General features: G+C 41.8%; 3 protein-coding genes across 4 annotated transcripts; 2 read left to right on the top strand and 1 right to left on the bottom strand.

The window, feature by feature from the left end:
* The first annotated feature begins 3936 nt into the window (after positions 1-3936).
* CD101 (CD101 molecule) lies at positions 3937-34715 on the top strand. Its single transcript, XM_069478915.1, has 9 exons — positions 3937-4040; positions 11369-11749; positions 13108-13524; positions 14546-14932; positions 17839-18222; positions 18866-19270; positions 23713-24123; positions 26714-27109; positions 34448-34715. The coding sequence occupies exons 1-9, from the start codon at positions 3998-4000 to the stop codon at positions 34678-34680; spliced, it is 3057 nt and encodes a 1018-aa protein (XP_069335016.1). The 5' UTR covers positions 3937-3997; the 3' UTR covers positions 34681-34715.
* An 18925-nt stretch (positions 34716-53640) lies between these two features.
* Positions 53641-90832, top strand: TTF2 (transcription termination factor 2). The gene is made up of 23 exons (XM_069478914.1): positions 53641-53696; positions 53776-53878; positions 55414-55500; positions 64653-64719; positions 65663-66664; positions 66979-67093; positions 67438-67599; positions 69442-69590; positions 71182-71263; positions 73485-73604; positions 74969-75119; positions 76612-76717; positions 78356-78537; positions 79254-79407; positions 79699-79790; positions 80523-80605; positions 80977-81110; positions 81922-82092; positions 84559-84617; positions 85430-85580; positions 86298-86380; positions 87749-87823; positions 90574-90832. Exons 1-23 carry the CDS (start codon positions 53669-53671, stop codon positions 90716-90718), a joined length of 3501 nt encoding a protein of 1166 aa, XP_069335015.1. The 5' UTR covers positions 53641-53668; the 3' UTR covers positions 90719-90832.
* A 10791-nt stretch (positions 90833-101623) lies between these two features.
* Positions 101624-110476, bottom strand: TRIM45 (tripartite motif containing 45). Of its 2 annotated transcripts, none has more exons than XM_069478912.1 (6): positions 109666-110476; positions 107252-107985; positions 105807-105936; positions 105075-105189; positions 102754-102880; positions 101624-101885 (listed from the first exon to the last, which is right to left on the bottom strand). In XM_069478912.1, exons 1-6 carry the CDS (start codon positions 110151-110153, stop codon positions 101737-101739), a joined length of 1743 nt encoding a protein of 580 aa, XP_069335013.1. In that variant the 5' UTR covers positions 110154-110476; the 3' UTR covers positions 101624-101736. The 2 variants fall into 2 exon arrangements, with proteins under 2 accessions (XP_069335013.1, XP_069335014.1); XM_069478913.1 differs by having other exon boundaries at positions 105807-105937; positions 107307-107985.
* Positions 110477-112386: the final 1910 nt, after the last annotated feature.

Below are 112386 nucleotides of genomic sequence, written 5' to 3'. Positions count from 1 at the left end.
AGGCCTCAGTTTCCCCCTCTGTTGTATGAGAGAGTTGACTGAGATCACTGTGGTCCCTTCCCAGGCTGTGACTGCGTGGTGTTCTAGACGTGCAGAGGTGAAGCCCAATTGCATCACCTCCTGTACATTGGCACGTCTGGGCCCTGTGGACTTGTAGTCAACTCGACCTGAATTCTAAGAGCTCAAGCGGGGAAAGGGACAAAATAATGATCAGCTTCCTGCGGACCCTTTAAAGGGTTCCCCCATCCTCTAGCCGCTCACTCTCCTCTACTCTGCCTTCCGAAAATCATGAGTAGCAAGCTCGGTTTGTGAGAGCCCCAAACCGAAAGTGAGAAGGCAGCCTAGAATCCAGCCATTTTCTGGCCATAAGATTTTGAATAGGTTAGTCCGTGTCTCCGAGCCTCAGTTTTCTCATCTGTAAAACAGGATTAGTAATACCTGCCACATAGGGATATGAGTTACTCTATAAAGTTGCGTATGTGACGTGCCTTGCACAGAGCCTGATGTGCAAAAGGTCCCCGTTTAAGTATTTCTTGGGCCTGAATGCTTGTGATGGGAGGCCACAATACCTGCAATTTCTGATTCTGTGGAACTAATATTGGAGCATGTCAACCTGAAAAAAAAATCTCTTTATTAGTCTTCCAGAAACTGGAACAGAGTTTTTCCTTAGTACATTCCTGGTTGCTTTGTCCAGTATTGGCGCTCGCCCTCCATCTGAATCAGGAGCAACATTGTCACATTCCTTTCACCTGATACAATTGCAATCCAGTGATTCTCGAGGTAATAAAATAACTGTCTCTCTTGCCAGCTCTATTTTTTTCTTTTCTTTCTTTCTTTCTTTCTTTTTTCTTTTTTTTTTTTTCTTGACAACAGAAAGGTGCTTTTTTCCCTCCAGAAAAGAAGTGACATCATCCTGTCAATGTTAAATTCTGGCAGGGAAAAAAGCTACTAAAATGGAAATACAACAAATATTTTGGCAATAGCCAGGAATGAGAATTTGGTTGTGTATATTTCATGGATATTTCACAGGCACTCTATTTATTGGCAAGGATTGTCTCTGTGGCCAATGCTTATTTCTAAAATAATTCCCTTTTCAGTGCACATGGCAAATTGATGTCCCCAGTTTGGGGTTTTTTTTGTTTGTTTGTTTTATCTCTTCCTTTGCTCTGTCACCTTGCAGTTGCCCTCCATAAAGAGGCAGAATCTATTAACAAACCCATCTCTTGCATTTGGACTTGGCCATGTGACTTGCTTTGGTTTGTGGGAGGTTAGTGGTCATGATGTAAGTAGCAATTTTAAAAAGTGCTGGTGTGTTCCCACTAGTTCTTTTGCATTTTACCATGAAAATGTACCAGGCCAGTCTGCTAGAGGGATCTTAGAGACCCACAGAGGAGAGCCAAGTTGTCCAAGCCAATGCTACCCTAGACCAGCCAGCTCCTGTCAGCTGACCACAGATAAATGAGCAAACCCACCTACATTAACAGAATCACCCAGCTGACCCATAGGCTTGTTAGCGAACATAAATGTTTACTGTTATAAGCCACCAAAGTTTTGTGATCATTTGTTACACAGCAGTAGCTAACCAATGGAGTACATTTGCCTAAAATGTTGGTGCATGGCCGTGACGCATGACTTCTCCAACTGAAATGGTGAACAAATTCCTGTAATTCAAGCTCCACTGATATTACAGTTAGCAGCCTGAAGAGGTAGTTTGAAATCTCCATTCCAGGCAAGCTTCCCCTTAATTGTTCCTTAAATACTATCTGCTCATCCCTGGTCTGCCTTTGTACATTTTATTTCTCCTTTCTGGAATGTCCTGCCCTCTCCTCCCTGCCTATTTGAATCATACCACATCTCCAAGGATCTACCTAAAACCAACCTTTCCTGAATAATTTTCTGTGGCTGCCCCTGACTCCCCAGCCTATTAACTCTTGGGTATTTCTTGCCTGAGCCATGAATTGGATACCTGACCCGTGTTGCCTTATATGGCTACTGTTTCTTATCTGCAGTTGTTTATTAAACTGGATTCCAAGTTCCTGCAGGGCAAGGCCCCACTTACACTTCTCCTATCGCCCAAGCCTTGCATAATACCTTGAAAAGAAACCTAGAAGTACAGGATCTTTCACTTAAGACTTTAATATTTGTAGGTTGACCGGCACCGGGGAGCTAATTGTTAGGTATCGTTGCTAATGGATAAAGCCAGAGATATGGATGGGTAGATGGATGTATGGATAGATAGATGAATGAATGGGTGAAGTTAAAGGAGTCCAGACCTGAGGTTGTAGAATATTACCCTATTCTACTATAACTCCCACTAGGAAAAGAAATTTTACCTAAAAAGGCCACCTTTCCCCTGAAGATTTTACTGGCTTCCCGTTCTTCCCAAATTAGATATGCCCTCTCCTTCTTTCCAATATGTATATCTCTTTACTTGTGTTTCCGCTGGGGGCCTCGGCTAGTTTCCCCTGGGTGATAATCATGTTCCTTCTTTCCTACTCACCTCCGCCACGCTCCATCCTCACAAACAGACGTTCCTTAGGAGCAAGGCTATACTTTAATTATGTATGGAGCTCTAGCACCTGCTGGGGTGCATACTGTTTAGGGCATACTCAGTAAGCGTTTAATTATTTTATTTCTCCTTCCTCTGTGTTTATTTTAAATTCCCTAGTCCAGGTCCTCATCATTGCTCATACAGACAAGTACAAAAATCTTGTAACTGGCCTTCTGGCTCTAGCCTTGTCTTCTGCCTTCACCTTTCTACCAGTTGGCAAAACACAAGTAATGGAATTCAATTTAAAAGGAAAATCCAACCAGACTATACTCCTACTAAAACCCTCTTCTTCAAGGTAAAAGCCAAGCTCTTAGGCTTGGCATGCAAAGCCCACAGAGATCTGCCCCGGCCTACCTGAACAGACCTTCTCCTTTCACAGCAGCCTCAGACTGTCTTCCAACAGGAGGGTACAGCCTGTGTGTCACTGTCCGTGCCAGACCATTTCTCCCCAACTGTTCCTTGGCCTTCTTCCTCCCCGAGCAACTCGTCGCCTCGCTTGGCCCAGCCCAATCCATGCTGACCTTCCTTCCTGCCCACCAGCTTCCCCTGGCCACTTTAGGTGCCACACTGATGGTTGCCACATTGCATTGTGGTTATCTGATTTAGTGGAAGTTTCCTGAGAACTCTAGGACTGGAGCAGTATTCAATCGGCCCAGGTTCAGGGCCAACCGCTGTATATAGGTTCTCCTCTGCCATCCTTGGTGCCCAGGCCCACATTGAGCAGATGAAGATTTACTTACATGTCTCATGATGGTGATGATGGAAGCTAATGTTCATTGAGCACCTACTATGTACCAGATATTGTTCTAAGTGCTTTAAATGAATTAGCTCATTCAGCTCTCACAGCAGTCATATGGGGTACACACAATTAGTAACCCTATTTTAGAGATGAGGGTTGGAAAAGGTTAATTAGCTTTTCTAAGATTGCACAGCTACTAAAAGTAGAATCTGTCTGCAACCCGAGGCAGCCTGACTCTAGAGCCTGTAATCTTACCACCACTGGGCGTCACCTGAGGTTCATAAGGGTCCAGGGACCCTTATCTCATCTCTCAGTCATTTCCTCTCCTAAGACGGAAGATGAGATACGGGCCAAGAAGGGAAAAATCTCTGGTTGCTTTTTTTATTTATTCAGTTTACTTAAATTCCCTCATGATTACCAAATGACACATACTGAGGCAGGATGAGGCCCATCTTTGCTCATTTTTATCTTTATATGTTTACTAAACCATGAAGATAACTTTTTTACATCCAAATTTGTGTGATTAGCAAAGAAGGGTATAATGTAACCAGTTTTGCTTTTTGCAAGCCATTGTGTTTCTCAGTGGCTGAAAACCACACTATTGCTTCCTCTTTACCTTTGCGTGAGAGCACAGCACTTGTCACTCACTCAGCTTCTGAGCAACATCAGTGACACCGCTAGGACGGGAAAGGTCTGTGCTGGCCCAAATGGCAGGCATCTCGTATGTGGCATCTTTCTTTCTCTTTCTGAGTAAGTTTCATAACCCTGAATGTGTCTATTGTCACAGGAGCTGGTCGACTGGAGCCTGCTGGGTGATGGAGTGGGACAATTTGTTCTCTATGGGAACAACTATGCCTTGTTTTTCTAATGGTGGCAATGATTTCTAACTGACTGATGACAATTCTTGGCTTACCTAGACATCCTTGAGTTCTAGGAGGTGCAATGCTTGGTTGGGTTCCTTGTAGATGATTCCATGTTTTTTCACATTTGTCTGTGTTGCCAGATCTGCCAGTTTTTCCTGGCCCTGGCTTTCCCTAATCTTCCTGGGCTGACCATCCCAAGAGAGAGTAAAAGACTTTGCTCCCTTGGCCGGGCACGGTGGCTCACGCCTGTGATCCTAGCACTCTGGGAGGCCGAGGCGGGTGGATCGCTCGAGGTCAGGAGTTCGAGACCAGCCTGAGCAAGAGTGAGACCCCTGTCTCTACTAAAAATAGAAAGAAATTATCTGGCCAACTAAAAATACATATAGAAAAAATTAGCCGGGCATGGTGGCGCATGCCTATAGTCCCAGCTACTCGGGAGGCTGAGGCAGGAGGATTGCTTGAGCCCAGGAATTTGAGGTTGCTGTGAGCTAGGCTGATGCCACGGCACTCACTCTAGCCCGGGCAACAAAGCGAGACTGTCTAAAAAAAAAAAAAGACTTTGCTCCCTAGACTGAGAGGAAGACTCTTGGGGATGTGGCTGGATGGGAGGAAAGGTTACAAGAGCACTTAGTAGTTTTAGCAGATTAACAAAAAGAAGGTTCTGACAGTGGGAATTGGCTACTGAGAGAGACTGAGAAGGGAGCAGGAAGATTCATTTGGCTCTGCTGAGGGCCATATGGAGGATCTTACCTGGCCCATAGGCATTTATATATGTTATAACAGGGTAAAAGAGAGGGGGAAATTTGGAGGTAGAAGGGAGAATCAGATGAATTGGGCAGGGAATGAAATAGTTTCAGACCAGGTAGAGCAGGTAGCAGGGGTTTTTTTTTTTTTGTGCCACAGCTTCTTTTAGCATCTGGTGATGCTTATAGACTCCATCTCAGAATAATTTTTTAAGTGCATAAAATAAAATGCACAGGGTTATAGAGAAAATCAGTCATATTGAAATAGTTACCAAAGTATTTGTAATATGTTGTGATGAAGTTATTTATTTGTTTCTTTATTCATTATATAACAGGATCTAGGGGTAGGTCTATAATGTACCAAACTTCAAAGTACTGATGAGTATGAATAATATTTCAGTATATCTGTAACATTTGTAATGGGATGTGAAAATATCTGTGCTTTGTTATTTACATTCATAACTGAAGAAAATACTAAATTTCCATTAGAGGTTAGTGAAAATAAAGATGTAGTTTTTTTTTTCCACCCTAGTCTATGAACCTTTTCACTCTATATATGCACCCAGGTTAAGAGCTCTTGCTTTAGGCCAGGTGCAATGGCTCATGTCTATAATCCTAGCATTTTGGGAGGCTAAGGCAGAAGGACTGCTTGAGGCTAGGAGTTCGAGACCAGATTAAGCAACATAGCAGGACCTCTTCTTTACAAAAAATAAAAATAAAAATAAAAATTATCCAGGCATGGTGGCTTGCACCTGTAGTCCAAGCTACTTGGAAGGCTGAGCCAGGAGGATCGCTTGAGCTCAGGAGTTTGAGGCTGCAGTGAGCTATGATGATGCCACTGCACTTCAGCATGTGTGACAGAGTAAGACCCTGTCTCAAAAAAAAAAAAAAAAAAAAAGAAAGAAAGAAAAAGAAAAGAAAAAAAAAAGAACTTTTGCTTTAGAGAGACGGGATAGAGTGAGTTAGTGCAGGGACCAGAAAGGCTGGGGTGATGGGGGAAGTAAACCCAGCTGTAATCGGTGTGGCCAGGGCTGTGGCTAAAGAATTAAAGAAGTGCAGCATTCAGCACAAAGGATTTTCTTAATAAACACTGGTTGAGTTGAACCGGGTTCATATCTCAAGGGATATATGATAATATGAGGTAAGGATCAGATCCGGGGCCTGATGGGGAGAGAGGCAGTCTGCAGTGGAAGTTACTAGGACCACTTGCTGGGTGATGGACGCCTGCCAGACTGGCTTGGCTGGTGTTGATGGATAGGTGCACTGCTGGGATCCTTGGGGGGCTGGTGTGTTTCTCTTTGTTCTGTTCAGTTGTCTGAGTGTGATTCTCAAGTGTATGTGCTTTGTGTATTTGGAGAGTATATTTGCCTTGTGTATAGGGGGAAACTAGCTTTACATTGGGCAATAATTCAGTGAATTGCAAATTCTCTCTCTCTGGTTTTTTTTTTTTTTTTTTTTTTGTAAGTAGGCTGGAAGACCTAGGGAAGGAAAAGTAGTAACCAAAGTTCAAAAAGGGGAAGCTGGAAGCTTTTCCTTAACCCTTTTAAACAATTACTTAGGCTGAGTGCGGAGGCTCATGCCTATAATCCTAGCACTTTGGAAGGCCAAGGTGGGAGGATTGCATGAGGCCAGGAGTTCCAGACGAGCCTGAGCAACATAGAGAGACCCCATCTGTACAAAAAGTAGAAAAATTGGCCGGCAGTGTGGCATGTGCCTATGCTATGGTCCCAGCTACTCAGGAGGCAGAGGCAGGAGGATGGCTTGAGCCCAGGAGTTTGAGGTTGCTGTGAGCTGTGATGACGCCACTGCACTCTAGCCCCGGCAACAGAATGAGACCCTGTCTCAAACAAAACACAACAAAACAAAAAATCTCAGGTACTTAAACTGGTTATATATTTATTTCTTCTAAATTCTGATTCACCCCAAGCACTAATTTTGTATAGAATCACAGTTTTGTTTTGTTTTGTTTTGTTTTTACCCATCCCCACCCCCTAGAATCACAGTTTTTATGTGAAGAATACATCAGGACATAACTTGAAAAAGCTTAGGAAGCCTGCTATTTGCCATTACAAATAAAGAGGGGAAATGAAGGAAATTAATTAAATGATGATCAATTGATCAATTATATTGTTTAATAAATGTATACTTTGTCCCAACTTATTTTTTGCTATAAATATAAGGACTGAATAATCCTGTTAGAATATGGTGCTGGATGAGGTTAATGTCATGGGTAAATGAGACCTTGGACTTAGCAGTTAGCTCAGTCTGCTTGATCTATCACCCCTCGCCCTAATGAGTCACTCTGCAAATCAGAGCCATTAACATGGCAGGGTTGGAGGAGGGGCTATGTTTGTCTTACTGTGATTGCATTCATCAAAAAAAAAAAAAAAAAAAAGATTCCACTTTTGGAATAGATAGAAGCTTTCTCAGCCTCCAATCGTATGGGGTTTTTGAATCTGTAAAGAAAGAGAAGCTGCTTATTATGTTGGCTGTTTTCTAGGTAGGCTTTTCTATAAGATAGAATTATTTGAAATTGCTGGGGTTTTGGTGTCAAAAATGGTCAAATATGGGCCATTTTATGTAGTTCAACCTAATAGTTTCCATTGAAATAATACTACAATGGTAAATTTGACAATTCCAGTGGTATTTTTGAAAAAGGCCAGTATCATCGAGGAATTTTTTATGTTTTGGAAGCTTGATTCCAGCGTTAGTGTATCAGTGACAAGCCATGCACTCATTGGTCACCAAGAATTTCAGCCACTGTTGAAAGGTACCTAACCCTCTGTCCATTAAAAGAGAAAACAATGGCACAGTCTTTATAGGTATTTTACTCTTTAGGAGGAAGAGAGGTATGTACTTGCCACAGCCCACAGAGAACATATTTAAAATAAAATGCTTGAGTATATGATCCCAAGGCACAGCCATTGGAACTGATCTTTGTCAGTCATTTCTTCCCATCTCAAAAATACTTTTGAAACCTCCACACCATTTCTTCCACTTTCTTGAGAAAACAGTATGTCTTAGTCTGTTTCGGCTGCTATAGCAAAAATACCATAAACTGGGTAGCTTAGAAACATCAGGAATTTATTTCTCACAGTTCTAGAGGCTGGGAAGTCCCAAGACCAAGGTGCCAGCAGATTTGGCGTCTGGTGAGGGCTCGTTCCTCATAGATGGCACCTTCTAGCTATGTCCTCACATAATAGAAGGGACAAGTAGCTTTCTGGGTTCTTTTAAAAGGGCACTAATCCTGCACATCAGTGTAGAGCCCTCATGACCTAATCACTCCCCAAAACCCACCTCCTAACACCATCACCTTGGGGGGCAGGTTTCAGCATGTGAGTCTGGGGAGGACACAGACATTCAGACCATAGCACAGCCCCCTCCCAGTCTCTTCTTGACCTCACGCCTCTACCAGGACGGTACTCCACTCATCCTCCTCTCTGACCACCCATTTTCCATCCTGCCCCTCACCACCTCTCCTTGCCCAGCTACTCTTTCCAGCTGCCACCCTGATCTTCTCTTTTCCTTCTCCGTGAAACTTCTTGAAGTGTTTCTACTTCCTACAGTCACTTCTTACCCTGGGAACTGCTGTTTCTGCTCAATGGAAATCACTTTTACAAAGATCTTCATGAACATCCTCATCATCAGACTAAAAGGGTTTTTCTCTGCCTTTAGAGTCCCTTACCTCTCAGCAGCCTTTGGCCATGCGGACGAGCCCTTTCCTATAGAAACGTTCTGCCTTCTTTGGTTTCCAAGCTGCTTTGTCCGCCTGCCCTTCTAGCTCCCTAAATCTTCCTTCTGTAAGTTTTGTTCCTCATCCCATCCCCTAAATAGAGAGATTCCCTAGTAATCTCTCCTTAGCCCCTCTTCCTTATATTCCCTAACACTTCCTAATGCTTGTATGTAAGTGACCTAATCTACATCTCTAGTCCAGGCATTTGCAGGAGGCATTGAGAAACAATGGAGACAGCCATGGATTTGGTATTTGCAGATCTAGTAACCAAAGTTCAAAAAAGGGAAGCTGGAAGCTTTTCCTTAACCCTTTGAAACAATTCCTTAGGCCTGGGCAGTGGCTCATGCCTGTAATCCTAGCACTTTGGGAGTGGGAGGCTGAAGTATTGCTTGAGACCAGGAGATCAAGACCAGCCTGAGCAAGAGCCAGATTCTGTTTCTACAAAAAAAAAAAAAAAAAGAAAAGAAAAAAGAAAAAGAAAAGAAATAAAGAAAAGAAAAGAAAAAAGAAAAAAAATTAGCCAGGCATGGTGGTGCATGCCTGTAGTCCCAGCTACTGGGGAGGTTGAGGCAAGAGGATCACTTGAGCCCAGGGGTTGGAGGTTACAGTGATACTACTGCACTCTAGCCCAGGAGACAGAGAGAGACTTTGTCTCCAAAAAAAAAAAGAAGAAGAAGAAGAAGAAAGCAGAAGGAAAAGGAAAGGAGGAGGAAGGAAAAGAAAAGAAATGAGATACTGTCATACTGTCTAGACCCTAGAAGCACCTGCCAACCCTGCAGCGTGCCCCATGAGGTCATAAGCAGTCACCTTCCTGACTTTCATGATAGCAACTTCCTAGCATTTGCTAAAATGACTTTACCCTTTATGTATGCATCACTAAACAATACAGTATAGTTGTGCCTGTTTTAAAATTTATAGCTAGTAGAATCATTCTATATTGTAGTCAAAAGGACTCAAAAGTGTTTTTGCATCTTTCATGGAATGTAGTCATCCATGTTATTGCAAATACTTGCAATTTGTTAATTTTTATTTCTACATAATATCACATTTTGTAAATGTACCACAGTTAATCCATTCTACTGTTGGTGGACGTATGGGTTGTCTCTTATTTGTGGCTTAATGAATAGTGTAGCTATGAATATTCTTTTACACATAGCCTGGTGCACACACTTCTCTAAGACAGCATTACTGAAAAGTGTTTTAAACTGCCTCTGGAGTATAACTTTTTTGTAAGTAATAATTTAAATTTTTCTAAGGTGGTCTAACTTCTACTCCTAGATACTTATTACAAAAAGAGCATGATATATATATGTCACATTAATTGGGATTATGCATGAATTTGTGTATTTTTAAATCATTACTAGAAACGTGTGTGGCTGGCTCACTGGTTGGGTGGAGGTTGGTTTGTTTGCTTCCCAGTTTTAGATGGAACATACACACATGCAATTTTTAGTTGCTGCATCAGGTGGACACTTACCCTTTCTGCAATTTTTTTTTTTTTTGTAGACCCCCTTCAATCCCTTAGAATTGTTTTCATTTCATCCCAAATTCCCATGCTCAGCCTTATCCTGGTCCCTGTCATGTCATTTTTCCTTTCCCTCATATTTTTTTCCACTCTAGTCTCCTTTGCTCTTTGTCCTCACGGAGTCACAAAATTCAGCAGACACTCTGCTTCTTCCACATCTTGTTATGAACTCTACTCTGTTAACTCCATAACACCAGCAATCGCTCCCTGGTGGGCCCTTCTGACATCTTTCAATGCTGCCTTCCCTTCCACTGGGCCCCAAGTGAAGGACCTGGCCCACCCTGTGGCATGTCTGCCATTTGTCTTTCTCCTTCTGTAACACAGAATGAACTAGCCTGCAATATCAATCATAACAAGGAAACATATACTTGTTGATTTCTGAAAAATGCTTGGTTTTAAAAATTTGTCAAATGCAATGTTACCATTTAATCATGTTTTCTCCTTTAGACCTAATATTTGAGATTTATTCCAATAGAAAACATGCCCTAGTGGTCCCAACTGAAAACTTTTGGTAAGAACAGAACTAAAATAAATTCTGAGCCCAGAACCTACTGGACTTCATAGCCATCTATTACTAAGCTTTTCAGTGATGCTCTAGCGGCTCTTTAAGAAATGACAAAACATAAAAATACCTCTGCAGTTTAGAAAGGAAGTATTGCTGCCTCTTCTGATGCTCATTTTAACTAATCTTACATCAGACCTGCCCAAAAGCTACAAATAGGTTCCAACCAACCAGCAAGAAAATTCAAGGCACTAAGGGCAAGTTTGTAGACTTCACTGCTCCAGCAACAACTTGTGTGGGAACTGCCCTATGGCAGGTACCCTGGAATTTGAAGCTTGAGGCAATATGTGTTGAATTTTCCCATAAAATAACCTAAGAGGTGAATCACCATACATTGTATTTGCTTTAAAATAAGTACACTTAGATAAGCCAATGTTTTATAGAAGTGATCATGTTACATTGATGAAGCTAAGCTTTTTAAAAAAAGACTGGAGATGACTATGGCAGTTAAAGTTACAAAAGAACAATTAACTCATCAAGCCATTCCACTGCTGCTCGGCCTGAAAAAGATGTTGAACATTTGAGTTGATTATAGCTAATAACCTGTGATCTCATTTACCGGAATTGTAATACAGGGAACTACATAATGTGGTGCATTGGGAACTGGAGTGCTAATCTATTTTTATTCCCCTTTCTTTCTTCTACTTGCAAGCTAAGCTCTGCATTGGCCAGAGAGAAGTAACAGTTCAGAAAGGACCGCTGTTCAGAGCTGAAGGTTACCCTGTCAGCATTGGCTGCAACGTAACTGGCCACCAGGGACCCTCTGAGCAGCATTTCCAGTGGTCTATTTACCTGCCGTCAGCCCCGACCCAGGAAGTTCAGATCGTTAGCACTAAGGATGCTCATTTCTCCTACGCAATGTATGCTCAGAGGGTGCGAAATGGAGACATCTATGTGGAGAGGGTCCAGGGCAACGCAGTCTTGTTGCACATCTCAGAGCTCCAAATGAAGGATGCTGGCGAGTATGAGTGTCACACGCCGAACACTGATGGGAAATACTATGGGAGTTACAGTGCAAAGACCAATCTAATTGGTAAGCTGTTCATGCACTTCCGCTAGCCAGCCCCTGAGAAGGCAGAGTCTCCACCGTCACAATGCCTTTGCAATGGGATGTGGTTTTATACTGTTCCGTTTGCTTTGGGAAAAGAGCCCATCTACCTCTCTGGATAGCTTGGAAATTTGTCACAAGTGGGTATCTCATATTCTCTAAAAGTATTCATTCATTTTTCTCAATCATCTTTGTCATAAGATGTGGTGTGCGGTTCTCCCGAGGCCTCATCCACAATTATCCATAGATTGGTAATAGCAATAGCATTAGACAAACCTGCTAGAGTTCTTCCCAGGTTGCCTCTGCTTAGAGGCAGAACAGAAACTTGGTAAGAGAGCTGGTATTAGTATCATAGGTGGTAAGTCATTAACTTAGAAATGATTATCCTCAAACTCTCATTCTCTGGCATATTTACCCATGAGAAAAGGGTCATAGTCCTTGCAATTGTCACTTTGTCCCTTTGCCTGGAATTTCTATCATCCTTTTTCCAGCTTAGCAAACTCCTACACATACTTCAGGACCCAATTTAGATATTACCTCCTCTGTAGAACCCATCCTAACTGCCTTGGGCAGTATTCCCACTTTTGTTTCCTCTTGATGCTCTATTCATATCACTATTATTAACACTTACACAGTTGTGTGATGATTGACTATTTATATGCCTCTCCCCCACCACATCCTGAGCTTCTTGAGAAAAGAATGCTCATCTCAGCTCCTGGAAAATAGCTAGCAAGGGTAGATGCTCAGTAATGTTGATATTAATCTATTCATTGATGACTAAATCTAAGTGTTCCTTTCGCATAAGCTTAGGCTGTGTGATTTCGTTTGAGGAAGAAAAGAATGAAAGGATAGGTAGTAAGATAGTTACCAAAACTTTGGTAAGGGTTACGTTTTGACTCTAAATGATAAATTATAACACATTATTTCAGAACCTTATAAAGGAGCAGTTTAAGGCCCAGGAAGGTGAAGTGAGGTGACCAAGTTCATGTAGTCAGATAGGGATGGATTGAGCATCAGAATCTAGGTCTTCTGCCTCCCACTGCTTTCTCCCTTTAAATACATACGCTGAGTAGTTAAATTGGTTACAGCCTATGCTGATGAAGCAAAGCCAGGATCAATACATCAGTGAGTCATTTGCTTTGCCAAGTTCCATAAACTATACGTAGATGCCAGTGTTCCCATTGGCAATAGAGAAAGCATATGGACAGGAAAGCATATGCCAGCGGAAAACCAACTCAAAGTCTATGCTTTGCAGGTGGTGGTTCAGGGCACCATCTTCACCTAAGGAGGTTAACTGGGCAAGCACTGGGCCCACCAGATTATTATCATTTCTTTGTTTCCAGTTATTCCAGATACCCTCTCTGCCACCATGAGTTCTCAGACTCTCAGGAAAGAGGAAGGTGAGCCATTGGAACTCACCTGTGAGGCATCCAAAGCCACAGCTCAACATACTCACCTCTCTGTCACCTGGTACCTGACACAGGATGGAGGGAGAAGCCAAGCCACCATGATTATTTCTCTATCCAAAGACTTTATGCTGATCCCCGGGCCCTTGTATACAGAGAGGTTTGCAGCCGGCGATGTGCGGTTCAACAAGCTCGGGGCCACGACCTTCAGACTGTCCATAGAGAGGCTCCAGCCCTCAGATCAAGGCCAGCTGTTCTGTGAGGCAGTGGAATGGATTCAGGATCCAGACGAAACCTGGACGTTCATCACGAAAAAGCAGACAGATCAAACCACTCTGAGGATTCAGCCAGCAGGTAATTATCTTCTCAGGAAATTCGTTAATATAATACATTGGTGGTGGGTACTTGTGGTATATTTTTATTTTTTTTCTAACCTTTCGTTGGCTCTAAAAAATTGGCTAGAAATTTTGAGTAAATTTTGTTTTTGTCATCTGGGAAGCATAACGGAGATGTAGGACGTTTGGTTTGGGCTCTGTCCATAGGTTTGACGTGAGATAAGACCTGCTAAACAGTTAGATCCATCCCACAGGCCAGCCATGGAAACAGTAGTGTTACCATTTCTGCCAGACTGTGTTAACACATTATCTATGTTACCTAACTTAGTCCTAACGATCACCCTATGAGGAAGTAGTTGACTCCCCATTTTGAAAATGAGGAACCTGAGCCTCAGACATGCTGGGCGCTCCACCTAAGCTCACCCGGCGGGTGAGAGGTGGGCTGGCGTTCAAAGGCAGGCCTGTCTCTCTCCAAAGCCCACTCACCACAGACACCTAGGCCTCAAAGTAGCTCCAGTTGCCAACATGAAGCCTCGTCTTTGTCAGTGCTGGGATTTCCTTCCACCTGACCCCTTTTCCAACTTGGAATGGTGTCACTTTTCATGATCCATTGGCATTTTTGTCAAAGCAAGAAGAAAGACCTTGTCTGTGATTCCTGGTTTCTCTATACGGTCTTTGGTCCAATAGGAATGGGTTACTAAACTGTGTACTATAAACCCATTGCTAAACCTCACCGGATCGTTGAAGTTTTCTTTCTTTTTTAAAAAGCACAACTGTATACTTCATACATTTGTGCATACATTTTGCTTACTAGGTTTGCACTCAGAAAATCATATATGCTGTCCTTGCCTGGTGATTTAAGGACTAGTCATGAGCATTTTTTACTCTAGGATTTTTTTGGCTTACCTGCCCCTGTCGAACTGATTTCCCCCATAAAATGATATCCCTATGGTATCCTCACAAGGGGTGTCATTTCTCCCTGGTACTGAAAGGACACATGCGTGGGCTCTCTAAATACCTGTCTTGCTTTTGTTTCCCAGTGAGAGATTTTCAAGTCAATATTACAACTGACAGCTCATTTGCTGAAGGGAAACCCTTAGAACTGGTTTGCCTGGTTGTGGGAAGTGGCCCCAACCCAGAGCTTCAGAGCATTTGGTTCTTCAATGGGACTGAAATTGCCCACATGGATGCTGGTGGAGTCCTGGACCTGAAGAATGACTACAAAGAGAGAGCAAGTCAAGGGCAGCTCCAGGTTTCAAAGTCAGGCCCCAAGGCTTTCTCTCTCAAGATCTTCTCTGCGGGCCCAGAGGATGAAGGTGCCTACAAGTGTGAGGTGGCAGAGGTGGCAAGAAGTCGGATGGGCTCCTGGCAGGTGCTTCAGAGAAAGCAGTCTCCAGACAGCCATGTGCACCTGAGGACGCCCGCAGGTATGTGAGGTGGGACCAGGTACACACTGGGCTGCTTTCAGATCCCCTCCTTTGTTAGAAGAGGATGCTCTCATGGACACAGTGGAGGTCTTCCCGAAGAATCAGTATCGATCAGGTCACATTGGAGGTGAAATGGAGTAGAGCGAAGCACCCAACCAGTTGGAGACCTGAGTCCTATTCCTGAGCCATTAAGTGGGGCGTCACCACAGACACACCACTTCATGTCTCTAAATTTCACCTTCCTCATCTGTGAAATCGTGTCATGCAACTAGATGGGCCTTAAGTACCTCCTTGCTGTCTTCGATTCTTTGATTCTATTTATTTTTTGTTAGTTCTGATTTTTATACTTTGGGTTTTTCTTAAAGCAGAGAACACCTGTATTAGACTGGGCTGGCATCTTTCAGGTGCCTTCTGTTAATGCCCTACTGTGTTAACCTGATATGGGAAATAACACTTAGTCATCATTCTGACTCACAGAAGAGCATATATGCAACACATAAGAAACAAAGAGTGATTGATAGTGGACAGCCTCCGTTCCCTGCGTTTTGCTGTGACGTGGGGAGATGCCTGTCCAAATGGTTCTGAGTGTCTGTGTACCCCAAACTGAGAAAGCTACTCGGCTCACCTTTACTTTATGAAAGTTGAGTGACCTTAAACATCTTTGAATAATCAGTGCCTTTTATATGGAGAGAAAACAGCTAATATAAGGATTCTGTGAGCTGGGAATTCAAAATCTATAAAAATTAATTGCCCAAAAGCAAAAAAAAAAAAAAATTTAAACATTTTAAATTTTTGAAAAACTAAGCTAAAAATAAAGATATCCTTGATGCACTTACTCATTGAAGGCATCTCCAAAGATAGATGTGTTTCCCTTTCATGTTCTTCTCCATCACCCCATTTGCTAGGAATGAAGACACACAAGCTTTGGCCTAAGTGGCAGCCAGGAAGTGTGTTCGTGTTGATTTTCACACTAAACATTTGGTCTAACTTTCTAGGATTCGGGAAAAACAAATGTAGGCGGGTTTACATATTTACACAGAGATCAATCTCTGCTTTGTGCGTCTCAGCCTCCCCTGGAGCATATATGCAGCCTTTCTTAAAGCCAGCACGTGGGAACCGTGCCAAAGAGATCCCCAGATGTGTTTCAGGGTACCTAGCTTATGATCCTGTAGATAGGGTCATCTTCCAAAACTCAAAACAGTTCTTTGCATAGGTTTTGGAGTCTAGACGGGGCTTAATAGGTGGAAATAGGAAAAGTTATTGGCAAATTTATTAAGGATCCTGTTTGGCATTCTGTTTTGAAAGTCAGTCAAACTATTGAACTATGAGCAGAGTTTTATTCCATGAATATTTTAAACAGAAGGGGGCAGCCACTACCACTGTGAATGTGTGACTTACACATACTTAATAAGTTTGTTGCTTTTTACCAAAAGGCAGTAATGACCACAATGAACTAAGGAAACCTCATTTTTAAAAAAAACGATGTTAGTTGAAACTAATCATAATGGTTATGTTAAAGTGGTGAGATTATGAGTAATACTTTCCTCTCTGATTTCTAAACTCCAGTTATGAGTCTATTTTTAACTTGAAAAAAATTAAATTTGGAAGTGGATTTGCTAATTTTTTTAACCTATTTATGGACATTACCCTTCATTCTGCCTTTGTAACTTATGTGTGTGTGTGTATATATATATATATATATATATACATACATAAAACAGTCAAGACTGAACTCCTTTCTCAGCAGGGAAGAGCAATTTGCAAATTCATTTAGATCCTATTTAGATTTCTGATATCGTTCTGTTTTGTTTTTCTCTTTTGCTTTGAATGGCCTCTGCTTTGGCCAGTGCCTCACATTAAACACTAGTGCTAATAGCTAACCTTTACTGAGTACTTTCCCTGGCCATCCAGGCTAAGCCCTTGTGTGTGTGCCGTTTGTTCAGGCCTCTCAACAATGCAATAAGGTGAGTGCTATTATTGTCTTCATTTGCACAGGAAAGAAAACTGAGGCTCAGAGAGGTCAAATATGTTGCCCAGGGTAACTCTGACTCCAGTGGCCTTGGCCTTAAACAGAGTGCTGGGCTGCCTAGGATGGACAAGCTCCTGATGTATCTCCACATTGCCCATAAAGCAGCCAGGGCAAAACCTGTGTTTGCTGAATGAATGAAGTGTTTGTTGAATGAATGACTTGAATTTTCCATCTAGGAGCCAAATTTACATTTATAGTTTTACACTATAGTTTAGACATAAGGCTCTTCCTTTATCAACAACATATATACACACACATATATATGTGTATATATGTTATATATGTGTGTGTGTGTATATGTACCTATATATGTGTATAGATATGATATATATGTATATAAACAAATATTTTCCCTCCAAGTAACTTTTTATTGTGAACAGAGTTATAATTAATGTTTCTTCCCTATTGAAAACACATACTAAACCAATTAGGATTGATTAGGGGAAGATAAGCAGGGAAAGGCAGTTTTCAACGCTAAAGGTCTGAATTCTAAAAAACTGAAAAGTTAAATAAACGTAGCTTCATTGCTTTTAGATTCATGCACCCACCCTAATTAATCTAACAAAATATTAATATTATGAGATATTTGCCCTATTAGATATTCTTAAGGAAGGGCTGATTGAACAAACTGATTTTTTAAAAAGTGCAAATTATAAATTGTTTAAGTGTAAATAGGTTCTCTGGATATTTATCTGCTGTCTTGTTTCCACTATTAAGATATTCAGCAAATCTTTTGTCTGGGGGTGGTACAGGAAGAAACAGCCTGGTCTGATTTGTTACAAACTAGTTAAGTTCTAATTAGTGAGACTTCACTGTGTTTTGGAAAATTTTTCATTTACTTAAAACACTTTTTTCTTCTATAATCTGAAATCCACAGCAAGAAGTGTGGTTATGTCTACTAAGAACAAGCAGCAAGCTGTGTGGGAAGGAGAGGCACTCGCTCTTCTCTGCAAGGTGGGTGGACCTGAAAGTCCTCTGTCTGTGAACTGGTGGCACATCCCACAGGACCGGACACAGCCAGAGTTTGTGGCTGGCATGGGGCAGGATGGCACTGTGCAGCTGGGTGCCTCCGATGGGAGACCCAGTTACCATGGCAACACAAGGCTGGAGAAAGTGGACTGGGCCACCTTCCAACTGGAGATCACCTCCACCACCCTCACAGACAGTGGCACGTACGAGTGCAGAGTGTCTGAGAGGACCCGGAACAAGGCCCGAGATCTGAGCTGGACTCAGAGGATTTCGGTTACTGTAAAATCTCTGGGTAAGTGTCAAAGAAATCCTTTTCTGAACCTGCACATCAGTCACTTCATTCTGCAGTGGACCCCACGACACAGAGCACAGTCTCTGGCCACCATGTCCGCCAATTAATCTTTAAAGTTTACTCATCTTTATAAAGATCAGCTTTAGAGTGCAACTTGTAAGTTGTTGTTCAAGGTTAAAAACAAAATCCTATGAATTGGAGTCGACATATAGAACGTAGCTGAGCCTTATACGTTCCGGCTTTTGACAGCTGCGGCCCTGGGATTGCAGAGCCTCTTCCAGCTTGCAGAAGGGTTCTGATACTGAACCCAGCAGAGGGGGGTAAAGGAAGGAGGCCAGACGCCTGGGTCTGGGGAGTGTTCCACCCACTCAGCAGCAGCTGTCTAAGCAGCAGACTGGAGAAACACTGCCTATTTGTTGTCGCTGCTGAGAACAGTCTTAGAAGAGGGTCAACTTTGCAAAATTGAGGTCAGAATTCAGGACAGACTGTACTGTGAATCAACTTCAATCCCCAAAATATATGATGCTCCAAATGTACAAATGCATGGCCCTAAGTGAAAAGGTGGTAACTAGAAAAACTTGAAAGTACTGTGCTTTGATTTGGTAAATATATTAGAAATTATGTTTCATTTTTCTGTCCACAGAGTCCAGTTTACGAGTTAGTCTGATGAGCCGTCAACCACAAGTAAAGTTAGGTGACACCTTTGACCTGTCCTGCCTAGTACGGACGGGCTACTCTGACCTCAAGCTGCCACTCACTGTGACATGGCAGTTCCAGCCAGCTGGGGCGCAAGACTTTTATCCGCTTATTTGGATCACCCACAATGGCACTATTCAATGGGGGGATTTCCTATCCCAATTCCAAAAGAAGACGAAGGTTTCACAGTTTTCATTTCGTTCTCAACTCCTGATCCATGATGCCACTGAGGAAGAGACAGGAGTGTATCGGTGTAAAGCGGAAGTTTATGACAGAAATTCCCTACACACCAATGGCCCTGCAAGGGCTTCTGTCATCTCTCACCCGTTGAAGATAGCCATCACTTTACCAGGTAAGCATCACTTGAAAGTAATCCCTGATTTTTTAAACAAAACAAAACAAAATCACATTCTTCTCATTTTGGGTAAATTATAGAAATAAAACATAAATACTTCCTTCCTATGTTTGCACTGGATAAGTAAGCACCACTGGATGAGTGATTTCCAGGCTAACATTAGGTTAGTATGCATGGGATGGTCGTACTTGTAGTGAAAACATTGAAATACTTCCACACTGGCTAGTAACTCCTGCTCCCGTGCCCCTGCCCCAGTTTCCCGTGGGTTCCCACCACCCAGCGACTAAACGATACCACGTGGCACACAGGGGGCCTCTAGGACCTGGTCCCAGTGGAGAGGCAATCTTTCGGATTGCTCACTGCCCAGCCTCTCCAGTTATCAAACATTCGCAAGGTCTCTCCTAGGGGTAGGGATAATGTAAATTCCATTAGAATACATTTATCTACTTATTTTTAATGTGTTACTATATGAGTCAGAGAACTTATGATTTTAGTCAAATATAATCTACCCCATCAATTGGTAACAAAGCATAGAGGTTAAAAGTGAGGCTGTGTTCTGCTGTGTCATGTATCTTTTATGACAGAGTGATGAGAGACTTGGAAGTCACTTAGACCTGATGATCACTGGATAGCAGCATGACTTTGGACAAGTCACTTAATCTGTCCAAACCTTAGTTACTTCATTTGTTGTTGTGCAGTTTAAATGTGGTGACATATGTGATGTGCCCAGTGCAGTGCTGGACACACCAAGCAGATGCTCAAACATGGTAGTCGTCGTCATTGTCTCTCCTACTGAGCAATGTCTTTGGTAATAGTGGTGATCTCCTTGTTTATAATTTCAGGCCTGAATTTACTTGTTCTCTCTGTGATATATGCACTGGTTTCCCTGATTCTTTCTTCTTGAAACTTCTTTTTTCCTTGGCCCTATGACACAAGATTTTCTTGGTTTCCTTCCTAAAACTGACGGCGCCTTTTCATTCGTTTTTGCAGAATTCTCTTCCTCCATTGATTCTTTCTTTAAAGAAAATTGTTCCTTTTGATTTCATCCTCAGCTTACTCTCTTCTTATTTTACACACTCTCCTGAAGTAGACTCACCTCTGCCCATCTATACAACCCATATGCTGACAATTCTCAAATCCGTTATCCTGAAAGATTTCTCTTCTGTCTCCAGACTCATATATCCATCTGCCTCCAGGACATGTCTGCACTCACTATGCCAGAACATAAACTCACCATTATTATCCAAAGCTCCTCCTTCTACATTGTTCCCTATGTTCCTCTCATCATCAACCAGTGACCCAAGTTAGAAACCTGAGCCATCCCCAACTGCTCTATGTTCTCCTCATAGTCCAAATTCCTGCAGTGTGACTTGAAAGGTCCTTTATAGTCTGGTACATTTGAATCTTTCCAACATCATCTTCTTCCACTTTCCATCTTGAATTCGAGCTCCAGTCACACTGAATAACTTGCAGTTCCTCGATACACCGTGTTCTCTCTCACTTTCAAAGCCTTTGGTCACGTTGCTTCTTTTGTACAGAATTCCTTAATCCCTTCTTCATCAGAGTGATTCCTATAAGCCCTTAAGGCTTAGCCTAGAGTTACCTCCTCTGAGAGGTTGTCCCTCATACTTGGGCTAGGGTATCCTGGGTGCACTGCTAACCACTTAGGCATACCTCCGGCAGAGATGGGTGACATACTGCTGTGACCTCTAAGCCTTTGTCCCTGTACTTGTCTCTCCCTCTAGACTGTGAGGCACTAAGGGGAGGCATCCACAGAGCCTGGAATAGCCTGGCACATAATATAGTATATTTGTTGAAGGAAGACTAAAGGGAGCTCCTGGCAACATCAATAAGCAATTACAGAAGAAGAATCAGTGATGTCAGCAAGAAGTGAGAATAAGATTTGGGAGCAAGGATTGTCACTCAACTTTCTGGCAAACCAGAAAAGCGGCTGGAATCACAGTTTACTCCATATCCATAGAACGTTCCCACAGCTGAGTGGCTGCAAAGACACATACAGTTTTGAACTTTTTTCTGCCTTACTGGACCTTTGCATCTTATTTATTTATTTTTTTTTTTAGTTTTTAATTATTATGGGTACATAATAGTTGTATATATATTTTTTTTTTTTTTGAGACAGCGTCTCACTCTGTTGCCCAGGCTAGAGTGAGTGCCGTGGCGTCAGCCTAGCTCACAGCAACCTCAAACTCCTGAGCTCAAGCGATCCTCCTGTCTCAGCCTCCCGAGTAGCTGGGACTACAGGCATGCACCACCATGCCCGGCTAATTTTTTCTATATATATTTTTAGCTGTCCATATAATTTCTTTCTATTTTTAGTAGAGATGGGGTCTCGCTCTTGCTCAGGCTGGTCTTGAACTCCTGAGCTCAAACAATCCGCCCACCTCGGCCTCCCAGAGTGCTAGGATTACAGGCGCGAGCCACCGTGCCCGGCCTATAGTTGTATATATTCATAGGGTACATGTGGTGTTTTGATACAGGCATACAATGTGAAATAATCCAATCAGGGTATCCATCACTTCTGGAATTTATCATTTCTTTGTGTTAGGAACATTCTAATTCTACTCTTTTAGTTATTTTAAAGTATACCCTAACTTATTGTTGATTATAGTCACTTTGTTGTGCTATCAAATATTGTTCATTCTATCTAACCATATTTTTGCACCCATTAACCATCCCCACTTTATCCCCCCTCCCCACTACCCTTCTCAGTCTCTAGTAACCACCTACTCTCCATCTCCATGAGATCAATTGTTTTTAATATTCAATTCTCACATATGAATAAGAACACGTGAGACTTGTCTTTCTGTGCTTGGCTTATTTTATTTAACATAATGTTCTCCAGTTCCATCCATGTTGTTGCAAATGGAAGGATTTCATTCTTTTTTGTGGCTATATATTAATAATATTCCGGCCGGGCGTGGTGGCTCACGCCTGTAATCCTAGCACTCTGGGAGGCCGAGGTGGGCGGATCGTTTGAGCTCAGGAGTTCGAGACCAGCCTGAGCAAGAGCGAGACCCCATCTCTACTAAAAAAAAAATAGAAAGAAATTATATGGACAGCTAAAAATATATATAGAAAAAATTAGCCGGGCATGGTGGTGCATGCCTGTAGTCCCAGCTACTCGGGAGGCTGAGACAGGAGGATCTTTTGAGCTCAGGAGTTTGAGGTTGCTGTGAGCTAGGCTGACGCCACGGCACTCACTCTAGCCTGGGCAACAGAGTGAGACTCTGTCTCAAAAAAAAAAAAAATTCCATTGTGTATATGTACCACAAATTTCTTTATCTATTCATCCACTGGTAGACACTTAAGTTGATTCCAAATCTTGGCTATTGTGAATAGGGCTGCAATAAACACAGGAGTACAGATATCTTTTTGACATACTGAATTCCCTTCTTTTGGATATATACACAGCAGTGGGATTGTTTGGTCATATGGTAGTTCTATTTTCAGCTTTTTGAGGAACCTCCATACTGTTCTCCATAGTGGTCACGCTAATTTACATTCCTACCAACAGTGTACACGGTTCCCCTTTCTCTACACCCTTGCCAGCATTCATTATCGCCTGTCTTTTTTATAAAAGCCATTTTAACTGGGGTGAAATGATATCTCATTGTAGTTTTGATTTGCATTTCTTTGATGACTAGTGATGTTGAGCATTTAGTTGTTGGTCATTTGTATATCTTTCTTTGAGAAATGTCTATTCAGAGTCTTTGCCCATTTTTTAACTGCATTATTTGATTTTATCATATTGAGTTGTTGGAGCTCCTTATATGTTCTAGTTATTAATCCCTTGTCAGATGGGTAGTTTGCAAATATTTTCTCCCATTCAGTTGATTGTCTGTTCATTTTGTTGATTGTTTCCTTTGCTGAAACACATAGTTTTAATAGCCCATGTACAACTTTTATTTACCCATGTTTGAAGGCAGATACAACTAGAGTTTGGCAAATTGTTAATACAGAAGTACTCTGAATACTGAGCACACAGACAAAGCATTAATAGGGCCACTTTCTCCTCAATTTGATACATGAAATGCTACAGAAGAAATGTCTGTGTTTAAATACTGAAGCATTATCATGTGGAAAAGAGATTGGGCTTTTCTGTCTGATACTTCCTCTACCACCCCACTCCCTGCCCAGCAAGGGTAGAACTAGGACCAGAGGATGGAAGTTATAAAGAGATAAAATTCAACTTGATATCATAAAGAATTCTCTCATGGCAGAGCTGTCCAAAGATTGAATGGGCTGTTTTGTCAGATAGTGAGCTGTTCAAAAGCTGAATGAACAGTTTGTAGGGCTACTGCAGAAGGAATTCACACATATGATGGCTGGAGGACATATTGCCCTAGTTGACCTCTATCATCTCTATACCTTAAAATTATATTTTCTACCAAAATAACTGTTTCTATTTTTTAATTTAGAGAGCAAGCTAGAAGTGAATTCAAGCAGTCAAGTCCAAGAGATATCCATCAACTCCAACACTGATATAGAATGTAGCATCATGTCCCGGTCCACTGGAAACCTTCTGTTAGCCATTACTTGGTACTTTTCTCCCATTTCCACTAGTGCATCCTGGCTGAGGATCCTGGAAATGGATCAAACCAATGTTGTAAAATATGGGGATGAATTTCACACTCCACGGAGAAAACAAAAATTTCACACTGAGAAAGTTTCCCAAGACTTGTTTCAGCTGCACATTCTGAATGTAGAAGACAGTGATCAGGGCAAATATCACTGTGCTGTGGAGGAATGGCTCCTGTCTACAAATGGCACTTGGCTCAAGCTTGGAGGAAAGAAGTCAGGACTAACAGAATTGAAACTCAAGCCCACAGGTAAACCTCATGAGTGCATTCTCACGCATCTTTCTGTAGGATTGCCATTTTCTCTTGGGTAGTTGTTCTGTGAGGTGATCATGTGGAAGTAAAAATACGGCCTAGTCATAGGAATAGAGTCCACCTACAAATGACTGCAGGACTCCGTAGCCCTCCAAAGGAGGAAGGTCACTTAAGGTGAATCAATCTTAGGTTTTGTGGAGCTCGGATAGGAACAAGATCCCTTTGACTGGTTTGCTTATCAGCCTGCAGCCTGGTCTAGGCAGCTACCCAGGGTGTCGTATCTCCAGATCTCTATAATAACAAGCTGTGTCATTCCAATGGGGCTCTACTGTAATTTGGCAGAGAAAGAGTAATACGAAGCATATTTCTCCCACTGTGAACAGAAACTGTACAACTCTTTGGGGATGTGTGGAGAAATTGCTTTTCAACATTTAGCTGCCTAAACATAAGGCAAATAAGAGTAGTTAACTGTTGAAATGGCTTACTGAGGGAATCTCCTCTTCCTCAGGAGATCTTTAAAAATGTAATGGAACTTCCATCCATTTGCGCTAGTCCAAGAATGCTGCTGTCTAAATGTGGGCAGGAGTGATTAGGTCTCTCAGCATCAGTTAGGTCACCTCCAATGTTGATTAAAATTAACTGAATGTCACAGCCTAAGGTTCAGGAACTGGCCAACAGCACAACGCAGATAAGTTGAACTCATTTGGTACTTCAAATACTATGTTTAAGGTAACATCAAAAAATAAGAATATAATTGAACATTACTATGTGTTAGACGATGAGATGCAGAGATAAAGAAGGCACCCCTCTTGCCCTAAGGGAGCACACCATCTGCTGGGGCAGCAGGGGCAAAACAGTAGCTTAGTATGGGGCCTCTTCCTGCCCCCCAGGCTTCCCTGCCTGTGTTCTTCAGATCCCCCTTCTTTCCCTAATAAGTGTATGTGTTCCTCATGGGCAGAGCCTGGGCCCATTTTTTTCTTATTCTCTGCTTTCCTCAGAATTTCTTAAACACTGCCCTGGTTTTGACTACCACCTTCAAGATGATAACTCTAAGTCTTTACACTTAGCCCCAACCTCCTGAGCTCCAAGCGTTCAAACCCAGCTGCCTGCTGTACATTTCCACTTGGATGCCCCCAGAGACCCTCATGCTCAGCATGCCCCACATGGCATGTATCATCTCTGCCCACAAGACTCGCTCATACTTCTACATTCCCCACTGTGTGACTGGCATCCCTGTCTCCCAGCCGTCCCAGCCAAAATCGTGACAATATGTGCATGCCCCTTTTAAGGAGGTAGACACTGCATACCTCAAGCCAGGGCTTCCTGTGTAGAAATGTGGGCTCAGTGTTGTAAGATCGTTTAGTATATTAAAAGATGCCTAGAATCTTTTTTGGTGGACATCTTCCAATTTGAGAACATTTGCAACTAATTCAAATTCTTTTAACATACTGAAGGAGTTGAACGAAACATAACCATGGGCTAGGCATGACTGTGGGTTTCCAGGTATATACCTTCATTTAGGGAATGAGTTAAGAAAGAGGCCCCAGAAAAAAATACTGTGTAGAGTTGGTCAGAATTGTAGGAGGGATATTTTATCTGAGGTCAAAACAGGAGATATTTTTAAGAAGAAAATAGACTTCTGTAACAAAAACTATAAAGAGGACAAAAAAAGGCTGGAGGGTCCCTTAGGCTGGGAACTGGACCCTGACCAAGAATAGTGATAACATTAGAAGCCAGATTGCAATAAAGTAGGAAGTAATTTGAGGTGAGGAAACAGTGACAGTGTCATAGAAGCTAATATTTCACATGCTTCTCCATGAAGGAAAGGAAAGATTAAAGATGGTAACTAAAAAGGAGACCAAGATCAGATAAAATTAGTTTTTAAAGATAGATTAATAAATGTATTTGTAGTGGAGTTGAAAATTTAATGCACACGATAGTTTATTTATTTTGTTTGTAACTACTCTGGCTGTCATTTCAAGTCCTCACCTTCTGGTTAGTAGAGGGAAAAGAAAGTAAATGTCGAAATCTGTTTAAAACTTAGTCTAATCCAATAATTTGAATAGTTCCCTTGGGTGATATTTTAACACTTGCATCTAAATGTTCAGTCTCTCAGACAGCCTGCTCTCTCTCTGCATCTATTCGGAAGATACCCAAGATAATATCTGGGTGTATGGAAGAAGAATAATTAGCTGAGAATGAAGGGTAGTGGTAGAATATGATTTGAGGGGGGTGCTGAAAGTTCTGAACAGCCCCTCTGGGAAGTAAAAGAGGAGTTAGCTGAGGAGTAAGAGCAGTGGGGAGAGGGCCCCACTGAAGCTGAGTGGTTTGCAGTGGCAGGGACCAGCAGGCAAGAGATAGGGGTTAAAGAAGGCAAGTGGCTGGTTTGATTCATAGCAGATAATGTTCTGGCAAATGTGAAAGAAAAACAGGAATTACAAAAACAGGACAAGTATTAAAGGTGAATGATCTGATGTCTAAAGAATATAAGATGGAGATCTCCCCAGTGACAACCAGATTTCTCAGAGGAAGTGTCCCATCTGGAAATCTGTATTCTTCTCTAACTTACCGCCATGTTATTTTCTAGGAAATAAGGTCCATGTCTCCAAAGTGTACGGGACAGAAAATGTCACTGAGCACAGAGAGGTGGCCATCCACTGCAGCTTGGAGAGTTTGGGCAGCTCGGCCTCCCTGTACTCTGTGATGTGGTACTGGAACAGAGAAAACTCTGGAAATAAATTGCTGGTGCACCTGCAGCACGATGGCTTGCTGGAGTACGGTGAAGAGGGTCTCAGGGGCCACCTGCACTGTTACCGCGCATCCCCTACAGACTTTGTCCTGCAGCTTCGTCACGTGGGGATGGAGGATGCTGGAATGTACTGGTGCAGGGTGACAGAGTGGCAGCTCCATGGACACCCAAGCAAGTGGGTCAACCATGCATCAGATGAGTCCCAGCGGATGGTGCTCACAGTGCTGCCTTCAGGTACTTAGGGGTTAATCTCCCACAGGCTGGGGGGCAGGAGAATATGGGGCTCTGCTCTTATGCCTTCCCTCTCAGCTGTGTTTTACTCCTTCTTCAGGCTTGAAGACACTTTTCAGGGTCCCTAAAGAAGATGAGTTTGCTGTCTTCCCCATAGTAATTCATTTGAACAAACAAGGTCCACATGAAGTTTTGGCATAAACATTTAAATATCAGGGGCATCTGTTTCCCTCTTCTCCTCCCCGGCCAAAAAAGCCATCAACACTATGTCCCTTTAAATAACCAAATAATGTGTGAAGCAGACATCCTTACCTTTCGGCTGACCCTCTAATCTTGGAATGCTGATCTGCAGTGGGAGTGGGAATGAGAGATAGGGAGATGATGACTTTACATTTTGATCTGATTGAACCAAAATTAGCTACACCTAAATGCCCCTTTGATCAAAAGGAAAAACAAAAAGCCTTTCTCAGTGAATAAATGCCAACCTCATTGTTTCTCTATGTACTTAACAAACTACCAGCATTTTGATATTGATGGTCATTTGGTGTGCCTCTTCTAATTATACCCTGAAAGGCATCAAAGTAGAAAGGGTGCCCCATAGAACTTGTAGACTCCAGCAAGGAGGGCAACTACTCAAAGACCATTGGCCAAAGGGTGACCTGTCTCTGTGAGAGTACTCATTAAGTACTTGTACTAACAAGTAAAAAGCAAAAAGTTCTCCAGTTAGACCAATCTTCCCTGGTGATCCATAAGCTGGCAGTTGTCATAGCCAGCTCATTTTCTCAGCCACTTCTTTCTGGTGGGTTTCAAGGGGAAGGTGAGAGGTGAGCAATAAGCTAAACTTACTGGGGGAAAGGGCCATTGGAGAAGTAGAGGTGTGGTCTTGGAAGGATAAATGAAAATGATCAATAAAGGTAACACTCCTAAGGCACCGGCTAGCTTTGGTGACACTCCTTAGGGAAAGGGTGCTGTCAAGAACATATGGAAACTTCTAAGAAGTAGCAATAGCTGCATTCTAGCCCTAGCAAGACTTCTACAGTGGAAGTCAAAGTGATCTGATTTGTTCCTCAAGGGGGTCCATCATCATCTCGCCCTGTCCATTCCTCAGCAGAATTTTTTTTCCTGAGTGTCCAGGAAGAATTTTTTTTTTCTATCGGCCTTTCTTCCATTCTAACAATTATAAGAAGTCCCATACCCGTGAGCACATCTCATACATGTTTTCCCACTGGAATTCATAGGCTCTGTACATTCAGCAGGTTTTGCAGTAGAACGAATAGATGAGAACAGTAAAAAGTATATATTCCATGACTAAAAAGCACATCTCCTCTGAGGCACATGAGATCATTTATAGCATATATATTGTTAACCTTTGTGGAATTCTAATAAAACAGGTGTAAGGTTTTTAAAAGATGAACTTGGAAAGAAAACATTAAACATTGAGTGCCTTTGTGTTCTCAGAAAGCCTGCACCATGACAAGCTGAGGGTTTCCTGTGTGACTAAAGTCACACCTGGAAAGTGGCATCTGGGTTCCCCCACCTGGCTGGTCCTTTCTGGGAACTGGGAAGGCAGTGTGGGGTGACGAAAAATCCCCAGGGTTGCACTCAGACAAGCCTAGGCTGGAGTCACACTCTACCACCCACTAGCTATGAAGTCATGCCCTGCTTACTGGCCTTCCGTGAGCCTCTGCTTTCTCATAAAATGAATATCATAATACAAATGTGTATAAAGTACCGAGTACAGTCCCTGGCACACTCTAAGTGCTCAACAAATGTTAACTCCTTTCTCTCTTATACTTCCAACCGTGCTACACACATACACACACAAGCATGTATGCATATGCATACATACACACACATACATATCTGTGTGACAAAATATTTTAATTTGTTCAATAAATAGCTATATGAGGTTCTGAGGATACAAAAATGTGTATGACAGAGTCGGTTTCCACAAGCTTAGAGTCCAGTGGGGTAAGTGAAGCGCAACGTGACAGGTGTCATCAAAGAAGTATTTGCAGGATGGTATGGGAACAACAGAGGCTGGGCTGGGGTGAAGGGCTGAGTCGGGAGGAGATCTGGGAAGGTTCTCCAGAGTAGGGGGCCCATGAAAGGGAGGAAACATTTTAGGAACAGGAAAGGGTATGCAAGGTGATCATAAGATGTGAAACTTCATGTTATATTCAGGGAACTTCTAGAAGTTGAGAACGGTAGAAACTGTGTTCCATGTGGTACAATGGTAAGAGATGAAAACAGTGAGGTGGGAAAGGTACAGATAGATCTCAAATGTGTCTAAAGTAAAGAGGGTGAACTTTATCATGATGGTTATGGGATGTCATTGAAAAAGTTCATGCAGGAGACTGACATCGTCAGGTTTGCATTTTAGAAGTTCCCACTGGGAGCAGTAGTACAGATGACTTGGAGGAGAGGCAGACAGAGCAGAGAGAACTGTTCGAAATTGTAAGAACCCAGGTGAAGCAAGACAAAGGCCTGAGTTGAGGCAGTGCCAGAGAGGACTGAGAAAAGCACAGGCATTCAATATTACAAGATGTGAGTTTCAGGATCTATAGACTAGTAGATATATGTAGAGGAAAATGAGCAGAAAAGGAGAATTAAGGTTTAATATTTGCATTCAGACTTAGATGGATAGTGGGGCCATTTGCCAAGCAAGGTAAAACATGAGAGAGGTCTGGAGGGGAAGATTAGTTCAGTTTTGAATAAGCTGGGCTGGAACTGAGCTCAGAGTACCTGTGAGTTAACGAGGAAGGTCTGTCCAATAGACGTCAGGACTTCCAAATGGGATCTGCACCAGAGTTGTAGATTAGAAGTTATTGATTTATAGCCAATAATGATGTGCAAAGATGGAGCCCTGAGATACATGGCTATTTATGGGGGCGGAGGCGAGGGGCCTGTGAAGGAGGCTGATGGGAGTGGCTGAGAGGTGGGAGGAGGACTGGGTTTGGGGGCACCACAGAGACCAAAGGCAGAGAGGACATCAGGAGGCAGGAAGATTAGACAGACTCCTGAAAAGAGTTCAATTAAGATAAGAATGGGAAAGTATGCACTGGATTTGACAATATGGGACAATGGCCGAAAGGTGATGTGAGACGTCAGACTACATACCTGTTTAACATGTGTCACCACTGCTAGACTATACACTCTGAGAACGCCAAGACTATGAGTGTCTTGTTTGCAGCACTAGCACAGTGCCAGCACAGAGGAGATGCTCAAATGTTTGCCGAATCACCATGCAGTTGCACTCCTGGTGGGTGCCAGTTCTATGTGTTAACACAATCCAAGTCAAACATGATATGCTACCAATTATCACTTCTCAAACGGTCTCCCACCCTCTGTTTGCATCCCAGGCTGGGTTAGTTTCAGGACTACATAATAGAGCTGTGCAGCATGTAGCCCAAGTGAGGTCAGAAAAGTTAAGAGACATTCCCTGGGGGAACGGACCTGGACTTTTCTTCTCTGTCTTACTTCCTTACCACTGACGAAGCCAGGGCAGGGACTACAGCTGTCCAGTCTTTTCACTTCGCCCTCAGACCCGAGGCATAAATGTCTTACTCTAGAGAATTCTCTGGGATGAATTGATAGGCCATGCTACAAAGGCTTTATGGGGACTGGATTATTAGTAGTAATACAGCACTTGTTACTATTTCCCAGCTTTTGTTTGGGTAAGGATCTAGTTAGTAAGTGGATCCTTGAAGGAGATTGTGTCTCCACCATACGAAGTTTCTGGAGAGGCCATGCCATGTACCTGTGCTTCCCAGTGCCCCCAGCGAGGCCTGGCACATTGCACTCCCCAAATGTGTGATGAAAGAATGAGAAAGTGAGTCTTCAGTTGGGTGAACGCAGATGCTGCCAAGGATTCACTTATTCTGCGATGCACTTGTTATCAGGTTCCTTACTCCACTTTTATTTCTTGGCAAGAGCCAACTCTCCCACATGGCCACACATGGCATAGGCAGTTGCCCAAGCTTTGGATTGGAGGGTGGGAGGAGTTGGTAGCCCCCCGTTATCCTGTACCCTGTTCTTCTGAAGTCAGTATTTCCGAGGCGATACCAAAAAGGAGTGTCCTCTTGCTGTGTTTGGCCGTGGGTGGAAGCAAGTTCTAAACTAAACCTCGTGATGAAGTGTTCTCATTACATTTTTGGCTCTGTGTTGCAGGCCTTGTACTTTGAGCGTTGGACACTGACTCGGGTTGATTCAAAATGCCAAACCTTAATGGTTTTGAGTGTCACTAATTCTAATCCAGATATGGGTGAGAGGCAGATGGTGGGAAATGGGGACTGTGGGATCCAGAGCAAACACTGCTCTCCCGGGAGAGGTAATTTAGAAGCACCGGAACTGGCAGTTGCTCGCTGTTGGCCAAATCAGCGCTATGAAGAGCATCCTTTGCTGTCCTTTGATGGCAGATCGCTCTTAAGAGGAACAGCCTTCTCCCCAGTAAGATAGTCAAGCCCTCTGGCTGTCCCTTCACACTGAAGATTAGAGTCTCAGTGGCAGAAACACTAAGCACCGGATTTCTTTCCACCTCCTGTGTGCCAGCCCCGTCTCGCCATCCACACCCCACCATCCTATGACACTTGGTGCCATGGACTCTCACTTCACAATTCTCTGCCTCCCGTGACTAGAAAAAGGAGCCAGAGCCTCCTAAGTAATCATTTGACTGTCTGCTGAATGTCACCCAGGTCTGGGAAGAGAGAGGTCAGAGGTCCAAGGGAGAAAGCTGGCCTCTGGAGGAACATGGCCAAGCCTGTGGTCCCTGTGTGAGCAATCAGAGACTCTCGCCCTGTTCTCTGTCTGGTCTGTTTGGAGAAGGTTGCCTGTGATTTTTCTAGCTTTCTCAGTAGTATTCTAGCTAATATTTATTGCTTTCTGACTTAACAAATGCTCTACGTACTTTGTTAAATGTTATACAGTATGCATTATCACAACTCTAGAAATAATTGTCTTAGTTTGGTTGATAAGGAAACTAATGATTAGAGAGGATAAATAACTTATCCAATGTCAATAATAGTAGAAGTGGGAGGATTTGAGCCCAGCTCTCTTTGAAATCTAGTAGGTGCTCATTCGCTGCTCTGCACAGATGCCCATAGCCAGTGCTCCTAACACCTGGGCTCTGTGGCTCCAGCCTCTTTCAGCACCATTGGAGTCTATGTCTCTTTCTAACCATATGCCTTCTAACACACTCAGATAAGGCCTGGGAGAATGAGTGTAGTCAAGCAGGGTCATTTGGGAGAGAGATCAGGTGGGATGTGGAGAGGGCATGGTAAAGAATTCAAAACTGGCCGGGCGTGGTGGCTCACGCCTGTAATCCTAGCACTCTGGGAGGCCGAGGTGGGTGGATCGTTTGAGCTCAGGAGTTCGAGACTAGCCTGAGCAAGAGCGAGACCCCATCTCTACAAAAAATAGAAAGAAATGATCTGGACAGCTAAAATTATATATATAGAAAAAAATTAGCCGGGCATGGTAGTGCATGCCTGTAGTCCCAGCTACTTGGGAGGCTGAGGCAGGAGGATTGCTTGAGCCTGGGAGTTTGAGGTTGCTGTGAGCTAGGCTGATGCCATGGCACTCTAGCCGGGGCAACAGAGCGAGACTCTGTCTCAAAAAAAAAAGAATTCAAAACCTAGCTTTATCATTGCTCACTCTTTCAAAACCAAAAACCAAATTTAGGATGAAGGATACAAACGAGACCAGAGAAAATCCAGGCCACGAACCCCTGCCGCTCTTTGCCAGCCCTGTTCAGAGCTGCCAGCCTAATGTTCTTAATGGTCTTCACTTTGTGTAACATGATGGCAGCCATCCCTGGGTTCCCGTGTGTGCAATGTACTCATGCAATTGAATCACTCATGAGACTCTGTCGAGACCCTGTGGACAAAGAGTTGCAGAAGATAAACAGACACAGAAGACACAGGCCCTGCCTTCAGGGAGCTCACAGTGCAGGAGTTGAGCGAACGTCTAGGTTCTTGCCTGACTTTCATCAAAGGGACATTCTTTAACATGTAAGATGCATCAGCAACACCCAAAATGGAATTCTTATAGCAGGAGGTTGGTCAAAATGACCTCAAAATGAAAACCTGTTTTCATCTCTAAGTCTATAATCCCATGAATCCTATAGGTTAACCTTTGAAGAAAAAATTGCTTATGTCAGTACAATTTTCCAATAAAAGCACAGCTACTGTTAGCACCAGATTTTTTAGAACAGCCCTGATTTCAGATACCATGTCATAAATAAATGTAGCTGGAAGACTACATTTAGTAATTGGTGTCTCTTTTAGCATGTGTCTTTCTGCTTCAAGAGACTGATTCCTGGAACCTGTGGTGTGTGCAGTCCTCTTCGCCTTTGCTTCCCTGGCTGTGTAGCCAGCAACCACTTTGGGGCTGCTCGTGCGTGCTCTGCGTGTGTCTGCAACAGTGCGTCTTCCCAGGGCTGCAGCTGCCAGGCGATCACGTGCTTCAGCGTGCCTTTATATAGCATCTTCCGCCCATGTCGTTGTAGCCCATCCAATTTAATTCAGATCAGCAAGGGTTAGTGGGCACCTGCGCTAGGCACTGAAGGAGATGTAGGAACAATTTGCACCATCGGACATACGCAAGTAACCACAGTGAGACGGAGGAGATGGTTAAAAGGGAATGAAAGGGGCCGAAACAAAGGACTAGGGGAGAAGGGGGATGGGAGAGAACTGTGCCTGAGGCAAGGTAGGAAGCGCTGGGAGAGCAGGATACACGATGGAGCTAGGCCAGAGGGACCCAGAGGATCGAGTGCAGCGAGCATGTCGGGTGGTGGTGACAGTCAGGGCACCCGGGAGACGGGGAGACCCACTTGGAGGCCGGGCTTGGGTCAGGGTGGGCAGGTGCCCCTCACTGTAGGTGCAGTTGTTATATGGGAACAGTGCAGTGTGTGTGTGTGTGTGTGTGTGTGTGTGTGTCAGAAGCAGCATAACTCGGTTAAAAATTCAGGACAGACAACACAGTTGAGAACGAGGGTTGAATTATAGATATCTTTTCTGAGGAAAGAAGATTAAAGGAGAGGTTTTCTTTTTTGTTTTGTTTTTCATTTTGGCTGTTAGTTTTAAGTAGGTCATTGGAACCTCCAGTGGCTGGAAATTGCGGGGCAAGGGGGAGTTGCCTTAGAAGAGCCTGTTCCGGGAGCTCTTTCCCCCTGTGCTCTGTCCTGTGCTCCTCACGTGTGATTTCAGAGGCCTCCTGCTATTTGGTCCCATTATTTTAACATACATTTGCCTGTAACAATAAATCCCAGATGCGTTTGTAATTGATTAGTACAAATAAGGTGGAAACTAATGGTTCTCTTTCTTTCTCTGCCTTTTGTTGCAGAGCCCACTTTTCCTGCCAGGATCTGCTCTTCCACACCTCTGCTCTATCTCCTCCTCATCTGCCCCTTTGTCCTGCTCCTTCTTCTGCTCCTTTCCCTTCTCTGCTTGTACTGGAAAGCCAGGGAGCTGTCGGCCCTGCGTTTCAGTGCAGGGAGAGAAAAGGCCCTCTGGGTGGACTTGAAGGAGACTGGAAACAGGACCACACATTGGAAGGAAGAGGAAGAGGAAGGCTGAACCCTGAGAGGAACCTGCAGCCAGAGGAGAGCATGGGGGACTTCTGAATGAGCTGCCCAGGTGTGAAGGAACCTGGTTCTGTCTTTCACTGTGTCTTCGGCCTTGGGCAAGGTACCTAGGAATCCGAGGGAGCCTTTATGGAGCTGTGCGGTGCACCTGTGCTGCACTTTAGGTGTCTCTTTGTGTATTACCTCGCCCACTCTGTGCATGCCCCCGGAGCTAGACAGCACCATTACTCCATTTTACATTTACCACACCTGGAGAGGAGCACCTGCCAGCAACACCCTGGGGGGGCTTCCTCCCCTTCTCTCTTCCATCCCTGGCCACCCTGGCTCTGGATAATCTTTTTTTTTTTTTTTTTTTTTTTTTTTTGAGACTAAGTCTAGCTCTGTTGCCCGGGCTAGAGTGAGTGCCGTGGCATCAGCCTAGCTCACAGCAACCTCAAACTCCTGGGCTCAAGCAATCCTACTGCCTCAGCCTCCCGAGTAGCTGGGACTACAGGCATGCGCCACCATGCCTGGCTAATTTTTTCTATATATATTTTTAGTTGTCCAGATAATTTCTTTCTATTTTTAGTAGAGACAGCGGTCTTTCTCTTGCTCAGGCTGGTCTCGAACTCCTGACCTTGAGCGATCCACCTGCCTCGGCCTCCCAGAGTGCTAGGATTACAGGCGTGAGCCACCGCACCCGGCCTGGATAATCTTTTTCCACTAGATAAGAGGGTAGGAAAGGACCTGATGCCAGCAAGGCGAAAGGAATTGGGAACATGCTCTTTGTTTACCTAAGATCCGCCTCCCCAGTGAGAATGTAACTTCCTTCAAGGCAGAAATCCAACTCTCCTCCCCCAGGCCGTCCACAAGTGCCCACTCAAAAGCCAGCTCTGCATAATAGGTGCTTAAGTAATATTGGTTCTTTGACAAAGTGATAAAACATTTTGCATCCTGAGTTCTGGGGGATTTTGTTTGTTTTTTGTTTGGTAAGACTTATGAAGTAATTGCTGAAGAAGAACTTTTTAAAAAATGTCTTGCAACAGTGCTCTACTCCACCCCCCAAAGCCTCATAGCTCCCTTTCTTCCTCTCGCCGCCTCCCCACCAAAAGGCCCATCTGGCGCCGGGTGCTGAGCCGATGCCTTATATTCTTGGAGCGGACAGCACTGGGCAGTGGCAAAGGGTGTTGTGGCTGTCTGGGGGAGGAAGGGGGAACAGTGCCACATCCGCTCCTATTCCAGGGCTCGTTCCTCAGGGACATCCCCTATTCTCAGCCTGGAAAATTCTGAGGGGAGGGGGCGTATGATGGCTTAAGGCTTTCAACAACTGTCCCCACTGGGCCTGTGGTCCTCTCACCTTTGGTTGCAAAAGCTACTCAGCCCCTGTTTTAGACAGAATTTGGAAATCAGTTAGTGCCACCTAACAGACTGGAGAAAACACATCTATTTATTGTCTCTGTGACCAACAGGGTTGCTTTAATACTCGTTAATTTGCATTTCCAAGGAGAGCAATTTATTTTTAATTATTTTATCAGGCACACATGTCCTCTCCAAACATAATTAGTTCCTTTGCAAGGGGATTATTGATGGCTATGAGAACTCCCACTGTAGACCTACCAGTTCCTTAAATTCATGTCCCTTTATGGTCTCGTTTGAAACACTCCAAATGTTTCCTTAAACATGTCGACACATTTCTTCTCCCCCAGGTAAGGGAGGATACTTTTACAGAAAACAAAGGTGAAATGAAGATTTCTTAGAAAGTGTGATGACCCTTTACCCTCAGATTTTAGAAATCTGTGTTTTAATTGGGCTTTGAAAGGAAAGAACGGAACTGTGAGCCGTCAGATAATCACAGAGCAGACGACGCCGCTGCACCTCTGCCCGTAGCACCCTTTCCCCCAACCCCTCACCCCTCTCTTCGCCTGGGCACTGCCCTTCCGCTCTTAGCTCAAACACCTCTTCCTTGCATGTGAATCCAGCACAGAGGCTGCACAGAGGAGACCCTCAAATATCAAAGCGTGCCAGCCAGAGCAAAGCCCAGGAAGTAATATTTACAGTGAGCACCTCCTGCACGTTGGGCACTGTGACAGGGACAAGGACCCCGAGGTGACTCAGACACAGCCCTGCTCCTCTAGCATGGCCACCTTGTTTGTTCTTGATGCTCTGCTTTCATCAATGGGATCTAGAGCACATTAAATTTTCTAAGCAGCTGTTTGTCCCACAGTAAGTTTCAGGCAATAAAAACCCCAAAGGCTTCTCCTTTTGAACTTCCAGATTAAACTTTGTCTCGATCCAATTTGGTAGATATTTTTACATGGAATCTCTTCTCTCTCCAATTATATACTTGTTCGTTTTAGTTTTTGAAACTTAATGGAGAGCTTTACTTTTACTTATCGATTTTAACTTTACCATTTTATGTCACCAGCTGGTTTTACTTTTGGCTTTTTGTGTTCTAAATCCTCCTCGGCAACAGGAGGGGTTGGCAAACCACGGCCCATGGACCAAATGTGGCCCACTACCTATTTTTTAAAATACAATGAATATATTGGGATACAGTCACTCCCATTAGCTTATATACGATCTATGGCTGCTTTCGTGATAAAATGGCAGAGTTGAGTAGTTTTCATAGACACCATATGATCCACAAAGCCTAAAATGTTTACTGTCTGGCCCTACAGAGAAAGTTTGCCAGCCCCTGCTCTCTTCTAATGGTTAATGTTCTGTCTCTCTTAGCCATGTATTACGTTCCTAAGAACATTGATTTGACCTATTTATATTTGAATCTGTTGTATATCTGATTAATTTAGTAAATAATCTTAGGCTCTCAGGATTGGTGGCTAGTCCGAGCCATTCTGAAGTTTGACTCCACTCTACCAGGTTCATGCTAGAGGTGGGAAGGTTACCACCCCTGGGGTGTTGCACACCACCGTACTGAGTAGCCACTCTGCGCAAGACAAGGCGACACAGACATGATGAGGGCATGGGTGCTCCTTGCATTGTTTTTAGTGTATTGAGACATGTATAGGAATAACTGATTTATGGCAGAAGAATGCAACTGTAGAAAGTTATATGCCATAAGTCTTAAAAATTATACAGGATTTGTTCATCATGTCAGAGTTTCACAGCATCTTCATATAAAAGAGATTATTATTCCTGTCCTACAGGTAAGTAATGAATGCTCAGAGAGGTTGGGATTTATCTAGGATCACCCAGCCATATGAGGAAGAGTAAGAGCTCAAATTTAAGTTTGCTGAGAAGTCCTGGGCTCTTTCCACAATAAACACTATGCTCACATCCATTGCTATGGGGAAAATCTGGAGATAATAATACCTACCTCATATGGTTGTTATGGTGATAAAATCAGATACTTATACGGAGGGAAGTTTTAAACCATTTCAAGTCATAAATGAGTGGCAGCATAACCCAAGTTTTTCCAGGCCTTACCTGTCCGTGCATATAAATGAAATGAAATCAATAATATTAATAATCCAAATTCTGTAGGCTTTTGCTTCAGGATACTTATTAATACACAGGGTCTTGGCCAGGCGCAGTGGCTCACGCCTGTAATCTTAGCACTCTGGGAGGCCGAGGCGGGTGGATCGCTCAAGGTCAGGAGTTCGAGACCAGCCTGAGCAAGAGCGAGACCCCGTCTCTACTAAAAATAGAAAGAAATTATCTGGCCAACTAAAATACATATAGAAAAAATTAGCCGGGCATGGTGGCGCATGCCTGTAGTCCCAGCTACTCGAGAGGCTGAGGCAGGAGGATTGCTTGAGCCCAGGAGTTTGAGGTTGTTGTGAACTAGGCTGATGCCACGGCACTCTAGCCCGGGCAACAAAGTGAGACTCTGTCTCAAAAAAAAAAAAAAAAAAGAAAAAAATACACAGGGTTTTGACCATCTACAGTGTCCTTCAAATATTTTAGGGATTCCTCAGGATTCTGGGAATTCATACGAGCTCTGCTGGGAGGTTTTTCCCTATGGCTTTATGCGCATGCATGGCATTCACATGGAGAGACAAGGTAATCCGGAACCTGCCCTATACCACTGGTGCAAGTTTAAAGCCTACTGCCTTACCTTTTATTATGTACAAAATAAGTAGTTCTTCAGTGTGAGGGATTTTCAACATTTTCTTAGTTGTAATAGTAATAATTGAAAGTCCCAGGCCAATATAACAGAGATATACTATGACAATAACAATGAATGTTTTTTGATGACATGCATATGTATACATGCAGTAAGTCCCTAATCAAAACACGTATCAGTAAAAATTCTTTGAGCACAATAATACTATTGACCAGGAATCATAAACTTAAATGTTTCAGGGTCCAGGCAGGCAAGCAAAGAGAAATTATCAGTCTGGGGAAAGTCCTTAGGGAGGGATGAACACTAGAGCAGGTGGAGTATGCATATCTATTGAAAGGTACTCAAATTCAGCGTGAGACATAAGATGTTGTGCAAGGTAATTAAAATGCTTTGAGGGGTGGAATTCTGTCCCTTGTCATCCCTGTGTCACATACTAAAGCCATTAATGAATACCAAAACTGTGACACCAAAACGGCATCTCAAGGCCATGCCTACATCTCAAGATCATGAAGCTATTTGTCTATGTGTTCTTCTAGAAGCTTCATTGCATTACCATTCAAAAGTAGGTCTATAATACATCTCAAATTAATTTTTGTGTACATTAATTTTGTATAAAATATGAGATAGAATTCTTTTGTACTACTGATGGGAATGTAAAATGATGCAGCTGCTGTAGAAAACAGTATGGCAGTTCCTCAAAATTTATTAAAAATAGAATTACCCTTATGATCCAGAAATTCTACTTCTGAGTATATACCCAAAATCACTGAAGGCCGGGACATGAAGAGATATTTGTACACCCATGTTCATAGCAGTGTTATTCACAATAGCCAAAAGGAGGAAGCAGCCCCGTGTCCATTGAAGGATGAATGGATAAACAAAATATGGAATATGCATTCAATAAAATATCAGTCATCCTCAAAACGGAGTGAAATTCTGGCACATGTTACAATGTGGATGAACCTTGAAGACATGACGCTAAGTGAAACAAGCCAGTCACAAAAGGAGAAATGGTGTATGATTCCACTTATCTGAGGAAGGTAGAGCAGTCAAATTTATAGAGACTGAAAGTGCAATGGTGGTTTCTAGGCCTGAAGGAGGGGGAAATAGGGAATTATTGTTTGATGGGTTATAGAGTTTTAATTTGGGAAAATTCCAGAGATGGATGGTGGGAAAGGTTGCACAACAATGTGATTGAACTTAATACCAGTGAAATGTACACTTAAAAATAGTTAGATGGTAAGTTTTATGTTGTATATATTTTACCACAGTAAAAAAGTAAGATAAAGGTCAGGTTTATTTTTCTCTATATGATTATTCCATTGATCCAGTATCATATTTTTTAAAAGAGCATCCTTTTCCTACTGCAGTGGCAGTAGGAAACATAAATTAGGTGAATGTTCAGTTTTTATGTACTGTTTAAGAAGTCTTTACCTATCCTCAATAGAGTTCTGTAATATATAAAATCACAACCAATCACAACCAATCATGGTTTAATCACAATTTACTACTAAGCATGATTTATAATAGGGAATGCAAAATTGGTTTAATATTTAAAATTCAATCTATGTAAATCATTATATTAACAGAATAAAGAAAAAACACTCAGTTATCTCAACAGATGCAGAAGAGTTTAATAATATTTAACACTTATTCTTAATAATATTTCTCAGTAAACTAGTAGTAGAGGGGAACTTTCTAATGTTGATAAAGAGTATGATACTAAATAGTGGATTATTGAATGCTTCCCCTGTAGTTAGAGGATGTTAACTATCACTATGTTTATTGAACCTTATACTGGAGGTCCTAGCCAATGCAACAAGAACAGACAATGAAAAAAAAGGTAAAAAGATTGAAACAGAAGATGGTAAACTATTTTTATTTGCAGGTAACTTGATTATGTTTGTAGAAAATCTGAAAGTATCTACAAACAATGTTGCTGGATATAAGATTAACATGTTGATAAAAAAATTAACATTATTTTTATATATTTAAAATACACAATTGGAAAATTAATTTGAAAATTACCATGCTTAATAGCATAAAATCATCAAATGCCTTGGAATAAATTAAACAAAAGATGTGCAAAAACTCTACATTGAAAACTATAAAATATTGCTGAGATAAAGAAGATCTAATTAAATAGAGATTCCATTTTCATGGATTGAGTGGCTTAATGTCATTAAGATGCCAATTTTTTCCAAGTTGATTTATAGATTTAGTACAGTTGTTATCAGTGGGGAGGGGTGGCAATGTCCTCTGCTCCCCAAAGGACATTTGGCAATTTATGGAGAGAGATTTTTGGTGTCACAGCTTGCTACTGGTGTCTAGTAAGTAGAGACCAGCTATGCTGCTAAACATACTACAATGCACAGGACAGCCTCCCTCCCTCACAACAAAGAATTATCTGGCCTCAAATTCCAATAGTGTCAGGTTGAGAAACCATGGTTTAATGGAGTCCCAATTTAGATCTCAGGTATTTTTAGAAATTGGCAAGCTCATTCTAACATCAAATGAAAATACATATTACCTAGGATCAATAAAACAATATTGAAGAATAAAAATTTGGAGAAATTATACTCTCAGATTCCAGACATAATATAAAACTGCAGTAATGAAGACTGTGTGAATAGGTGCGTATATAAACAAAGAAACCAATGGAGCAGAATGATGGAGTCCAGAAATATAGGCATACGTGTACATTTACCTTATTTCTATTATCAGTGCTACTATAGTGGGGAAAGGATGCCTTTTTTAATAAATAGTGCTGGAGTAATTGGATTATCATATGGAAAAAATTGAACCTTAACATCTACCTCACATTTTATATGGTAAAAGAAAAAAATTGATGAATTGGACATTATTAAAATTAAAAATTTCTGTTCATCAAAAGACAACATTAAGAAAGTAATTACACAAACCAAATATTGGGAGAGTGATAGTCACAAAACGTATCTGACAAAGACTTATATCCAGAATATATACCAAACTCCTGTAAATCAATTTAAAAGGGGAGAGCACACGACTCAATTTAAAAATGGGCAAAAGGCTTGAAAAAGAAAAGATAAAAGTCTTGAACATTGATTCAGAATAGTCAATAAACGTATGTGTCAGTTCAGGTGCTTTGAGAAACATAAACCAAGATAGGATTAGACATGCAAGGGATCTATTGAGGGCAATACCAGTGAAGAAAAAAAGGGGATGGAGCAGAAGATGGGAAGAGCCCTTGATTGTGATGCAGGCCTGGCATCTGTGAAAGAAAACAGGGAGGGAAGAAGGACTATAGAGGAAGAATTTCAGACTGCACAGCAGTTCTGAGATAATCTGAGACAAGCTGATAGGGAGTCTCTGAAGAAAGGTTACCTACTGAAGGAGCACCCCATGGGGAGAAATAGCCTAGCTGTAGTATCTCTGTCATGCTTAGTCTTTGGCTGGGAGAAGCCCAGTCAAATGTGGCCTCAGTATGAGTACATGCTAGATCTGAAGATCAGATATGCTCTTTGCAGTAGTTTTCCTTGAAGGAAGATATGAGTAGTACAGTTTCATGGCCACAGCATATGAAAAGATGCTCAACATCATTATTCATCAGAAAAATGAAAATTAAAACACTGAGATACCTTTATACGTACAACAGGATGGAAAATGTAATAGACTGACAATATCAAATGCTAGTAAGACTCTGGAGCAACTAGAACCCTAATACATTGCTGGTTGGAGGGTAAATTTGTTCAACTATTTTACAAAATACTATAGTTTGGTAGATTTTTAAAAAGCTAAACATAGAGCTACCCTATGACCTAGCAATTTCACTCCTGGAATTTTTCCCAAGAGAAATGAATGCCTATGTCCACCAAATAATATACACACAAATATTCACAGCTTTATTCATCATTTCTAAAAACTAAAAAAACACCATTGTCCATCAATAGGTAAATGGATAAGTTATAGTTTATACATACCGTTGAATATCATACAGTAATAAAAATGAACAAACTACTGACATACATGAAAATATGGATGAATCTCACAGCATTTGTTGAATGAAAGAAGCCAGACACAAAAGGGTACAAAGTTCAAGAACCAGCAAAACTATCTATGGTGAGAGAAATCAGAATAATGATTTTCTCTGGCAGGGGAAATATTGACTGAGAAGTAAAATGAAGGAGACTTCTGGAGCAACTGAAATGTTCTGTTTCTTGATCTAGGTGGGCGGTTTCATGGGTATATACATAAGTAAAAAATTCCTTGAGCTGTCTTTTTAAGATTTAGGTATTTTATTGTACGTAAATAACTTAATATATAACATATAATGATATTAATAATATATAACTTACTGTATGTAAATAAATTAAACCGAAGGGGTTTTTTGTAAGGAAACATCTTTCTTTCAAAAAGTATTTGGGGACCAAATAGATGATCAACACAGAGTACGGAATTTTAATATGGAAGAGAAGTGATAAGATTTATGTATTCAACAACCATTTTTCTGCTATTTAGTATGTACCAAGACCTATGTTAGGAGCTAGGCATGCAGAAGTTACTGACATTGTCCCTTCCCTCAACAAGGAAAAGAGAAAGGAATTAATGTTTAGATTATTGAGCAGCCATCGTGTGTTACAAGAATTGAATCCTTACGACAATATCGTGAAGGAGCCGAGATTAAATCATTGTGTTCATCAAGGTTATCCAGAGAAACAGAAATAATAGGATACTGTTAGAATATGTATAGATATATAAGAGGAGATTTATTCTGGGAATCGTCTCGCACAATTACGAAGGCCAAGAAGCTCCGTAATATGCCATCTGCAAGCTGGAGAACCAAGAAAGCTGGTGGTATAATTCAGGCTGAGTCCAAAGGCCTGAGAACTGGGGAAGCTGATGATGTAAGTCCAGGTCTGCGAAGGAAGGCCTGAGAACTGAGGGGTGAAGGGATGCAAGCCCTGGGGTCCAAAGGCCCAAGAGCCAAGAGCTCTGATGTCGAGGGCAGGGGAAAGAAGATGGATGTTCCAGCTCAAGAAGAGAGAGAGGATTCACCTTTCCTCTTTTTATTCTATTCGGGCCTTCAACAGATTGGATGATGCCCACCCACATCAGTGAGGAAGCATCGTCTTTACTCAGTCTACTGATTCAAATGCTAGTCTCTTCATGAAACACCCCCACACACTCGGAAATAGTATCTTACCAGCTATCTGGGCATATCTTGGCCCAATCAAGTTGACACATAAAATTAGCCATCAAACCATAAATCAGGAAAAAACAGTTCAGTATCATGATCATTAAGTGGCATTAAGGATCGTGATCATTAAGCCCAGGTGCACTGGCTCCAAAATCAATGTTCTTTCTATGACAGTGTGCTTCCTCTAGTTGTAAAGATTCTACCATCTCATGAGCAAAGAGCTGTACACATAAGGTAATAAGAAGACCACTGGGACAAAGAACAATGATAAGCGCTTGCTTTGTCACAGGGTCTCTAAGTGCCAGTGTGTTCTGAAAAGGAGAGATGAATTTGGACTGGGGGAGCAGGGGACCCCTTTGTACTCTTTGCCCTGGTCCCCACAGATTTCCATTAAGCCCAACACATGTTGCTTGGGTGGCTATTCTGTGCTGCTTCAGATGCTGCTCAAATAGACACACAAGAGCATGTTTTGTTATGGTCTCCCATGACTGCAGGCAGATGCTACAAGTTCTTAAGTGTGTCTTTAGGGAATCTTTGTATTGTTTAATGGTCTGTCTGACAGCAGCTATTTGTACCACTCTGCTGGCAGCAGGAAATTGAAAGTTCTTCTGTTCTCAATGCCCAAGATGTGACCAGCCCAATAAGAGGGTGCTGATGTGAGAATGACCTGTGTTCCCTAAGCATGGGCCAAATACCTTCTAGACCTTAACTCGATAGACGGGGATGCCGTGTGCAAAAGGCAGCACTATTGAAACAAAACATTGAGTGGTGTTACCGGAGTCTGAAGTGATTGGCTTAGCTTTAATATCGAATAAATGTTACTACTGGCTTTGCCCAGCGTCAATCAGCTCCTAACATACACATAGGTCTAAATACCTCCCTTCAATCTTTTTTTATTGATTGAGGAAAAGTATAGTATCCACTGTAGTATTGAGTATGGATCGTTCAAATGCAGTAAACCAGGAGATTTCCCACCTGGCAACAGAAAGCTAAAGGCAACTGCCATATTTAGTACTCCTTCCACACAGAAGAAATAGTAAACATATGAGCTCTTATTAAGAAGTAAGCTTCAACAAGATAAAATGGAGGTCATGAACTACTACCTCTCATAGTCTTCTACTTTGACTCTTTGCTCCTTTTAGATGATGTCAGGAATATAAGCTCCAGATTCAGACCATCTAGGTTCAAAGCTGACTACATTAGTAATCTTTGGCAGTTAATCTCTCTTTGCATCACTTTCCTCACCCATAAAATGAGGACAATACCCATTACTTCACAGGGTTCGTTGTGAGAATTAAATGAGATATACATGTGAAGGAGTTAGAACTCATAAACGTTAGGTGTCATCATCGTGATTGGCAGGCTAGCCATCCTAATTCTTTCTACTCCTGAAAAGGAAACCAGATCCCTGCATTTCACTTCCTAATTCTCAGCATGCCCGTGGAGAGCACAGGACCTGGGAATCCAATGCAAGCACGGGCTTTGCCACAAAATGGGATCATTGCTTGGGTTCTCAACCCAAGACACTAATTTAGGGATAGCTAAGTGTACAGTTTCTGGAAAGAGTCAGGATATTAAGACAATGTGGACAGAGGAACATGTGGATAAAATTGTCTGAGTGCTTTACAGTTAAATGAGAATCCAGTGTAGTTTTTAATCTAGGAGTTTCAAGTGAAGATATATAAATATATGGGAATTAATGAGAAATGGAGTCACCAGAGACTCCTATCCTGTGGTACCTTATACCTGTATTAATTAGTTAATTCAATTTACACGTAGATTTGAGTGCAAACAGCACGTTTGAAAAACAAACGTCATGGCAGATAGCTTGGGAATTTGTATTAGTCAGCTTTTTGGGCCGACTAACAAAATACCATAGACTGGGTGGCTAAAACAACAGAAATTGATTTTCTCATGGTTTTGGAGGCTAGAAGTCTCAGATTGAGGCACCAGCTGACTTGGTTTCTGGTGAGGGCTCTCTTCCTGGCTTGGAAAGAAGCCACCTTCTCACCGTGTCTTCACATGGTAGAGAGGGAAAGGTCTCTGGTGTCTTTTATAAGGGAAATAATCCCATCTTATAGGGGCCCCACCCTCATGACCACATCTAAACCTAATTATCTCCTAAAGGCCCCATCACATTGGGGGTTACGGCTTCAACATATGAATTGTGGGAAACACAATTCAGATCAAGGGTGAATTGACAGCATAATTAATGATTGGAACTGTGGTTTGCGCTGTACCTAAGGTGTGCTCTTCATGTCCATTGACATGGCTCAGATGGAGTAAATTATTTGATTGCTACCTGTTTGATATTTTTTATCGTGCATGTGCACACTTGGGTAGGATATACAACTTAAGAACAAAACCAGTCAAGTGAACTGAGTAGAATTTCCCCACGTCCACTAAGCGATGCTCCAGCTCTTCCATCAGAAATAGGTAATCACAGAAGTGGCAGGAATGGTGTCATCATAAAAAAGTGTAAGGACGGAAAGGGATTGCTTAAACATGCATGCAGAGCTCTGGATGGGAATGCAAAGAGCCTGGACAACTGCTCCTCCACAGCTGATCATTCATGCTGTTTTTGTCTGCCCTGGACTGAAGGGGAAGCTTGGAGGGCTAGGGGGAGGGGGTGGGGGAAAGCAGCAGAAAAAGAGGAATGGGAGGGAAGAAATGAGCAATTAGCACATATGAGTGAGAAAGCAGAAATAGAAGCCCACAAACCACAGAAAGAACCACACATCCCCTGCCCCACAGCACTAAGGCCAGGCCTCGCTGTCTCTCTGGTACAGCAGGCGGAATAAGTTCTGTCTACTGTGTGTGGAAACTGACATGTCAGCTTCCACTAAGGTGGAAGTTCAGTCCAAAAGGGAGGGTGAGAAAGTACTAAAAAGGAACAGAATTGCTGGGAAGAGCGAGATCTTTTGAAGGGGATGTCCTGGCTTCTGCACCACGCTACCCAGGGAGGCTGCCTCAGATCATCAAAAGAGATAACTCTTCCTCTTCTCCTTGTGAGACCATAGAAATCCCTCACTTAGAACCTTCCTAGCCTTCCTTCAAATGCCTGTGCACCTTGAGAGAGCACCAAGAGGGAGAGGAGGGAGGGGCAGATTCAGTAAGAATGGAGACGTGACAGATGTTGTGAGGCAAACCAACCAGACAGGAGATGGTGTGACTGAATGAATCACTAGCTAATGTGAGGCGAGAGCCTTTGTCCTGAAGAGCCACACCCCCCGAGGCCTCTAGGCTGCTTCCTCTGCTGCTCACCAAGAAAAGGCCATGCCAGATTAACCACACTTCCTTTTCTGCTGTGCTTTGCATGCTGGTAAGTCAAGGGACAGCTACAGATCCAGGCATGCGTGAACTGCAGCACGGCATTTGGACGAGAGGAACACGTGCACGTCGTGTGACTCCATGCTGGAGTGAACACACATACCCAAAGCATGATGACCAGGGCGCCATGTTTACTTGGAGGAGACCTCTCCCCGTGGTGCTAAAGTGCTCTGCCTTGTTCAGCATTTTTATTGGCAACTTGTATTAAGGCAAAGAGAGCAGGCTTGTCAAGCGTTCAGTTGACACAGAGTCAGGAGATAGCCTTAATAAGTCAGTTGACAGGAACAAAATTCAAAGAAATCTAGATAGGCTAGAATAATGGATTAAAACTAACAAGATGAAATACAGAATCCTTAGTTAAGTTTAAGCAGTTAAATGCACCAGGTAGGGGGGATGAACTCATAAATGAAAAATGAAAGCAGTGGTTTTCATTGCTTGCACACTTGATATAAATTACTAGCATGACATACTTGTTTAAAAAGAGAGGAAAAAAATGTTTGCAGTTTTATAATACATTGCATATAAAAAGTGGTCACATCCAAAATAAAGGAGATAATTATCCCATGATATTTTTCACATTGAATTCTATTTGAGATGCCTCAAATTAAGCAAACATTTATTGAAAAACACTAGTGAGGGGATCTGGAGGAGAGAGAAGAATTGAAGCAGTTGGAAAAGTTTCTCTGGGGAAAGAATGTGTGCGAAGTGTGGAGAGGATGAAATAGCCATGCTCAAATATTTTAAAGTGATGTAAAAAATATTAGGTATATTATGTGTAACTCCAGATGACAAGAAAGTAGAAGGTTCAGACAGAAAGATTTCTGCTCAATATGCATTGGAATTAACTGACATTTTGAGATATCCAAATAGAGAACTTGCTCTAAGTGGAAGTTTCTATGCTGAATCCATGAAGGCTGCTGTGGAAGGGATTGGGAGGGCACGCTAGGGGGCTTTAGGGTTCCTTCCACTGTTCGGTTCCTTTTTCTTTTAACCTCTGCATGAGCTAAGCTGAGTCACTCTACGGTTTCATTCATTCTCTTTAACAGATATATATTGAATTTCTATGTGCTGTGTCTACAGTGAGGTGTGAGCAAAACAGCAATAAGTTCCTGTTCTCTTGGCACTTACATGTATCACCTATGGGGGAGATAGACAATAAATAAGTAAACAGACAACTACAAACTGAATGTTATGCCGGGAGCAAACAGGGTGCAGAGAGAGAGAACAAGGAAAGACCTCTGTAGATGAAGTACTCAGGGCAAGTGTCACTGAGGTGATGCTTGCTGAGACACACAGGATGAGGGGTGGGTTTTTAAAGAACTGGGGGAAGCATTCCAGGCAGAAAGCACAATATGAACAAAGGCCTTAGGGCAAGACAAAGCTTGGCGTATTGAGGAACAGGAAGCAGGTGGAGGTTGTGGAACACAGCAGGCGAGGTGGAAAATGGCAGTAGGTGAGGCAGGGCCAGATCGTATGAGGCCCAAATGGACCAAGAGGAGGATTTAACCTCTTTCTGTAAGTCTAACAGAAAGCCACTGAGGAAGTTTAAGCAGAAGAGGAACAGAATCTGATTCATGTTTTAAAAAGTTTGATGAGTTCTTTTAAGATCATTTTAGTACCAAAAAATTACAGCACAAAACAGAGGCTGCTCTGTTCCCGCTCCCAGGTTAACTGAGAAAGGAAAAGTAGGGAGAATTAGCTAGAACTTTGCCAGAGCTTTCTCAGCCCCTAAGATCCCAGCATTCAAGGAGGCTCAAAAACTTCAAGGTAAAAATCTTCAGAGCTGTGGGCGGTATATTCATTCTCCACTTGAGAACCTGGAATCTACCCTAGTGCCGTGTGTAGCCTTCCAGAAGAAATACAGCTCAGGACGACTGCCAGGAAACAAGCACATAGCTGCAAGTGGTCTTCAGACTCTAGGTTATCTGCAATGTGTAAAGCAGCAAGGATTTCAGGGAACAAATGAGCCGTATTCTAGCGATATTTGGAATGAAGGTTGAGGGAAAGGTTAGAATTAAGCAGAATAACTAGAGTAGAGTTAAGGGGAAAGATAGTTTGGTATAAGATTTGAATTAGATACCAAAAAGAGGTTTCAGAGGGGATGAAGAAAATGAAGGAAAGAAAGGATTAATTACAGGAAGGTCAGGATTAGAGAACTAGGTTGAGAACTAGACAAGTGTAACAGGTGTTTTGGTGGAAGTGCAGAGATGTGGGGCCTATGACTACTCTACTGCTCACAGTATAATAATATTATATGCTGTATTAAAAAACAATGGGAAAAAACCCCACCACTAATCCTACCATCTTAAGCATTATTATTTTGGTGCATTCTCTTTGTTAGTTTTTCCTATGTGTCTGCTTTCAATATCTTTATTGGTTTTTTTAAATCATAAGAGCAATACATGCTAGTTGTAGAAAATAAAAACTGCACCAATCTCCCAACCCAACTTCCCAGAGGTATATAAATACAATCATACAATATATAGTCTTAAAAGTTAATAGTTTGTTGTGGGTAAAAATATTTTTGACATGACTATAGCCATAGTACATAAGCAATTTTGTTATTTAACATTATACAAACCATTACTATTTCCTTGATCTCCTTGGATTAATAACAATGTCATTTTTATTTAGGTTTTAGTTTAACTTCCATACAAACCTTTAAAAGAAAAAGACTTCTAAGACCATTTAAAAAGAGGGAGATGATAGCTAAAAAGCACATGAAAATAGGGAACATAAATAAGCAACATAAATAGGGAAATGCAAATTAAAACATAAATGAGATACCACTTCATACCTACTAGAATGACTGTAACAAAAAAGACAGACAATAACAAATGTTGGTGAGGATGTGGAGAACTGGGAACCCTCATACATTGCTCATGGGAATACAAAATGGTACAACCATTTTGGAAAATGGTTTGGCAATTTCTTAAAACGGTAAACATAAACTCACCATATGACCCAGCAATTCCACATACAGTTATCTGTCCAAGAGGAGTTAGAATAAACATTCACATAAAGATTTTCAAGTTAATGTTCACAACAATATTATTTCTAATAACACCAAAGGGAAAATGATTTAAATGTCCACTAACTGTTGAATGAATACAATGGAATACAATTTAGCAACAAAAAGGAGTAACATATTGATACATACTACAACATGGATGAACCTCAAAAGTATTCTGTAAGTGAAAAAAAAACAGAGGCAATAGCCTACATATTTTAAGACTTCTTTTATATGAAATGTCCAGAAAAGGCAAATTTATAAAGATAGAAAGCATATCGGTGGTTGCCTTGGAGCTGGGGGTGTTAGTAGTGATTGACTAGCTACCTACAGATTTAAGGAAAGTCATTGGGTGATAGAAGTGTTCTAAAACTAGATTGTGGTGGTGGTGGTGGTGGCATAACTTTATAATTCACTAAAAAAGAATTATATATTTACCAAACAAAGAAAAAGATGAGGAAGAGCTTGCTTTGAACCACTTTTGGAATAATATTTTAAAAACAGTGAAATTTGGAATCTAATACTGCAAAATATTGATACAACAAAAGAATTTGTAAAGTCTCTTGGCTTTTCAAATTATAACCAGATTTGTTCTCACTATAATATCACCCTGACTGTGCCTATGTCAAAGGACAAGTTTAAAATAGTCATATGTTTGAAAGGCACAAAATGAAATGAAATTGATTTACCATTACAAATCTTTAAACAAAAAGAATGAAACAGCAGAAGAGGGTGGGCCTTCGGGTTGGTTTTTATGTTACTATGCTGCTACCTAGTGATCATTTATAAAATGGTAGGACTTGAGCTTTTTTGTTTTGTTTTTAATCTTGGATTTGTTGAGCTTGTCTGTATACTACAACAAACACCTAATGCTTATCCATGTATGGGTTAAATATCTGAATCACTAAATATGCTTTATAAATATACTGTAGTGGTAAGAACTGGATTGAAAATCTGGAAACATGGCTTCCAGTCCCTGATCTGCTGGTGTCAGCTCTGTGACTTTGAGCCAGGAAAAAAAAAAAATTAATCTATGGACTCTATCTGGTTCCAAAGTTTTAGGAGTGGCTCAGTAAGGTAGTGTGCAGGGATTTGTTCTGTTCAGTTTGGATTTGGTTGAGGGCCCGCACTTGGGCATCTGGAGGGCCACATGTGGGCTTGAGGCTGCAGATTCCCCACCCCAACAGGTCTCTCCAGGCTAATGAAGAATAAAACTTAAAATATAAATATAAATTAAGAATAAAAAGTAACATACATACCACTAATGTATGTATGTATCTTGACAAGTGTATATTGTATAATTATTATAGTTCATGTCAATAGGCATAAAAATTAATTTAAAAAAAATGTTTCTAGTTATGACTATCTTTCACCCAATGTCAAACTTCTTTTTTTCACTCTTGTAAATATGATGAGATGGGATAAGTTGTCTAGAGAGTAAACATTTTGATCTAGCATATCCAAAATTTATGGAAGAAATACTTCTCCTTTTTATGATTTGGCTGTGCACACTTTTACGGGAATTGACTTGAGATATTGGCTTTGGTACTTGCAGAGGAAGAGCTTCTTCCTTAATGAGATATTTAAGAGGCCCTGATTGTGTCTTGTTTCAATATGATATTACTCAAGAAAGAATTAAATACCATGCCCCTTTCCCTGCAAATCCAGTATTCATGGTATACTTCTCCCAATACAACACCTATTAAATATGTACATAAAAATCTCTCAATTGCAAGAATTACAATTTGGGAATAATGAAAATATCTCTACCTATTTATTTGCTTATTTTTTTGTTCCTGTCTTATCTCTAAATTTATCTGTTTCAGAAGGGTAGTTAGGTATAAACTAATTCCACTTTCGAAATTCCAGATGCATCTTTCTTTATCCCTAGAGATAAAGAAAGATGCTAATTCCATCCATTTTGACATTTAAATACTGTTTTAAGTTGTTATTTAAGTGTCCGATATGTGCTAGTTCAGTCTCCTCCAAATATTGAGTAAGCTCCTTTTGATTAGAATTGTTTTAAATTTTATGTGTGTGAATAAATGAATTTTATAATTCTGAAGCACCTAGTCCACATTGGGTGTGCAAAAAACTATTTAATAAGTACTGTTTAATTAAAAAATGATACCTCAGGTTTGTCTCCCCTCCTCTGGACCCCCATAACATTTACATTTATCATATAGCCCAGATTTCCTACACATTACAGATTTTCTGTTCTACTGTCCCCACAAGAACAGTTGCAGGTGCCACACCATATGTCTGGGACATATGGTCCTCAATAGCTGTAATATGAAGCCATCTCTATTGCAATAAATCTGATATCTACTGCTCCCTTTTTGTTAATAGATTTGATTACAATTTCAAACACAGTTCCCTTTCATTTAACTTCATCCTTGATTTTAAAAATACAAAAGCATATCAGTAGGAAAAATTTGACAATACAAAATATATAAAGTAAAGCTCGCCTTCACCAAGGGTAATCTATCTCCCCCCGCCCCCGCCTTGTTTCTACTTTGACTCTTAGAACTCAGGGCTTCCTCGCTAAGACAGCCTAGGGAACATCCAGTACAAAACAGGAGGCAGCTGCGCCGGCCACATGGCAGGGAACCTGCAGTTGAGACCTGGGCACCTGCCCATAGATCGCCCACTCACTAACCCTTTGGCCTTGGGTGAGTCTCTCAAACTTTTATGACTCTCAGGATCATCCGTAAAACGCTACCCTTCTCCCCAGGTTGTTTAGTCACTAGAGACGTGTATGTGGAAGCACTTTGTGAAGCCTAAAGCACTAGGCTAATTTAAAGCATTGTTGTGGGTCTTAGAGAAATCCTTGCGCCTGCTCTATTACAGGCTTTTCAATGCACCGCGGCAGCTTCACAGGACGCCCCCAGCGCCCCCGCTCCCGTCGCTCGGCCACCAGCGGCTGCTTCTCCAGGCCTCCCGGGCCCAGCGAGCCAGCGCAAAGCCAGAGCGCGCAAAGGCCAGGCCCCGGCTCAGAGAGGCTCTCAGAACCTTGGAACTCGTGCTCCCTCTAGGGCTGCCTCTTCGTCTTAAGTGCAAACCAGAGCCGGCTCGGCCACAGTCCCGCCTCTCCCTGTTCCCTTGCTCCGGAAACCCGCCAGCCTCTACCCTGCCCTCCCGCCTCAGCCACGCCCCAGACAGCAAATGCCAGGTTCTCCACGCCCACTCGCTTCATATTTGATTTCGGGCGCGCCAAGCCTGAGGGTGGCTGTGATTGGTTGGAGGTGAGCAAGTTCCCTATATGATTGGCTGATAACAGCTATGCGAGTGAAGACCACAGAAGGTGAATGATGATTGGTTTCTGAATGAAGAGGGGCGGAGTAAAAGGCGGAAGCAGAAGTTGGGGCCGGGGCTCGCGGAAAGGCGAGAGCTGGAGAGTGATGGAAGTAGTTAAGTGCCCCGAGCACGGTGAGTGGCCAGGGTCTTAGGTTTCCCGGGTGCCTGTCGATCTAGTGTCGAATAATCGTTGACTTTCTTGTCTTCTCAGGGACTTTCTGCTTTCTGAAGACCGGTGTCCGCGATGGCCCGAATAAGGGAAAGAGCTTCTACGTGTGCCGGGCGGACACGTGCGGCTTCGTGCAGGCCACCGAGTAGGTCCCGAGCTGGGCATGAGTCCCTCTGACCGCCCAGGGCCTCCCGAGAGGGGCTGCCGGCTCAGCGCAGTCTGGCGCCAGAAGGACTAGGAGTGGCGGGGTCCTGCTCTGCGGTGTCAGGCTCCTTTAAGCAGTTGGTAATCTCAGGGTAGCGTATTCGGAGGAAGACGCTTGGCTACTCTGGCTGTGTGGCCCAAGGCTGGTTACTTTCCCTCTCTGGGCCACCGATTCCCCCCACCTGTAAAATGGAGGATCCTGCTACATCTGGATCCTTCTGGTGTTTTCTATGTCTGGGTTTATATTCGCCTGTCAGTCCTTAGCCACTCCCTTCTGCACGGACAGCCTCCCTCCCCCCTTTAAAGAAGTGAGGACACACAGCAGGCATAGTAGAAAATACTTTGGCCCTGTGTTGTACTAGTTTTAGGCCTGTCTTTTAAATGTTTGTGTTTAAAACACTTACATTGTGTTAGCCTTTTAAAAAAAGGATTCTCTGCATCTAAATGGTGAGATTGATAAGCCCAAGAAGTATGTTACTTTAGGGATTAGCGCTGAGAGAAACAGCTGAGATCTGATTTAGAACTCTGGTTTTACATACTTGAAATTTGAAGCCCAGAAATGTTAAGCATTTTCTCTAACGTGAGAAAAGTTAATACTTTCTCATCGTATTAATATTTTCACACCAAATTTCTACATTTTATATGTGAATTTCAAACTATACATTAAACACTTTTCTGTTTTCTGTTCAGCTGAACTTGATAGAGAAGTTATTTTTTTCCATATTATGTGTAAAGTGCATAATGGATATCAGTACTAGAAAAGCATTAATGTTGAATAAGATTTGGTTTTATATTAAGAGAAACATGCTCTTATATAGAATCCCATTTATATAAACATTGCTATACAAACTAGTAAAATACTTGAAGACAATTATTTGATAAACTTGATTTATTTGGAATATGTTTGATAACCAGAATATAGGCTAAAAAAATGCTACAAGTTATAGGAGAGTACTTTAGAACTTCACTCAAACATGTTTCCCTCAATTGTTATATATATTTAAATTCTTTCATGATAACTTGGGAGGGGGTGGTTAAAAAACTTATGCCAAGCAAGAAACATATTATAAGAATGTGTTGTCAGAAGTAGGTACGTGAATAACACTAATTGACAACTAACCGGTCGTGAAAGGGAAGGGATGATGGAAGAAGATGGGGAAAGTTGATGTAGGGCCTCACAGCCAGCCTTAGAGACTTCATTCATTCCTAGGGGTTTCAAAGTGTAGAGATCACATAGCACAGTATAGTTTTAAACTTTTGAGTCATCAAGAAAAATATATTGTCATTCTTTATTTGAGGGAGTAGGAAAAGGTGAAATCTAATTCCCCACAGGAATTCACGTAGAACAACAACGTGTGGGAATTACAAACCTAGTGGATGTCATACATAGACTCTTGGTTTAAAACCCATAGTTTTGATTTAGGATGTTGACCTCCATTCCTTACCTCTTAAAATGTTTTCAATTCCTTTCTCTAGCATTCCTGTTTCTCATTGTTTATTGCATGAGGATTTTGTGGTAGAGCTTCAGGGCTTGCTTCTGCCACAGGGCAAGAAAGAATACAGGTAAGTGTCCAAAAGGAACATCTAAATGTACTTCCTTTTTTTTCCTCAAAGAGTTGGAGCCAGGTATGTTTTAGGATTGTCTTTAAAAGTCATTATTAAAAAACAAACAGTATTTCTGTATGTATTGAGTGTCTTCTGGGCTGTCACACCCTAATGCTGAGCAACTAGTTCATCTGAGGAGCTTGACCTCTGGTGAATTTCCAGGTAAAATAGCTCCACCATCATCCCTCTCCAACTCTCCAGTAGCCAATAACATCAGCCCACCAATGGCTACTAACTGGTAAACTTTCTAATTCTGGTACTAGAACAAGGTAATGCATAAAAATGTCTATGTTTAGTTTATATGTAGTACTTAATAAATGATAGTTTCCCTTCATTTATGTGGGAATTTGGGAAGGGCAGGGAAGTCTATATAGGTGGGAGATATTTGTCACGAGTATTGCAAGATAAGTAGGGATTCACTACCCTTAGAGAAGGGTCATATTTAATGGGTTAATACCTTGCATTAGGGTACTGAGGTATTAAGTAACATGGTATTTTCAGGAATTGCAAGCATTTGGTTGGGCAATAGTTTAGCATATTGTTTAAGTGGAGACTTCAGGAGACAAAGCTGGATAGGAAGGTAAGGGCCAGGATGTGATAGTCTTTGTATGGTATTCTGTACACTTCAGAATTATATATTCTAGATTGTCCCCCCAAAAATAAAGGCAGTGGAGTATCATCTTCACAATTTTTACATGCTATGTAAAGATGCACAGATTTTGAGAGTTCAACCAGGTGAGTTTTGAGAAATGTATACACCTGTCCACATAAGCAAGATCCAAGCCAAAATATCACCCCTGTAAGAGCCATCTACCCTCTTCCAGTTAATTCTGCCCCTTCCATCCCTAACCCCCCCCATCAGCAATCACTGTTTTGATTTTTATCACTTTAAATATGTTCTGCTTGTTCTTGAACTTCGTATACATGAAATAATAGTGTATGTACTCTTTTGTGCCTGACTTCTTAACAATGCCTGTGCAATTTATCTGTATCATGTGTGTCAGTAATTCATCCTTTTTATTGCTGAGTCAAATTCCATTTATAAATGTACCACTGTTTGTTTCATGTGCTTATTTGCCATGAGAAAATCTTGAAATATCTGTTTAAATCTTCTGCCCATTTTTTACTAGAAATTTTTATAGAGTAATTTTAGATTCACAAGCAGTTGTAAGACATAATACAGAGAGATCCCCTGTGGACTTGACCCACTTTCCTCTAATGGTGAGATTTGCAAAACTTAGTATAATATCACAAACAGGGTGTTGACTTTGGTACAATCCACTGATTTTATTGGTAAAGATAGCTCTACTTTTGCTAATTTGTGTGTGTATGTATTTAGTTCTATACAATTTTATACACATGTAGATTCATGTATTGGCCACTACAGTCAAGGTACTGAACGGTTCTGTCATCACGGGACCCCTCCTGTTGCCCTGTCATAACCACACCCTCTTCCTTCCCCATCTGCCCTCCTCACCCCTGACAACCATGAATCTGTTCTTTATTTCTAAAATTTTGTCATTTCAAAATTGTTACATAGATAGGATTTTTTGCTCGTTTTTAAATTTTTGTCTTTTTATTGAGTTGGAAGAGTTCTTTCTATATTCTCTGTACAAGTTCTTTGGTAGATATTTGTGTTGTGAATATTTTCTTCTAGTCTGTGGTTTTCATTTTCTTAACTGTTTTTTGAAAAGGAGAAGTTTTTAATTTTTATGAAGTCCAATTTATTATTTTTTTGTCATTTGTACTTTTTGTCTTCTCTCCAAGAAATCTTTGCCTACCCTAAGATCACAAATATGTCCAAAGGGTCTTCTAGAAGCCTTATAGTTTTTTTTTGTTTTTGAAAAACAGCTTTTTCATTTAGATCTATGATCTACCTCAAATTAATTTTGAATACTATACGAGGTAGAGGTTCAATTATTTTTTCATATATTAACCAGTTGTTTTAACACTGTGTTTTGAGATTTTCCTTTCCCCATTGAAATGCTTGGCATGTTTGTAAAAAATCAATTGATCCAATATTGTGGGTCTATTTCTGGGGTTGCTAATCTGTTCCACTGATCCATTTGCCTATCCTTCCATTATTAATCAGATAAAATAGTATGAGTCTTCCAACTTTATTCTTTTTCAAGATTGTGTTGGCTACTCTAGGATCTTTGTGTTTTCATATAAAACGTAGAATCAGCTTTTCTAATTTCCACAGAAAACCCTGTTGGGATTGCATTAAATATACATAGATCAATTTGGAGAGAACTTTAATCAATATTGAGTCTTCCTGGGCACAGTAGCTTGTGCCTATAATCACAGCTACTCGGGAGGCTGAGGAGGGAGGATTGCTTGAGCCCAGGAGTTGGAGGCTGCAGTAATCTATGATCACACCACTGCACTCCAGCCTGGGTAATAGAGCGGGACTCTGTCTTAAAAAAAGAAAAAGAAAAGAAAAAGAAAATATTGAGTCTTCCAATCCATGAACATGGTTCATTTATTTGTGACTTTAAAAATATCTCTCAGCATTGTTTAATAGTTTTCATTATAGAGTTCCTATATACGTTTTGTTAAGTTTGTTCCTCAGTGTTTTTCAATGCTGTTGTAAATGGAATATTTTTAAATTTCATTTTTGGATTGTTTTTTGCTGGTACAGTATGGCTGGTAAGCCTTTTAATGCCTAAAGTCATCATGTGTTCTTGACACTTAAAACCATTTACGTACTACTGGGGGCCCTCTACCATACAGAAACACTGTTGTAGGAGGTGGGAAGTCACTGAAGGATTTTTGATCCAATTTCCATTAAAAAAGAACTATGGAGGATAGATAGAAAGTAAAGATAGTGGAGGCAAGGAGACCACAGAAATAATAAGCTACTATTGAATGCCTACTACATGGCATGTTCATTATCTCTTATTTTCATATAATGTGTTATGGTAAGTTTCTTTCCGTATTCCTGGTTTACAGACTACATAAGGAAACTACCATTGAGAGAGGTCAGAAAAGGAATCTGAAGTCCCATGGTTTTGAAGTGGTATTGCTGGGATTTGATCCCAGGTCCAACTGCTTCCAGACACACCTGCTTTCTCTTAGGTGAAAGACGATGGGCTTGAATTGAGGCTGTGGCAGTGGAGTTGGGTACTGTTAGAATGGAGAAAACTTGCTGAAAGAGAATTGATAAGACGTATTTTCTGGTAGGGCATATAGGGGTGTTTATTCCTCCACTTTCTCATCTGGAATAGTGATCATGGTGGCCCCAACTTCCTTGGGTTGGAGGATTCACAGAGATAATAGATGTGATGCACTTAGTCTGGTGATTGACACATTGCCAGCGCTCAGCAGGGAAATGTTTGCTAAGTTGAGGCTTCTGGGTAATGCATTTATATTAAGCAAGAGAAGAAAGGAAAGGTAATATCAGTAGAGGATTAGGATGTGTGGCTAACACAGCTTTGGACTAATCATGTCTCATGTATATGGGAGGCCAGCTAGAAAATCAGTGTGCAGCTATGAAGAAAGATCTGGCTGGAGACAGAATTTTTTTTTTTTTTTTTTTTTTGAGACAGAGTGTCGCTTTGTTGCCCTGGCTAGAGTGAGTGCCGTGGCGTCAGCCTAGCTCACAGCAACCTCAAACCCCTGGGCTTAAGCAATCCTACTGCCTCAGCCTCCCGAGTAGCTGGGACTACAGGCATGCGCCACCATGCCCGGCTAATTTTTTTTTTGTATATATATATATTTTAATTGTCCATATAATTTCTTTGTATTTTTAGTAGAGACGGGGGTCTCACTCTTGCTCAGGCTGGTCTCGAACTCCTGACCTTGAGCGATCCACCCGCCTCAGCCTCCCAGAGTGCTAGGATTACAGGCGTGAGCCACCGCGCCCGGCCAGGAGACAGAATTTTGAGAACTTATTGTTAACATTCTTTGTGCTACGTAGATGAGGCTGAGAGGTGATCATTACTTTAAAATAAAAAAAAAAAGTTTACTAAATTTATTTCTCTCAGCCCCAATCTAGAACACTATTACTTATTGGAGCTTTAAAAAGGTTGTTTTAAGGGGAAATAGAAGACAGTTCTCAACACACAACAAATTAAAAGACAACAGCAAACAAACAAACAAACAACAAAAAACAAGTACCCTGTTAGGTGGTGCAGGCTGAGAATTTAAAGAGAAATAGATAAGCCTGTGTATGGATGATGAGTTCCTTCGCAGACATTAAGGTATTTAGCTGGAACCTCTGTACTGTGGAGAATGATCTCAGGGAATACAGCCTTTCCTTCCCTCAAACTGGGTTTTCTTGAAAACTTAACTATTTTACATCCTCTAATTAATACCATTGTGTTTGGCTTAACATAGCTAGGAGACAGGTGCAGCAGAGTAATGGAAGAGAGGTATAAACCTAGGCCCTAGGATGTCCATTTTTCACACCTTGCAGGGTAGCTGAGTTTGTGTGCAGTTCTCTAAGTTAAACACCAGATGGCACCACCAGCATTTGACTGGCCTTTCAGCCATGGCCCCCTGTGTATGGGCAATAAAGAAAACTGATAAGTCTCCCAGTAGAACCAGAAGGAAGAAATCTTGCCTAGACATGAATGGTGTAGCGCCCCATCGTATACAAATGTTAAACCTTGTCATTGAGTTCACATTCTCCCTTCTCTCTCTCTTTCTCTCAGAGCTTTTATTCTTAATGATAATGGGGTCAAAAGAAATTGAAATATTTCTTTGCCTAGACATGGGTATAACAAGTTTTAGTTCTTTAAATAACTGGTTGTGGTGAGGTGTTCAAAATAGTTTATCTTTTTGCAGTGAGCTATGATGACGCCACTGTATTCCAGCCCGGGCGACAGAGCTAGCTAGACTCTTTGTCTCAAAAACAAAAAAATTTTATTTTTCATAACAATTGAATATTCACATGTATTTATACCATGGGAAAGTTTAAGACTTTTATGTAGACGAAATTACTAAATTCTTTATTTCTCAGCTTTAGAGTTTTATGTCATGCTTAGAAAAACCTTCTTCACTTTAAGATTTCAAAAATATTCATCTCTGTTTTTTTTTCCTGGAATATTTATGGTTTTGTTTTTTATATTTACAATTCTTTTCCGTCTTGAATTTTAACATAAAACAATGAGGTAGAAATCCAGCTTTATGTTTTTCTGGTGCTGGTGCTTATACAGACATGAACTCATAATCTCTAAATGCCCTTAGACACAACTGGGATAAGAGTTAGACATAGCAAGATTGTGGAGCAGTCTGACCTGCGTGTTGGAGTGCTAAATTGAATGTGTTCAGATACCAAATGGTCCTGTGACTTCAAGACCCACAGTAAGAGATTAAGAAGGCTACTGAGAAAGTGGAGGAGTGGAGACTTGAACTTGGCCTTGAATGACCTTTAAAGTCAGAGCATAAGCAGAGGTGTAGACATAGGCATAAGCAAGGCAGTTGGCAAGAGTGAGCTTATGGTTACTGTTATCGAGGAAGCCCTTGATATGTCTCAGGCTTTGCTCTGATTGTTTTATCTTTATATGTGTTAAGGTGTTTAATCTTCATAATGACCATATGAGGGGTGTACTATGATTATTATTATTTTACCATTTTACCGAAAAGGAAACTGCCACAGGGGGCAGGCAAATAAGGTGTGTGGTGTTTCAGAACTCATTATGTGGTAGGGCTGGGATTCAAACCCAGGGAGCATAGTGCCAGAACCTGAGAGAATTCAGACCCTAAAGTGATTACACTTGGCAACGAGATGCTGGGTTGGACAGAGGATTTGTCTTCTGGTGAAGAAGATAGGATTAAAGAGGTCTGGCTTCCTCTAGCTGTTAATAATTTCTTCATCGTTATTGTTTATAACCTCTGCCCTGGAAAATAATTAGTTAATAGACTACAGAAATTCTGCTCTTCTTATGGTGGAATTGATATTTGCTTTCTCTGTGAAAATGTATTTCCACTGCTTTCTTTGCTGATTTACAATTTGATAAACATAACAAACAGAAACTTTTTATCCTGAAAACAGAGAAGCCCATCCGGGTTGATTTTAATTAAAAATGTAAGTGAAAGCATTTTTAGCACTATGCCTAGCACATAGCAGATGCTCAATGTGTTGTTCTCTTCCTTCTTTTTCCAAACCTTGCCCTTCTCTTGAAAGTCTCCATGACTTGGGCTTTAAAATAGATACTACAGTCACGAGTCACTAGACAATAGGGACGTGTTCTGAGAAACATGTTGTTAGGTGATTTCGTCATTGTGCGAACATCACAGAGTGTAGTTACATAAACCTGTTTGGTATAGGCTGCTGTACACCTAGGCTACAAACCTATACAGTATATTACTGTACTGAATACCATAGGCAATTGTAACACAGAGCTAAGTATTTGTGTATCTAAACAAAGAAACGGTGCAGTAAACATAAAGTATTATAATCTTATGGGACCATTGTTGTTTGCGGTCTGTCATTGACCAAAACAGCATTATGTGGCACATGACTGTACTTGTGAAATATTCTCTCAGTAAAGATTTCAAGCACTTGGTACACTGGAAGCAACAGCAGCGATTAGTTCTTGATTTATTTCTATAAGTAGCATAATTCCCTAATAGTAGCTAGTACTTTGAATTTTATGCGTTCAAAACATTTAAGAAATTTTATTATATATGTTCAATATAATATCCTATTGCAGTGAGAAAATTTAAAGAGACCTGTATAATTTTGAAAATCATGAGCTTGGGTGGGAAAATTATAAGTTTGTATGAGAGGGAGGGGCTGGGCCCATTTTCTTTTTAGTTTAACTTTTACATAATACATGTCCATTTGGGGATTGTTCATCTTTGGTTATATGTCCAGGTGAATAAATGGCATCAGGAGAGTGGGACCTCCTCGGGATTCGTTGTGAATTAGGATGCATGCTGTTGTGATGTATGTTGTACATCATGGGACTCATTGAAATTGTTACTAAAAGAATAAGAAATTCAAATGAAGGAAAGCAGAAGGGAGGAATTAATATAGTTAAAAATTGGATTTAATGAGTTAGAAAACAGCATATAGAAAACTAATAAATAAAATCCAGAAGCTAACCTGATCAAGAAAAACAGAGAAAGCACAAATAGGCAATACGAGAAATAAGGAGTTGCACCACAGGTGTATTGAAATGTATGTGAAATGACATATGCACAAGGCTATTTTATTCATTGTGCCATTGCTTTTAATAGGAAAGGATTGGAAACAGCCACACTATCCATCAAGAGGATCTGGTTAAAAATAATACAACATCCATATAGTGGAAAACTCTGCACCTGTAAAACAAAACAAAAAGAACATGTGAGGAAGCTCTTTATATGTATGTTCTTACAGAAAAATCTTTAAGGCATTTGTTAAGTAAAAAAGGAGAGGCAAGGTACTTAGTAGTATGTACATTATGCTACCCATTTGTGCAGAAGAGGAAAAAAATAAAGAATATATTTATATTGACTTGAATATGCATTTAAAAATCTCTAGAAAGGTAAACAAAAAACAAGGGTAGTTACATGTTGGGAGGGAGGAGAACTGGACAGATAGTGTCTAGAGGAACTCTTCACTGCCTTTTTATACTTTTTGATTGAGTACATTGTCTATTTCAACAAATAAAATATATTTTTAAAAAGCTCATATTTAATTGATTAAAGGTTTTTGAGAAGTCATCTTAGGTAATGAAAAAAATCAGTTCTGTTTTATGCAGCAATACTTAACAATTATATACAAAAGGCAAGCCATAGTTGGTAATAAAGAGATCATATATGGTTATTTTCTTCTTGTTGCTGAAAATATAAAGTCAGGCAGACAGGCATATACAAGTGTAATACAACTAAATACAACAAAAATACAGAAGCGGTTCAATGGATGAAACAGGAAAGGAAAGTGGGAAAACTTTGCAAAAGAGATATGACTTGAGCTGGGCCTTGAGGGACTGGCAGGAATGCAACATGTGGAGAAGATGGGGGAGATGGTGGACGAATAGGAATAGAAAGGGTGTCCTCTGGGTGGAGAAAGGTACACATGCAAGGCCTAGTAGTCTGGAGAGTACATGGCTTAGTTAGGGAATGGAACGGTGTAGCCATCTCTGGATAGCTGGAGTATGGGCTGCTTGTGTGTGCAGGGACTATCTTGCACTAGGATAAGTCTATATTCAGTCTTTTTTTAAATGGAAGATTGTAAATATATACAAAAGTAGGATAGATAACGTAGCACAAGAGCTTCAGCAATTATCAACTCATGTCTCATCTTATTCCAACTACCCTACCTACTTCCCTGCTAACTTCTGATGTATTTTGAAACAAATCCCAGATAACATCATTTCATCTGTAAATATTTTAGTATGTAGCTCTAAAAGATTAGGACTCTTTGTATACCAGTTAGTATGCAAATATCCTGTCACTTCATAAATGCCATAAATAGGTTTTTTAGTAGTTTTTGTTTATTTGTTTAAATCAGGATCCAAGTAAGGTCCACAAATTGGAATTTATTAATATGTCTTTTAAGTTTCTTAAGTTTCTCCTCCTTCTTTTTTTCTCCCTTGTAATTTATTTGTTGAAGGATTCAGGTTGTTTGTCCTGTAGCATTTCCCAGCCAAGATTTTGCAGATTATATTCCCCATGGTCTAGTTTTACATGTTCCTCTGTTGTTTCTATTTCCTGTAAATTGATAATTGGATATAGAGGTTTGACCAGATTCGGGTTAGATTTTTGTTTTGTTTTGTTTTGGCTTGGTCGTTTTTGGATGTTTTTCAAGAGTACTTTATAGGTAGTGTTGTGGCCTCCCTTCAGGGACACGTAATGTCTGGTTATCTCTTTTTCTGATTTTAGTAGCCATTGTTGAGTAGTGTTTCCATTTCAGTCATGCTTTACAGAGTAAAAGGAGTAAACTGTGCACATTTTTTGATCTCATAACATCTTTATTCTTTGAATTCCGAACCTTTATAAATGTCCTGTGCAATAAGGAATTTTTTAACGTACGTGCAAGAGTAATTGGTTTCAAGTGACCTTGCAAAGCCAACATCAAGGAATTGCACAATGTTTTCTAAGATTGAAAATAAACTTAATCTCTCGTCTTAATGGATTTTCACAGCCTTGATTGTTTGTGTTTTATACTTCATTAGATTGTTCTTCCGATGCATCAGAAGTAAGGCAGAGGGGAAACACTGGTGTGGAAGTGTTCCATGGCAGGTAGGAATTACCCATCTGTTTTCAAACCCGCTATGTTAAGACTGTTTAATATGCAGCATAGCCTGAAAAGACCTTGACGTCCACATAAACTGGTTAGCCTTTATCAAACTATTTCTGAAAGATAGTTTTCTTTAAGCAAGACTGGTCCTGTTGGAACTTTTAATTCAAAGGACCATTTAGTTATATTCAATATTTAATTACTTGCTTCCTATTTCACTTAAACATTTTGTGACGTCTTAAGTGCAATCAGTATTCTCCTATTTAGGAAAAAATTAGATTTTCTTGACTAACTTCAGTATCTTTTTATAGACCAATATCTACTTGATATTGGTATACGATAAGTATAATTCATAAGCTACTAGAATGTTAGAAGTAGGAGAAGCCCTATAAGTCTTCACTACCTGAGGAGCTAGACGTAGGCAGGTGAGGAGACTTGTTTTGGTAGTGTTACGACTTCAACTTAAGATTCTAGATTTCTACAGTGAGATCTACCTAAAGCCTAATGAAAGCAAGCATAGTAGGACCATGTTTAGCTTTGGAGAAAAGTAAGTCTATCTCAAGAGAATAGTTTTCCTGAAAAGTATATATTGTGGCCATTATGATTGTAAAAGCATTTTAGTTTGGTCAGTACTTTTCCTTGAGGCCTGGGTAAGTGTGAACTTGGAAAAAGAAGGAACCAAGTATTAAAAGGGCTATTAAAATGCAAATACTTGGTGGGTTTGGCACATAGTCTTTCTAGATACAGAATCGATACCAGGAATGTTCAAAACTATTGGACTTCTTTTACTCTGTTTCCATTTCCTCTGAGAAAGACATTCTATTTGTGGCTGGTATCTTTAAAGAGCAAACAGAAAAGAAACAAAAACAAAAAAAAAGACAAGACATTCTAGATATGAAGGTTGCATTAGGATTTTATGTTAAGATTATTTTCATTTGTCTTTAGGATCCTAATTCCAAAGAACATTCTGTAACCAGTAAGTCTCAGCATGCATCTGAGTCATTTCGTCATCCTTACAGCCAGCTGAGAAACCCATTTAAGGTACTTGACAAGAACCAAGAACCAGCTCTCTGGAAACAGCTCACCAAACGTGAAGGTGAGGAAAAGATGGCTGATAAGAAGCAAAGGGACAAGGGCGATCAGCTCTTGGACCACAAGAAGGAACAGAATCTTGACTCCAACTGCCACATGGGGAAAGAGCTCTCTTCTGGCCCAGTGATAAAGAAAAAACAATCTGTGGTTCCAGAGAAGCATCAAGAGGAGAGAGCAGAGTTTCGGTGTGAAGCAAAGGAGACTGAAGGGACACACAAGAGAGACTTCTCTGAAACTAAATCCAAACAGCGCCATGGTAATGAGCTTAGATCATCCGTGGCTCCTCAGGAGAAATCAAATGGTAAAAGTCAAGATGTCCAAAGAGAGTCAAAACCTCTGAGAGAAAAGGAAAGCCAGCTTTTGCCTCAAAAAATTCACAGTCAGAACCCAATAAGCAAGCCCCAGAAAGGGAGACTCCTCAGCAAGGATCACCTCAAGAACTGGGAGACTGAAGAAACGATGGCCAAGGCCAACCCAGGCACACAGGCCGTCCAGAAAAGGCCGGCCCAGGGTCATTTCCAGGCACAGTCGGAGACTCGTGGTGTACCTGCTCCCAAAGGACCAGCGGCACAGCTGGCACCAGCAGCACCAGGACTTTCCCTGGGCGAGAGGCGTGAAGCTGCCACAAGCAGTAGTGACAGTGAGGAAGATGATGTCATTTTTGTTTCCTCTAATCCTGGGAGTCCTCTGCTCTTTGACTCAACCCTGGATTCAAAGAAGAAGGAGAACCTTCAATTCCCTGATCAAAGTATGCAAAGGAAAATATCTCCTACCTCAGGTGTTTCCAAGAAGGTAGAACCCTCAGACCCAGCAGCCCAACGTGTGTACCTTACAACGCAACTGAAACAAAAGAAGGTAAGCATTGACTTGTGTTTTGTTCTTAAGGTCAGAGCACTGCTTGCTATGGGCAGATATGAGACCCCCACAGAACAGTTAAATATGCTCATGTGAAAGTTTTGTAGGTGCATGTTTTCTGCATTTTCCTATGCTTATATTAATATTTTCAGGATTGGTAAGCCAACTGGATTTAAAAAAAAGAAAGTCCTGTTTTCATGCACATAGTTAAAAGACCATAATTTTAGAGTTTTGGCATTTTAGGCTAGTTTAATAGGAGACTATCCCTCTAAAACTTGAGACGAGAGATCCACTTGATAGGATCTGTTTTTCAGAGCACACTGGCATCAGTGAACATCCACGCTCTTCCTGACAAGGGTCAGAAGTTGTTCGAGCAAATCCGGGTGTTGGAGGAAGCGCTGGGTGCTCTCGCCCTGTCGCCGCAGCCAGGTGAAGTAGTTTGTGCCCCAGAACTCACAGCCTGTGTGAACTTCACAAGAGACTTTGGGAAACCACTTAGATAAAGAATGTGTTGATTCATTCACCTTTCCATTTTATTATCTTCTTCTGAGCTTTCTTTTAAATTACACCTATGATTTGTAAAAACTTTCTCCTATTTCCTGCGGACTAAGTGCTCTTTCTCATAGTTTAAGGAGCAGGTAAGGAGCTACATTGTCTAGGAAGCCTTCCCAGTTATTAGAGTGGAATGATCGCAATTTCTCTTGACCTCCCCTCCACACAAACAATCCCTCCACTTTGCTGCATTTTAATCTGTTCTTCCCCTTGTTGAGCAGGAACTAATGAGGAGAGTAACACGGAAGTACCACAACAGAGTAACTCCACCAAAACTGCCGCTGGCCCTCCCCTCCTGGTGCCTCCCCAGCCCCTTCCGGGTCATGCTGCCCAGCCTGCGGGTTCCCTGGGACTGACAGCTGCCAGCCGGGTGACTGCCACAGGTAAGGTCCAGGGGCCTGGCCCTGCTGTGAATAGCTACAGCTGTGAGTGAAGCACTACCTAGTACCGTAGTCCCCTGTTACCTGCAATTTCAGTTACCACAGTCAACCATGGTCCAAAAATTAGGTGAGTTCAATAAAATAAGATATTTTGAGAGCAAGAGACCACATTCACATAACTTTTATTACAGTATACTGTTACAATTATTCTGTTTTATTATTGCTGTGATTCATCTGTTATTGTGCCTAATGTATAAATTACAGTTTATCATAGGTGTGTGTGTATAGGAGAAAACATAATATATGTGGGGTTTGGTGCTGTCCACGGTTTTAGGCATCTACTGGGGGTCCTGAAATGTATCCCCTGCTGATAAGGGGAAGGGATAACATAGATGGCTTTGTGCCCACGTGAAGGGAGAAGCCATTCTCAAGTTGTAAGTTGCCCCTGTGATAAAGATCATGGTGCTCAGCAGAGCTTTGCACAGTGTTACTTGGCTCTCTGTGCGGGCAGAGACTGTATTTCCCTTGTTCACCCGCTGTGCTGATGGGTCAGCCCAGTGGCCGGCACATGGTGGTCATCCGGTCAGTGTTTGTGAACGAAGATGCTAGCTCATATCATTATGGGGTCGGGAGACAAGCAGATGCATTCTTATTCCTTCCCGTGTGTGTGTGTGTGTGTGTGTGTGTGTGTGTGTTAAGGCAGAGCACAGGCGTGACATGAGTCAGGACCCCTGACTAACAGACCCACAGAGAGCAATGGTATCCTAGTTAGCTAAATGTTAACATCCTGAACTTCCCAGACAACTTTGAGTTCAGAAGTACCTGCAGAATGAAAATTCGAAGTAGAGCCTTAAATACATAATGGAATTGGTTGGCTTGCTGGTGAGGAGACAGGAGCCCAGGTTTGCTCGTGGTGACTAGGAAAGCTAAAACCAGTTTTCTCCCAGTTGGCAACTGCTAGAGCTGTAGAAAGTTGAAGAGAGTAGTTAACAAGGGGGCTAAGAAGTAGACACAGTGCCATTTGAAGCTAAGCCCACTCTAAATGAGAAAAGGAAACATACTTGTTCAAGTAGCATCACAGTCTTGGCTGCTCAGGAGGCCTTTAGAGAATGTCATTGTGTTTCAGCATCATTTAGTAAACGTAAGGGTGCCCAGATCACCTAGAGAAAAATTAAATTATATTAGGTTATTAAGGTATGAGAGCATGTAATATGTTTTGGAAAGAATTCCGTTCAAATAGTTTTTCATTTTAAAGCATTTAAATAGCTTTCATTTGTCTGGAAACTTCTTATTTGGGATGCCTCATCTCTAAAATTGCAACCAGCTGAGGTGCCTGTAGTCGTTAACTAACTTCTGTAGAGCTCCCTGAGTACGACGTGTGGGCCAATACTGAGTATTTCCCAGCGCAGTGTACAGTCAGCTCATGACCTGCAGTTTAGGGGCTGTCTTTCCCTGTCTACCCAAGCTTCCACAGACTGCCTCTAGCTTGGCCTTTTCCATCTCTCACTTTCCTTCTCTGCATCCAACTCCAGGGATCTTTTCTTCCTAAAACCCTGAACGATGTTCCCTTTTCTTGGCCACCTCTTCAAAGCTGGAAAAAAAACCTACCAGAAATATCATGGGTTCTGTTTCATTATACTTTCTATTATTTTGTCCTATGTTACAATAATTGTTTATGTGATTTAAAAAAAAAACAAAAAAACAGAGAATGGGGACGGAGGAGCCTGTGAGACTAGGTGAATCCAGACAGAAGGATTTTTAGTCAACACAGATCCATCATCTGGCAAATAATTTAATTGCTTTTTTGCAGCTCTGGCCAGGACATAATACTTGTGACATCTTTAGATAACACCTGTTTGTATGCAGGCGCTGCAAACCGGGATTGCCTTCACGCAGTGTGGAGGGTCACAAGTGAAGCCATTGATGAGCTGCATCGCTCACTTGAGTCACGTCCTGGTGAGACTGCTGTGGCAGAAGATCCTGCTGGGTTGAAGGTGAGCAGGGCAGGTTCACGGTACGGAGTCTCCCATAGCCGTGCTCCAGAGGCCCTGAAGACAGAGACCACTGTGAAAGTGTCTGGCAGAGTGCCATTCTGATATGTCTTTTCTACAGAGAGATGCTTGCAGTGTTTTCTCCTTTTGTGTTTAGCAGTACAAACAACAACAGAAACAACCCTTTTTTAAAAAAGTCATAAAGTTATATATTTCTATAGCAGTAGCAGATTCATTTATTGAGTTTGTAGGTGCCATAAGAATGCAAAAGAATTGCTTTTAATCGGAGTGGAAGTGCACATACAACATATATAAAACAATTAGAAAATGACTTCAAGGCAAAGATAAAATGTGCCTTGTAACGTACTATGGACTGTATACAAAGTACCGAAGGGATTCAAGGTAAAGGAATCATCACTCTAGGTCAGTACTTATTTGTTGCCGGCCTACTTTGCACCTGAAAGAAACTGTAAGCCTTAAGACAGCAGAGAGGATAGAAACACAATTAGAGGCTGGGCGCGGTGGCTCACGCCTGTAATCCTAGCACTCTGGGAGGCCGAGGCGGGTGGATCGCTCAAGGTCAGGAGTTCGAGACCAGCCTGAGCAAGAGCGAGACCCCGTCTCTACTAAAAATAGAAAGAAATTATATGGACAACTAAAAATATATATATAGAAAAATTAGCCAGGCATAGTGGCGCATGCCTGTAGTCCCAGCTACTCGGGAGGCTGAGGCAGGAGGATTGCTTGAGCCCAGGAGTTTGAGGTTGCTGTGAGCTAGGCTGACGCCACGGCACTCACTCTAGCCTGGGCAACAAAGTGAGACTCTGTCTCAAAAAAAAAAAAAAAAAAAAAAAAAAGAAACACAATTAGAGGGAGTGGTGATTAGAGGGAAAATACAGAGGTTGGTAGTGATATGTGAGAATCAGGTGTCATCAGTACCTGAGCTGGGAGTAGCAGGTGATATTACTGAGGAGGAGGACTCGCTTGCCGTGTAGTGTGGCATTGGTGAAGGATTAGATTTGAATAGCTCACGAGATACTATGGAATCAATAGCATCTGAGCAGGGATGGCTAATGAAGATTAGTTTTTCTCATAGAGTGTAAGATAAACTGGAACACAAAAGGACTAGAAGGGGTTCTCCAGTTAGAGGGCTATTGAAATTTATAGTTAGCAATGAGGGTAGGACATTGGCTGCAGAGAGGAGAGGCAAATTGAAGAGACAAGGAAAAGCCAATGGAATGGCTGGTGAAAGGAGGGTGAGCAGTCAGAGGTCTTGGCTGCAAGCAGTAAAAATGACTTTGGTTAAGCAAGCAAACCAGGACTGTCATCTATTGTGGGGAGAAGGGGTTCTTAATAGAACATTAGACAGAAACCAAAACATAAACTCAGCTGGACCAAACATGGTGTGGTTACCTTAGGTGAGAGGATGCAGTTAAGAATTTCAAGGTGAAACAAGCAGTTTATATAACGACATCTAGAATATTGAGTTCAGTTGCAGAAGATAAAAGGGTAAAGTGTAGAGTTCATGTAGCCAGGATCAGCTTAGCCTCTCATTAGGAATTTGTACTTAACATTTGCTTATTACCTTTGTCAGGTCCCTCTGCTACTGCACCAGAAGCAGGCATTAGCTTGGTTACTGTGGCGGGAAAGTCAGAAGCCACAAGGAGGAATTCTGGGTAAGTTTGGTATGGTGATAAGAGCCAACATTTATGGAATGCTTAGGCATTGTCCTAAATGTATTATGTTGTTTCATTCAGTCCTCTCAACAACTCTATGAGGCTGGTACTATAAATTCCTCATTTTATACGGAAGGAAACTGAGACATAGAAATTTTAAGCAATGTACTCAAAAATACACAGCTGTAGGATCAGAGGTGTTGGTTGCAAATGGTGATTAAGCAGAGGAGGAGTTTATTCTTTGGTGGCTTCCAGAATCTCTGGGAGATGTGGAGTACCAGGCTGGAGGCCAAATTTCCAGGAGCTGTGGCACAGCTCAGTCACAGACCGAGTGTTCTATGGAAAGCATCCCAGCTTCTTTGCTCCACCAAGCACTAGAGGCACCAATGCCACGCCAAAGTCAGATGCTTCTGTCTCTACCCCTTCCTGCAGAAAGGATTGCATAGGGAGTCTCTCTTCTAAAGTTGCTTACACTTGAATGAAAGTCTTATGTGAGTACATCTGATGCATAGAGCCTGGTCATGTTGCCAGTGCCTAAGCTGCAACAGAGGCTAGAAAGCAAGTTTTCTGCTCAGCTTTGGGACTTGTCGGGCTAAACTTTTCCAAGGTGCTCAACTTTCAGAAAACATGACAGATGTCCACTATGGCTAGTAAGTGACTGTGTCGGGGGTCCCCAAGACCACTTCCAGGTTGAATGATGTATTAGTAGGACTCAAAGTATATAGTCATACTCATGGTTATGATTTATTACAGTGAAAGGATGCAGATCAAAATCAGCAAAAGGAAAAGACATATGGGACAAAATCCAGGGAAACCAGGAGCAAGCTTCCAAGTCCTTTCCCAGTAGAGTCACATGGGGCACACTTAATTCTCCCAGCAGTGAGTTGTGGCAACAGTTATAAAACGTTTCCAACCAAGGAAGCTCGCTAGAGATTCAGTGCCCAGGGCTTTTACTGGGGGCTGCTTACGAAGGCAGCTTTAGCTTGGTATATACCAAATCTCCGTACTCCCAGGAGGAAAGCAGATGTATGACATAAACCGTATTGTTTGCATAAACAGTTTAGGCAGAGTGAGCCACTCTTACCAGTTCTGAAATGGTGAGAACCCTCTCTAAATCTGGTTCCCTAATGCCAGCCGAGGGCCATCCTTGTAAGTAGGCCTTTGAAGGGATAGCAGATGGGCCTGCAGGCCTGATGAGTGAACTCTGCACAGTGGCAGAGCCAGGATTTGTCAGAGCCTATGCTCTGACATTTCAGTTCTGCTATGTCAGAACAGTTACTTCGAATGAGGATAGTAACCTGATGGCTGATCCTCAGTGCTGTAATCTGTTAAAATGAGAATAATGGTACTCTGTAGGGTCCGAATTGTAAATTAGATAAGCTCAGTGACTGACACTGTGATAAAACCCAAGAAATGTTGATTTATATCTTTCTTTGATGAATAAGTTAAGGGAATGGAAGACTGTTTTGAGTTAACTCTTTAACTCCAGAAATATGGTAGCACCAGTAAATAGTAGGATATATCTACTGGACTTTTTTTGCTTTGGGAGGTAACAGATAAAATGAATAGGCACCATAATCAAACTGAAATAGATATTAATCAGCACATTTGACAGGTAATAATGTAACATGGAGACTAGAATAAGATCAAAGTTGTAAGTTTAAATATTACAAGACTTATAGCAAATGTCTTTGAGCTAGATCTTAATTAATAGCAAGAGCTAGGGTTCATTTTAATAAGGGAGATGAAGAAACCATTCAGGTAGGCACAGAATAATGGACTGGGGCTGGGCATGGTAGCTCACACGTGTAATCCCGGTACTTTGGGAGGCCAAGGCAAGATGATTGCTTGAGGCCAGAAGTTCGAGACCAGCCTGAGCAATGTAGTGAGACCCCCCCCCCCCAGCTCTATAAAAATAGAAAAATTAGCTGGGTGTGGTGACAGGTGCCTGTAGTCCCAGCTACTTGGGAGGCCAGGGCAGGAGGATCACTTGAGCCCAGGAGTTTGAGGTTGCAGTGAGCTATGATGACATCACTGCACTCTGGCCCAGGAAACAAAGACCCTGTCTCCAAAAAAAAACCCCACAAAATAAAAAGTGACTGGAATGGCACTAACAGTAGAGGGAACAAGGGATAAATGTCTGCCAATGGTTTCTTCTCTTGAAGTTGGGTGGATTCTTTGCCCTGACTAATTAACTTTTAATTTTGCTTTTATTTTCCAGCGGATGATATGGGTTTAGGAAAAACCCTGACAATGATTGCACTTATCCTGACCCAGAAGAATCAAGAGAAAGACCAAAAAAAGGACAAAAACACGGCTTTGACGTGGCTTTCCAAAGATGGTAGACAAAAGTGCTTAATAGCCTGCCATTCCCTATATTATTTGAGCCATCTGAAAGGAGAAAGTTTTAAGCTATAGAAGGACACCTTGGGTCATATTTAATTAATCTACTGGGAAACCACTATTAGATAGATTACTTGACTATAGTATCATTTCTGATGCTTAGTATTGTAAGTGATCATTTTTTCCCTTTTAATATAAATTTAGCTTGATCTATGATTAGAAAAAAATTTATGGAGAAAGCTGAGATGTTAGAAGACGTAGTTTAAGCATAATATGATAATTATTATTTTGTTAATGTTGAGACTATAACTACAGGTTAGATCCAAATTAATTATGTATTATATTTTTAGGAAGATCTGTCACAAATGCATATTTCAGCTACCATAGTGGAAGCTGGTTTTTCATGTTTCTGAAATTCCAGAAACTTACAGATCATAGACAATTTTTATCTTATCTGAGCGTATGTTTTTAAAGTGTAGTAACTTTAGCTGAGTGCGATGTTGGGTGCCTATAGTTGCAGTTGCTTGCGAGGCTGAGGTGGGAGGATCATTGAGGCCAGCCTGGGCAATATAGCAAGACCCCATCTCTTTAAAAAATTAAATAAAAATAAAATAAAATGTTACAACTTTGTAAGTACTCTAGAGATCTTATATATATATATATATATATATATATATATAAAATGTGTAGATAACACCACATGTAAGTTGCCATGTATTCAAATACAGCCCTCAGTTGGTTAGACAAATAAAACATCTGTGGTTGTCTGCTCTCAGGGCTTCTAGTGAGCACTGTTGCAGCTGGATTCTGTATCCCTGTTGTGGAGTAGCAGCATGTGTGGAGTAGCACATTCACACACACAGATGGGGATTATGTTATAAATACTGTATCACTAATTGGTTCCAAAGTAACGTTTGCTTATCTTAGAAAGAAAGTTCTGCACTTTTATTTTAATGTGGAAATACACTAAGTTATGCTTTTCAGAAAAAATAATACTCCAATACTCCCCTGTAATGAATCAACCCAGGAGGAGTTAGGAAACGATCCAGTTTCTACCTCTGGCCACCCCGTGAAAGTGCGTTGCTTTTTTTTAGACTGAGATCATGCCCTGCCCACCTTCCTCTTCCTTTTTAGCTTCTCTCTGACACTTTTATAGGAGAAAATAAATAACTAAGTGTTTGGTTTAAAAGACCATGTTTCTTGTTCCCTGTTTCACTAGAGGCTCTGTGTAGAAATAAGAGCAGCAGTTAAAAATATTGATTGAAGGAGTAAAGTCAGTTAGGAGAAAGAGGTAATGTGTTTAAGAAGTGAAAGGCCATTTAATGAATGTAACCGTTGATGGTTTTTTTCCCCCCTCTCAAGACTCCCCTGACTTTACTTCCCACGGAACGCTAATCATCTGTCCTGCTTCCCTGATCCATCACTGGAAAAATGAGGTAGAGAAACGTGTGAACAGCAACAAACTAAGAGTCTATCTCTATCATGGGCCAAACCGGGACCAGCGTGCAAAAGTGTAAGTGCAGAAATACTGCAGCCCTGGAGCCCGTCAGCACCCGGCCCTGAGGAGCCCTGTTGGCCTTTCCTGCCTTCTCGGAGATTTCACTCAGTCAGGACTAATAATATCTGTGAAGACCAAAGGCAGATTTTCACTCTCATCACCTGTGGCCCATACTAAGAGATAGATCTTGAGATCAAATGATATCTATTCTTTTGCTGTGTCCTAGTCACTGTCCCCAACAGAAGCTGTCCTGGGAGGAGGCCCGAGATGCCTGAGTTGTCCGCCAGGTGGCAGCAGCAGTGGCCCTGGCACAAGAGGATCTGTCACAAGTCTTTCATTCTTTTTGTGTTAGTGTGAATGAAAGCCGCCCAGTCTTACAGAGCATCTTGATAGAATACTAATGATGACTTGCTACAGGCTGATTATATGTTTATGGTTGTATTTTTAACATACGACCCATCCAAGAAGCTTTAGATTCAAAGTTTAGAGTGATTAGACTTAACTATAAATTCCCGAAGGAAGATGCTCAGGAAGGAGGAAGGAAATGCCCAGCCTCTGATACTGGATATTTTATCCCCCAAAGAGCAGGGCAGCAGTCTTTTTCAGGAGTAAGTTGCCAGATTGGTGACCCTCGGTCTTGTAACCGATTCTTGAAACTGACAGTGGCTTCAGCAGGTGAGAGGTATCAGGGCAGCGGTGGCCGGCCCGCAGGCCAGCCCTGGCAAAGGGTACTGTCGGTTGCCTGCCATTGCTCTAAATTTTTATTTAGAAACAAATTGGATCTCACTTGATTTACACTTTGAGGACAGCTTGTTTGGTATTCAGAATGTGCTAGTTGACCTAATTGAAATCATTCTCAATTACACTTCTGTATATGATGCTAGGGCAACTTGCAGGCATTGCTGCCTCTCTCAGTCGGGCATATCGTTTTTATAAAAGTATTTATTGAAGTTCTCTCAGATGCACAATATTAAGCTTCATTGGAAAAAGATTTGTGCTTTTCATCGAGAGCCTTTACACAAAATTGGTGTGAGCAAGGTAAACTGAAAGCCTACAGACTATTTTTACATCCAAATGTCAAAGCTAGATCAATGGGTTTTCATTAATCCATTGAAGAGTGGTGGGGAGAAGGCATCATTGGTGTAAGGTGCTTTGAGGGTTTCTTTCTTCCCTGGGACTTTTGGTGTCAATCCATGTCAAATCATTATTAAATGTTAATTCCCAGCCCTGTCCTACTTTCTGTTTTGGCCAGATCATATCAAACTTAACATGATCCCAGCCAGCCACTTTCCTTTTTGACTCATTGGATGGGAAGAGGGAGGCCATTCTAGCTATAGTGTGCAGACTGTAAACATGTTGTATATGTGTAGTAAGGACAGAAGTTAATGATTCTGCTGTATGTCCTTCCTGTCCTAGGCATGTTCGTAAAGAGATCAACTCTGACTCTCTTGTTGTCACTGTCCATAGAGGGATCATCTAGTGATTGCTTTGTGTTGTATCTATGCAGCCTCTCCACATATGACGTCGTGATCACTACCTACAGCCTTGTGGCCAAGGAGATTCCCACAAACAAGCAAGAGGGAGAGATCCCAGGTGTAAACCTCAATGTGGAGGTGAGGTGTGGGGATGGCCAGGGCGGTAAAATTGGAGGCATCCATCATTTAACAGGAGTCTTTTACAGCCTCAGAGATAGCAAAAGCACCTTCCTGTGAGGTCAGCAATGCTCTCAGTCTGCCACCTGTGGAAACGAGTAGTTCTGTCCCTCCATCCCATCACCGCCTCAGGGATAAAGGTTGATATTCGACACAGTGTTCAGTCGTGTTTTAGAACTAAAGATAACTACATTGCAATTGTGGTGTTTAATAATCACCTGAATGTAGGAAACCCTCCTTTGTGCTATTTTTATTTTAGAGAATTTGCGGTATATTTTCAAGATTTGTTTTACATTTATTGCCTAGACTAGTATTGTAGCACTAGTGTTTTGGTATAAAGCCATCATTCCCTGCCTTCCCTGTACCTCCCAGAAAAAAAGGTTGCAAATGATGACTACAAATGGGCCAAAGGCTAAATGAGAACCGTGAAGAAAACTGGAGTGTTTGCTGGCCATCCAGGATAGCCTCAGTTGTATGATTACTGCATAATTATTTTCAGGGGCTTTCCCCCTGAAAATACAGTATTATTCCAAGAACTGATCTTTTGCATGTTTTCTTTTTTAGTACAATAGGGTATTCACAGATTTCTTTATTTGGAGAGATCTCTAGACATTTCTCCAGCTATGACCAACTCTGACTTCTTAGAGATAATGAACTTTTCAGATTCCTCAGTGGCTCTCCATTGGTTTCGGAGAACTCCAAATCCCTTTACATAACACATCAGACTCTTGATGATCTTGCCCTACCTGTGTGTCCCTCATCTCTCCTATACCCTGCCATGCTCTGTCACCACTGTTGTGCTTTTGTTCTCGCTCTGAATAGAATGCTTGGCCTCTATTCCTTTTCCCAGGTTAATTTTTTTTTAACCTGCTTCGGGGATCCTTTCTGGACCATCCCCTTCCTACCTTCCCCCCATTTGGTTGAAAGTTTCTGCTAGCACCTTGTGCTTGCTTATGTTGTAGCACTCTGTTTATTCAGCAGATACTGAGTATCTGCTGTAGGTCAGGGGCTATTTCAGGATCAGGGATACAGCAGTGAACAAGACCAGCCGGATTCCCACTTCATGTATTGAATTATGCAGTGGGACTTACTATATATACATTGGGTCATCATTAGCTTCACACTTATTTTTCTCCCCTGCTAGATTTTGAGCTCTTAAGGGTAGGAACTATTCTTTATGTCTGGCTAAGTATCTTACATCTAAAAGTAGGCTTTTAGTAAATTTTAGTAAATTTAGTAAGATGTAGTAAATATTTTATTGAGTGAGTAAATCTGCAGGCTCAATACCTAGTGTAGTCCTGGCCTATAGCCATTGCTTAAATGTGTGTTGAAAGAATAAATGAAAACTCAAATTAGGGAACATTTTAATCTTAGGCATCTTAAGCGCAAGGTCTGAGACTGTCAGGTGTAACTTGTTTATTTGAACCAGTTGATTGGTTCTGCTCTTGAGTTTCATAACTCTTATGTCAGTGTTCCTGATCTAAGCAAATTTGAGGGTAAAAGTGGATCCTCAACACCTGGCTGTTATTTCCCCTTACCTCCTTGAGGACGTGTACATTTTCCCACACTGTTGTTGGATTTCACTTATGTTTCTTTCAGGGCATCTCAACACCTTTGCTTCGAATAGTCTGGGCTCGAATCATATTGGATGAAGCTCACAATGTTAAGAATCCCCGAGTGCAGACGTCCATAGCGGTGTGCAAGCTCCAAGCCCGTGCCCGCTGGGCTGTCACTGGAACCCCCATTCAAAACAACTTGTTGGATATGTATTCGCTGCTGAAGTGAGTCCCCTCTTTGGAGTTGTGTAAATGTGAGCCTGCTCTGCAACCCCTCATCATTATTGCGTGTCTCAAGATAAAGCTCCAGGGCGTGCCAGTTTATCTCGTGTAGCAGATGGCAAGCCTGTCAGCCTTTAAAGGACAGAAGAATAAATATTTATGAGAAAATGTCTGTTGATTGACTGGCTGATATAGGATTTTGATTACATTTAGCCCCTGTATATGCAAAGATGTAGGGCAGATTGAATTAAAGGAAGCAGAAGTCATCTCTCTTCAGTCCAGTGAATGTTTTGGGCTACTTCTGCTTTAAAACATATGGCCTAGGGTCAGGACTACAATTTCTTCGAAGCAAACAGAAAAGAATGCTGAATTTAAAATACTTCCTTTTAATCAAGTCAGCCATAAGAGGCTGTGGGATTTCTTTGCTAGCCTTTGAAGCTTTAGGAATAAATTCTAGCTATTGGTTATATGTCCTGTTGTGACAATGGATTGTTAATAGGAAAAATCACATTTTTATAATGTGGTTTGCATTATTGACTTGGATCCTTTTGATCTGTCTAGCAGAGCTTTGCTGCAAAATTTACCTTTAAAGATGATTGGATGACAGACGTAATAGGAAATCTGATTTGTTTTTTATCTTATCTCTTACTTTGAACGTTTACTCCATTCTCCCATCCTTCTCCTTCCCTACCCCTTGCCCTTCATCCTTAACAAGAAAGATTCCTCCGTTGTTCTCCATTTGATGAGTTCAGTCTGTGGAGGAGTCAGGTCGACAATGGTTCAAAGAAAGGTGGAGAACGGTTAAGTATTTTAACCAAGAGCCTTTTGCTGAGAAGAACAAAAGACCAGCTGGACTCTACCGGCAAACCTTTGGTAATCAAATGTGTACCTGTCCCTGGGGGAGGCCAGGGGAGGAGGATGACCATGTCCTGGTCTTGGGTTGAACAGCCATCAGCTCTGCTTCAGGAGCTGCTGAATATCCCATTTATTTTTCTGCAAGGAGGCCCCAGGGGTGCAGTCCTGTGCCTTGTGTTACAGCAGGCCGGTTGTGCTGGGTGTCACTGCAGTCCTATTTTTAGGAAAAGGCTGCCTTCCCGTGCTCTTTAATATCCAGTTAAATCGTATAGCTTCACTCCAGCTTCTTTTTTTCTTTGATTCTTCCAGGTGATACTGCCCCAGCGTAAATTTCAGTTGCACCATTTAAAGCTTTCTGAAGATGAAGAGACAGTTTACAATGTCTTTTTTGCAAGATCAAGGTGTGTGCAACGACGAAGCACCTTCTTGCGTGTATTGTTTTATTCCTGTCTTTGCTTGGGAGTGAGTTGAGGACCAAATGCCCATAAACTGTATTTATGGTATTATTGACAAGTTGGATATCTATATTCCTTTTTTTAATCCCCCTTTCTCTACCCTTCTCCCCTCCCCAGCTCACATTTGTGTCATATATTAATACATATTAAAGGCAAAATTTTGAACGTATTCATTGGCTTCCTTATATAGAAGTTGTAGAGTGTGGTCACTGTACACTGAATCTATCTGGCTGTCATGGGGCCGTATTAGAAAATTGTGTCTCTTTGAGCTGTCATTCAGCATCTCACTGGAATTTAAAAAAAAAAAAAAACAAAAAACTGCTTTGTGATCTTTCATGTTGTCTGTTCTTTGTACTTTCTCTTGAACAATCATCCTTCCCTGAATTCCAGATTTACTCTGTCCCATCTGGTACCTCTCATTTCCAATGTAAATATGTTTTTTCTCTTTTTAGACCTTATATTTATTAGCTCATTTTAAGAAATGATTTTTAAAAAAAAATAATTATTTCTTTTGCATTGCGTTTGGCCACTGCTTGCTATGAGCTTGGCATCATTAAACGAATCTACTTCTGTAATTTGCCAAGATCCCAGCGCAGGCGCAGTTAAGCAGTGACTGTTGTAAACCTTTTTGTTCTTAGTGACCATTGAACATGCCTTTTCTTTTTTGATCTGAGGCAGGTCAGCTCTGCAGTCCTATCTAAAAAGACATGAAAGTGGAAGCAACCAATCCGGAAGAAGCCCTGATAATCCATTCAGTAGAAGTAAGCTGTGGGACACTCCTAAATACATACGACTAACGAAAGTGGAGATTCAGATTCAATAACATACAGAAACAGGAGGTCGTGACTCCTTAGTGTCAGAGATTTTACATGCGCTAAAAGCTTCAAACCAGAGCGAAATATATTAATCTGCAAATATCACACCTGGTGATCTAAGCGTCTTTTTGTTTTCTAAATCTACTTTATTGAAATGCATGTAGGTTTGGCTTAATTGGTATAAAAATCAGTTATAATGATACTATTGGATCTCAGATCAAACAAGTTTAAATCAGCCTCATTTAGTTCCCGACTCGATACATTTCTCTGTTTTAAATCCTGTACTATTTCCTGTGGTTTGTCTTCCCTCTTGGAAGTGGCGCAGGAGTTTGGGCCCACGGGGCCTGGGCACTCCGAGGCAGCTGACTCGCAGAGATCCAGCACCGTCCACATTCTGTCCCAGTTGCTGAGACTCCGCCAGTGTTGCTGTCATCTTTCTTTGCTGAAGTCGGTAAGAAAAGCCCTTAGCACAGTGTCACGTGGTGCCCCAGAGAAGCCACCAGAGAAGTCCGTTTCTGTTCCCTGCAACTGGGACCCAGTCTGCTGGATCAAAGGAGATGGTGTTTTGAGGGGTTTTTGGTTTTGTTTTTTGGTGAGGCAGAGAAGAGGGGGCTTGTTTATTTCACTTATTTTGTATTAATCTTTATTAATATGGCGATTCCCGTGGCGTGGAGAATAGTGCATTTGTATTGTTTGTTTTCTTTCAGATAAACTTTGTTTCAGCATGGAAAATGACATTTTTGTTAAAAAGGAAAGTATTTGTGAATGCTTCACAATGTATTTCAGAATGTCATAAAGGTTTTTGGTATTTCGGAATGTCATAAAGCTAATTAACTTATTGGTGTTTTCTGTCCTCAGAGGTATTGGGGCTTTTTGGTGTAGTTATGAAAACTCAGGTAGTCACCCAAATCAAAACGTTGCCTTTACATTGGATAGAGGCACATCCAAAATTAAGAGGAGTATGCTATTCTTTTCAAGAGCCGTAATAATGTATTTTGACTATCAGCTTAATTAACTGTATTGTTCTAGCTGGGAAAAATAGAGTGATTATGTAATCTGGTGAGTCTTTAAAAAGTTCCATCATTTGGTTTATCTTTAATCTGGTGAAAAACTTGTAAGATCACACTTGAGTCAGGGCTTCTCTGAGCAGTTACAGACATTTTGCTCTGTGCAGTGTTAAACAATCAGAAGCCCATCAGCAAGTAATAAGGTGTGCTGCTTTGATTCCCAACCGCTCCTGTCCCCTTTCTTATTCTGCTCAGGCCCTGGATCCGACAGAACTGAAGGGTGAGGGCCTTGTCCTCTCCCTGGAAGAACAGCTCAGTGCTTTGACCTTGTCCGAACTCCATGACTCTGAGCCGTCTTCCACTGTTTCCCATAACGGCACACGCTTCAACGTGGAGCTTTTTGAAGACGCACGAGAGAGCACCAAGGTACTTTTGTCACCTCTGTTCCAACGGAGAGACTTTGATTCCTTGTGCATTTTCCAATGTGACAGCCTCATTTGTCCTAGTGGGTACAGCCATTTGATGACAGAGCCCGAACCATTGGATTGTAGCTGATTAGATTCTCCCTCCAGTCTTAAAGCCTCATTGTATTTCACAGATAACACTAAAGCCTTATTACATAGTGGGCTTTTCAGAGAGTGATTTGGGATGGCCCCGGCATCGAGGCAGGTTTTCTGTCTTGGATTACTGGGGAAGGAGCCTGCCAGGTTTGTGCTAGGGCTGGGGCCTAAGTGAGTGAGCAATTTGTTTAGGGGAAGCTTGAAAGGAAAACAACAAAGGCTTGACTCCAGAGACTGTGTAATACATGTGAGTGCCAATTGCTTTGACTCGTGGAAAGCCTTCCATCTGTATTGTTTCCTGCGTAGCCTTCTATCTTCCTTAGTCACTCTGTTCTGTTGTCATCAAAGCTTTTTAAGCCTAAAGAGTTCCATTAGAGGAAAGCTGAGCTATGCTGTAACTTGAGTCCTGCCTTTCTGTTGGCTTGAAGTATGCCAACTTATCTTGCATGCCCTGGAAGTGGGGTTTGTTTCTCTCTGTGCCACCACATTAAGCTGCCGTTCTTAGGCTCAACCTCTCTCTTCAAAGGCTTTTTTTAAAAAAATGTAATGAGGAGGGAGGTCGCTGCTAGGGGAATGGTATTATTTAAGAAAAGAAAAGAAATAATGCCTTTTAATTAAATTTTTAAAACATTCACCTAAGTCTTTACCATTAATGGCAGAGAGAAACAAGAGCACCCTATGTGGCCAAAGCTCATGTTCTGGCACCTTCAGAGTTAGCTGTTGGGTTGAAACTTATATTCCTAGTAATTTGTGTTCTTTGTCTAATACTCAGGTAATACTTATTCACCAGGCTTCTTCGTGTACATGCATTAATGTTAGTTCAAGCCTCTTAAGGTTGCTTCATGCAGGGAGGGAGTCTTCTCACTGGGATTTGACCTCAGCTTATGGGTGATGCATCGAGCCCTCCCACTGCAGTTTTCTCAAAACACCCATTGCCAGCTTTTTCACATGGGAATCACAGCACCTTCCACCACCTCAAGTTGCCAAGACACCAAGCACTTAGTGTTCCTGTTCTATTGTTAGCTAAAATGCAGCTATACCTGCTTTTTTTCCTGCTAATTCAAATGGTGCAGTGCTATGGCTCACTTCTGCCCAGGCATCAGAACGTTTGCTAAGATTAGAAAGCAGCCCCGCGTGGTGGAGCTCTGCAGGTTTCCACTGCAATGACAGCCTAGACTGCGGGAGCTCAGGGCACCTCGGAATTTGTCTGGCTTAAGCCCTTCTGTTTACTGATGAGGAATCCGAGTTCCAAAGTGGTACAGTCATGTGATGGCAGAGTAAGAACTATTCATCTCCTGATTGACTTGGAGTCCAGTTTTCTTCTTCCTCTACCACTCTGGGGATGAACTCTCTAGGGCCCTTTGGAGGCTTTCAAAAGGTCTTTCAGCCAACTGCACTCCAAAGTCATGCCCCATGTGTTTGTCCTGACTATTCTCATGAAGACTCATGTACCCTAAAGATTTTTGGTAAAAACCCAGAGAGCTTGTTTGGAAGTTTTAGGTTCCTCAGTCTGGAGAGGTTCTCTTCTTCACTGACACTTGGCGCAGGCCACAAAGCCTGCTCTCATCTTCTTCTGCAAAAATTAAGATAGTACCTTCTCTGTCCCAGCAATGTACTAGGGGCTATGAGTACAGAAATGAGTCAGGCATATGCTACGTTTGCCTCCTTGAAGCATCTCAAGTCCTGGAAGCAAGAGATGCTTTATAAGCAATTGATATATCATGTGGTAAGGACCATGATAATAGAAACCAAAGGTTCTATAGTAGTACACAGGCAGTAGGCACCTAACCTATACTTTGAGGTTTGAGGAGGACCTCCCTCCAAGAAGAAATGACATTAAGCTAACATGGAAGAGTATTCTAGGCAAAGGGAATAGAATGGACAAATTAGCCGGGTGTGGTGGCATGTGCCTGTAGTCCCAGCTACAGGAGGCTGAGGCAGGAGGATTGCTCTCAAGCAATCTCCTAAGAGTTGGAGGTTGCAGTGAGCTGTGGTGATGTAACTGCACTCTAGCCTGGGCAACAGAGCAAGACTCTGTCTCAAAAAGAAAAAGAGAGGTAAGCAGAGACCAGAACAGCAAAGATCTGGCAGGTCATTTGAAGGAGCTTGCCCTTTTTCCTCAGTGGGTAGCCATGGAAGGGGCTTCAGCTCGGGGGGAGAAATGACAAACTTATATTTTAGAAATAGCTTTCTAGCTGCAGAGGAGAGTGGAGTAGAAAGGGGTGAGACCAACACACAGAGGCCACCCGGGAGGCTGCTTCAGTACTTCAGGGGAGAGAAGATGGAGAAATGAATTGCTTAAACCTACAGTGTTAATGTAACCTTTTCCCAGATATCATCTCTGTTGGCAGAATTGGAGGCAATCCGGAGAAATTCAGGATCCCAAAAGAGGTGAGTTATTTCATTATCCAAGTATTGGTCATAATTAAACAAGAAAATGTGACATTGGTGATAGTTATAAATCTTAGCTTTTTATATCAAGGACCTTGAGTCGTGCTCAGCAGAAAGCACTGAGGTTATAGCACAAATTCCCTGTGATTTCTTATTAAAATATTTGTGGTTCGGATCAAGAAGGACGTCCCAAGAGGATCCAGGTAAGCCAGGCATCCAAAGGAGTGTTTAAAAGTAGAGAAGCATATAAAGAAAAGCAAGGGAGTGACAGAAAAATCAGACAGGAAGCTCCAGCAGTGTGGTAATGTTCTTCTTAAGCTGGGTGCTTGGATACAAGAAGGTTCATTTTGTCATTTGTTATACGTTACATAAGCGCCGTAAATCCGCATTTGTATGTATGAAATACTTCAATCTAAAAATGTAAAACTCTGACACATAGCTTGGGGGCCAGGGTAACCTAGCAGCTTGTTGTCTGGCTGGCATGAAGAAGGTGGTGGTGCCCTTCCCTGCAGGACCACGGGTCTCTGGGTGAGCACTGGGCTCCCACATGAAAGACAGCTGAGGTCATTGTTTTAGTCTGGCGGCCACTTTTTCCTGACTTTATTTAGCCCTAAATAAGTTGTAGAGTGGATCTAGAAATAACTGGAAGGTTTATAACCTTATAACATGACCTAAATGTATGTCTTTTCCCCTTAGGGTAGCAGAAGGCTTCTCTAGTCTACGGTTGATAACTAATCTTAAGAATGGCAGGGGCATTAAATCCCTGCAGATGAATTTGTGTAATCTATTTTGTGTTTTATCCTTCTTTCCAGTGTCATTGTCTCTCAGTGGACCAGCATGCTGAAAGTTGCGGCATTGCACCTGAAGAGGCACGGACTGACTTACGCCACCATCGATGGCTCTGTCAACCCCAAAGCGAGAATGGACTTGGTAGAGGCATTTAACAACTCCAGGAGCCCTCAGGTATGAGCTGGTCACATCGGAGCTACGTAATTAATAGCAAACTGTTCTGAGTTATACAGAGGAAATTATAATATAGCAACTTAAAATAAAAATTACAGCCTTCATCCCTCCAAGTGTTTATAATTTATTAGACATATGTCAGGGTACTTATCAAAATGGACAAATGCTTTAAAGACAATAAAATAGGAGGACTGAAAGATTAAGAGCAGAGCTGGTTAGGATCAGGAGACTCTTTGTGGAGGAGGCAAACCTTAAAAGATAGGTGGGATTTTGATACAAGGAAATATGGAAGGAAATGGAGGAACAAAGGCATCTTATTATAGATAATAAGGATTTGGAAAGCAGTCATTGAATGACAGGCAGGAGGATTATCATAGCAATGGAGCGGCGGGAACTGATGGAATAGATGTAATCTTGAAAATTTATTGAGCTGATGACCCCCAGGACTCTAAATTACAGTATTTCTACATTTTGGCAAACAATTAGTTTTTTGAGGTTGACTTAACAAAAAAAAAAATGTGATGTGAGAATTTTCTCAAAGGTGAGACATGGGAGATGACATCTTAATGTTTCAAGAAAGTGCATTTGTAACAGCAGAAGGAAATTTGACAGGAACACATTGCTTATCTGTATCGATATTGGGCTTCAACCTGAGAGAGGAGAGACGTGTTTTGAGACCAAGTCTGTACAAAGTTAACCGTGTGTTTCTTTTTGAAGGTTATGCTAATCTCTCTCCTGGCCGGAGGTGTTGGTCTAAACCTGACTGGAGGGAACCATCTTTTTCTTCTGGACATGCACTGGTAACAATCTGGATTTTTCCTGAGTTGTCGCAGCACAGCAGGGAGGCAAGTGGGCTAGAGAGGGGCAGTAGGGACTGACTTCTTACATTGAGTGTGCTGTTTGAATTGTGGAGATGCTTCCTTGCATATATGTCCATAGATGCAGATCTAAACAGGGTGCAGGGCCAGTTGACTCCCCTGAATTCCTGAGCAAGCAAGACTTCAAATGACTACTTAAAATAGTTCATTCCCTTGATTGTTAATCTAACATCTGTTTCCATGGAAACAGGGAGCACAGCTTTTCCTCATGGGTAAGAGCTAACATTGCTCCATTATATCTCTTCTCCAGAATATCATATTCTAGACATATTTGTTGAGATCCAAGGAAATCTCAACCTTGGAAAAGAGGGAAAAGCATTACTCCAAAAAGAAAAGGCAAAGGAATGTTCTAATTATGTTAGAAATACACTTCATACATAGCTCTTGGATTCATGGTGTGTAGTGTCAATAATAGGAATATAGCCACATCCTTCCTGATACCAGGTGTTGCTTACAGAAAGTCACATAGCACCAGTTTCTGGTTTTCCAGTCATGCCAATGAAGGACTGCAGCGCCAGGCACTGTTGCTGGGGCTTGTCATCTGTCTGGTTCTCCAGGCAGCCCAGATGGGTACATACAGGTCAACTTGTTGTTATCTTCTGGGAGAATGTGTTTCGGTCTTACTTGGGACTCCGTTATACACACGAGTGAAGAAAGCATACTGGGAATTGCACTTTTTTCTGAGATGGAGAAATATTATTCAGGGTTTTAAAGAGGTAAATGAGAAACTAATTCAGAGTTGATAATGAGACTCCATAATGAAGGAAACAATGGATTCCTTAGCTGAATCATAGAGTAGTAGAGATGAGTAAGGTAGCTATTCAAGATCATTAGCCAGCCTTACCTTTCCAAGCAGCGACCTAAAGCCTAGAGGGTTGAGGTTAGTTAACTGGCCCGAGGCCATCCAGCTAGCTAGAGACTGGATTTGAGTTTTGGTTCCACCTTCGTCATGTACAGTCACTTACAGTCACCCACTGATGACAGTGCTAAGAGTTATTATTAGCAGTCTGAGCCCAGTTTCTCATTAGAAGATATCTGGCACTAACCTGTCTTAAGCCAATGTGGCCTGGGACAGGGGTCAACAGACTTTTTTGGTAAATAATTTAGGCTTTTATTTGCTATATATAGTTCTCTGTCAGATAATCTGTGTGTTTTGTTTTCTTAAATCCCTTTAGAAATGTAACAACCATTCTTAGCATACAAGAATAGTCTGTGGGCTAGATTTGGTCCATGGATTTGCCACCTCTGGTCTAGTATTAGTACCTGTGACCTTTACCTGTCTTCTAACAGGAATCCATCACTTGAAGATCAAGCTTGTGACCGAATTTACCGGGTAGGGCAGCAGAAAGATGTTGTCATACACAAGTAAGTAGAGGTCCCCAGGACCCAGGCCCCTCACCAACATCTGCTTCTGTGAAAGTCTTTCTTAGGTAGTGTTTTAATAGAATATAAACACTTTTAGAATGTGATCACTTTATAATGATGCCTCTGAGGAGTACCCTCTGGCAAACCAGTCCGAAAGGAGACAGAAGCAATTTGGGGTAACCTTGGAGTTGGTCATTGCAGAGGAAGAATAAGTTGTATATAATGGTGAGCCACATCTCAGTCACAGTGGCCTGTGAAAGGACCCTCTTCTCTTTTTTCTTGCTTTGAACTTTTATTTTGACATAATTTCAAACATATAGAAAAATTGCAAGAATAGTACCAAAAAGTTTCCATATACTGTATCTGTGTGGTTGTGTGTTTGTGTGTGTGTGTGTGTGTGTGTGTGTATAAACATTTTTGTGGACCATTTGAGAGTAAGTCGTGGACGTGATGCTCCTTTATCCCTAAGTACTTTAGTGTGCATTTCCTAAAAATAAGGACCTTCTCTTACATAAGCCCAACGAAATTATCAAAACCAGGATATTAACATTAATAAAATACTAGTGACATTATCTGATCTGTAGACCTTACTCAGTTACACCATTTGTCCCAGTGATGTCCTTTACAGCAAAAGAAAATCCCAGATCCTGGTAACGTGCTGTTGTCATGACTTTGTCTCCTCGATCTTTGTGTTTTTGACATTGATATTTTTTGAAGAGCACAAGCCAGCTATTTTGCAGAATGTTCTTCTTTTTGGGACCCTCCTGTCTTTAAGAACAATGAAACCCGCCTTACTGCTGTGATCCGCTCTCGCCATGGCCCTCATGTTCTCCTTCCTTTTCGTGACTAAGTTCCTGAAGAATTAGAAATCACCGCCTGTCTTTACTTGCTTACCTCCCATTCACTCCTCAGCCTTTGCAAACTGGCTTTCAGCCCCATCGCTTCACTGAAACTGCTCTTGTTAAGGGGCACAGATGACTTCCAAACTTTGCCAAATATGATTATGATAGTTTTCCTGTCTTTATCTCTCTACTCTGCTCACTCCATACTCCCTTCTTTTAGAAATTTCTATCCACTCCAGTAAGTCCAAGATCTGTATCTTCAGATTCAAGGTCTCCTAAACTTTAGGCCTGGATATCCAAAACCCTGCTAAATATAGGAATCTGAGTTACCACATACTCATCCATTCATCATTCATTTGCATATTCAGCTCATAAAACTCATACTTTTTGAGCACCCACTATATAGCAAGTATAAGTTTTTTTATTCCTACTACCTCAAATCAACTTATTCTTCTGTAGTCATTGTCTTTGTGAGTAGTTCTACTGTTTATCTAATCATGTAGCCAGAACTGGACTCAGACTCCTTCCTCTTTCTACATCCCAAGTTTTTTTTTTTTTAGAAACAGAATCTCACTCTGTTACTCAGGCTGCTGGAATGAAGTGGATCATCATAGCTTACTCTAGCCTGGAACCCCTGAGCTCAAGTGATCCTCCTGCCTCTGCCTCCCAAGTAGCTGGGACTACAGGAACATGCCATCATGCCCAGCTAACTTTTCTATTTTTCACAGAGATGAGGTCTCACTATGCTACCCAGGCTGGTCTCGAACTCCTAGCCTCAAGCAATCCTCCCACATCTGCCTCCCCAAGAGCTGGAATTATAGGCATGAGCCAGTGCGCCTGGCCCCAAGTCCTTTAATTGTATTTTCTAAATGTTTCTGATAACCATCTCTTCCTTCCGCTCCCCACTGCCAGCTCTACCAACTCCTGTCCTCTGCATCATCACCAAAGGGCTCTTCCTAACTAATCAATCTGTGCCAGTCCGCTCCTCAAATTCTTCAGTAGATCTCACTTTCTATAGGATAAAATCTAAATGTCTTCACATGACACGCACAACCTCTGCCAGCCCCTTGAGCTTTTGCCATTGTGATACAACATGGTCGACTTAATCTTTCTGTAACATGCTGTGGTTTTACACGTGTTCCTATTCCCTGGGATGCCTTCCCCACTATTCCATCTGGCAAACCATTGCTCATCCTACAAGTCACATGTTAAGAGTTAACTCTTTAATGGTACCTTCCCTGACTACTCCAGGCAGAGTTCCTTTTCCTCCTTTTGCACATTGGACATACTTCCATTATAGCACTCACCAGGACGTATTATTATTATTGTTGTTTATTTTCATGTCTGTCTCTCTGTGTTCTCCTTCAGAGCAAGACCATATTCGTCTTTCCATCCACACCTAGCATAGTACATGGTCTATAGCAAGTGCTTAATCAGTATGTGTTAACGGAGTAAATGAATGACAACAGGGGCATTTCCTTGGTTTGGAAAACCTGTTTTCCATGTGAATTATCCAAGAAATTGGGCACTCCGTACTTCAACTAGCACACATATACCTAGCAGAAACACGACAACTTTTGCAGCCTTCTGACCTTATCAAGATGAAGTTTTTGGGGTGAAAGCTGGATCTCTATACTTTTTTAAGATAGGGATATCTTTCACTTATTTGGGGTTTTCTCAATTACCTTGGCTTCAGAAAGAATTAAAAAGTCAATTTGAGCCACATCATTTCAAATGGACATATATTTAGTCAAGGTTGTTTGGATCCCCTAAATATAGGGTTCTTAACCAAACCTAAGAAAACGTAAAGGAAGAAATCTCATTACAAACTAAAGCAAAATAGAAGTTTGAATATGTTATTAGATAAGCTGCTTTGGGTTTTTAATAGTTTGCTTATTTGTTTTTTAGATTTGTTTGTGAGGGAACGGTAGAAGAGAAGATCTTGCACCTCCAAGAAAAAAAGAAGTATTTGGCCAAACAGGTTCTATCAGGATCTGGAGAATCTGTCACGAAGCTTACCTTGGCTGACCTCAGAGTCCTTTTTGGCATCTAACCTCCTGTTTATAAGAGCTCAGCATAATGGCACTGCTGGTTTATATTAGGATCTGGGAATCAGCACCTAACCATTGAGCTCTGTTCTTGGCATTCCATTTCACCGTCAAGCCTTATGACCTCCTCAAAATGAGGCGTAATCTTATCCCTGGAACTCAGGATGGGTTGTGTTAACCAATTGGTTAATCAGTCATGTTAATCAGCTTATTTAATGAGTGTCGTGGAAGCCAATCTATTATTTCAGATAAAGGAAAATGCTTTAAAATTAGGTGATTTTGGAAACCAACTCAGGCAGAATTGTGCATAAGCTTCAATAAAGCTCAAAAAGTCTTGTGTTGCATTTCTCTCCTCAGCTGAGAGGAGAACCAGTGTTATAACCAGGCTCCATCCATCCTGTCTCTTCTTGCCAGTGAGACAGCTCCTGTAACAATCTCTTTATGGGCAGAGGAGAGAGTAGATCCCTACAGCCAGCCGTTCCTCTGCAGTTGTGTCTGGGTCCAGGCAGATCTTCCTCTCTAGCTTAAGATCAAGGAGATGTTTTGTACATAAACAGATATTTAGTATCTGTATCATTGTATTGCTTAGTATCAGTATGGCATTTAATATTGGCACCATTGTATCATTTAGTAGTATATCACTGTCAGTGTGTCTGTGTCATTTGGTATTGGTTATCACTCTATCATTTGGTATCATCGTATCATTTAGTATTTCTATCATATGTATTTGTATCATAATTTAATATTAGTGTTTTATAGTATTTATATTTTACAAATTTACAGTATTTGTTGCATTTAGTATCATTGTTTCATTTAGTATTTGTAGCATTTAGTATTTGTACCATTGTATCATCTAGTATTTGTATTATTATTGGTATGATCTAATAAATACATGTTTGACAGTGTAGCAGAGATAATGCCATGTGTTCACCAAATACATTTGCCTTTTGCTTCTGAACACCCAGAGAGAGATTACATTTCCCAGTCTTTGCTGCAGTTAGACGGGGTTCATATTACTGAGTTCTAGTCAATGGAATGTGGAAAAAAGTGATGTAAGTTGTTTCTAGGCTGGCCTCTAAAACTTTCCAAATAGTTCTTCATGCTGTTTCTTCTCTTCTCAGCCTACTGCATGCAGAGGAACCGGTGAAAGACTACAAGACCTAGGGATTGGTGAAGCCACTAATCCGGGGTTCTTAGCCTAGTTTTTGGCCATGGACCCTTTTAGCAGACGAGTCAAGCCTCAGTCCCTGAATGGCTCTGTGGAACAAAGCCTTCTGCACGTGCACTCCCCTCCATCCCACTCACCCACATTGGACTATGACATGATCAAGAAATAATTTTTTTAAGCCACTGAGATTTGGGGTTGTTTATAGCAGTTAGTACACTGACTAACACAAACACGTTAGACTTTTATACTTCAGGAAACTTTCAGATTCCCTTCTTCTCATTAGCGATTGTTTCTAAAACACTTACTCTGCTAATTTCTGTTAGAAAGAATCGTGGTTCTTTCTAGACAGAAATATTTCCAGCCTGGGCAACATAGCAAGACCCTGTCTCTACAAAAAATAAAAAAATTAATAGGGTGTGATGGTGCACACCCGAAGTCCCAGCTACTCAGGAGGCTGAGGTGGAGGAGCACTTGAGCCCAAGAGTTCGAGGCTGCAGTCAGCTATGATTTTGCCAGTGTACTCCAGCCACAGTGTGGACTGAAGCACTGGAAGCTGTTTAAACAAAGGTTCCCTCTAACAAGATCTAAAGCCCTACAAAGGTAAAGACAATGGCCTGGTGGGAAGAGTTCTGGTCCAGATTTTAGACTAGTTCTAGGTTCACCTTAGCTGGGTGTGTAATCTTGAAAAAATCATTAACTTCTGTACACTTTGGTTTCCTCATTTGTAAGGTGGGCATTGTTTTGGGAACTCCGCAGCTACAACGAGGTCCCTGATAAAATCAGGAAGCGAAGAAAGTAAGATTACCCTTTTGAAGTTATGCTGTGAGATCAACACATCAAGGTAAGGATAGAGTCACCTGAAAAGCAATGGCTCCCAGGCCAGCAGGAACATACAAACCCTGCCTCTGCCATTTGCTGATTATCTGATACTAGGCAATTTACAGATTCCTTGGGCATCTTAGTCCTTTCATCTGTAAAGTGTGTGGATTAGCATATATCTCATGCTCTACTGGGAATTTAATAACAAATATATACATTATACTTTGACTGTATAGATAGATTAGTAATGTCATTCAGAAGGTGTTAGATGAACATTGTCAGTATCCAGTCAAGCATCGAATAAGGAAACTTTCAGGTTTAAGCATTCTAGGTTTTAGTTTGGAGAGGGATGCAGGAATTATAACCTACAATCTTCAGATATTCAGAGCCCATTGACAAATGTAATCTGCTGATTTCTCCGAGTATCTTAAACAGTTTCTCTCATTTTCTTTGTTCTGATTGTAGGCTAGCAAAGCCACCTAATTATGTGTTGGGTAGGTGTTCCCATAACAGCGAGATGCTGTTGATGTGATGTGGATGCAGAAATGTTGGAACCACTGTATGGAGTATACCAAATACGCATTCTTTTTTTTTTTTTTATGTTCAATATCATTTATTGTAGCATTGATTAAATAAACAGGAAAACAATTATTACCTATCAATAAGATACAAAATAAATAATCAATACCATAGAACAATATGAAATATTAAAATGAGTTGAAACTCTGTAGTAATATAAAAAGCTCTCCTTGATACTGTTAACTAAAAAAAAGTTCAGAAATGTAAAAAGAATATTCATTTTACATAATAAAAAGGTAAAGTATTGATCTACATTTGAATCTGCTTGTATTTGATTAAAGATTCACAGATACAGTCACAAAAATTAAATAAATTCACAAAGTAGATTCAGGGGTGCATGTGTGCGCGTACACGCAGCAGGAACAGGGAAGATGAGAACAGGGATGAAAAGCATACTTTCACTGATACATCTTTTAATATTCTGATTTTTGAAATGTAAGGACATGTTATTTATTTTAAAATATTACAAATATGAAATGGAAAGAAGAAAGAAGTAAAGAAGGGACGCACGGAAGGAGAGAAGAAAAGCCTGCATTAAATCTTAGCTTCCTCATTTATTAGTGGTGTAATGTTAGTTAAATTACTTCAACTTTTTCTCAATTTCTGCTTGTCTAACATGGTTATAATAATGATATATACTTCATAGAATTAAGAATTTATTAATTAATATAAACATATTTAATTAAAATATAACATTAATTAATACATAATTAAGCATTTCTGGCAGAGTATGATGCATATTGAGTATTATTATACAAATGTCAAATGTTAGTGCAGTTTAATTTCCACCCCGAAGAAGTTTGTTTTCATGCCTCTTCAGAAGCTTCCCAGGCCATTTCCTCTCAAAGCTCAGTGTCATTGAACAGACATATGGTGACTGACCTTCTGGTTCTGTAGACTCATTTGAAGGATATAACGCTAGGGTGCTGTTTTCTATAGACTGAACTAACAGAATGATGGAGTCTCCTTGATTTCCTACTCAGTTATCACACTTTTCACTGCCATGCCACGGATGAGTAACATATGTCTTGCTATGTTTGCTCTTCTCTGTGCTAGAAAACAAGGGATCCAAATACGCATTCTTAAATCCTAGCCCTGGAATGGAAATGTCTCATTAGGAATTAACATAAGTGGCACTCTGGTGTCTATCTCAGGCTCATGTTCCTTTTAGTTAATGTGAGTCAATTTCTTAGTCTGGGTACGAGAAGGTGGGTCTGCACCCTCTGGCGATGGGCAGCATCCCACAGAGCAGTGGTCTCATCCAGGTGCTGCATTGAGTCCTGCCAGTGACACCCAGCCTTCCTTTATGTGACCCCGCTGATGCTGGAGTTTCTTTTTTCATCTGGCTGCCTGTCGCACCAGATCGGGCATGGATGATATGAGGTAATAAGTGCTTTATAAACCATGAAGGGCCACACAAGTGCTAGTGCTATTGCTGTGGGACAGGGTCTGGGGACATGAGAATAAAACAGCAGCACGAGTGCAGCTGAAGGACCCAGATGGCAAACGGCTGTCGCCAAAGCATAATATTCCTGAGCACCAAGTTTACAAGGTATTTCTTATGTGACAGAGTTGCCTTCGTGGAAGGTTTATGGGTTGACTTTTCTTTAATTGTGTTGATGAAACAAGAGCATCGTGCATGCCATGGCAGGGTGGAATCCTGGGCCTTCAGAAACCTGATCAAGGACACCTGTTGCCATATAGTCATTATGAACAGCAGTCGGTAGGATTATTTCTTTCTGGGACATGACCCTTTCCTCTTACAACCGTGTGTGGTGATTTAGTGTGACTATTTATTTACAAACACGGAGTTGTTTCCTCTGATTGTCTCTTACTCAATGAAGTGGCTTTTAGCAGGGCTCTAAGGTAAAGCCAGATTCTCCTGCACTAATAGAATAATCATGGGAACACCAGTGCTCAATGTGGCCTCTCTGGTTGTCTGAAATCTGGATGTCTACCACAATCCCTTGAGACAATTGGGTTTACAAAGTGGGATATCGTACTGCTATTTGTTAAATAGCATCTAGCCCTAGGAAAGGGCAGGAAGAATTAAAAAGCATATCTGTATGCACAAAGAGAATTATAATAGAAATTTAAAATTTGTAGGCATATATGCTAAACTTAAATGTTTTCATAAATAAAAATGAAATTAGGGTCAGCTATAGTAAGAATTACAGGAGTCAGTAGCTAGGGGATGGAGATGGAATGAAAAATAGCCTATCCCCTGGGGAGGGAATAGGGGGGAAAGGTATGCAGCCACACAATGTTTTTACTATCTTGAGTCCTTTTTACCCAGATTCCATAGCCAAATCCTGGTGTAGGCAGAGATTATGTACGAAAGGAAGGACAAGGAGAATATCTCTATTGCTTAGTTATTCATATATTAATTCAAGAATATAGGCTAGGTGTGGTGGCTCACGCTTGTAATCCTAGCATTTTGGGAGGCTGAGGCTGGAGGATCACTTGAGGCCAGGAGTTTGAGACCAGCCTGAGTAGTGAGAACCTGTGTCTACAAAAAAAAAAAAAATAGAAAAATTAGCTGGGCATGATGGTACACACCTATACTCCCTGCTACTCAGGAGGCTGAGGCAAGAGGATCGCTTGAGCCCAGGAGCTGGTGGTTGCAGTGAGCTATGATGATGCCACTGCACTCCAGCCTGGGCAACAGAGCAAGACCCTATCTGAAAAAAACAAAAAACAGTGCCACTATGGTGAGATCTGTGTAGCTGGAAGGGCTTATAACAGGGATTTGACCTAGTCAGGGAAGATCTTTGAGGAAGTGATGAAGGAATTAAAATCAATGAGTAGGAGCTAACAAGGCCAAGAGTGAAGTGCCTCTTCCTATACTGTATCCTGCTTCTAATTAGCATTCACTTCATCAAACCGTCTCTTAATTGAGCCAAACGTAACATACAGGTATACATCCTCTGGAGTGAAGTTGAGCAACTATTGCACTTCAGAGCTTAGAGAACAGGTGAGCTGACAGATATATGTGTATGTTCTTATCCAAGATGGCCAAGATGTTTATCCTGTTACAACATCCCAGAGGACTGAGACTCTCGTGTGTGGCTCTTTTTTTTTTTTACCTGTAACACCAGAGGCATGACTTATCAGAATGCTGCATCTTGTTGGTGATTCAGTGCTTGCAACTCAGGGATGATTTCTGAAGCACTTTGTTACATTGGGAACAATTCCTAAATCCTCCAACTCCTTTTTTCCTCACCTTGAAGTCTTGGGCCCTGTAGATCACTTTGACTTTGCCAGGTCTTTGGGCTGGCAGGGCAGTTTATTAAATTGCGTTTGGACTTCATTGTGGTGCAGGCCAAGGAACACCCCCACCACCACCACCCATGTAAACTTTAAATATTTTTAACAGAATTGTTACCATTGATATTACTTAAAGGCTAAGGCATTAGCAGAACCTAGATATCTTAATGAAATTTTCTACTGCAATATAACTTCATCCACATAGAGTTGTCCAATTACTGAAACCTTTCCAACCAAAAGAAATGGTAAGTTTTTATCCTCAGTTCTGAAATATAATTCATTAGAAGACATATAGGGAAAGATGATATAATACAACAGACTTCTTCATGGTAAGCAATTCCCTAGATGTCTGAGGTAATTGGAAAATTCAAGGCTGGTCCCTCAGAGGCATATAATTTATCCAATAGGTTTGAGAGAAGGCTGAGATTTTTTTTTTTCCCAAGTGGTATTTGGCTAAATAACAAATATTGGGGTTTGGGAGAAGGGAAGTCTGGCTTTAAAAACAGATATCAAGGAATCCAAACTTAAAATTGTACCAATTAGATCTTTATTCATTCATCAACTATTAAGCCTTTGTCATGTGCCAGAAAACTGTCCTTCATGGGGACAATGTATGTTACTGTCAAGTCCCTGTCTTCATAGAGCGTTCAGAGTAGTATGAGAGCACAAACAATAAACAGAATGCTCATACATGTGAGACGGTGATGAAGCTGAGTCAGGGTGACATAGAGCCCTGGGGTGGGGAGTTGCTATTTTCTACAGGGTAGTTAGGGACTTCTCTAATAGGGTGATATTTGACACTGGAACAGAAACCTGAAGAAAATGAGGGAGTGCCTCATGAAGGCATCTGTGAGAAGAGCAGATGTGGGACAGTGAGCATAAGGGCCCAAGACACAGTGCTTGGAGAATTTAAGGAGTGCCAAGCAGGCCAGTTTGGCTGGAATAGAGTGTGGAGGGGGTGGGTAGGAAATCAGAGAAGAACAGGGATCTGGATCCTGCACGGTCCTCCATGCTGATGTAAAGACACACTTTTGTTCTGAGTGAGATGGGAGGCCATTGGAGAGTGCTGAGCAGAATGACATGAGCCAACATTTGAAAAGGCTCTCTATTGAGTGGAGAATATACTGTATGGGAGTATGGGTGGATACAGACTAGTTAGAAGGCTGTCGCAAAACATTAGGTGAGAAATCTTTTTTTTAATTTCAGAGTATTATGGGGGTATAAACGTTTTGGTTACATGAATTACTTTTGTACAGTTTGAGTCAAAGTTATAAGTGTGTCTATCACCCCTTAGATGTTCATTATACCCCTTAGGTGTGAATTTACCCATCCCCCCACCTGCTTGATTTTCATTGAATTTTTTTTTTTTTTTTTTTTTTTTTTTAGACAGAGTCTCACTCTGTTGCCTGGGCTAGAGTGAGTGCCATGGCGTCAGCCTAGCTCACAGCAACCTCAAACTCCTGGGCTCAAGCAACCCTTCTGCCTCAGCCTCCCGAGTAGCTGGGACTACAGGCATGCGCCACCATGCCCGGTTAATTTTTTCTATATATATATATATGTATATATATTTTAGTTGGCCAGATAATTTCTTTCTATTTTTAGTAGAGACGGGGTCTCACTCTTGCTCAGGCTGGTCTCGAACTCCTGACCTTGAGCGATCAACCCGCCTCGGCCTCCCAGAGTGCTAGGATTACAGGCGTGAGCCACCGCGCCTGGCCTGATTTTCATTGAATTTTACTACCATATGTACACACGAGTGTTGATCATTTAGTTCCAATTTAATAGTGAATACATGTGGTGTTTGTTTTTCCATTCTAGCGATACTTCACTTAGGAGGATAGTCTCCAGTTCCATCCAGGTTGTTACAAAAGGTATTAGTTCACCATTTTTTTTATGGTTGAGTAATACTCCATGGTATACTTATGCCACATTTTATTAATCCACTCATGTATTGATGGCACTTGGGTTGTTTCCATATCTTTGCAATTGTGAATTGTGCTGCTATAAAGATTCGAGTGCAAGTGTCTTTTTTATAAAACGTCTTTTTTTTCCTTTGGGTAAATACCCAATAGTGGGATTGCTGGATCAAATAGTAGGTCTACTTTTAGTTCTTTGAGGTATCTCTGTACTACTTTCCATAAAGGTTGAACTAGTTTGCAGTCCCACCAACAGTGTCTAAGTGTTCCTTTCTCTCCATATCCACACCAGCATCTGTTGTTTTGGGGACTTTTTGATCCGAGCCACTCTCACTGGAATTAGGTGATATCTCACTGTGGTTTTCATTTGCTTGGTATCTTAGACCAGGATGGTAGGAGTGAAGGTAGAGAACAGTGGCCAGCAGATATACAGGCATACCTCAGAGATGATGTGGGTTCAATTCCAGACCACCACAATAAAGGAGTAACTCATAAAGCGAGTCACATGATACTTTTGGTTTTCCAGTGCATACAAAAATTACGTTTACACTATAGTCTATCAAGTATGCAATAGCATTATATCTGGAAAAGGTATATATACCTTAATTTAAAAGTACTTTATTACTAGAAAATGCAGACACAGAGATATGAAGTGAGCACGTGCTGTTGGAAAAATAGCACAGATAGAGTTGCTTGATACAGGATTGCCACAAATGTTCAATTTGTAAAAATTGCCTATCTGGGAGGTGCAATAACGCGAAGCACAATAAAACGAGGTGCGCCTGTATATGAAGGTGGGGCTGATGGGATTCAACACTGGATTGGATGTGTTGTATGAGAGAAGAGTCAAGGATGTTTCCAAGGCCATTGTCTCAACCAACTGTAAGAACAGACTTGTACTTTCCTTTTGAAGAGATGGACAAGACTGCAGGAGAAGCAGTTTGGTGGTGGCAGGCAAGTGGGAAGTGAGGTTTGAAAATTGGAAGTCTATTTTGGATATCTTAAATCTGAGGTGCCTAGTATTCATACAAGGAGAGATGCTAAGTGAGCTAGTGCAGGGATCCCCAACTGATGGTGAGTCGTATAATTATTTCATTATACATTACAATATAATAATAATAGAAATAAAGTACACAATAAATGTAATGCAGTTTCATCATCCCGAAACCTTCCCCGCTTCCCTGGTCCATGGAAAAATTGTCTTTCATGAAAGTCCCTGGTGCCAAAAAGATTGGGGACCACTGAGCTATTGGATCTGGAGATAAATTTGGGAGTTATCAGTGGTATTTAAAGTCATGAGAGGGTCATTTAGGGAGTAGGGGGAAGATATTAATAGAAACGCAAGAACAGATCCTTGGCACTCTCCCATGTGTAGAGAACCAGAAGATAGGGCAGAACTAGTAAAGAAGACTGAGAAGGAACAGCCAGTGAGACAGGAGAAGTAAGAAGAATGATGCCACATAAACCAAATGAAGAAACTGTGTCGTGGAGGGCAAAGTGATCAACTGTTAAATGCTTCTGATAGGTCAAATTTGCCGAGGGGCAGCTGGAATCAAGGACAAGGGTATGTACGGCTAAGGTAGGGGCAAAAGAACATTGGGGAATTGATCACAGAACTAAGAAATCTATGTGGCTACTGATTTATCCCAAGATTGATAAGCAGTAGTACTGGGGTGACAGCAAGCTCAGTGCTATAATCTTAAAGGAATGAGGGGGACGACAGGGGGGAATGATTTGGGGCTCAGTAGATGGCTGAACCATAGAGGAACAGCAAATTATATAGTTTACAGGCATAAACTTCAAGACTAGCCTATTTTAGAAAACTAAGGATAATAGTCTAGAACAGGGTTTTTCAACAGTGGCAGTACTGACATTTGGGACTGGGTAATTCTTTGTTTCGGGAAGCTGTCCTGAGTGTTGTAAAATACTTAGCAGTATCCTTGACCTCTACCCACTAGATGCTAGGAGCACACTACATAGCCCCAGTATTGGCAACCAAATATGTCTCCAAGACTCTGCCAGATGTCCTCTGGGGGCAAAACCACTCCCAGTTGAGAATCTCTGATCTTAAGGTAGCAGTGAGGAAGAGCAAATAGCTAATAATTTGAGAGGGTGACTAGGGCAGCAGTGTCTTCTGGGAAGACCACATTTGGGTTAGAGAAAGACGCTGAAGGGAATATTTCCAGGAAAGAGTGATGACATGGGTAATATCTTAGTAGTTAGGGCTACAATGCAGCCCATGCCTGTCGGCCTCAAGGAGGAAATGTATTCCACAAGGACCTGACAGTCATCATCTAATTACTTCACTGCCTTCGCCTGACCCAATTCACCACTCAAATGAGTCACCCACTTAAGGGTTCTTACCATGCAGATTTCAATAATTATATTTAAATACATGCTGAGTTTATTGCTATACAAGAAATCAAGAGTCCCAGAAGAACACACAAAATTATACAGTGAAGACCTTGGCAGCGCTGAAGCACTGGCACTGTGTACATCTTCTCCCCAGAATTCTCTAACAAGCAAGCAGGCATGCTCAAGAGTCAGTTTCCAGTTAAGTTTCTAGCTATGCAGACAAAAGTGAAGACTACTCTCTAGAAAACAAAGAGGTATGAGGAGGGGGAAAGTATCTAGAGTATCTGGCATGAGTAGAACTGCAAAAAAATGTATGAGGTTCTATTTCAACACTGCCCCCATCATTAACTTTCTATGTGTATGCTCTTGACCAAAGAGTAATCTTCCAGGTTTGGGGTAGAGGATCAACTTGGCATAGAGAGGGAAGAGGGGGATCCCCACAGAAACAGCAAGATCACATTTAAATGGTCACAAACATGTACCAGTACACCCACCAAAGTGGATAGGATCAAAAGAGGTTTTTATTCTTTGAAGGAAATATCTAAATAATATGCAGCTCAGGAAAAAATAAAAACGATCATAATCTATCAGAAAATAAGGAGTTAGACAACCCCTATGATTTCTAAGTTCCAAGGCACAGATACCACCATATCTGTACCAAACAGAAAGGAGCTCCTATGGTGTAGAAAGAACGTTGCCAACCTACCTTTAAGAGAAGTGTAGTGGTGGTCTTTTGTGCTCAATCATCCACAAGTACAGTAAGTGAGAAACTCACAAAAAAGCACTTTAATGTCAGATAAGGCACTTTGTTTTTAATTTTATCAGTTTCTTCAGAATTAATCAAGGTCTGGGGTCCTCTGGTAATCTGAAGCGGTGCTGGCTACAGCTTTAACAGGCTGAGCGTGTCCCCAGGAAACCCTCAGAGTGCCACAGTCCTAAGTAGACTCCTGGGTGTGCTCTGCCCACCTACCCATGTGCATTCAGACTTCTCGTTAAACTTCCCGCAGCATGACCAGTGGGGGCGACCTGGGTGGCCTTTGTGTCCATGGCCACAGCCTAGGTACCCACCTGCACGGTACAAAGAAGAGAGGGAAAAATAACTATTAGAGTGGAGTCCAGCAGTTACCATGGAAATTAAACCTCCTGGCAACATTCCGACTCATGGGAGTGAAAATATCTAAGAACCTGGCAAGAGGAACAAGCTATCTGACTCCTCTATAGTCAGGAGGACTCTCAAGACTGATCACAGAAAGTCAACTCATGTTAGCAAAAGCTCCAAGAATACCAGTGTTAAAATTGGCTACCTGAAGGAGAAGAACTAGTTTGGACTTTAACTGTAAAATGATTGAAATAAAATAGAAGAGTAGATTGGTGAACATTAAAAAAAAAAAAAAAAGGTATATCCTGAAGTGTTTCTACAGAAGGGTACAATAGCCTATTTTATGGCCCACCATTAAAGCAAGGACATAATGGAATAATTTTTAAAAAATAATTAGATCCTTTGCCTGAGCTGACCCTCCTTTCTGCCCCACAAAATAATTGGTTTAATCATCCATTCTCCCAGCCATGCCTCCTTTGGAATTTATTTAAAATTTTAAAAGGAATGAGATAGGTCTACATTTTTCACACTGCTCAGGCTGCTGGAAAGGGGTACAGAGTGAAATTAAGAATCCCACAGAGACACACAGGGTGTATGGGATTGACGAAGTGTTATCAAAACTAAAAGCACTCGGAACTTTTACAGCTGCCATTTCAATTCAGAACAAGGAAGCTTTAAGTGAAACTTCTAGAACAGCGGTATCTCTCTACACAGACTGTACTTCCTAGAAACAGAGCCTGAGTCCATGTAGCTAGTGGCCGTGGGGCAGTGGAAGGGCCATGATTTGATTCCCGCTGCTGGCACACAGGCCCAGAGGGCACTGCCTTTGCTCCTTACCTGGCATGGTGCCTCCACAGGCACAGCGAGCAGTTTTCTGGCCTCCACTGGAGCAGAAGGTGCAGCAGTGAAATATGCCTGGGTGTAGGCGGTGCTTTCTCCTGACCGTCACAGTGAATGGAGAGCCCTGCAGTGTTCAGACCGAGAGCAAAGAACAGCACTTTGTGAGTCAACAGGATGTGCTGAGCATCACTGAGTGCTACGAGAGTCTAAGGTGCACGGCTCAAGGACCAGGAGGGAGGGACAAGCACAGCAGGAGAGAAACAGATTAGAGGACAAGAACCCTGCTCAGCTGGGTGGGAGCAGATACAGATGCAGTGAAAGAATCCAGGAGTCTGTACAGCCCTCCTACCATGCTTCTCACCACAGATGCCAATGATTCAATACGGGCACTGATCTTTTCCGTGTGGCTGAACTCTCCAGACACTGACTAGGGTCATACAGAGTCGGCTCCATTTCCAGTGACATCTGTATTAGCTGGGGCTTGTTCTGGTAGGATGGTAGAAAAAGCAGAAGCCCATGCCGCAATACACATAAGCTCTCCTTAATGGATTTGCCTTACTCTAGCCTTGGGTGAAGTGAAAGCCTGTATATTATTTGACACATTCATAATCTCAATTTTTGCTTTCATTGACTGACTTTGGTCCCTAGGACTCTCAGTCTCAATTCTTAAGGAACCTCTGGGCCCCGTGACAGAAGAAGTAAGGAAGAGCAAATAGCTCATTATTTGAGAGGGTGACAAGGGCAGCAGTGTCTTCTGGGAAGACCATATTTGGGTTAGAGAAAAGCTGAAGGAAATATTTCCAGGAAAGGGTGACAATATGGGTAAGATCAAATTAATAGAATGTTGTGAACTCAAGGCTAGGACATCCGGTGGGCCTCCCTCTAATTTCTCAGCCAAGTGCCTCTTCTCACATACCGAGCTATCCTCTTTCCTTCAACCCCTCTATCCTGGACACGGCATACCTGTTTATCCAGCCACTTATTCTGAGACTGTGAAGATATATGGAAGGGAGAAAGGTTAAGTGTGTGTGGCTAATAATTCTCAAATCAGTAACTCCCACTTGCCCCCTCCTTTCCTTCAAGGATAACTTTCTAATTTCTACCCTATGTTAAACAAAAAGTATTTTAAGTGTTGCAGTTTGCGTATCTCTGTGTGAAAACTATATAGTTTGAGAAAGCACAAAGTAGAGAGCCTGGCACCTTAGAAGACTTTCAGATGTTAAATTTCCTCTCCTTTTAGTCTACAATCTATTTTAAAAAAACAATTTGGAGTTCAAAGAAATGGGTTCAAATTCCAATTTTGCTACAGAGTTACTATGTATTGTGGCAAGTTTGGTCTCAGTCTCACTGGACAATGATCCCTATGCCTCAGTGGTTTTGAAGAACATTGAAATAATGTGTGCAAAAATACTTAACCTGTTCTTGACATACTGTATTTAGGTTAGCAGTAAGTGGCTATTGAATATGAGTTTCCTAGTGTATAGACCACAAACCTAACAAATCATGATGCTGTATAGTATTTTATTGTCTCATCAGTGTTAATTTCTGACTACTCCAATGTCAGCAGAGAGATTCTGCTGGGCATGTATTACCAAATTTTTAAAAATTCATCATCTCTAAACCAGAAAGTGCTATACTTGTTTGTGAAGAAAAGTGTTATACTTACTTGTGTTATATTTGCTTGTTTGTTATACTTGTTTTTAGTAACCATGTAACATGGTAACAATGTAACATGGTGACATGTCATAACCATGGTAACTTGTTTGTTACACTTGTTTATAGTAACCATGGTAACAGATAAGCATATATGCAAAATAGAGAATTACATGGGCAGATGGTTAGGCAGATAGATGACTGGTCAGTTGAGAGGAAGGGGCATAACCCTCCCAGTTCTGTTCTAGTAAGTCCATGTCTGGTCATAGTCTGGACAAAGCTGGAAAATCCTGAGCTAGATTGTATTTCTTGAATGTGTGTGCTTATCTGCTGAAGGATTGCCCCCTTGATCAAGGCATCTTTCCCAAATTAAGAATTCTAACAAACCAAGTGAGAGAATGATAAAATATAAGCATAACTGCCAGAATGTGAAATAGGGACAGAGAGTTTGTATGGTCGCTAATATCCTCTTATTAGTAAGCATAAGAGCAGCAAACTCTGGGCAGCTTCTAAAGTGAAGAGAAGAAACAAAAAGAGAATCCCAGTCAGTCTCTCTATACAGCTAATCCTATGAGAAATGTCTCCAGATCCTAAAATGACAGCACCCTGGGGAGGGGGGCAGGGAGAAAGGAGCTCAGGGAAGCACACGCACAGGTCTTACTCACCTGCACGTGCTGCTCTTTGATGCAGACCCACACAGTATAGACCCCAGGTTCCTTGGGGGTATAGGAAACACAGTACGTCCCATCCTTGTTATCCTGGACCATCGTTCTGACCGGACTGAATGGAGACAAGAGTTCAAGAAACCACTCACTCCCACAAACCTGGTTCAGTTGCTACTACTTTAGAATGTAGTAAACTCTAAACCATTCCATTCAATATTAATTTTAAGTGTCCCCAAACACAATGCTTCTCCATTTGCCTCACAAGTTAATTTTGCAATAGAAGGTGAGCAGCATAAATTCTAATTTAGTCTGACATTTGGAGAAATTTCCTTATTGTGTTCTTTTCAGCGGGCTTCAGTTGAACCCTCTTGCTCTTTGTCGTCCCTCCATACTCCAATTCCAGAGAAATATAAATATGCCCCTGGCACAATTTAGTAGCAAAGGGGGACTGAATTTTGAGAAGGGCACCGTTCAATCTTACACAGAAGACTTTTTAGTCCACTCCAAAGCTTGGGATGATGAGAATCTGAGGGGCAGACCATACCTTTGAGAGAGAATATAGGTATAAAACTCACACAAGAAAACACATTTGGTCCAACTGGTCGTATCACATTTTTTCATAGCATCACAGACAGGCAAGATGAAATACCACAGTTAACATCTCCAGTATCTCAAAAGACTAAATGTTTCCAGTTTTCTGTTACCCATAACACCTAATTGTGTCATACAAACCTGTCTTTCTTATCTTTAGGGACAACAGCGACTTGAACGTTGTCTCCTCCCCTGCCCATGCTCTCTCCCATGGCATCCTTACAAAGCAGGGTGAAAGAGGCAGTCTGTTTCTCCCGGGCTTTGTGGAGATCTGCAAAAGATAAATGCACAATCCTCACCTCAAAGGCAAACTGCATGACTACAGCAGCCCCAGCTCAGGCACCACCTTGCTTTTTCTTTTCAGAACAAAAGGTTGTGCTTCCTGTTTATTGTAACCACCCTGCTCCCGTTCTTTGCTCTTCCCCTACCTCCCAGAGAATACCTCTTGGGAATCCCTCCTGGTGAACCTCGTTCTCTCTCAGCCAGCAGCTGCTCTTAGGTCACACAGGATCCTGGATCTTACTAACTTCAGCCCTAAGGAAGCTTTGAAAATACTCAGGATTGACCTGGGTATTCAAAGAGAAAATCCCGAGATCCTGTGAGAGAGGCTAGTCACCCCAAAACTACCCTCTCGAAGCTCCACATCCTGCTGGAATAGGCAGGGGGCATAGCTGACCAGCTTAGACTCTCTGTGTTGTGAGATCCTCTGCAACTCAGTGGCTCATGCCAGGGTGTTGGGGGAACATCCAGTAGCTACCCAGCCCCTAGTCCAGCATTCAGGCGAAACAGGGTTTCTTTACCTGGGGTTCAGGTACTTTTATGAGGTCTATGGAAAGGCTCATGAAGGGTCTAAGAATCTCATGAAATTGTATGACCAGGTTAGTGGGTGTTTCTAGGGGAAAGAACATTCTTAAGGGGATCTGTGACTTCTAAACAGTTAAGAATTCCTGTGCCACAGTCAGGATGGTTGTAGGATACAATATTCCTGTCAGGATTGATCTATGAAATATGTTTGAACAACATGCTTCCTTTAGAACTAGAACACTGGTCAAAAGAAACCATTTTTTTTTTTTCCTACTGAATGAAACACCTACCATATCCTTTTAAATCCCAATACAGTTTATGTGAGCCAAAAAGAACACAGAAGAAAGGAAACCATAATCTTGTCTTGCTTATTCCTCTGAAACCCCCTTCACAACTTGATCCAAGCAATCCGGGGGCCGCCATGCTCCTCTGGGCAGGCAGGATTTTGCCCTGCCCTACTCATTGCCAATCTCCTATAGGCACTGTCTCTGTTCTGTCATCTGATAGAAACGAAGCATGATCCTTGAGTATGTCGGTAGTTGCCACTTTTCTGACCTGGAAAAGGGTCAAGCCTCACCCTTGAGTTGAATATTAAGTGTACCCTGATTAGAACAAATCAGAAAGGAAAAGATCACTGCCTTTTAGATCAGTATGTCTCCCCCACCCCGCCTGAGGTAAACTGGTCAGTAGGGGAGTGCTTCCTAGCTGAACAAGCCACAAACCTTTAAATACCATGTCCCTAGCCACAGCCCTCTCAAGGCCCATGGCAAATGTCTTCCTACCTTCTCCTTGAAGGACACATTTGGCTGGATCAACCTCTTTGGTATTAATAGTCCCATAAACTTCATAGCCATGGCACAGGCCTGCTTTCTCCTTGGGAGAGAAGCATATCTTATCGTTTACTCCAGGACGGGCACTATATTCGACTTTGTTCAGCTTCCTGAGCCGTTCTATTACCACCCTCTTGGTGATGAGGATCTCCAAGTCTGAGCCGCTGGTCAGCAAGTGCTCAGTGAACTCCACTCCAGTGCGCATGTCTGCCAGCAGCTGTTCCAGTTGTGCCTTCTGCAGCTGCAGGGAGTTCTCCTTGTGGACCCGTATGTCCTCCAGCTGCTTCAGCAGCTTGTCCCGATGCTCCTCGATAGCTCTGATGTAGCCCTCTGAGAATGTTCGGACATTGGCTGCCACTGCCTCTACTCGCTCCTGGAGGGCACTGTTCATCCTTTTGATCTGATCCAGAGCTTCCTCCAGGGCCTCCACATGGGGCTGTGTGCCTTTGAGGAGTTCCCGCACGGAGTCCCCATGCTTATGGATGACATTGCTGGTGAAGTCGCAGGGGTGCTCCCGATGTTCCCCCACCACACAGTCGCGGCACACCGGCCGGTCACAGAGCTCACAGAACAGCCTCAGCTCCTCCGCAGGGTGAGCAGGACACAGGATGGGCTTCCCGATCTGGCTGTAGCCTTTCAAGTCTTTTAGGTCCACCATTGTATGGTGAGTTGTTTTCCTCTGCCGTCTAGGGGCAAACAGAGTCAGGAACAGGAAATAAGGGAATAATTCTGGTGGGGAAACAGTTTAGCAGAGAGGTTTTAAGAGCAGAGGCTCTGAAATTAAACAAATTTGAGTTCAATTAATTGCTCTAACCTCTAATCGCATGATCCTCTCTGATTCCAGTTCCTTGTCTGTACAGTGGGGACAATACTTACCTGAAAGGGCTGTTGTATAGAGCAGAATTATAATAGACTAGGGCCCTGGCCTGGTACATGCCTTTGCAAAACATTGCAACACTAAGACTACATGCTAGAATTTTCCTCAAAGAGTTAATTTGGCAAGTTTATACAAGACCTAAGGCAAGACAGAGGTGAGAGCACAGTGGAAAATCAGCACGAAGAGACAGAAACTGGGCCAGCTGGCACAGCAATAAACTCTAAGCAATTAAAGAGCAGCTAGCTGGCACTGACAAAAAGTCTCATCCAGCTTGCATCTAAGAATTTGGTAAAGCATTTCCGTTGACCAGTATCTACATCACCCAAGTCAGCAGGCTAGAATTTCCCTCCAGAGTCATCAACATTATTAGAAAGAGTGAAATCAATGGTCAGTAGAATCAAAGCTCTCTTTTTTAATTCCCCTTTTCTGTAGTGCTTTAGAGATTCAGGGAAATCCCTAGGAAACTATGGTGACTGTTCAGAGTTCCCGCATTAGCATTATATTAACATGGAGCTTATATGCCTATTCTGGCATCAGAACAGTGGTTGCAGAGAAAATAAGGTCAGCTGTTTAGCTGGCAGCAAAACAGTCATAGGGTCTATCACATAATTATGAGCTAAAAATAGAAAGACTGTAGACTACTAACTTGTTCTGTTGGTAAGGCCATAAAACAAATGGAAGTCAGAACCTAAAAACTATTTTAGGCTAATCCTAAAACCATGGTCATTTACTATTCTGATGTCCTGAAATGGCATGGGGGAGAATAAGAAGGGACAAAGAGTGATCCATCTGACAAACTACTCACCAAATGCCATAAAAGACATAATCTGCACCCCAGTTAACTCCTACCAGCTGACCTCATCAAGATCCAGGGTAATTCTAGGGTGCAAGGCAAAGACTAACGTGAGGTCCAATCAGTACCTGTACTAGGAAGGCAGCATGGGTTAACAGAAAGAGCACAGAATGTAGTCAGATGATCTGAATTTAATACTCCGTTCTGTTACACATGTACCAATTGTGGGACCTTGGTAAATTATTGCTGAGCTTCAGATTCCTCAATTAATAAACAAGTGAAAACAGTGCTTGCTTTTCTAAGAGTTGCAATGACCAAATGAGATCAAGAACAGGATCTATGCTATTATAGTCATACTCCTCTGTTTCTCCAGCAGCCAGTAAAATTACTCACTACACAAATGATTGATGATCAAAGCAAACTGTGAATGTACTTTGTAATCTGAAAAGGACTATGCATATATTGTAATCTGAAAAGGACTATGTAGATATTTACTGCTGCTATTACTACAGGTATTAGGCTGACCAGGTTAACTACTGTTCTAGAGTATTTGCGGTTGCATCATATACTGCTCTTTGACCTTTGATGGTCTTTGAAAAGGGCTTTCCTTTTCATCTGCACACCAAGGGATTTCTGTCTTGACACCTCTTTGTCCTCTGCTCTTAAACCACACCAGGTGGGGTATCCCATCTTTACCTATGAGCCTGGCAGCAGAAGTGGCAGAGATTGGCTTTGCAGGTCTGACACCTCTTCTCTACTTCCCTGTCGCTGCACAGGTCACACACCAGGCCCTGGCCTTCCCCATGCAGACTCTCCAGCATCACATCATTCATGGCCAGGTGGTCTATGGTTAAAGCCTTCACTCCACCCATGGGCAGGTCCACCTGAGCATCACATACCGGGCAGAGGATGCCGATCTGCGGCTGCAGACTGCATGGCTTGAGTTCCTGGAATATTGACCCCTCAGAGCTTGTGTCAGAGTCTCCCCCTCGGATATCCACTACTGAGAAGGGTTCCAGCTGCTCCAGACAAGTGGTGCAAACCGTGTGCAAACAAGGCAAGAGCCTGGGGGCTTCGAAAAGCCCCATGCATAAAGGGCAGTGAGTCTTGCCTGAGTTCCCAAGTGCAGTCCCACTGGGGACTTTGCTCACAAAGCCCAGCAGCGGCTTCCTGTTTTCTGACATATTCCCCACGTTTGTGCCCAGGATCAGAAAAGGTCCCAGGCAGTTCTGTAAGGAAGTAGCAGGTGATTAAACCCACCCAAAGAGAAAGTTTCCAGAACTTGAACAAAGACCATGAGGACTCTCTTGTTGGCAAATTAAAAGGCAACCAAGAAGAAGAGGATTCCTCAAAGGAACCACCTCGGAATTTACTCAGAAGGGCCCCCTCCTTTCCACTGCATCCCATACCAGACACGCCACGCCCTCCTCTGCCCGCCCCCGCCCCCCGCAAGGGCTAGTCCTGCCACCAACTCCTTGACCCTTGCACCTCCCACACCCTCCACTGCCACCCGCCTCCCGCCTCCCGCCTCCCGCCCCACTCTCCCGTGCCCGACACGCGACAAGCGCCACCCCTGGCCCCGGGCGATGAGGTAGGGAGCCGTCCCGCTCCTTCCTTCGGCGGAGGGCGCGCGCCGGGCAGGGGAGCTGCGAGGCCCCGTCGGGTTTGCGGTGGCCACCGCCTCCCCGCACTGGGGCCAGGACACCAGAATGACCTCGCCTCTCCTCGCACCAATCCCAGCTCGGGTCTACTTCGGCGAGTCCAATCACTGTCCGAGAGAGGCGGCCCTTGCCGCTCCAGGCCCCACCGCCCTCTAGATTGACAACATCAGCATCTAATAAGCTTTGGGAATTCCATATCCTCTCCAGTCCACTCACGCGGGGGCGGGACCAAATTAAGGACGGAGGCGGGGCCTCCGGAGGGCTCGGAGCACTGCGAGGGGAAAAGAGCAAGGCTGGGAGTGGGCGGAATAGTGTAGCCAGCGTCACCATTTTACGGGTACTGTCTCTGCCTTTATCTTTGTGGCGACCAGAGACGGACCACTTAAAGCCACGCTAATATGCCACAGGGACGGCCCTCTTTCCGCCCTCGGATTGGTCGCACGAACGTAGACTGGGCTCCCTCATTGGTGGGTGCGGCTGTCGGCTGGCCCGGCGCCCTCAGCCCGGAGCTTGCTGGGAGTTGTAGGAGGCATTTCCCTGGTCCCGGCGGTCTCTGGCGCTCGCGGGCGACAGACGTTTCTCTTCACCGCCCGTGTGTGTCTACGAGTCTCCCTTCTTGGCCTCCGGAGCTTATTTTAGTTCCCAAAGCCCTCAGGCCTAACGTGCCGGTTGCGAGAGCTGCCGCGGCTCGCTATCTCCTGATATTTTCTGGGGTAAGGACACCTCAGGCTCCGGTTCTGAGGACCAGTTAGGGAGACCACTGAACCGCGGTCTAGAATTGAGGGCTTCATTCGGCCACCCCCGGGGAGCTTGACTCTCAATTCTGGGGTCTTGAGAAGCCCTCGTTTCAGCCTTTCGGGAGAGTGCAGATGACTTAAGGAATTACATAGGTGTCACCCAGAATTCTACAGTTACGTGTAACAAACGAGCAGAGCATGTTTGGCCCTCTGTTTGTATCAGTAAAGGAGGGCTCCTAACCGGTCACGATGGGACAGTGGAGGATGTCAGTGAGGGACAAGCCCTTTGTGGGCTCACAAGCGGATTGGGAAGGTGAACACATCTGGCACCCTTAATTCTATAATTTCCTTGTCTCCTCCTTTAACTATCCTCACCAGGATTCTCCTGATTCGGCCATATGGTGGCTTGTTACACCTGAGATCTGGGACCTAGATCTCCAAAATTCCAAAAATGGTAACACCCTGGTTCCTTACGCTCCACCTGTTGTCATTGCCTCCAGTCGCTTAAGCCTGTCTAGTTTGCCAGACTGGCTCACTGCTTTCTTTGTTCATGACCTTCCCTACTTGCTTTGGACCCCGTGGGCAGTCGTTTCATTGACGCCTTCATTATCCGTTTCACGGTTCAGGCATAGTGCCTGGAGCCTAAGCTTTTAAAAAATATCTGGAAAAAAAGATGACTCCAAAATATGAGAAGGAAACTCAAATATAAAAATTGAAGTGTTTGGCTATTTCTAAAATATAACATGTCAATGAGTCAAATGCCACTTTTATATAAAAATTACACATGCAGTTTCCAAATGAAAGCATGCCTACAAAGATCTTAAAATAGTCCTTACCTAGAATTTTTTCAGCCTCTTGTTCTTCTGGCATCTACCCTCATTCAGAATGTGCATTCTCTGCTACTGGAGTTAGTCACAAAAACCATGTGGACTTGGGTTTGCTATATATTCTTACTTTGAACTTCATCTCTACCCTCCCTGATGCTTGGCTATGCTTTGCTTCATCCCTTATTCACGATG

This window comes from Eulemur rufifrons, chromosome 8 (assembly GCF_041146395.1).
Source record: "Eulemur rufifrons isolate Redbay chromosome 8, OSU_ERuf_1, whole genome shotgun sequence".
NCBI lineage: Eukaryota > Metazoa > Chordata > Mammalia > Primates > Lemuridae > Eulemur > Eulemur rufifrons.
Note: the sequence above shows the minus strand (reverse complement) of the source record. Positions and strands in the feature narration are given on the sequence as shown.

Excerpts from the sequence above, each read along its gene's own strand:
- CD101 (XM_069478915.1), top strand. The coding sequence starts at position 3,998 with ATGGCAGGCATCTCGTATGTGGCATCTTTCTTTCTCTTTCTGA. Across the intron at positions 4,041-11,368 it reads ATCTTTCTTTCTCTTTCTGA|CTAAGCTCTGCATTGGCCAG; the intron begins GTAAGTTTCATA and ends TCTACTTGCAAG. Across the intron at positions 11,750-13,107 it reads TGCAAAGACCAATCTAATTG|TTATTCCAGATACCCTCTCT; the intron begins GTAAGCTGTTCA and ends CTTTGTTTCCAG.
- TTF2 (XM_069478914.1), top strand. The coding sequence starts at position 53,669 with ATGGAAGTAGTTAAGTGCCCCGAGCACG. Across the intron at positions 79,408-79,698 it reads ACTCTACCGGCAAACCTTTG|GTGATACTGCCCCAGCGTAA; the intron begins GTAATCAAATGT and ends TGATTCTTCCAG. Across the intron at positions 84,618-85,429 it reads AATTCAGGATCCCAAAAGAG|TGTCATTGTCTCTCAGTGGA; the intron begins GTGAGTTATTTC and ends CCTTCTTTCCAG.
- TRIM45 (XM_069478912.1), bottom strand. The coding sequence starts at position 110,153 with ATGTCAGAAAACAGGAAGCCGCTGCTGGGCTTTGTGAGCAAAGTCCCC. Across the intron at positions 107,986-109,665 it reads TTCTGCTGCCAGGCTCATAG|ACGGCAGAGGAAAACAACTC; the intron begins GTAAAGATGGGA and ends GTTTGCCCCTAG. Across the intron at positions 105,937-107,251 it reads ATGTGTCCTTCAAGGAGAAG|ATCTCCACAAAGCCCGGGAG; the intron begins GTAGGAAGACAT and ends TATCTTTTGCAG.